Below are 141,714 nucleotides of genomic sequence, written 5' to 3'. Positions count from 1 at the left end.
ACATACACTGTACATACTACTACATTACACTGTGTAGCACTGCATCCAGTACACTCTACATAGAGGTACATACACTGTACATACTACTACATTACACTGTGTAGCACTGCATCCAGTACACTCTACATAGAGGTACATACGCTGTACATACTACTACATTACACTGTGTAGCACTGCATCTAGTACACTCTACATAGAGGTACATACACTGTACATAACACTACATTACACTGTGTAGCACTGCATCCAGTACACTCTACATAGAGGTACATACACTGTACATACTACTACATTACACTGTGTAGCACTGCATACAGTACACTCTACATAGAGGTACATACACTGTACATACTACTACATTACACTGTCTAGCACTCCATACAGTACACTCTACATAGAGGTACATACACTGTACATACTACTACATTGCACTGTGTAGCACTGCATCTAGTACACTCTACATAGAGGTACATACGCTGTACATACTACTACATTACACTGTCTAGCACTGCATCTAGTACACTCTACATAGAGGTACATACGCTGTACATACTACTACATTACACTGTGTAGCACTGCATCCAGTACACTCTACATAGAGGTACATACGCTGTACATACTACTACATTACACTGTGTAGCACTGCATCCAGTACACTCTACATAGAGGTACATACACTGTACATACTACTACATTACACTGTGTAGCACTGCATCTAGTACACTCTACATAGAGGTACATACGCTGTACATACTACTACATTACACAGTGTAGCACTGCATCTAGTACACTCTACATAGAGGTACATACACTGTACATACTACTACATTACACTGTGTAGCACTGCATCTAGTACACTCTACATAGAGGTACATACACTGTATATACTACTACATTACACTGTGTAGCACTGCATCCAGTACACTCTACATAGAGGTACATACGCTGTACATACTACTACATTACACTGTGTAGCACTGCATCCAGTACACTCTACATAGAGGTACATACACTGTACATACTACTACATTACACTGTGTAGCACTTCATCTACATAGAGGTACATACACTGTACATAACACTACATTACACTGTCTAGCACTGCATCCAGTACACTCTACATAGAGGTACATACACTGTACATACTACTACATTACACTGTGTAGCACTTCATCTACATAGAGGTACATACACTGTACATACTACTACATTACACTGTGTAGCACTGCATCTAGTACACTCTACATAGAGGTACATACACTGTACATACTACTACATTACACTGTGCAGCACTGCATCTAGTACACTCTACATAGAGGTACATACACTGTACATACTACTACATTACACTGTGTAGTACTGCATCCAGTACACTCTACATAGAGGTACATACACTGTACATACTACTACATTACACTGTGTAGCACTGCATCCAGTACACTCTACATAGAGGTACATACACTTTACATAACACTACATTACACTGTGTAGCACTTCATCTACATAGAGGTACATACACTGTACATACTACTACATTACACTGTCTAGCACTGCATCCAGTGCACTCTACATAGAGGTACATACACTGTACATACTACTACATTACACTGTGTAGCACTGCATCCAGTACACTCTACATAGAGGTACATACACTGTACATACTACTACATTACACTGTGTAGCACTGCATCCAGTACACTCTACATAGAGGTACATACGCTGTACATACTACTACATTACACTGTGTAGCACTGCATCTAGTACACTCTACATAGAGGTACATACACTGTACATACTACTACATTACACTGTGTAGCACTGCATCCAGTACACTCTACATAGAGGTACATACGCTGTACATACTACTACATTACACTGTGTAGCACTGCATCCAGTACACTCTACATAGAGGTACATACACTGTACATACTACTACATTACACTGTGTAGCACTGCATCTAGTACACTCTACATAGAGGTACATACGCTGTACATACTACTACATTACACAGTGTAGCACTGCATCTAGTACACTCTACATAGAGGTACATACACTGTACATACTACTACATTACACTGTGTAGCACTGCATCTAGTACACTCTACATAGAGGTACATACACTGTATATACTACTACATTACACTGTGTAGCACTGCATCCAGTACACTCTACATAGAGGTACATACGCTGTACATACTACTACATTACACTGTGTAGCACTGCATCCAGTACACTCTACATAGAGGTACATACACTGTACATACTACTACATTACACTGTGTAGCACTTCATCTACATAGAGGTACATACACTGTACATAACACTACATTACACTGTCTAGCACTGCATCCAGTACACTCTACATAGAGGTACATACACTGTACATACTACTACATTACACTGTGTAGCACTTCATCTACATAGAGGTACATACACTGTACATACTACTACATTACACTGTGTAGCACTGCATCTAGTACACTCTACATAGAGGTACATACACTGTACATACTACTACATTACACTGTGCAGCACTGCATCTAGTACACTCTACATAGAGGTACATACACTGTACATACTACTACATTACACTGTGTAGTACTGCATCCAGTACACTCTACATAGAGGTACATACACTGTACATACTACTACATTACACTGTGTAGCACTGCATCCAGTACACTCTACATAGAGGTACATACACTTTACATAACACTACATTACACTGTGTAGCACTTCATCTACATAGAGGTACATACACTGTACATACTACTACATTACACTGTCTAGCACTGCATCCAGTGCACTCTACATAGAGGTACATACACTGTACATACTACTACATTACACTGTGTAGCACTGCATCCAGTACACTCTACATAGAGGTACATACACTGTACATACTACTACATTACACTGTGTAGCACTGCATCCAGTACACTCTACATAGAGGTACATACGCTGTACATACTACTACATTACACTGTGTAGCACTGCATCTAGTACACTCTACATAGAGGTACATACACTGTACATAACACTACATTACACTGTGTAGCACTGCATCCAGTACACTCTACATAGAGGTACATACACTGTACATACTACTACATTACACTGTGTAGCACTGCATACAGTACACTCTACATAGAGGTACATACACTGTACATACTACTACATTGCACTGTGTAGCACTGCATCTAGTACACTCTACATAGAGGTACATACGCTGTACATACTACTACATTACACTGTCTAGCACTGCATCTAGTACACTCTACATAGAGGTACATACGCTGTACATACTACTACATTACACTGTGTAGCACTGCATCCAGTACACTCTACATAGAGGTACATACGCTGTACATACTACTACATTACACTGTGTAGCACTGCATCCAGTACACTCTACATAGAGGTACATACACTGTACATAACACTACATTACACTGTGTAGCACTGCATCTAGTACACTCTACATAGAGGTACATACACTGTTCATAACACTACATTACACTGTTTAGCACTGCATCCAGTACACTCTACATAGAGGTACATACGCTGTACATACTACTACATTACACAGTGTAGCACTGCATCTAGTACACTCTACATAGAGGTACATACACTGTACATACTACTACATTACACTGTGTAGCACTGCATCTAGTACACTCTACATAGAGGTACATACACTGTATATACTACTACATTACACTGTGTAGCACTGCATCCAGTACACTCTACATAGAGGTACATACACTGTACATACTACTACATTACACTGTGTAGCACTGCATCTAGTACACTCTACATAGAGGTACATACACTGTACATAACACTACATTACACTGTGTAGCACTGCATCTAGTACACTCTACATAGAGGTACATACACTGTACATACTACTACATTACACTGTGTAGCACTGCATCCAGTACACTCTACATAGAGGTACATACACTGTACATACTACTACATTACACTCTGTAGCACTGCATCCAGTACACTCTACATAGAGGTACATACACTGCACATACTACTACATTACACTGTGTAGCACTGCATCCAGTACACTCTACATAGAGGTACATACACTGCACATACTACTACATTACACTGTGTAGCACTGCATCCAGTACACTCTACATAGAGGTACATACGCTGTACATACTACTACATTACACTGTGTAGCACTGCATCCAGTACACTCTACATAGAGGTACATATGCTGTACATACTACTACATTACACTGTCTAGCACTGCATCTAGTACACTCTACATAGAGGTACATACGCTGTACATACTACTACATTACACTGTGTAGCACTGCATCCAGTACACTCTACATAGAGGTACATACGCTGTACATACTACTACATTACACTGTGTAGCACTGCATCCAGTACACTCTACATAGAGGTACATACGCTGTACATACTACTACATTACACTGTCTAGCACTGCATCTAGTACACTCTACATAGAGGTACATACGCTGTACATACTAATACATTACACTGTGTAGCACTGCATACAGTACACTCTACATAGAGGTACATACACTGTACATAACACTACATTACACTGTGTAGCACTGCATACAGTACACTCTACATAGCACTCCGAAGTACTAGCACACCTTATAACACGACACAACCCTACATACCCTACAGATCACTACATAACAATGCTAGTGAGTGACCCTACCTTCTTCCACTTTAGCACTCTTCACCTCATCTCTCTCTCTCTCTCTCTCTTTCTCTCTCTCTCTCTCTCTCTCTCTCTCTGTCTCTCTCCTCTCTCTCATTCTTTTCTGTCTCTCTCTCTCTCTCTCTCTCTCTCTCTCTCTTGCTCTCTCTCTCTCTCTCTCTCTCTCTCATCAGAACCAGTTTTTCATCAGTTGTTCTGACAACAAGATGGTCTACAACAAGATCGGAGAAGCGCTCATCGAGAGGATCCTCAGAGCTCACAAGTATGTGTGTGTTGGTGTGTGTGTGTGTTGGTGTGTAAGGTGTGTGTGTGTGTGTGTTGGTGTGTGTGTTTGTTGGTGTGTGTGTGTGTGTTGATGTGTAAGGTATAGGTGTGCGAGTTGCAGTATTTGATGAGTTTTTATCTCTCTGTAGGGAGGGCAAGAAGTTCCGTGTGTACGTGGTGACTCCACTACTTCCTGGGTTTGAAGGTGACATCACAACAGGGGGAGGAAACGCCCTTCAGGCCGTCATGCACTTTAACTACAGGTGACACACACACACACAAACACACATACAACATGCAGTGTTTTCATTATTAACTGAACTCTCCTATCCTCTTCAGGACCATGATCAGAGGTGAATACTCCATCATCTCCCAGCTGAAGAAAGAAAGTAAGGATATTCACACACACAAACCATGACACACACACACACCTCCAGTGGGTGAACTCCATATGGTTCTGTGGTCTGAGAACTGTGTGTGTGTGTGTGTTCCAGTGGATGAACTACAGTGGATGAACTACATCTCATTCTGTGGTCTGAGAACTAACCGTGTCTGTTGGTGTGTGTGTGTGTGTGTGTGTGTGTTCCAGTGGATGAACTACAGTGGATGAACTACATCTCGTTCTGTGGTCTGAGGACCCACGCTGAGCTGGAGGGACGCCTGGTCACAGAGCTCGTCTACGTCCACAGCAAGATGCTCATCGCAGACGACAACACCGTCATCATAGGTAGGTGTGTGTTGGGGGTGGGGAGAAGGCGGTTTTGTGTGAGTACGTATGTTTTCATGAAGGGATTTCAGGGAGAAACAAAAAGTATTCAACATGTTTCATATTCATATAACAAGCATGACTAAGAATTGTCAGCGTTCACAAAGTGATGCTGAGAGTTAGACTGGAGTCGTATAACTCCCTCTCTAACGTTAAGCATCAGTTGTCAGAGCAGCTTACCGATTTAACCAGCCTACCTGGTTAAATCAAGGTGAAATCATTTTTGGGGAAAAAGACGGAGCCTCACTTTTTATTCTTGATCCCTCTGCTGGTGAATGGGTGAACTGCAGCCTCTGTGTTCATCCCATTGGTGTTGGCTGCAATCTGATGCGTTTTCTGTGTGTGTGTCTGTGTTAGGTTCGGCCAACATCAACGACCGCAGCATGTTGGGGAAGCGTGACAGCGAGGTGGCGGTGATCATTGAGGACTCTGAGACCGTTACCGCGGTGATGGACGGACATGAGTACCAGGCTGGACGCTACGCACTGGCGCTTCGTCTAGAGTGCTTCAGGTACACACACACACACACACACACACACACACACATATATATACACATTAACACACACACACACATATACACGCACACGCACACACACACACATGCACACACACATATATATATATACACACACACACATCCACGCACACACACTACAGTTACGCCTTGGGTGGTTTGGGTGTGTGTAACTTGGTCCTTTTGGTCTAATCACTAAGACCACATCGCATCTCATTGTGTGTGTGTGTTCTCTCCTGTCAGGACTGTCCTTGGAGCCCATATGGACACGACCATAGATGTGTCTGACCCTATCTCTGACCGCTTCTATAAGGATGTCTGGATGACCACCGCTGGACGCAACGCAACCATCTATGAGAAGGTGTGTGTGTGTGTGTGTGTGTGTGTGTGTGTGTGTGTGTGTGTGTGTGTGTGTGTGTGTGTGTGTGTGTGTGTGTGTGTGTGTGTGTGTGCAACCTGCTTTATGAAAGAGATTTTCAACTAACTTTTCTCTCTCATTCTCCCTCCCTCCTCTCTCTCCAGGTGTTCCGGTGCCTGCCGTCCTCCCTGGTTCGTAACATGTCTGAGTTAGAGAGTTACCAGACGAACCCAGGCCTGGCCCAGTCTGACCCAGGTAAAGCCCAGGAGGAGCTAAGGAGGATCAGAGGGTTCCTGGTTCAATTCCCTCTGGACTTCCTCTCAGAACAGAACCTAATGCCTTCTGTTGGGACCAAGGAGGGCATGGTGCCTACTGAGATCTGGACCTAGAGGACTAGATACACACACACACAGGACAAGACACACACACTCAGGACTGGACACACACACACACACACAGGACAAGACACACACACACACTCAGGACTAGACACATACACACACACAGGACAAGACACACACACACACACACACACAGGACAAGACACACACACACACACAGACCACTGCATTGAACTGTGGATCTTTAGACTGATCTCTGGACCTCCAGCTGATAGCTGACAACTTAAACCACAAACATGGAGGACCATGATGCCGCTTGGCCTGTCACATCCACAACTCAGCCAATGAGACTGATTGCCACGCGGACTAATGAGGAAGTAATCAGGAGGACACAACGCTACAGGATATTCAGATAGAAATATATTGTGTAGAACAGATCGTCACCTCTCATCATGTAGGATAGGGACCTGGTTAGCTCCACATGAATATATTTCTATCTGCAAATGTATAGGTTTAGAATGTTTCACCTGACTGAATACACCTGAAAATGGGTGAAGAAAATGAGCACCTTATTCCAAGTAGAACATCCTTCATTTCTAAATGTTTTGTCCTGTTTTGTGCCTTCTGAACGTGACCCTGGACACTCCTATGCCTGTCACCTACTCTGTTTGTTATGCATGTTCGTGTGGTCGTAGCACTACGTAAGCTCACATACTGTCTTTAGCTGTAGGGCCTAAAGTTCCGTTTTTGTTCTTTCTTTTCTAGAATAGAGGTTGCCTTTGAGAAGAAGACATGTAAATGTTTACAATCTAAATATGGAATTGTTCTGTAAAATCATAATTGTAAAACGAGGCTTTTAACGCTCGTCACGAATGTTATGTTAAGTGAAGCACAAAATGTCACTATAAACACTCACTGAATTTCAGCATGAATCACAACTACCTACAGCCTTCTGCCTTTAATACACCTGCTGTTCCATCACGCCTTGTAAGTATGCGTATTGCCTGTTGTATAAATAATGTATCATATTGCCTATTATATAATTAAATCATCAATCCCATCATTTCAAAATACATTTTCAATATACTTGATAATAAAATCAACTTCACTGGAGAGACTGGAGTGCTGTTCTGGTTCCATCTATCTCTGTCTGTCTGCATTTACCTACTTAAAACGTATGACTGACTGATTGATTGATTAATTGATTGATTGGCTGATTAACGTGAGAGGAGGAGCAGGCTCCAGTGTAAAATACATGATGTACCATGTAGCTGTATACACCAGCTCTGCTCAGGCACCCAGTGGGAGCGATGGGGTTAATGTAAAATCCTTCCGCTACTTCCTTATCGCTGTCATGCTGCTGCTTCTCTCTCTTCTGAGAAATGCCTGAATAATTTGATGCGGTTGGAGAAAAACGGCAAGTTATGCGTGCACACTTTTGATGTTGAATTGGTTAACTTTATTTTTCCGCCTTGTTTTGTTTCTTGATATTACAACTTGACATTCTGCTATGGTGGAATGTCTGTGCTGTATGGAGTAAACCCCGTGACTAAGTAAATATATCACTTCTTCAAATACACAGAGCACTGCTGTTTGAGATAAAATGGGCGAAACAAGACGACGAGCTTTAAAAATAGTTATTCAGATAACTTGCCAACTTCTATGGGTAAGATCTTACAGCACTAAGCAAATTCCCGATACACCGCTGACCATAATGTGCTTCTGCTTTGTACGTCCTGTAAAACGGTTTAAGGTAACATACGTCAAGGAATGGCAAATCATTTATACGTATTGTAATATTTAACTTAAGCCTATTTCATATTTCTATGCACTTTTGACATGTATTGTTCATCTTGCCCACTGAAAACTATAATGTATATCATTAAAAGACAGAATGTGCTTCGTATTGTCTAGCCAACAGTTTCCGCCACTCTGTCTCGCTTCTATTCATTCTTGCTACATGTTTACAGATTAATTGCCTAGATGCTGTTTAATCCACTTGACTAACTGAAAAGGTGTGTGTGTGTGTGTAATTCCGTGAGAACTAAGGAAGCCTCAAAGCTAGTGGGATTTCATTATTTTACAAGAGCACACACATACATATTTTCAGAAAGATATACATTAAGATTTTTTCTGAATTAGTTTATTTCTGCACTGCACCGTCACAAGAATGATTTACTACTGAATGATATGATAAACACTGTCTCCCTCCATCTCTAGGTGGCAGGTCTGGTGGTAGGTCTGAGTGGTATGTACCTGTTGTTGAACTACAGACACAATGGCATCTTCTTCACCCACACATACATCATCCTCCCAGCATGCCTAGCTCTGGCCAGCGCTACTCTCCTATTGGCCAGTGGAGGACTGGGCATCTGGGTGTCCCTCAGAAAGTCAGCCTTGCTGCAGGGTGTGGTGAGTGTTTGTGTGTACTTGTGTGTGTCTGAATATAATAACATGTATGTATTTTTGCTTTTCATAGCTCATGCTTCCTCTACAGTTTGGGATACAGCTTATATGTTGCCATGGTTTTGGGCATTTCAGTTTGTCTATCTGCTGGTTGTGGTTTTCTGCCTGGAGGCAACTGCTGCTGCTCTGGCCTATGTCAACGCAGGAAAGGTACTTTAGATATATATGGCTTTACAAAACTACCGAAAGAGCACACATCACCATATGACATTCTACACTGAGTGTACAAAACAACAAGGACAACTCTTTCCATGACACAGCTTTCACCTGGTCAGTCTATGATCCCTTATATGTCACTTATTAACTCTACTTCAATCAGTGTAGATGAAGGGGAGGACACAGGTTGAAGAAGGATTTTTAAAGTCTTGAGACCATTGAGACATGTATTGTGTAAGTGTGCCATTCATAGGATGAATGGGTAAGACAAAAGATCTAAGTGCCTTTGATACCGGTTTGTGTCAAGAATTGCAATGCTGCTTTTTTTTCACACCAGTTTCCTGTGTGTATCAAGAATGGTCCACCACCCAAAGGACATCCAGCTAACTTGTGGGAATCATTGGAGTCAACATGGGCCAGCATCCCTGTGGAACACTTGACACCTTGTAAAATCCATGCCCCGAGGAATGGAGGCTGTTCTGAGGGCAAAAGTGCGGGGTGCAACTCAAAATTAGGAAGGTGTCCTTAATGTTTTGTACACTCACTGTATGTTATACGTATGATAAATAACATGATGTGACTGACCTGCTTTCAGGTGGACTCAGAGCTGGCTCCCTTCAGTAGTGTTTTTCAAAGATACACAGGAAGATGTCAGGACCCATACTCCGATGCTGTGGACGCCACACAGAAAGAGGTTGTGTGTGTGTGTGTGTGTGTGTGTGTGTGTGGGGGGGGGGGGGGGGAAAGAAATCTGAACTGATCTAATGACTCTGTGATGTGAATCCTCTCCAGTTGCAGTGCTGTGGAATCTATGACTACCGTGACTGGTTGGCCACGCCCTGGTTTAACCACAGTGGGCGGGGCAGTGTACCTCACAGCTGCTGTAATTACACCTACCACACCTGCAACGGTACCCTGGAGCTGCCCGGGCTACTATATCCAAAGGTATATACACACACACACACACACACACCAGCCCTGGCCCTCTGTGGTGATCCAAAGGTATGTAGATACACATCTGGACAGCATTTAATTCCAGAGAGATGTCACTCCCCTTACCCTGTGTGTGTCCTCTCTCAGGGCTGCCAGGTGAAGCTGGAGGAGGCCTTGCTTTTTGTTCTGCATCTCATCATCTGGTCATCTCTGGCAGTGGCGCTAGTGGAGGTGGGAACCACTAGAGGGCACTGTGGGGTATAGTGGGACAACATAAGGGTCACTTTGAAGAACATTTTACAACAGAAAATAAAAATGTGTTTCTTATTGGACAAGATCTGGTACAGTAGTGCCATACTAGTGTGTGTGTCTCTCTCTCTCTCTCAGACTGTAGGGTTTGTGAGTATGGCTCAGCTGATGAGGGAGCAGCCTCTGTTGGAGTATGGAATACTGGACAGGGAGTATGGAATACTGGACAGGGAGTGGGCCTGAACCAGAACCAGAGTCTCAGTCCAGAATACTTTCTGCCAATCTACTTTAGATATACTATGTCCTGGACCTTGGTAAAGTTAATGATGCTGTGGACCTTAAAGGCAGTCTTTAAAGTGCAGTCAAAAATTTGATTTTTTTTTTTCTTCAATTTTTTTTCTCCAGTGTTTTATATCATATTTCCACACTGAGGTTGGAAGAATACTATGAAATTGTGAAAACGCTGATAATGCCCTTTTAGTGTAAGCGCTGTTTGAACTGCTCTCTAGTGGTGTGTGTGGTTCTAGTTGCCTGTGCAGCTCCAGGGCCCCTAGGGTACCATTACAGGTAATTGATGTAATCATCCCCGATCTTGTTGGTGAAGCTACTTTAAAAGAGTGATTCTTGCTTTCACTAAACTAATGTATACACATCTGTGAAGGAAGATGTACTCTAAAAGTGTCCTACACTTCCTTCGTTTCATAAGGATCAACTGGAATATGTAATGACCACAATGTTTTCTTTTTGTTCACTGATGTAGATGCTTGTTAAAGAAACCACTCAATTGTTTTTGCTGGTCAACATGTCCTGCAGATGATATATTTAATGACATTTTGACACTGCCCTGCATGTCTTTTGAGTAATTAACTTGTTGAAACTATGTTGTGTGGCTATTGTTTGCTTGTAACTTACCCCTATGTAGCTGGGTGATTCTGCAATTTAGGGCACTTTGGCCCTGCAAGCTTTCAGAAATGAAAAGTTATTGAAACACCATTTTACCAGTATTATAATTCTTTGATTTGTCTAGAAAATATCTGATAATGGCTGCTATCGTCCTATTCAGGAATGTACATATTTTTCTCAGACAGCCATAGACACATTTTATTTCCATCACGTCATTAAACATCAATTTTTGTTAAAAATGAAGTAATTAATTTAACACATTTCTTATTCATTTGTGTATTGAGTATTTTAAGAGATTTACGGTTTTCCTAATATGAATAATTCAACACGACGCCTGAATTTATAGACTTGCCTTTGTGACAGCTGGAAAAAGATAATAAAAATAAGATATTTCCGCCCAACCTTTTTTTAGATGATAATTACCCTATATAAAACAAATCAATGTAACTTATACATAATATACTAATGTACCTAAAAATATATGGGTGTGGGGGGAATGACAAGGTGTGGTGGACATCTAAGTAAAAACCAAAAAAACCTGATTTTAAAAAATGTGTTTTTATTGAAAACATTTTGAATAACAACCATTGTTCAACATTTTATAAGAACAATAACATTCCAAAAGTAGCCGATGAGCTCAAGGAAGTAGGCCAGTGGATTTGAGAGATGGGCCCGGATAGCAAAGGGGTCATCTGCACAGAAGAGCTCAGTGAGCAAAGTGAAACTATAATTTGTGGTATATTTCTAATGGACCTGGCCTGGGTATCCTGGAAGGATATTGACCTCACCCCTTCAGTAGAGGATGCCTGGTTGCTCTTTAAAAGTGCTTTCCTCACCATCTTAAATAAACATGCCCCATTCAAAAAATGTAGAACTAAGAACAGATCTAGCCCTTGGTTCACCCCAGACTTGACTGTCCTTCACCAGCACAAAAACATCCTGTGGTGTACAGCATTAGCATTGAAAGCCCCCGAGATATGCAACTTTTCAGGGAAGTCAGGAACCAATATACACAGTCAGTTAGCTTTCCTAAGGCTAGCTTTTTCAAACAGAAATGTGCATCCTGTAGCACTATTTCCAAAAGATTTGGACACTGTAAATTCCATAGAGAATAAGAGCATCTCCTCCCAGCTGCCCACTGCAATGAGGCTAGGAAACACTGACACCACCGTTACATCAACGATATCCGATAATTTAAATAAGCATTTCTCTACGACTGTCCATGCTTTCCACCTGGCTACCCCTACCCTGGTCAACAGCTTTGCACCCCTGCAAAAACTTGCCCAAGCCCCCCCACACACACTTCTCCTTCACCCAAATCCAGACAGTTGACATTCTGAAAGAGCTGCAAAATCTTAACAGATTACCGATCATTTCAAATCCCACCGTACCTTATCCACTATGCAATCTGGATACCCGAGCTGGTCATGGGTGCACCTCAGACACGCTCAAGGTCCTAAACGATATCATAACCGCCATCGATAAGAGACAGTACTGTGCCGCCGTCTTCATCGACCTGGCCAAGGCTTTCAACTGTGTCAATCACTGCATTCTTATCGGCAGACTCAATAGCCTTGGTTTCTCTAATGACTGGATCACCAACTACTTCTCAGAGTTCAGTATGTTACATTTCTTAGAGCCTGTTGTCCGGACCTCTGGCGGTCTCTATGGGGGTGCCACAGGGTTCAATTCTCGGCCAACTCTTTTCTTTGTATATATCAATGATATCGCTCTTGCTGCTGGTGATTCTCTGATCCACCTCTACGCAAACGACACCATTCTGTATACATATGGCCCTTCTTTGGACACTGTGTTAACTAACCTCCAGACGAGCTTCAATGCCATACAACTCTCCTTCCGTGGCCTCCAACTACTTTTAAATGCTAGTAAAACTAAATGCATGCTCTTCAACCGATTGCTGCCCGCCTAGCATCACTACTCTGGATGGTTCTGACTTAGAATATGTGGACAACTACAAATACCTAGGTGTCTGCATAAACTGTAAACTCTCCTTCCAGACTCACATTAAGCATCTCCAATCCAAAATTAAATCTAGAATCGGCTTCATATTTCACAAAACAAAGCCTCCTTCACTCAAGCTGCCAAACATCCCCTTGTAAAACTGACTATCCTACCGATCCTTGACTTCAGCGATGTCATTTACAAAATAGCCTCCAACACTCTACTCAGCAAATTGGATGTGGTCTATCACAGTGCCATCTGTTTTGTCACCAAAGCCCCATATACTACCCACCGCTGCAACCTGTATGCTCTCGATGGCTGGCCCTCACTACATATTCGTCGCCAAACCCACTGGCTCCAGGTCGTCTATAAGTCTTTGCTAGGTAAAGCCCCGCCTTATCTCAGCTCACTGGTCACCATAGCAGCACCCACTCATAGGACGTGCTCCAGCAGGTATATTTCACTGGTCATCCCCAAAGCCAACTACTCCTTTGGCCGCCTTTCCTTCCAGTTTTCTGCTGCCAATGACAGAATCGAATTGTAAAAATCACTGAAGCTGGAGACTTATCTCCCTCTCTAACTTTAAGCATCAGCTGTCAGAGCAGCTTACCGATCACTGTACCTGTACACACAGCCCATCTGTAAATAGCACATCCAACTTCCTCATCCCCATATTGTTATTTAAATTTTTTGCTTTTTTGCACCCCAGTATCTCTACTTGCACATCGTCATAATTATTTTGCCTCTATGTCCTATTTATTGCATTACCTCCCTAATTCTTACTACATTTGCATACACTGTACATAGACTTTTCTATTGTGTTATTGACTGTACGTTTGTTTATGTGTAACTCTGTGTTGTTTTTGTCGCACTGCTTTGCTTTATCTTGGCCAGATCGCAGTTGTAAAAGAGAACTTGTTCTCAACTGGCCTACCTGGTTAAATAAAGGTGAAATAAAATAATAAATCCAACACAGGTGTGGAGAGTCACCTACTTGTGAGAATCGCCAAAGTGAATTGCCTGGATTTCACTGGTGTATTTACACAGGTAGTTCTCTGCAAAGACTCAATGAGGTTCTCAATGTTGTTGCAGCTGATCACTTTGTGACACTGTAATTGGTCCACCATGAACTGAGGTTGGCGTGGGTTTTGCAGAGGCATGTGTCCCTGTCCTGGACTGTTGGCTTTAGAACTTAAAAAGCACATATTTTGCAGAATTCCTAGTAGGACATTTTAATCTCTGAATATTCCCTCTTAAACTTCTGATAAAGGATCTGATTTGTGCCATTCAAGAAGCGCCTTTTGCTTTTGCTTTTCTTGTTCCTCGTTAGTTTGTCCTTTTCCCCTGTTGTTGCTCTACACTCTTAAAAGAAAAGGTTCCTGGAGTATCCTTTAGGGGTTCTTCAGATTGAAACTGTGGGGGAACCCCTATAAGCTCTTTGAAGAACCCTTTGAAAGGGTACATCAAAGAACTCCTCTTAATGGATCCTCTAAGAGCCTTTTGAATAACATTTTGGGGTTCATTTTTGAACTACCTCCCCTGTTATTATTATTAATAATAATAATACACAACAATAAAACAATATTTTAGTAGTCAGTGTTTATTTTTAAAAAATTAACAAATTAAAGAAATTATAACCTGTTTGGAAATGATGACAATAAAAATATATTCTCTACACAAACAATATTTACATTACATTTGGAACAACTGTCTGCTGCAGCCATGTGCTTCAGTGTCACAAGTTTCCATGGTAACTAAATTAACATTCTCACCACTACCAAAGGACAGGTATATTTTGTATTAAAAAAAACAATATAAAGGGCACACTCACTAAATATTGATACAGATTTTATTTAATTGACTCTTTCTCTAGTAGATAACATGACATGTGTAATTATTAACGTGTTCTCATAGAAAAACATAGCAGAAGCTCAAAAGGACAAAACAGTGAAATTGAGATATAAAATGCATCTGAAAAGTTGCTAAAATACCTGATAGAGAGGTGTTCAAAATATCTGGGGTGATTGTACTGTGAACTTAACATATATAAAAACATATATGTTTAAATAAAATCCCCCAAATTGACCCTGAGGACATAAAGTGCCCGTAGTTGCCACATCTGTAATTGACAAGGGCAGTAACAAATAATCTGCAGAGGTGGGCGTGGATCTGCTTTCGTCAGCGGTCCTCTTGGTTTTGGTGCCTGCAAGGAGCTGTCAGCTAACGTTAGCTAGCTAAAAAAAACACGGAACGATTGACAGACAAGAACAGCGAAAGCACCAACGACAAAAAGCTGGTAAGTTAGCTATATGGTTGTCGAACTAGCTATGTTGTAGTAATCCAGTTGATTTACCATTTCGCTCTGCTTACAACAAAGCCGAATGCCAGCAATGCGGGTTTGGAGGCCCCACCTGTGCCAGATAGCTAACCACAGAATGATATTTGAGCAATTTTTTTTGCCAGCTTGGCTAATCTAGCTAGGTGGCTAACTGTAGCTAACAAGGCCCTGAACAAGGTGTCGGAGTTTTAGGTGGGAGAGAGGGACCGCATTCAACACATGCTCGCGAAAATAAGGGAACGGTGGGTATAGGGCCTAGTTAGTTAGCGAACACATTGCTGCAGGAAAACGTTAATTAGCAGGGCAATGTCCATTTGCTTTGCGTCAGGAAAATTCCTTTCGCATTTAGCAAACTAGCTAGTTATTAACTAGCCAGCTAGTAAGCAACCAAAGTGTTCACGCCCCCTGGCGTAAATAGTTGCTAGATATTTATATAACTCGCTAGGTACTAACGTTAGCCTAGCTCACACAAACTAGCAACTAACGTTGCGGTAGGAATGTTTTGCTCTCATTTGTCTACCGTGTTCGATGAGGCAACGTTAGCCATAAACAGGCCAAATAGTTACAGTAGTTGGCTAATATGTTAGTTCGCCAACGTGCTAGCTAGCTACTGTGTATAGTCTGGTTGCTAATGAAACATGCCACAAATCATACGTCATCAAGATAACAGTCGTAATATCTCAGTGTTCGTAGGCTAGTTAGCCACTCGGGGACTAACAAAATAATGCTCTGCTCTTCTTCACAGGTGCGTCAGAAGGGGGAGGCCCAATTTATCGTTTCGTTTTTGTTTAGCTCATTATTAATTTTATTTGAAAACAAACCCTACCCCCTCCTCACCCCTTTTTTTTTTTTTGTCCCATATACATTATTTGGTTTGTGATACCTCCTCTAGCTTTGGGAGCAGTGAGGGGTCTTCATGGCTGTTCGAAGAGGCCACATCAGGTACCTAAAAGTGAGTATAACTTTTCCCATTAGGGGAGGATCTAGATCAGTCCTAAAGCTATTTAATCAGATTGCATGAATGTTGTGTGTTGGCCCATGGTTTTCGAATGTATTGATAAACACTGGGGCTTCAATATCACTCTATATACACTCCTACGCTTATTAACATACTGGTATAAATATTTATTATTGCTCGCAAGTAGAGAAAAAGGCATAGAAATTATCCTCATAGTCAGACCCATCAGTATTGGTCATCATGTTTACTAGTGAAATACAGGAGTTTCATTCATCCAAGGGCCTGCTGGATGGCTAACTGTCTTACCCCACAGAATACACAATCAGATGAATGAATGGAGCTCTGTCAGAACACAGCACTGAGGCCTGGTCAAGGGGATGCAATATTTAGAACAGGGGTAGCAGCTAGCTAACCCTTTTCCCACTGGGCAGGGGTTGTGTTAGAGTTCAATCTGCATTTTCAAAACGCAGACCATTAAAAAATCTGTTTTAAACCATTTCACCTGAGTTTTTTTATATTGAAAGTTGTTTTTTGTTGTTGCTTCAGTTGAGTGATTGAGGGGTTTGCTACTATAGTTCCGCTTCACAGAACACACGTTAGTGCAACACATTCAGCAGAAAATAGCTTAATTTTCATCAGATGACAACAGAAGTGCAAGCCTATTTGGCTAGCAGTCACACGGGTACATTTTCTTACATATGAATAAGCAAGGTATTTCTTTCAAAAACGTTACATGACCATCGTATTTCTAATGTTTATCATAGAAAGACTGTAGCCAGGTACATTTTGTAATGTTTTGCCTCGATTTAATTGAGCATTTATCATAAAATAGTTGCATTTTTAACTGGAGAAAATGAGCCTACGCCTAGAAAAGTAACGTAGAAAAGTAGCTACACATGAGTCAGTGCTGTCTGCTGATTATAATGCCTGTTCGTGAATTCTCATCTGAGTGGAGAAGTGCAACTGAAGCACAAAATTAGTCTGATACCGAGCAGGAATTACAATAAGCATTTTAGGTTTGCTTTTGCAAAACGCAGCAAAATATTTATTGTTTTTTATTTTCTGTGTAAAAAACGCAGAATTCTGGGTAAGCAGGTGTTTGCTCACAAGGCAGGTTCTAACATCCATGATGGCTGATTCTACTAATCAACGCCTCAAAGCAGGGCTTGAGCAAAAGCCTGCACACCCAGTAGCTCTCTGGGAGGAATGGTTGGTTACCCCTGGTTTAGAACTCTGTCAGACCACAACCACTCTTGGTCAGTGGGATGAAGTGATTCGAACACTGCAGAAATAAGTGATGTGGTGGGGCTGACAGGGTGAGTTTCTCCATTCTACACAATAGAATCATCTCAATGTTCTGTGACCTTTGGTCTCTGGATCTCAACCTCTTATACCAGAGCAGTGTCGGGGCTGGCTGGGTATAGGTGTGTTTTAAGATAATGCCTGGTCCATGATTATGTAGAGAGTAGCTGAGAGTTGAGTCTGGCTGTGAAAGCACTGCAGGTGATTAACTTGTGGGTAAGAGGAGCTACAGTCACTGCTGCCATCCACCATGGTGCTCCTACATCTGGGGCGTAATTCGGCTCTGTAGATTAGGATACTATGTTTACAATGTTGCATGTAGAATTGTAAAAACGTTTTGTTTTCCTTTTATGATTTAAAATCTGCATCCCGTTGACATTTCAGCCATGCTGGTTTACTTCCGAAAGCCTGTTTCTCTTCCTTAACTTTGCCCTCGCTCTCCCCTCCCTCCCCAGGAGGTGTATGACATGTCCAACGGCTACGAGGATCACATGGGAGGAGGAGATGAGGTGACGGATGCCAAGACCAACCTGATAGTCAACTACCTTCCCCAGAGCATGAGCCAGGACGAGCTACGCAGCCTCTTCAGCAGCATTGGCGAGGTGGAGTCCGCCAAGCTCATACGGGACAAAGTGGCAGGTACGGAACACCTTGTCCCACAATGCACTACAGGTGTGTGACCTCTGACCTTGGAGTAGAATGGATGGAGGAGTTTGTCTGCTGCGTGTAGGGCTCACATTTACAGGGGTGTGTTCGGTGAACATTTTGCTATGTTGCGTCCTACTGAACACGACTCAGGGGTGGGTACCTTTAACAAACCGTGGGGACCCCCCATAATTGTTGATATATTACAAAGGGCACCTCCATAACATGTTTGTTCAAGCCAACCAGTCAGTGTGTACAGTAACTGGTATACTGCCCTGTCTGCCTCTTGTAGGTGTATGAGAACTGCCGATGAGACATCTTTGACATGCTCACTAGTAACTTTGTGGTGAGATGTTTGTAGTATCTATGCAAACAACTTCATGTCATATGTTCTGTTTAGGACTATGTCTCGCTGCAATTTGAACATTTGTCCTCCTAAACTTGATATGAGGTATTCCACATAGTTGTTTTGTATAAGGCTGTTGGTGTAGATATTTACCCATGCTCTCGATCTGTCCGTGATGGGCTCGGCATTCCTTATTCCAGGAAAACAGCCCAGTTTTGTTGAAGCCTATTTCTTTACTTGTTTTACGACTATAAACCATCAAAATAAATTCGCACACTCCATGTGTAATCTCCCAGCAATTTAATGGGTATTTACCAACTTGTAGGCATCACTGCCTTCTTCAGGGCGCTGGAAACGTTGGTAAATACCCATTAAATTGCTGAGAGATTACACATGGAGTGTGCAACTCTCTTTATTTTTGATAGTTTATTTGCCCTTAGTCAGCACCTCCACACACTGATTCTGGGTGTGCGCCAGCTCATGTTTTTTTATCTACTTGTTTTACGACTAGCATGCATTGTGTAGATTTGTTTTGTTTAATCATTTATTTGACCAGTGTGCCGATTTTTTTGAAACTATACAACGTTTTTTTATTTTATTTTATTGTTTTCCTTTTTTTTCTCTAGGCCACAGTTTAGGGTACGGATTTGTTAACTATCTTACCCCTAGCGATGCAGAAAGAGCTATCAATACTCTGAATGGACTAAGGCTACAGTCTAAAACTATCAAGGTAACGTGCAATAAGGTGTTCCTACAGTACTGTGTCAACCCAACCATGTCATGTCATTTAAACTAGCCCTTCTCTACTGAGGCTGACTGTCAAATCCACCCCTAGACGCTTCCTCCTAGGCCCTCCTATGGATCTGAAAGGATTGTGTGGGTTTAGCAATATGGTGTTATGTTAGCCTTTCTTTGCCCTTTGCTGATACCATCCCATTTAGTTTCAGATGGGCATGTAGTGCCAGTGGTTTAGGGTTGGATTTGGGAATCGGCGTTAGTGTGGGTCTATATTAGACAGGACTAGTCTAATAGATCACTGGCCCCGCTTCTGACGGGTGGAGTAGAGAAGTGCAACTGTATTTTCAGCCTTATTGAAGATGAAACTTTATTTTAATTTCTTTATTCAGCACCACTACTTCAGGTTGACATTTTACACGTTAATTTATCATTTAAGTTTGGAACTTTTTATTTTGTTTTGTACGAGAGAAAAAAATGACTCCTGAGAATGTTTTTCCCAATGTTGATTTTGTTACTATAATTGTTGTCTACTTCATTTTGAACACTCGGAAAGTCCTACTTCGATATTTCCCACCACAGCTTACTACGGGAATAGTTTTTCTACGTAAAAAAACACTTTCACTATTTAATTTTCTAGTTTTGGAGACATTACTCATGATAAAACATTACTCATTCTAAAAGTAAACTCACGTTTTTGTCAATTCAAAACATAGGGGCAATTACAAAACATGAATTCACCAGGATTGCATAAAGATATACAAACATAATAAAAACAACCTTCCAACATCCACTTTTTAAATAATTTCTGGCTAGATATAATTCGGTTGTGTGTAATCCTCAGTAGTACACACTGATACTGTCAGTGGTGTTTAATGTGCTCTGTGCTGCCCTCTGGTGTTAGGTTTCATATGCGCGGCCGAGCTCTGACACCATTAAAGACGCCAACCTGTACATCAGTGGCCTGCCCAAGACCATGACCCAGAAAGACGTGGAGGACATGTTCGCTCGCTACGGACGCATCATCAACTCCCGGGTGCTGGTCGACCAGGCCTCGGGTAGGACCACATAGACACACTCTAGAACCAGGCCCCGCTGTGTTCGTCTGTCTCTCAGCTGAACCTGTCCTGTTCATTTCTTTTCCCAGGCCTGTCTCGGGGGGTGGCGTTCATCCGGTTTGACAAGCGAGCGGAGGCCGAGGACGCCATCAAAGACCTTAACGGACAGAAACCCCCCGGATCTGCTGAGCCAATCACAGTGAAGTTTGCTGCCAGTCCCAACCAGGCCAAGAACACTCAGCTCATATCGCAGCTCTACCACAACCAAGGACGCCGCTTTGGAGGGCCAGTTCACCACCAGGCTCAGAGATTCAGGTAACATACACACACTAGAAGTGTTGTCCCCTCTCAGGTTCTCTAAAATGAGTGTGGAGCACATCAGTGACGAGAGACAGAGTGGTAACCCTAGCCCCCTCTGTCCTCCCCCAGGTTTTCTCCCATGTCTGTGGACCATATGAGCGGTATGTCTGGGGTGAGTGTGCCGGGGAACGCCACCGCTGGCTGGTGCATCTTCATCTACAACCTGGGCCAGGACGCCGACGAGGGCATCCTGTGGCAGATGTTCGGGCCCTTCGGCGCCGTCACCAACGTCAAGGTCATCCGCGACTTCAACACCAACAAGTGTAAAGGCTTCGGCTTTGTTACCATGACGAACTACGAGGAGGCCGCCATGGCGATCGGCAGCCTCAATGGTTACCGCCTCGGGGACAAGATCTTACAGGTGTCGTTCAAGACCAGCAAAGGCCACAAGTAGAGAGAAATAGTGGGGGGGGATAGTGGGAGGAGAGAAACCTCACGCCAGGCTTCTAATATGGAGGGTAAATTGCCACAGTTTGACAAAACAAACTTGTTTTTAGCGTTCTCACTAAGCCCATTCTCACTTTGCATCTTTGTACTAGTCTAACAGAGAGTCTAGGCTGAGTTTGATATTTCTCTTGTTTTTTTTTTTTTACTCATGATTTGGGATGTTCCAAACGCAGTTATCAATGTCCATCCTGATATGGTGACCAATTTCACAATTCAAGACTAGATTGTTTTTCCTGTGAGACTAAACTAGTGTCACTATGTGCCATATGAATGGTAGGACCACGGTAGGGACTTGGAGAAGGATGTGCTACAGTCATGCGTCTAGTCCCCCACTGTAGGAGGAAGCATGCTGTCTTAGACGCTGTTTCCAGTGTAGAAATAGATGCCTTAAGTTACCACCCGCACACCCTGTCAAGCCATCCACTGTCTCCAGCCATTCTAAAAGAAAAGCCCCTTTTAAATCCTTATTGTATAATGTCAGCCGTTTTGACGTAAACCATGCATTGGTCTTCTCTCACCTTGCAGAATCAGTTTTATACACAGCAAGTTAGGTACTGAATGGTACCATTACATAGCAGCGCGTGTGTCCCGTTTTTGGGGGTCTTTTAACAGTTGAATCTCTGAGAGGCCATGTAAAAAGGTCTGGAGATTTTAAAGTAGGAAAGTGTTTAAGAAGGACCAAAGAAATGGAAGGATATGCTCTAACTGCCCCAGGGCCCGTATTCACATGCTGATCTAGGATCAGTTTGGCCTTGTCGATCCTAGATCAGCATTCAGTCCTCTGAGAAGCTTTTGTGAATAGGGAAAGATGCTTACTGTTATGACTCATTTCCCCTCACCAGTAATAGTTTGGGCATCTGAACAACCGGTACGAAGGCTGAATCTAACACAAAGTGAACCAACACTGCTCTCTCTCTCATCCAGTTTTCTGTTTTTGTAAAAAAAAAAAAAAAAAAAAAGTTTTTATGTTTTTCTTGAATTTTCTTTCTGAGAGACTAACTTTTCTTTTTTCGTCGAAGCGTAGATTACTGATCGGAGAGTTGCAAGAGTTTTTATTTAAGTTTTTATGCTCATCTCGAGCTAAAGAAGAATTTATGGCCTTTGTGATTTATTTTTGTTGGTATAGATTTGTTTTGATTGTTTTACTTTGCATATGCAATCATTAAATTTTAGTTAGATTTGACTCAACATTTTTGTTTTGTTTTATTTCTTCAGATTTGGTTTGGGATTTTTCATTGGGTTTTCTGTTTAGATTGTAGAGCTACAGACACCAGACTGCTAATATGATGATACTACAGTATGACACTACTTACCGCACTCCCATTGAGATATTACAGGATGTTTGAATGGTTAACATAAGGTTTAGCTAGACTCCAAGATGGTCTGAAGGCCAAGAGGATGGAGTCTCCAGTATAAAACACCTCAGACGTTGGCCTTATTTTCATTCAAACTTATGTGTGAAACATGAGGCAGAGGGCTTTCAGGGTTTCAAAGATGGGAGTCCTTCTTCATGTTAATAGGATCTAGGAGTTACTGATCAAATCAAAGTTTGTCACTTGTGCCGAATACAACAGGTGTAGACCTTACAGTGAAATGCTTACTTACAGGCTCTAACCAATTGTGCGGGGGGAAAAAAGGTGCGTGTGTAGGTAAGTGATGAAACCCATAAGGAGTCTTCTAATACAGGTACTGCAGGAGGCAGTTTGTCACTTATGGACCTTCTTTGATCTGCCTTGCAGCCAACAAACAGTCACTCTGAGAAACTGAGCCATTTTTTTTATTTTTATAAATGTGCAATAGCCTAAAAGTGGGTAACCCCCCCCCCCCCCCCCCCCAAAAAAAACCCCGCTAAACCCAGGCATGTTCAAGTGACGTTTTTCGACTTAAAATAAGAGGACTCTGTAATTGGGAAGAAGACTGGCGGTTGGGTTTGACATTAAGAGAATATTCCTACATCTGTTTTTAACATATCTTGGTTTTGTGCACTTTCCATCACCAAGGCCTTTCCTATGTAGGTTTGAGAATGTCGTCTGTTGGAGAGAAAATAACTGACTACAGCAGCACCATAACACAGGATCAGACAACTGGCTTTAGTTAGTTTCCTGCTGCAGCAGATCTAGGATCAGTTTACCCTTACACAGTCCTAACCTTCAACATAATGGGCGACAGTTGTTTTAGAAAGTTAGGGCCTTGTCTCCTGGACTTTCAATAGAGATTCTCCATTGAGCATGATTTAATGTCCAGAAGTAGGCTTCATCTGGGTTCTGGGAACAGCCTAGAAACCAGACTGAAACGGTACTAGAGAGAGTGGTTATTCTGAACTGGAAACGTGACCAGAGAGAGTGGTTATTTTGAACTGGAAACGTTACCAGAGAGAGTGGTTATTCTGAGCTGGAAACGTTACCAGAGAGAGTGGTTATTCTGAACTGGAAACGTTACTAGAGAGAGTGGTTATTCTGAACTGGAAACGTTACCAGAGAGAGTGGTTATTCTGAACCGGAAACGTTACCAGAGAGAGTGGTTATTCTGAACCGGAAACGTTACCAGAGAGAGTGGTTATTCTGAGCTGGAAACGTTACCAGAGAGAGTGGTTATTCTGAACTGGAAACGTTACTAGAGAGAGTGGTTATTCTGAACTGGAAACGTTACCAGAGAGAGTGGTTATTCTGAACCGGAAACGTTACCAGAGAGAGTGGTTATTCTGAACCGGAAACGTTACCAGAGAGAGTGGTTATTCTGAACTGGAAACGTTACTAGAGAGAGTGGTTATTCTGAACTGGAAACGTTACCAGAGAGAGTGGTTATTCTGAACCGGACACTGCACTAGAGAGAGTGGTTATTCTGAACCGGACACTGCACTAGAGGGGGAGTGGTTCACTTGCTTAACTTTTTGTTCTCATCCTTTTGATATTTTTCTATTGAGTTCTACTAATCAGCTCCAGCTTCTCAGAGTGCTACTATGTTGAAATGCTAGTGAGGTTACAGGAATAACTGGATTATGATTAACCTGTTTTTAGCCTTAATTTATGTGGGAGAGATGGAAGAACGTGGCAACAGCAGAGGCACAAAGATGTCATTTATTTGACTTTTGTAGTTTTACATGTTTGTAAATTCTTCGTGTTGGGAGTTTTTCTTTATGACTTTTTGAATGGATTCATTTTGATTTCCTGTTTGGTTTTGAAGGAAGGCCTGTTCAGAACCTGTCTAACACACAATTACATTGAATAAAATATCTGGAAGCTTTATAAGGCTCAGCAGGATCATCCTTTTGGCTTATTGTGTGTACTGTGAGGAAGGGGTGGGGGAATGTTATGCTCAAATCATTACACTTCAAATTGGATTAGAAAATAACAATGTACAAGTATCTTGCATGTACACAAGTTTCATTTCTATAGAAAACATCTTGAGGAGTTTCTTCAAGATCCTAGGTGGTCAAAGATGTACATCACAGTGAAATATACTGTAATTCTACCAATAAGACATTGAAATACCAGTTATCCGTTCTGTATTTGTTATAGTTCAGTTGACAAGAGGTAGCGATGAGGGGTTTTACCCATAGTCACTGACTGTATGTTTTAAACTCATTTTCAGTATAAAATCCTATAAATTTCAGCACTTTCATGGTTGCAACATTCTCAGCAACGGTGACTGGTCTATTGAGGACATTTCAAGGCAACTCCAAAACCTGACTGCAAAATAAAAATGAAAAATGTGCAAGTGCAACATTTAAGTTTAAACCATATAAAAACACCTATTACTAAATAAACAATATTCATACTCACAGTTGTGTGTTAAACTACCGTTATATATCTCTAGAACCCTCAAACTCAACTCTGGTTAGTTCCACTGCATTTTCTTTGTTGTTCCCCTCTAATCAGGGACTGATTTAGACCCGGGACACCAGGTGGGTGTAATTAATTAGCAGGTAGAACAGAAAACCAGCAGGCTCTGGACCTCGTAGGGTCAGAGTTGAATACTCCTGCCCTAAAACATTGTATCTTCATGCAAGTATCCATAGCCATTCTGATACCAAACAAGGTTTCAAAAAACCTCTGAAAGTTGTGAAAGTTCTTGCCATCTATCTTTACAGTCCCCAGTACATTGAACCAAAATGGTGTCCATAATGCCACCTGGTTGCCTAGAAAATGTGCTGTACTGCAGTACATTGTGGCACCAAAATGGTGTCCTGAGCAGAATCTGCATTGAGCTAAAGAAGGAAAACTGACTCGGACATAACGTGCACCCTAGTGGACCTACTGTATAAGTCCCTGTCACTGGTAGGTTACAGTAGCCTAGCCAGTCACAAAACGATGAGGAAAACCTGCTTCCTCATCATGGCACAGGTGTGATCATCAGACAGTAAAACGTTGAACATTTACCAGACACTAACTAAAGTGACTTAGTGGTGTGAGCACACAATCAGCCATCAACAGATCCATCAGAGGACATTATAGTCAACTCCTGATAAATGCACATCAAAAAAGTGCAAACTCTGTTTCAGTGCAGGGTTGTTTCCCAGTCCCATTGTAATTCCCCAGTCCAAAGCCATTGATATCAGGACAACTCTACGTATATTCATGTGAATAGAAAGGTCTCTGTTGAAGGCGGGCAGTGCCCCCTGCTGTCTGTCCAGTGAAAGTGTCTCAGACCAAACAGAGTTTGTCTGTGACGCAGGTTGTAGCGGGGGACGGGTTTGTTTGTGACACTGCATGTAGAAGGGGACCGGTTTCTCTGTGATACAGGTTGCAGCCGGGGACCGGTTTCTTTGTAACAAAGGTCACAGATTGTAACAGGGAACGGGTTTCTCCTAAACCTGACACAGGTTGTAAGTGGGGCCAGATTTCTCTGTGACACAGTCACCTTCCACCTCGTAGACATAGTCACAGCGATGGGCATAGTCCATGAGAGGAGCCTCGGACAGGGCACAACTCTGGACACTCTGGCCACCGAAGGAGATCACTGTGTCCCTCTGCACAAAACACACACACGCGCACACACACACACACACACACACACACACACACACACACACACACACACACACACACACACACACACACACACACACACACACACACACACACACACACACACACACACACACACACACACACACACACACACACACACACACACACACACACACACACACACACACACACACACACACACACACACACACACACACAGAGAGAGAGAGAACACAGTTAGTCAAAGAGCAGATTCAAACACACTTAAACATGGTATGATATAGTTGAATTGTAGAGGGGTTAGGGCTGGGGTCAGTGTAAAGCTGGTATATAGTTGTATTGTAGAGGGGTTAGTGCTGGGGTCAGTGTAAAGGTGGTATAGAGTTGTATTGTAGAGAGGTTAGTGCTGGGGTCAGTGTAAATGTAGTATAGAGTTGTATTGTAGAGGGGTTAGGGCTGGGGTCAGTGTAAAGGTGGTATATAGTTGTATTGTAGAAGGGTTAGGGCTGGGGTCAGTGTAAAGGTAGTATAGAGTTGTATTGTAGAAGGGTTAGGGCTGGGGTCAGTGTAAAGGTGGTATATAGTTGTATTGTAGAGGGGTTAGTGCTGGGGTCAGTGTAAATGTAGTATAGAGTTGTATTGTAGAGGGGTTAGGGATGGGGTCAGTGTAAAGATAGTATAGAGTTGTATTGTAGAGGGGTTAGGGATGGGGTCAGTGTAAAGATAGTATATAGTTGTATTGTAGAGAGGTTAGGGCTGAGGTCAGTGTAAAGGTGGTGTATAGTTGTATTGTAGAGGGGTTAGTGCTGGGGTCAGTGTAAAGCTGGTATAGAGATGTTACCCGGGCAGAGTTAGCGTTTGACTCCCTCCTCTCAAAGTCCTTCTTACAGAGGTGACACATGATGCCTGCAGCCAGAGCGTCTCCCAACACATTGATCATGGTCCTGAAACGATCCCTGCCAGACACATACAACAGAGGGAACATAGATTTACTGTTTAAAGTATCTATGGTGGGTTTCTGTCAGATGCTCACGGGACTCAGTCCACAAACTCTCTCACGGTCAGACACTTACAGGACCCAGTCGATGGCCACGATCAGTGTGATGTCAGCGGGAGGAAGCCCCACAGAGGTCAAGACAATCACCATGGTAACCAGGCCCGCCTGCGGAATCCCAGCAGCCCCGATACTGGCCGCTGTCGCTGTGATACTGAAGAGACAAGCGTAGGGTCAGGGTGTGTGTGTGGTTGCTGTGACAGAAGGTAACTAAGGGTGGGTGTGTGTGTATGGCTGCTGTGACAGGAGGTAACTAAGGGTGTGTGTGTGAGAGACAGCGAGAGCACTTGTGTAGACAGTCCTGACCTGATGGTGACCAGCTGACCAAAGTCCAGTTCGTACTCGTTGACCTGAGCGATAAAAATGGCTGCCACGGCCTCGTAGAGGGCTGTCCCGTCCATGTTGATGGTGGCTCCCACTGGAAGGACAAACCTGGCGATCTGTCTGTCCACTCCACAGTTCTCCAACAGACACTTCATGGTGATGGGCAGGGTGGCAGAACTGGAGGAGGTTGCCAGGGCGATGACCAGAGCCTGTAGCAGGCCCCTGATGTAGGTGAAGGGGTTTTTGCGTGTGATTACAAAGTAGAAGAGCGGCAGCAGGATGAGTCCGTGGACAAACAGGCCGGCTAACACTGTGATGAAGTACATCCCCAGCTTCTCTCCCAGGTGGGCGGGGTCATGCATGTCCAGGATCTTCCCTGCTACCAGGAACACAATGCCGAAAGGGAAATACCTGGAAAAAGATCAATAAATTATAAATACCTCAAAATAAATGAGGCAAGCAACGGGCCCTTGTGATTCAGTCTCTGTCCACCAGGCGTTGTCATGCCCCCTGAGCTTTGGGCTTCCTAAGAACTCAAGCAGCTCTGGGTTGACCTGGCTCACCTTGATGACCTGCCACACCTGAAATGCAGACAGAAACTGAGCTAATGACGAAGGGGGAGGGAGGAAGATGTGTTGGTGAGATCCACTTCTAATCTCAATCTAAATGAATCCTCCCATTCTCAATCCTCCAGATCAGGATTACCAGACCTTTACATGTGAAGGAGAGTTCAGACAGGTGACTGCTGTGTGTCTCAACAACTCACCACATGGCAGCATTGATGATCTTCATAACACACTCGTTGACACACTGACACACATTGACCAATGGAGCGCCTCTCTCGCCCATCTTCCCCAGGAGCAGGCCTGCACAGAGAAAACACACAGGGTCAGAAACAGGCGTGATTGGAAGGGTGTGTGTGTACTTGTGTATCCAGTATGTAATTTGTGTGTGTTTATTCATGCATACTGTCTCTCTCTCTCTCTCTCTCTCTCTCTCTCTCTCTCTCTCTCTCTCTCTCTCTCTCTCTCTCTCTCTCTCTCTCTCTCTCTCTCTCTCTCTCTCTCTCTCTCTCACTCTCACTCTCACTCTCACTCTCACTCTCACACACCCACCCACCCACCCACCCATAGTAGCAGAGAAGATGACAATCCCCAGTACGTTCATGCCAGAGCTGTGGCCAGGGACGATCTTGTACTTGATGTCTGGAGCTGGGGTGATCTCCAGGAAGACCGGGTGGCCCAGCTGAGGGTTGTTGTGGTCGGGCATCACGTAGACGTAGTTGGCCTGGGACTCCACCAAACTGGAGGCCACTATGGGCACCAGGTCTGTACGGTACTGTTGAAAAGTTGCCTCTATCAGATTGGAGGGAATCATGTTCCTGTCAAAGGGAGAATAACATGTAAATCATAAAGTCTACCACATTATTGGATATGATGGGAGTTATTCCCTGAGTAATGGGGTGATAATAAAACTGTTTATATGATGGGAGTTATTCCCTGAGTAATGGGGTGATAATAATACTGTTTATATGATGGGAGTTATTCCCTGAGTAATGGGGGTGATAATAATACTGTTTATATGATGGGAGTTATTCCCTGAGTAATGGGGTGATAATAATACTGTTTATATGATGGGAGTTATTCCCTGAGTAATGGGGTGATAATAATACTGTTTATATGATGGGAGTTATTCCCTGAGTAATGGGGTGATAATAATACTGTTTATATGATGGGAGTTATTCCCTGAGTAATGGGGTGATAATAATACTGTTTATATGATGGGAGTTATTCCCTGAGTAATGGGGTGATAATAATACTGTTTATATGATGGGAGTTATTCCCTGAGTAATGGGGTGATAATAATACTGTTTATATGATGGGAGTTATTCCCTGAGTAATGGGGTGATAATAAAACTGTTTATATGATAGGAGTTATTCCCTGAGTAATGGGGTGATAATAATACTGTTTATATGATAGGAGTTATTCCCTGAGTAATGGGGTGATAATAATACTGTTTATATGATGGGAGTTATTCCCTGAGTAATGGGGTGATAATAATACTGTTTATATGATAGGAGTTATTCCCTGAGTAATGGGGTGATAATAATACTGTTTATATGATGGGAGTTATTCCCTGAGTAATGGGGTGATAATAAAACTGTTTATATGATAGGAGTTATTCCCTGAGTAATGGGGTGATAATAATACTGTTTATATGATAGGAGTTATTCCCTGAGTAATGGGGTGATAATAATACTGTTTATATGATGGGAGTTATTCCCTGAGTAATGGGGGTGATAATAATACTGTTTATATGATGGGAGTTATTCCCTGAGTAATGGGGTGATAATAATACTGTTTATATGATGGGAGTTATTCCCTGAGTAATGGGGTGATAATAATACTGTTTATATGATGGGAGTTATTCCCTGAGTAATGGGGTGATAATAAAACTGTTTATATGATGGGAGTTATTCCCTGAGTAATGGGGTGATAATAATACTGTTTATATGATGGGAGTTATTCCCTGAGTAATGGGGTGATAATAATACTGTTTATATGATGGGAGTTATTCCCTGAGTAATGGGGTGATAATAATACTGTTTATATGATGGGAGTTATTCCCTGAGTAATGGGGGTGATAATAATACTGTTTATATGATGGGAGTTATTCCCTGAGTAATGGGGTGATAATAATACTGTTTATATGATGGGAGTTATTCCCTGAGTAATGGGGTGATAATAATACTGTTTATATGATGGGAGTTATTCCCTGAGTAATGGGGTGATAATAATACTGTTTATATGATGGGAGTTATTCCCTGAGTAATGGGGTGATAATAAAACTGTTTATATGATGGGAGTTATTCCCTGAGTAATGGGGGTGATAATAATACTGTTTATATGATGGGAGTTATTCCCTGAGTAATGGGGTGATAATAAAACTGTTTATATGATGGGAGTTATTCCCTGAGTAATGGGGTGATAATAATACTGTTTATATGATGGGAGTTATTCCCTGAGTAATGGGGTGATAATAATACTGTTTATATGATGGGAGTTATTCCCTGAGTAATGGGGTGATAATAATACTGTTTATATGATGGGAGTTATTCCCTGAGTAATGGGGTGATAATAATACTGTTTATATGATGGGAGTTATTCCCTGAGTAATGGGGGTGATAATAATACTGTTTATATGATGGGAGTTATTCCCTGAGTAATGGGGGTGATAATAATACTGTTTATATGATGGGAGTTATTCCCTGAGTAATGGGGGTGATAATAATACTGTTTATATGATGGGAGTTATTCCCTGAGTAATGGGGGTGATAATAAAACTGTTTATATGATAGGAGTTATTCCCTGAGTAATGGGGTGATAATAATACTGTTTATATGATGGGAGTTATTCCCTGAGTAATGGGGTGATAATAATACTGTTTATATGATGGGAGTTATTCCCTGAGTAATGGGGGTGATAATAATACTGTTTATATGATGGGAGTTATTCCCTGAGTAATGGGGTGATAATAATACTGTTTATATGATGGGAGTTATTCCCTGAGTAATGGGGTGATAATAATACTGTTTATATGATGGGAGTTATTCCCTGAGTAATGGGGTGATAATAATACTGTTTATATGATGGGAGTTATTCCCTGAGTAATGGGGTGATAATAATACTGTTTATATGATGGGAGTTATTCCCTGAGTAATGGGGTGATAATAATACTGTTTATATGATGGGAGTTATTCCCTGAGTAATGGGGTGATAATAATACTGTTTATATGATGGGAGTTATTCCCTGAGTAATGGGGGTGATAATAATACTGTTTATATGATGGGAGTTATTCCCTGAGTAATGGGGGTGATAATAATACTGTTTATATGATGGGAGTTATTCCCTGAGTAATGGGGTGATAATAAAACAATCTATTCTACTCTGCTGACCCTGTATTCCGGTAGCCCTGTCCTGAAGTCACACTGAGCTTATAACATGTCAGAAGGTTGGAGTATCTGCTTTCTGTTATCGTCTCAATTTTATCCTGAGTAGGGTCAATTTCTCCTGGTCCGGCCAGAAGCCAAGAGGTGTTCTGTCTCAGAAAGACTTAACAAGACCCTGGACAGAGAGCATGCTAGCAAATACTCATAGACTTCCTGTCATTGCGCTAATGCTGGTTAGCATTGGCTTGTGAAACTACCTCTAATTTCCTTCATAAAGACATAAAAATGGTACCCACGAGTTCATCTGGCTCCGGGGAAGTAGATTAAGGGGCCTCATTGCCAGAAGTATCCCTTTAAGCTGTCAAGCAGACCACAAAACTTGTAGATAGACACAAGGACACCAAAAGGTTACATTTTCCAAAAGCCAAAGTCGTTGCTCTGACTAGGGTCGTTGTCGACCAAATGACTTCTCTTCATAGTTGGTCTCGTATTCTCTTGCACAGTCAATATGTTTCAGCTGTTCTGCAGTCTTCCTCATTAGTGTGTCGAAATAATAAAGTTGTAAGAATGATGTCACAATGTGGTAACATCTCCAGGCTGGTTGCCTGTGTTGGTGGTTAAGAGTCCTCATCATTAGTAGGCCTGGTGTATTCATAAAGGATCATGTCAAGGCCACTGCCCCAGGGCCAGGTAGCCTATCAGACGTGTGACAAATGATCTAAAGCACCTCTGACAGTCATACAGCCTACATCCGCCTGCCCGTACACAGCTTTCAGTAAAAATACCCATAATCCTCTGGGCTTTGGAGGATTCTTCACACAGAGTGCCTAAGCCACTGCCGGTCCTCGACCGCCCTGCAGTGTGTTCTGGGTAAAGCATGTAGGACACTATGTGTTCTGAGAAGATAGAGACTTAGTCGTCACCGGGGTAAGTTGAGCCAAAGGGGTAAGTCGAGCCACCCTTGTTTCTTGGAAACCACATACCAAATGTATAATTTAACCAAATATTTAGGAAGAGGTCATGATTTTATGGAGCCTGTGAAGGAAGAAACCACATGGAAAAAGTGGTAAGAATGTTAGGTCCAAAAAATGTAACATGTATTGTGTTAGAGGTTCCATGATGCTTCTATCTAAACCAAAGTAGATCATTTCTTTTTTAATTATTGGGGTCTCTATAAGCTTCAATATGAGGTCCTGAACCTGCATGAAAGTGCATCCTGTGTGGACTTATATAGTCAAAATGTTTGCCTTGTGGTATGTCGAACCAATGGTTGAGCCATGGCAAGTTGAGCAAGTTGAACGTTGTAATGGAAGGCATTATTGCTGGGATATGAGGTAACTACAGGGCCTGGTCTGTGTTAAAAGAGTTTTTAAAAGTACAGTGTTAATTAGGTGTTAAGTCTATGTTAAAAGATGCTTAAAATGATTCAAATACAAAAAAGTGATTGTGTTGAATTGTGTTTGGGAAATAAAGATAGACATAGTTTTTAAAAAGTCGTGGTAATATTTAATTCAGTAGAGAAATGTGTAGGCGGCTAAACTTACCCCATACCCAGGGTAAGTTGTGCCAGGAGACCACTTTATTTTTGGAAAAGCTATGTTCTTCCAGGGATACATGAAATATATGTAGATACAGTTTCTTTGTTAGAGATAACACAGTATTTCACTGAACTGAGTGATACTGAATGTTAAAAATTGCTCAACTTACCCCACTCTCCCCTAATGATGCCTATTATTGACATGGCCGGCTGGAGTGTTGACTTGTTTCAGAAGTGAATGTGAACAATAGAACCAATAGAATAGTCCCAAACGTGCAAATTCCTCAAGCCCCATGAGCTAAATGACCTTGTACTGGTGTTGTTGTTTTAAATGCTATTTACAACCTATTTACGTACAGAATAATTCAAAATGCTCTGAGACCAGGTTGGGGATTCAATCAAAGGCGCTTTGTGGACAAACCCATTGCCCTTGACTTTTCAAAGGAAATTACGCTTGAGCTGACATCCACCATGAATATAATATCCACCAGCGCCAGGAACATTGCCTTTACAAGGCACATTTCCCCATAATGCAATGCTCTTGTATACAACGTGCCTTTTGTTGAATCCCGGCCCTACAAAACCTTTATGGTTTATACTTAGCTGAGGTAAACTGGAGTTCACTAAGTTGACTGATTGGCTGATTTATTTATGGGTTAATCCACACAAACCCCGACAGGAAGATACGAATATCAAATATTTTATTCTTTCAAACATCTGTATTAGCACAGCAGTCAGAATCTGTTGCCTGAGTCTTGTGGAAATCTGGAATCTCGTCCCATGAGGGATGTTAAGGATGAAAAGGAGGGAGCTAAATATCTTAGACTGACTAAAGACAGGAAACTCTGGAATCTGGTACTGCCAACTACTGATAGAGGCAATGTGTCTGTTGGCCATCCTATTCAAATATGCCCCTCAAGATCCCTCGCCATGTGCATGTGCAAATGTGCTCATTTGTGAGTGTGTGTGTCTGTCCGTGCGTGTTTGCGTGCGTGTGTGGGTAAATGCTTGCTTGTGTGCATATGTACCTGATGAGGTCCAGCAGAGCGTCAGCAGAAGTCATAACGGGCCCTGACCCTCCTCTGTGCCCGTCCTTCTCTGTGCCCGTACCAGGGTGGATGACCAGCACCAGGATGATGCCGACGATGACAGCGATGAAGGTGGTCCACAGGTAGTAAGTGATGGTTAGCACCCCCAGCCGCCCGCTGGCCTTAGTGTCCATGGCTGACAGCCCCGACATCAGACTGGCCACGGAGTTAGGATTCATAGAGCATTCAGTCAGTGTTGTATTCCATTCGAATTCAGAGAGTATTTTGATGGCATTCTATCTAAGGAGAACCCCTAGAGTATTCATTTAGCGTTCTGTTCCGTTAGAACTCATAGAGCATTCATAGCATTCCATTTCATCAGGATTCGTACAGCATTCTGATCGCATTCTCTTTCTTTACGACTCCGAGATGATTCATTTAGGGTTGTATTCCATTAGAATCCATAGATTATTCGATTAGCATTTTATTCCATTATAAATGTATAGAGAGTTCTATTGAAGTAGCATGGGTTGTGGTGTAGACCAGGGAGAAGAGCAGTAGGGACATGGGGAACAGACAGTAGTGATGATGTGTTACCTGGACGTGATGAGAGGCAGGATCAGCATCTTCAACATCCTCATCAGCAATTCTCCAGGGAACGAGAAGTAGATCTTAGCCTGGAAAGGGGAGACACACAACACTCTGGGTCAGGGGACAAGCTGTACATGGCAGACCTGGGGCAAATACATACAGTAGGTAAAATGCATGAGGTGTGCAAAGTTTGAACTTTAGGGACTATTCCATTTGTTCCATTGTACCAGGCTAAGTCAAACCCACTTCTTGGTCTGGTGCCTGGTATGTTATATATTTATTGTTTTACATTGTGTTACATGAATTTACATGACTAATAAAGTTCAATCAATCATTCTCAGATGATGTGCTTTCCCATTGGGCTATGCTTGATGCTGTGTATTTGTTGACAGGTTGAGGTTAGCGCAGATGCAGATTACAACAGTGCTTCAGATAATTAGAAGCTGCTGACCCATTAATCCACTACTGAAATAGTGGATGTCAAGGGTTGGATCACCATGGCTACTATTGACCCAGGTAGAGCAGTTGAATGGTCCAGCCTCTACTGTAGCTAGCTGAATCAGTACTGTATAACTGGGATGTGCAGGTTATGGTTCAGTTGATGTTGTTACTGTTCTGAATTCAATACAGCAGTTATCGATCTGCAGTCAGAGTAGTTTCCCATGTCAACAATATGGTACAAGCTTTGTGAGACAGGGTTTTATGTGTTGTGAAAGTGTCTTGCTGGTCACTCTCTATTTGGTCTCCGTCTGCACTATGCCAGTGTAAGGCCCTCTCAACCAACCCCTCAGTGGTTTACTATCCCTCTGTCTAAGACCCAAGGCCCTCTTTGTCAACAATATCCCCCTGTCTAAGACCCAAAGTCCTCTGTGTTAACACTACCCCCATCTAAGACCCAGAGCCCTCTGTGTTAACACTATCACCTTGTCTAAGACCCAGAGCCCTCTGTGTTAACACTATCACCTTGTCTAAGACCCAGAGCCCTCTGTGTTAACACTATCACCCTGTCTAAGACCCAAAGCCCTCTGTGTTAATACTACCCCCGTCTAAGACCCAGAGCCCTCTGTGTTAACACTACCCCCGTCTAAGACCCAGAGTCCTCTGTGTTAACACTATCACCCTGTCTAAGACCCAGAGCCCTCTGTGTTAACACTATCACCCTGTCTAAGACCCAGAGCCCTCTGTGTTAACACTATCACCTTGTCTAAGACCCAGAGCCCTCTGTGTTAACACTATCACCCTGTCTAAGACCCAGAGCCCTCTGTGTTAACACTATCACCCTGTCTAAGACCCAGAGCCCTCTGTGTTAACACTACCACCCTGTCTAAGACCCAATGCTCCCTGTAGGATGCCTGAGTGCTATAAACCTTAGGCCCACTAGAGCCAAAACCTTGTTGCATGACTCAATAGCTGTGTGTGTGTGTGTGTGTGTGTGTGTGTGTGTGTGTGTGTGTGTGTGTGTGTGTGTGTGTGTGTGTGTGTGTGTGTGTGTGTGTGTGTGTGTGTGTGTGTGTGTGTGTGTGTGTGCGCGCGCGCCTCCGTACCTGCGTGGAGAGGTTGAAGCTGCGGAGGGAGAATCCGAGCACACAGCCGGAAACAACGGCGATGACCGAGAGCGTCAGCAGCCCGTTGCGTTTACAGTAGCCCTTGATGTATGCCCAAACCTTCACAGAGACCAGGCTCTTTATAATGTGTTTTATGCACTCCATCCTGAGGCCCAGTTACTCCACAGGCTGAAGGAGAGAAGAGACAGGACTGGAGGCCCAAGGTCCTGCCTTACGTCCAGTCAACGAATGATTCCCAAACTGGAGGGTCGCGAGTCACTGGTGGGTCCCACCTGATTCCCTTTAGGTCCCTGTTCAATATCCTGTCCTGATTTGAAATATGTCTCTAGTCCTCCTTGACGGTTCACAAGAAAACTTCAAGAGCTTCAGGTGGATCCCTGATCTAAAAGGTTAATGTGGTGAGTCAAGGCAGTGAAATCACTAAGGACCGATCCCGGGCCACTGCAGAAACACTAGATGATCTAAACGGCTGTCAGAGAGGAGGTGGAAGTGGACGGGGTAAGTCTCTGTAAACCTCCGTCTCCTTCAGCAGATTAAGCCCTTGACAATAAGGCTTCCTGGACACTCAGGCACACACAACATCCCCGTGGGATTAGCAGGTTCTAGGTCAGTCCCTGACACTCAGCTCTTACTCCCATTAAGCAGAGTGTTGTTGTTATGTTCTTTTTTAACTTCCATCTTATTTGTATCTCTACATGTGTTGAATTACACTGAGACATTTCTATAGTTCAGAAAGTTCCATTGGTTACTGTATTTGCAAAATATATATATACATTTTATTTTATTGGTAACAAGTACAGTGCTTAAGTTGCAAGCCATGTGTATGTGACAAATAAATTTGATTTGATTTGATTTGAAGCCCTACCCAACAGTGCTGTATTCAATACCAATTGGTAATACAACTATTAAAAATCAACCACAAAAAAACACGAGAAATAAGATATAAAAGACGATCCTATATACAGGGTCAGTGCTAGTACCACAGACATGAAGCTATATACAGGGTCAGTGCCAGTACCACAGAGAGGAAGCTATATACAGAGTCAGTGCCAGTACCACAGAGAGGAAGTTATATACAGAGTCAGTGCCAGTACCACAGACAGGAAGCTATATACAGGGTCAGTACCACAAGATCATTTCAAGATTCATAAAAGATACTGAGCATAAAAAACCTTGCTTCCGCAGCTTCTGAGAAGCCCATTTGTAATTTACGCACCTGGCATCTATAAATCTCAAATTAACCAGAAATTGACGGCACCTGAACGTGAAATCAGCGATTTCCCCTTATAGAACGTTAGCGCAAATGAGGGTTTAGTAAGGAATAACCATGGACCAAAAGAGAAAAGCTAACTTTTGGAAGACGAGATCACGGCGATGGTAGAGGAGATTGAAGACAGGCAACACGTATTATTCTGTGGACTAAATAGTGGGTTGACAAACACAGCCAAACAGGTATCTTGGGAGTGTCGCCGCTGCAGTGAACGACGTGGGGCAGCAAGGCAGAACTGTGGCTGATGTGAAGAAGAAATGGTCTGAAAAAAAGAACATCCGTACATAACCAGCACGAAAATCACTTACGTCAAGTCTAGACTTTGAGTAGAGATATGATCATATCCAAGTCAAAGTAAGGTTTTATAAATAACTACTTATACGTGGTTTTCTGCGTAAGTCATACTTAAGATCCAAATTGATCGGAAGTCCGTTTTATAAATGAGGCCTCTGGGCTGTAAACAGGTCTGAATAGTGAGCAGGAATATTTAAATACTCATGGTAATATACTAATGGTAACGTATAGTGACCAGTAACAGGATAAATAGATAGATACTAATGGTAATATATACATGTAAACAGGAGTAATAGATAAATACTAATGGTAACGTATACATGTAAACAGGAGTAATAGTGACCAGTAGCAGGATAAATAGAGAGAATAATGGTAATGACAATCAATAATCATTTGAGCAGCAGAGCAGTGGTAGTAATATATCTAATCAATAATCATTTGTAGGTGTGAGGGGGAGAAGTAGTAGTTAGACTTTAATGGCCAGGGGATAGAAGCTGTTTAGAAGTCTGTTGGTCCATATCTCGGGTGGCTGGAGTCTTTGGCAATTTTTCAGGCCTTTTCTCAGACACGGCCTGGCATGTACGTCCTGGATGGCTGGTAGCTCACCCCCAGTGATGCGCTGGGCAGTCCGCACCACCCTCTGTAGGGCCTTCCGGTTGAGGGCGGTGTAGTTGCCATACCAGACAGTAATACAACCAGTCAGGATGCTCTCGATGGTGCAGCTGTAAAAGTTCCTAAGGATCTGTTAACACGTACTCTCCAAGGACCTTGATGACTGCCTCGTGTTTCCTTTACAGACAGTGGTTTAGAACCAGGACATTTTCCTAAGTCAGAGCTTTAGAATGGGCTTTGGTCAGAGACATTGTTTTCCTTGTCTGGATGGTCACATGACAATAAAAATTGCTTTAGGTGGTGAAGCCTGATCTGAGTCCCCCATGTCAGTCCCATGTTCTGGCTATCTCATGTTTGTCCCATGTCTGTCTGTACCATGTGCTTTCCCATGTTTATGTCATGTCATCCTATGTTCTATCTGTGTGTCCTGTCTGTGTGTAGAGACATGCCATGTTCTATCTGTGTGTCCTGTCTGTGTGTAGAGACATGCTATGTTCTATCTGTGTGTCCTGTCTGTGTGTAGAGACATGCCATGTCCATTCCATGTGACCTGTTGATCAGGCAATGGTCACTAACTCCAATTCAATCAGCTAAATGGACAATGAACAGAATGACCGCTAGGACACACACACACACAGACTCCAGGTTTAGCAGACTGAGTATCTCAAGGTGAATGAATATCTTAACTTCTTGGCGCACCCATCCCGTTTCGTCAACATCCGCAAAATTGCAGAGCGCCAAATTCAAATGAAATTACTACAAATATTTAATTTTCATGAAATCATAAGTGCAATATAGCAATACATAGCTTAGCTTGTTGTTAATCCACCTGGCATGTCAGAATTTTAAAAAGCTTTACAGATAAAGCATACCAAGCGTTTATGTAAGGACATCTCTCTAAGCAGACAAAACATTACAAACAGCTAGCAGCAAAGTAGATTGGTCATGAAAGTCAGAAAAGCAATAAAATGAATCGCTTACCTTTGATGATCTTCGGATGTTTGCACTCACAAGACTCCCAGCTACAAAATAAATGTTCCTTTTGTTCCATAAAGATTATTTTTACATCCAAAATTCCTCCATTTGGTTGGCGCGTTTTGTTCAGAAATCCACAGGCTCGAGAGGTCACGACGGGGCAGACGGAAATTCCAAATAGTATCCGTACATTTTGTAGAAACATGTCAAATATTTTTTATAAGCAATCCTCAGGTTGTTTTTACAATAAATAATCGATAATATTTCAACCGGCCTGTAGAAAATGGGAGAGAAAATGTCTGCTCCAAGCTGTTGCGCATGCAAAACTCTGCTGGCACCTAGCCATCCACTGACGTGATGTGATCGTTCTCGCTCATTTTTCAGAATAAAAGGCTGAAACTATGTCTAAAGACTGTTCACACCATGTGGAAGCTATAGGGAAAGGAATATGGTTGCTATCCCTTTAAATGGAGGGAAGGCATGCAATGGAACAGGGAGCTTTCAAAATAAGAGGCACTCCCTAGTTGGATTTTCCTCAGGCTTTCGCCTGCAATATCAATTCTGTTATACTCACAGACAATATTTTGACAGTTTTGGAAACTTTAGAGTGTTATATGCACAATTATATGCATATTCTAGCTTCTGGGCCTGAGAAATAGGCAGTTTAATAGGCAGTTTAGTTTTTCATCCAAACATCAAAATACTGCCCCCTACACTCAACAGGTTAAAGTGACTGAGTATCTCAAGGTGACTGAGTATCTCAAAGTGACTGAGTATCTCAAGGTGACTGAGTATCTCAAGGTGACTGAGTATCTCAAAGTGACTGAGTATCTGAAGGTGACTGAGTACCTCACGGTGACTGAGTATCTGAAGGTGACTTAGTATCTGAAGGTGACTTAGTATCTGAAGGTGACTGAGTATCTGAGGGTGACTGAGTATCTCAAAGTGACTTAGTATCTGAAGGTGACTGAGTATCTCAAAGTGACTGAGTATCTCAAGATGACTGAGTATCTCATGGTGACTTAGTATCTCAAGATGACTGAGTATCTCAAAGTGACTTAGTATCTGAAGGTGAATTAGTATCTGAAGGTGAGTGAGTATCTCAAAGTGACTGAGTATCTGAAGGTGACTGAGTATCTCAAAGTGACTGAGTATCTCAAGGTGACTGAGTATCTCAAGGTGACTGAGTATCTCAAGGTGACTGAGTATCTCAAGGTGACTTAGTATCTCAAGGTGACTGAGTATCTCAAAGTGACTTAGTATCTGAAGGTGACTGAGTATCTCAAGGTGACTGAGTATCTCAAGGTGACTTATTATCTCAAGATGACTGAGTATCTCAAAGTGACTTACTATCTGAAGGTGACTTAGTATCTGAAGGTGACTGAGTATCTCAAGGTGACTGAGTATCTCAAAGTGACTTAGTATCTGAAGGTGACTGAGTATCTCAAAGTGACTGAGTATCTCAAGGTGACAGAGTATCTCAAGGTGACTGAGTATCTCAAGGTGACTGAGTATCTCAAAGTGACTTAGTATCTGAAGGTGACTGAGTATCTGAAGGTGACTGAGTATCTGAAGGTGACTGAGTATCTGAAGGTGACTGAGTATCTCAAAGTGACTGAGTATCTCAAGGTGACAGAGTATCTCAAGGTGACTGAGTATCTGAAGGTGACTGAGTATCTCAAAGTGACTGAGTATCTGAAGGTGACTGAGTATCTGAAGGTGACTGAGTATCCCATTATTCCATTACGTTTGACATTTTAGTCATTTAGCAGACGCTGCTACATGATTTTTATAGGTTCCATTTTCGTAGCGTTGTTCCAGACAGGTATTCTGTTTGTCTTTGGAAGCAGAATATAAAGGTATAAATGGACAATGAACAGAATGACCGCTAGGACACACACACACACAGACTCCAGGTTTAGCAGACTGAGTATCTCAAGGTGAATGAATATCTTAACTTCTTGGCGCACCCATCCCGTTTCGTCAACATCCGCAAAATTGCAGAGCGCCAAATTCAAATGAAATTACTACAAATATTTAATTTTCATGAAATCATAAGTGCAATATAGCAAAACATAGCTTAGCTTGTTGTTAATCCACCTGGCATGTCAGAATTTTAAAAAGCTTTACAGATAAAGCATACCAAGCGTTTATGTAAGGACATCTCTCTAAGCAGACAAAACATTACAAACAGCTAGCAGCAAAGTAGATTGGTCATGAAAGTCAGAAAAGCAATAAAATGAATCGCTTACCTTTGATGATCTTCGGATGTTTGCACTCACAAGACTCCCAGCTACAAAATAAATGTTCCTTTTGTTCCATAAAGATTATTTTTACATCCAAAATTCCTCCATTTGGTTGGCGCGTTTTGTTCAGAAATCCACAGGCTCGAGAGGTCACGACGGGGCAGACGGAAATTCCAAATAGTATCCGTACATTTTGTAGAAACATGTCAAATATTTTTTATAAGCAATCCTCAGGTTGTTTTTACAATAAATAATCGATAATATTTCAACCGGCCTGTAGAAAATGGGAGAGAAAATGTCTGCTCCAAGCTGTTGCGCATGCAAAACTCTGCTGGCACCTAGCCATCCACTGACGTGATGTGATCGTTCTCGCTCATTTTTCAGAATAAAAGGCTGAAACTATGTCTAAAGACTGTTCACACCATGTGGAAGCTATAGGGAAAGGAATATGGTTGCTATCCCTTTAAATGGAGGGAAGGCATGCAATGGAACAGGGAGCTTTCAAAATAAGAGGCACTCCCTAGTTGGATTTTCCTCAGGCTTTCGCCTGCAATATCAATTCTGTTATACTCACAGACAATATTTTGACAGTTTTGGAAACTTTAGAGTGTTATATGCACAATTATATGCATATTCTAGCTTCTGGGCCTGAGAAATAGGCAGTTTAATAGGCAGTTTAGTTTTTCATCCAAACATCAAAATACTGCCCCCTACACTCAACAGGTTAAAGTGACTGAGTATCTCAAGGTGACTGAGTATCTCAAAGTGACTGAGTATCTCAAGGTGACTGAGTATCTCAAGGTGACTGAGTATCTCAAAGTGACTGAGTATCTGAAGGTGACTGAGTACCTCACGGTGACTGAGTATCTGAAGGTGACTTAGTATCTGAAGGTGACTTAGTATCTGAAGGTGACTGAGTATCTGAGGGTGACTGAGTATCTCAAAGTGACTTAGTATCTGAAGGTGACTGAGTATCTCAAAGTGACTGAGTATCTCAAGATGACTGAGTATCTCATGGTGACTTAGTATCTCAAGATGACTGAGTATCTCAAAGTGACTTAGTATCTGAAGGTGAATTAGTATCTGAAGGTGAGTGAGTATCTCAAAGTGACTGAGTATCTGAAGGTGACTGAGTATCTCAAAGTGACTGAGTATCTCAAGGTGACTGAGTATCTCAAGGTGACTGAGTATCTCAAGGTGACTGAGTATCTCAAGGTGACTTAGTATCTCAAGGTGACTGAGTATCTCAAAGTGACTTAGTATCTGAAGGTGACTGAGTATCTCAAGGTGACTGAGTATCTCAAGGTGACTTATTATCTCAAGATGACTGAGTATCTCAAAGTGACTTACTATCTGAAGGTGACTTAGTATCTGAAGGTGACTGAGTATCTCAAGGTGACTGAGTATCTCAAAGTGACTTAGTATCTGAAGGTGACTGAGTATCTCAAAGTGACTGAGTATCTCAAGGTGACAGAGTATCTCAAGGTGACTGAGTATCTCAAGGTGACTGAGTATCTCAAAGTGACTTAGTATCTGAAGGTGACTGAGTATCTGAAGGTGACTGAGTATCTGAAGGTGACTGAGTATCTGAAGGTGACTGAGTATCTCAAAGTGACTGAGTATCTCAAGGTGACAGAGTATCTCAAGGTGACTGAGTATCTGAAGGTGACTGAGTATCTCAAAGTGACTGAGTATCTGAAGGTGACTGAGTATCTGAAGGTGACTGAGTATCCCATTATTCCATTACGTTTGACATTTTAGTCATTTAGCAGACGCTGCTACATGATTTTTATAGGTTCCATTTTCGTAGCGTTGTTCCAGACAGGTATTCTGTTTGTCTTTGGAAGCAGAATATAAAGGTGAAGAGAAAATAACTAAGAATCATTTGTGGGCGTGGCGCGATCCAAGAGGTGTGTGTTCTGCTTACCTCCAGTATCGTGTCAGTCAGAAATCAGCGCAAGCAGGATATCACCACCTCTGACTGAGGCACTTCCTGCGTGCGGCAGCCGTGACATGAAGGACACCAGGTGAGTTAACACATCAGATCCAGCAGCTATTAATCCATTAGCCTTCCTTGGGGAGCTCCTGGGTATTTATATCTACTACTGGTGTCACACACACATACACACAGGACTCACACAGGACTCACACTTATACACATATAGGACACACAGACACACATGCACACACACAGTACACAAACAGGCACACACACACACATGCACATAAAGGACACACACACACACCCTCCTGTATATAGACAAACGTCTTGACCTTCCTGTATATAGACAAACGTCTTGACCTTCCTGTATATAGACAAACGTCTTGACCCTCCTGTATATAGGGGCGGCAGGGTAGCCTAGTGGTTAGAGTGTTGGACTAGTAACTGGAAGGTTGCAAGTTCAAACCCCCGAGCTGACAAGGTACTAATCTGTTGTTCTGCCCCTGAACAGGCAGTTAACCCACTGTTCCTAGGCTGTCATTGAAAATAAGAATTTGTTCTTAACTGACTTGCCTAGTTAAATAAAGGTAAAATTAAAATAAATAAATATAGACAAACATCTTGACCCTCCTGTATATAGACAAACTTCTTGACCCTCCTGTATATAGACAAACGTCTTGACCCTCCTGTATCTCCTGACTCTAGCGTTCACACAGTGTGGGTGAGGAGACGTGTGATTCATTGTGACCTCCTTCCTTGACTCCTAAGAAAAGAGGATTATCAGTAAGTCCTTGTCCGGTCCACTGCAGGAGCCTGTTCAAACCCTCCACTGATGTAAGGAATGGTCATGTGCTGTAATGCTTAGTAGCATAGAGGCAAGGCCTTTCATATATGGATGATATTTAGCTTTCCCTTTCAGTCGTTCAGTTTTTATTGTTATTATTTATTGTTATTATCTTGTATTTGTTGTGTAGTAAATATTTCATGGTTTTATTTTCATTGTTTTAATTTGTTTTTCCTGTGAAGCATATTGTGTTGCATTCCATGTCTGAAATGTGCAGTATAAATAAAGTTTGATTTAATTTGATGACCTTGCAAGGTCAGACGTATCACCTGGAGGTGAATGTTGTCCTCTGACTGATGTCCAGTCTAGTTTACTCAGGGTTGGGTCTGGGAGATGCCCCTGTGCGGTACAGGACAGGTACTGGTAGAGGCATTAGGAGGTTGTGTGTGTGTGTGTCTGAGTATGTGACTTTGGAACAGTTGACCTTTGCCACTGGCTGACCTGTCAGTGACCCTGGAGGTATTCTAGACTGGGATGAAGGACTTCCATCTGGCGCAGTGCTGATTCCTGATGAACTCATGATGAATCTTCAGATGTAGATCACTAGTTATCTAAGACTTCCTCATGCCATTCTAGTGGGTACCACGAGAATGACCTCAGAAAATGGTGCTCTTGTCAACTATTCTCTTTGGCAAGAAAACAAAAAGCTGACTGCAATAAAGTAACAGGCAGTCTGGTGGCATGTTGGGGTTGAACTGACTCTCTTCCCTGGGAAACTGACCTCTGATATTTCAATCTTTGACCTTTACTAGTCTGGCTGACGACCTGTGTCCAACCTCTTCCTCTGCACACCACACAAGATTAGTGCAGTGACCTATAAAATGATCTGTGACTGACATCTAACCTATGACTTTGATCTTTGACCTCCTCTGGTCCAGCGCTGGTGTCGTGTAAGGATGGGGGAACATCTGGGCAGTGTACTGCTCTATTCTGGGAGAGGGGACATGGAAATCTAAGTTTCTGTTTCACAGGGCTCTCTATCTGTCACACACAGTCGTGAACGTACACACCCAATACTGCTCCACAGATGTGTTGGCCAGCTGTGTTTGTCTGGTTGGTCAACCAAGCATTGAGGCACACCAACCTTTTAGCCCCACACATGATTTTATGTTGACCTGATATGGATTATTCATCCTCAATGGGACTATTTCACCTGTATCTTTCTGATAAGGAGGATATTTGTAGATATTGGAGGTTGGCAGAGTTATGAAACTAGTTTGTAACCATTATTTCTGAGTTAGTAAAGTGGTTATACTTGGTGATGTCATATAACAAGACCCTTAGTTCTGTGTTCAGAGGACCATCGATGTGTGTATTTTGAGCAGGAGGTTTTTGTACGGCTCTAAATCATTGTGTGAACACACTTCCCCTGTGGACACTCTTACAGTAGTAAACTGCTGCATCTTCAGCCTGGACTCCACTGATGGTCAGAGTGAAGTCCCTCTCAGACCCACTGCCACTGAATCTAGCAGGAATCCCATCTAGCCGTGTCTTTACATATTTTATCAGGAGTTTGGGAGCTTCTCCAGGTCTCTGTTGATACCAGTACGCACCCTCATTTCCATTGCTCCATTTGTACACTTCAGGGTTGGTTGTACAGGTCAGAGTGACAGGGTCTCCTGGAGAAAATGTCACTACAGGAGGCTGAGTCACAGTCACCTGACCTCTGGATCCTGAAGAGGAAAAATATGAATTGATCAACGAGTATATAAAGGATATTATTTATATTTCATAACATTTTATACAGGGACAGTAATTCATTGAGATCTATTTCGATGATTATACAAGGCACTCAACAATATGTCATTTTCCCATTGTAAGAGTTAGAAACCAACAGACCTTTGAGGCAGCAGCAGACCAGTGTCCAGATGAAGATGGTGATCATTGTCATGGTTGTCGTGGTTTCTGTTGTGTTGAAGGACAGATCTCAGTCCCACAGTCTGAAACTCACAGGGCTATAAACACTCCCAGAGCACTGAAGCATGAGCTGCCAATGCAAAGCACCTTCTCTATGGAAACACCCTTCCTCAGGACAGAATAATAAACTGAAAATAATCATCATGTGAATTGCTTTATATTTCTGATGTTGACAGTAAAATGTCACAATTGTCAATATTGATATTTGCTGCAAATGACAATGTTTCACTCTGCCCATAATGCAATCTGATAACAAGTGACATCGTTGGATGAAAAACAGTGAATTTGGGTGAAGAGACTTTAAAGAGGCTCAAATCAGAGACTTCATTAATCAGAGTATGCTATATAGGTACATAAAGTGCTTAATGATTGTGGTTTCCCACCTAGCTATCTTAAGATGAATGCACAGAGATGCTCTGGATAAGAGTGTCTGCTAAGTGACTCTAATGTGAATGATAAAACATGAGTATTACTTGCTATAATATTTCCTATATTAAGAGTGTAAAATACTGTAGTTGTATGTGAAGATGTGTAATGCTTTATGAGTATAGTAAAGTTGTACGACACTGTGGAGCTGTATGAGTGGTTCTGTTAACACAGTGTGTGCTCACTCTTGTGTGAAGGAGGTTGTTGTATGGCGTCTTAACTAGACTGTATCACTGTGGTTCACATTCGGTGAAGGGACCAAACTGCTGCTGAAAAGTAAGTGTTTTCTCCTTTACTACTTGCAAAACACTACAGAGTATAGAAATACTGAACACCAGACATTTTAAGACTCAAACTCTGTAAACGAAACAACAATGTTAGTATTTATTTTAGACTGGAGGGTTTATAAGGCATAATGTTAGTATTTATTTTAGACTGGAGGGTTTAGAAGGCATAATGTTAGTATTTATTTTAGACTGGAGGGTCTCCCCCCTTTGCAGGAGCCAGTGTCTGGGCTAGGACCTACTGGAGGAGGCCTACAACAGGAGCTCTGTCTGGGGATGCAGGAGTAGACGAGGCTCTGGTCTGGTCTGGGGCCTGGTTGGAGCAGTAGTAGTGTGTTAGAGTGTTAGAGTAGTATATTGAGTAAACTCTAGTACTGTTGGGGAGACCACAGTCCTGGGTAGTAATGTGTATTTTATAGATTACAGGAGACTTCAATGTGTTCTGTACTCAGACTGTTACTGTGATGTTGCTGTCTGTCTCAGTTCTAATAAAGTTGGATTTGGAAAATAACATCATGGATTAGTTGACTCATGTAATTACCGTGACAACAAATGGAAATGTAGCTTAGTTTTTGACAACTATATTTTTCCTCTAAATGAGTAAGATATGTAATCTGTCCTGTACTGGCAGTTGTTGTATGTGTGTTCTGCTGTCTCTGTCTCTGTCTCTCTCTCTCTCTCTCTCTCTCTCTGTCTCTCTCTCTCTCTCTCTCTCTCTCTCTCTCTCTCTCTCTCTCTCTCTCTCTCTCTCTCCCCCGCTCTCTCTCTCTCCCCCGCTCTCTCCCTCTCTCTCTCTCTCTCCCTCTCTCTCTCCCTCTCTCTCCCCCTCTCTCTCTCCCTCTCTCTCTCTCTCTCTCTCTCTCTCGCTTTCTCTCTCTCTCGCTCTCTGTATGTCTGTCTGACCCCCTGGGAATAGAACTTATCTATTCTGGGAGAAGCCAAACCATCCCACCCTGACCATGCAAATCAAGGCTGCATTCAGTGAGGTGAAGCATTTAGAAGATTCAAGACTTTAACGCTCAATGTTCTATTTGACAGATAATGATGTCTGTTCTACACAATGTATTTCTATGTGAACATTTCAGAGATGAAGGTCAATGGTCTGGTAGTAAAGTGGTTGTTTCTATTCGGAGGTGAAGTTATGGTTATGGTTGTGTAGAGGAGGTGGTTTGGTGAACTATGATCCTGTCATGAGTAACCAGGGTAACATTGTCCTGGTGTGGGACTGTCTAACGCTGTGTGAGGATCTTAAGTCTGTGTTCAGTGAACCAGTGTTTAATGTCTGTTGCCCTTCAGCATCTGCAGTAGGTCCCAGCTGCAGCAGTACAGTCTCTGTGCAGTCTGACTGAGGGAGGTTTATGTATGACTCTAAATCACTGTGTCCTCCCATCAGTGTACACACCCATGCAGTAGTAATCTCCTACATCTTCAGCCTGGACTTTACTGATGGTCAGAGTAAAATCTGGTTGAGATCCACTGCTACTGAAATGACCAGGAGTTTTAGACTGACGTTGACTTATTTTATAGAAGAGGAGTTGAGGGGACTGTCCAGGTTTCTGCAGGTACCAGCTCAGGTCATCATCCACCCCCTTACTGGCTGTGCAGCTCAGATACACAGTCTCTCCCAGACTAACAGACTTGGCAGTAGGAGACTGAGTCACAACTCCAGCCCCAGATGATTCTGGAAATGAGAGGTGGAGGATAAGTTATAATAATCGTAAATAAAATAACTGTATTCTCGCACCATGTACAAGCAGTATCATAGAGGCTTCTCAAACTCCTGTTCTCAAAACCTCTCTGTTTCTTAACTGATGCTCTCTGAAGACGGCAGTTCAGAAAGGTCGGAGAGCAGACTTTCTCACCCTGAGTCAGGAACCCCAGAGTGGTCAGCAGGGGAATCAGTGGTATCATCATCATTTGTGGCTCTGAGAAGACTGTACCCAATGCTGATAACACTGCAGTCTTAAAGTGTCTGGACAGATCTCAGTCCTGCATTCTGAAACTCACAGGGTTATAAACACTCCCAGAGCACTGAAGCATGAGCTGCCAATGCAAAGCACCTTCTCTATGGAAACACCCTTCCTCAGGACAGATGATGAAACTGTTACTGCAACACAATAATAATATTAAACATGGAAGGAAATAGCTGACTAAATCTGTGGAAGGACTTGACCATAGTATTTAGTTACATGTAAGTGTTTTCATTCAATAATACTGTATTGCTATTCTATATTGCTGCCTTCTTGTACTTAGTTACTTAGTGAGTTTGTCAGAGATATTTGACACCTACAACATTTATATTTTATATTCAGGGGGGAAATCAGCTAAAATGAAAAATCTAAAACAACAAAGTCAATTCATTTGAAAGTTATGACCTACGTCTGTAGGGTGTTTTGACAGACAATCTGTGGGAGGGTTGAATGTGTGTTGTGTAGAGAGTTACTGGTGTGTGTAAAGTGCAGGAGGTTTTTGTACGGCCGTTCAATGAGTCTTGTTGGGGAATAATCAGAATTAGTTGGGTAACATAGATAGGATGTTTTATTTTCATGATATGCTTATGAGTTATTTCTCATAAGAATGTATTTTGTTGTACTATAGTGGTGGCCATTGGCAGTTATCTGTTCTCTGTCAGGACTAAGTTGTTTGGGCCGCAGAGAAGGGAGAGGTCAAGGTGTCATCATGTGTAAACATATCTTTTGCTCCACTGTGTCTGTGTGCCAGTCACTCCCTACTTTTCCCATCGGGGAGAGGAGGATGGCAGTGTCTGGAATCATTCTATGCTCCCTCTTTTGTTGTTCCTATGTTGACCTATATGCCTCACTCTCCTCTCCATGAGTTTGTCCAGGATTGGTTGTATTTAGAATTGGTTGTATCTAAATGACAATTTGATATATATCATAGGGTGGGGGTAATGTCTTGGTACCATTTTGTACCAAGGACGAGATAAGAGCTTTGTTTAGGAGACCAAACTGAACGATAATTTATAGCCAACTCTGTCTTCCTAGGGGATACTCCTCTCTGAAGTAAAGTCTTTCTTTGTGTAAGTTCCAAAGACCTGTGATTTGTCATGTCGTCTAGGGGGGGTGGATCTTTGCTATAAAGGATCCCATTTGCCATTATGTTGACCACTCTCAACTTTTCATTAGAGATACTGAACTGTTGAAAGTCAAAATGCTATTGCAAAAGCTGAATTATTATTAAAGGTGAAGATTAAGCATAACTCTGACTCGTGTGTGATTTGCTCTCTCATCATTTGGTAATTAAGGACATTTCCACGACATTTGGAGATGGGGATGGGATGTGAATCTTCACTCGGTGACCGCTCCTGACGACCTAGGTAATCGTGCACAAGGGATCCCTCAAACTCGGGATCTCAGGGAGACCACACTTCGGGAACGGAGCAGATGGACCAACCTAAGATCGGAGAGGCAGCGAGCCGAGTGGATACCACATCCCGAACATAGTAAAAAATAAAAAAAATAAAAAAAGAGGTGAGATGAGCAAACCACATTTGAAGTTGAGTTGGATCGGACTTAGAGCTTGGTGAAGCCCTAGTGGAAGAAGGACCTCATTCTGTGTATCTGTGTGATTGTCTAAGTGACTCTCAGAGGTGGTGAATTCCAATTATTTTAAATGTGCTAGCCAGGTATGCCCTGGGTTACTCTGTGTGAGTATTTTGTAAGAGCGTTCTGTGTGGGCGCGGTAGGTTGACTCTGTGTGGGTTACCTTTTTATGTTCTGATGTTTTGTGTGGACATCTGACCAGTTCTGTGTGAGCATCTGACCAATCCTGTGTGGGTGATCAGTAAAATTCTGTGTGAAGTACTTAAGGAATTCCTGTTGTAATTTTTTTTCTCTCCCTGTGTGTGTGTGTGTGTGTGTGTGTGTGTGTGTGTGAGAGAGAGAGTGGGAGTGAGATTGTGTGTGTGTGTGTGTGTGTGTGTGTGTGTGTGTGTGTGTGTGTGTGTGTGTGTGTGTGTGTGTGTGTGTGTGTGTGTGTGTGTGTGTGTGTGTGTGTGTGTGTGTGTGTGTGTGTGTGTGTGTGTGTGTGTGTGTGTGTGTGTGTGTGTGTGTGTGTGTGTGTGTGTGTGTGTGTGTGTGTGTGTGTGTGTGTGTGTGTGTGTGTGTGTGTGTGTGTGTGTGTGTGTGTGTGTGTGTGTGTGTGTGTGAGAGACTAAGGAGCCATGGGCGCGCGCGAGTGCAAAGAACCAGATATTCCGGACCCTCCTACTGGAGCCTTGAAGGTTATGGTAGATAAATGGGGTAGGGATATTCTGGAACAGGTACTTCTATGGCATAGAGAGGGTGGTTTTCCTTTGACAGGGACACTAAGTGTGACGCTGTTAGATGAGGTAAGACAGAGATTGGTAGAGAAGGAAGGTAAACTAGGAAAAAAGGATCAAATTGACTGGGTGAAATTCAGGAAATGGGAAAGGGAAGCTGACAAACGGAAGAAAAGACAGGACACATTTCGGGGAAAACCCTGTCAGAATATGGTAGTTCAGACTGAGGAAGGAGAAAAGAAGGGGAAAGATGAAACAGTGAGAAGGAATAGGAAGGATGATGATGACAGAGACTGTTCCCCTCCCTACTGTACTCCTCAAACTCTACCCAGTGTTGCCGGACCTCCCTCCTCCTCAGGCGCCTCCCGCGGATCCGCTGGATGCAAGACCACTACAACGCCACCCCCTGTCTCTCCCAACACCACGGTGATTGATCGTCTGGCACGGAGCCTGGCTGAAGTCCTGACAGGATCTGGAGTGACTCCGGCCAGTCTCACTGGAGGTGCAGTGGGGGGAGCACGCCAGCAGGGTAAAAAGATCAACAATCCTTTTCTCAAGGCTCCTCCACTCAGCTCCAGTGAGGAAAGTGAGGACGGAGGGGCACCCCAGCTGACTCCCCCGTTGAAGGACCGTCTACGGACCAGGACGGAGAGGCGTGTCTCTACCCCCTTCCCATACGACCCAGCATCAGACATGTATCATCAATACCCTCTGATGGCCTGTCCTAACCCTCAGCCTCAACCTGATGATGCTAATGCTGCTGCCGCCGCAGCATGGAACCCCATTGTGTATGTCCAGAGGACGTGGAGACAAGATGAAATCAAAGACATTGTAGAGGACCTACCAGACCCAAGTAAGGACGCTGTGAAATATTCAGCAGAGATGAGGGTATTAGTGGGTCAGTACAAACCATCTGCTGCTGAGATAGCCCATATCTGTAAAAAGAAACTGGTCTGACAACGGGCCTGGAGAAAGCTGTGAGGACTACCTGCATCAGTTGGGAGACTGAGCCATTAGCAACGGTGGTACAGCACTGCAAGCATGCTGAGAGACAACAAAGTACTCAGAAGGAAGAAAAAATAAAGGAAGAAAAAGTAAAGACACAGAAACTACAGGCTGCCCAGATGACGTTTTACCAGGGAGCAGCCCCAACAGGGACAGGACGAGGGGGTGGAGTGCGCAGGTGCTACAACAGTGGGAAGCCGGGTCATTTTGCTGCTGACTGCTCTGAGCCAACGAATCCACAGAGGAACAAAGACAGGGGCGGACCGAGAAGAGGGGCCCGAGAGGAGGGGGCAAGAAGAGGAGGAAAAGGAGCACATGCATGGACAGCCCCATTCCAACAACAGCCGTGGCAGCCACCTCCCAAGCAATGGCAGGTCGGGCCACCACACGGGGTCCAGCAACAGCAACAGTGGGGACCACAAGGAGTCCCTCCAGGCAGAGGACAAACTGGAGCCTGGCAGACGGGGCCGCCGGCACAGACGACCCTGTACAATCCAGGACAGGGACAGGAGGAGGAGTATTGACATGATGAGAAGACAGGGACAGTTGTGCTAAAATCCTCAGAGCAACAAGAGCATTTGTTTTTAAAGTGTCACACCCTTCCGAGAGTAGAGCCAACAGTGGAGGCTTGCGTCAATGGTGAGTCTTTAATATGTATTGTTGATACTGGGGCTGCTATGTCTGTCATTAACTGCAAGGCTATGATAAAACCTCCCATGTCTAATGAAATAGTCAAAACTATAGGGGCTTCAGGCCTCCCACTCAGAGAGCAGGTAACTATGCCTCTGCCTGTCTCCTTTTGTGAGGAGAAGTGTCAACATCAATTTCTCTACTCTGACCACTGTCCTGTCAATCTGATGGGCAGGGACCTCCTGTGTAAACTGGGCATCAACATAACATGTGGCCGAACCGGTTTAACTGTTATTCATGAGGAAAAGGAGGAAGAGGGGGAGCAATTGATGTTAATGTCTGAGTGTTGTGACTGGTATTATGCATGGGATGTTGATGATGAGGTGCCCAATATTGCTCGTGTTTTCTCATTGGCCAAAACCCATTGGGGCCACGAGGGCAGTTTCATGTCTGAAGCAGGCTTACATTGCACCTCCCATTTTTCACCATTGACAAGAGATCTCCATTATGAGAAACAATGGCTGTATGATACATTACAGAATGAGTCAGTGCAGTGTGAGGGTTTATACTGTAGCAGTGCTTTCTGTGCTTTAGGGGTTAATCTAACCCCTGCACAGAAAGAGCTCTACCTGTTTGAGGATAGCGCACCACATGTGTCCCTGGCAAAATCAGACAGAGTAGAATGGGTGGATACTAGAATTTGGATTAAATGCTTGGTTGATGCTGCAGACTGGGAGACTTATTCACCCAGCACACTGACAAGTTGTTACCCACTCAGTTGGGGAACACCAACTGAGAGGGGTGTGCATGGTGTTGATCAGGTTTCTTTTTCTACCAATATCATGTTGTTGAGTGAAGACTCACCCCTCCTGAGAGGGGTCCCTGAATGCCTATGGGCAAGGGACAAGTATGATTTTGGGAGAATAAAGGGAGCTGAGCCAATGGTAGTCACTCCTAAAGATACCAGGCGCCCGTCTAGAGCACAGTATCCACTCAGTAAGGAGGCAATAGCAGTATTACACCTGTTCATGCATCCTTGTTAGCTAATGGTGCTTTGATTCCCTGTCCAGAATCACCCTGTAACACCCCTATCTTGCCTGTTAGAAAACCTTCAGGTGATTGGAGATTTGTCCAGGACTTAAGGCCTGTGAACGATGCAGTTTTTGCCCGTGCCCCGGTGGTTCCTAATGTTACTACACTGCTGGGGGCGGTACCACCCACAGCAGAGTGGTTCTCTGTGATTGATTTGACAAATGCATTTTCAGTATTCCAGCGGCACCAGAATCTCAGTTCTGGTTTGCTTTCACGTTTCTAGGAAATGGTTTTACTTGGACCGTCGCTCCAATGGGTTACGTGGAATCCGCCGCAATTTTTTCAGCGGCTTTAGCACAAAATCTGGAGGGTTTTATACCCCCTGAGGGTAGCACTCTGATTCAGTATGTGGATGATTTGTTGTTGTGCTCCAGCTCAGTGGAAACTTGGGAAACTGATACTCGGGCTCTGTTGATATTTCTCGCTGAGAATGGCCACAAAGTTTCAAAGAAGAAGTTACAGTTGGTTTCACAGGCAGTGAGGTATTTGGGTCATGACATCTCTCCCAATGGCAGGCAGCTGGGTAAAGAGAGGATACAGGCTATTCTCTCTGTCCCACAGCCGGTTACTAAACGACACATGATGTCATTGACTGGTATGGCAGGGTATTGTAGGGCGTGGTTACCTGACTATGCTGAGGTGGTGCAGCCGCTTGCTGACCTTATTTATGGCCACAATGGCTATGAGTGACAAAATTAAGTGGACACCAGAGGGACTGACTGCTCTGACCAAACTGAAACAACTCATGACTACTTCTCCCTGTTTGGGGCTCCCTGACCATTCTAAACCTTTTAACCTCTTTGTTTGTGAGAAAAATGGTTTTATGTCATCTGTTTTAACACAGGAACATGGAGGAAAGCAGCGCCCAGTTGGGTAATATTCCAAACAGCTGGACAGTGCGGCCAGAGGTCTGGTTTGTTGTTTGAGAGCTGTGGCTGCTGCTACTGAAGCTGGGTTGGCTTGTGCAGACATTGTTGCCATGTGTGAACTCACTGTACACGTTCCTCATGCTGTACATGCTCTTATTTCACAGACGGCCCATCTAACACCAGCTCGACTGCTCCATTATCAGAATGTTCTTCTGACAATGTGTCATGTGACCCTGAAGAGGTGCACTGTGTTAAATCCTGCTACTTTGTTGCCCACCGAGGATGATGGAGAGCCGCACGACTGTGCTGCCCTGGTGGAGCTTGTCTCTAAACCAAGGTTGGATTTAACTGATGTCCCTTTGCAAAATGCACATTTGGAACTGTTTGTAGATGGCTCTGCTCAGCGTTCTGAGAAAGGAGAACCATTGGTTGCGTATGCAGTTACTACTGCCTCAACCACATTGGAAAGTGCTAAATTACCCTCCCACCTTTCTGCTCAAGCAGCAGAACTCTTTGCACTCACTAGAGCTTGCATATTAGCTAAAGGCCAGTCTGCTACAATCTATACAGATAGCAGATATGCCTTTGGTGTGGTACATGATTTTGGTACTCTGTGGAAACAGCGCGGGTTCCTGACTTCCTCTGGTAAGGCGATCTCTCATTCAAAACTTGTTGATAACTTGCTAAAAGCTATTTTGCTCCCTTCTGAAATTGCTGTTTGTAAGTGCCTTGCTCATGCTAACTCTTCCGACCCTGTCTCCAAAGGTAATGCTATGGCTGACTTGGCAGCTAAGGCAGCAGCTGTCTCCTTGGAGGCCCCTGTGTTACAGATGGTTTTACTTCCTGATAGTAACCTCTTCTCTCCCACTGATATCTCTGACTTACAATCCTCTGTAGGTCCTGTTGAGTTGAGGAAGTGGAAACGACTATGTACATATGATCAGGTGCAGAAACTCTGGCTGGGCCCGGCTGGGCTACCAGTCTTACCACGTTCATGTTTCCCCTACTTAGCTAAGTTGTCACATGGAAGAGATCATGTGTCAAAGGGGGGAGTTGTTGATTTTGTAAATACATTTTGGTTTGCACCTGGGTTTTCTGTGTTTGCTGAACAATTCTGTGCAAAATGTGTGATTTGTATGACTAACAACATGGGAAGAGGTATTCCCATGCCACTGTCGGCTCATCCGACCCCTGAAGGACCATTTGAACACATAATGATGGATTTTATTTAACTCTCTCCTTGTCAAGGTTACAAATATTGTCTGGTGATAGTGGATGCCTTCCAAGTGGGTAGAGGCATTCCCATGTCGGCATTCCACTGCTATGGCAGTAGCCAAGAATCTCCTTAGGGAGATCATCCCAAGGTGGGGGTTACCATCTAAATTAACCAGCGACAATGGCTCCCACTTTGTAAACCTGGTGATACAGAACTTGTCTGAGAGTCTGCAGATAGACCTCAGGACCCATTGTAGCTATAGGCCGCAATCCGGTGGTTTAATTGAACGCGCTAATCAAACGCTGAAATCTAAGATGGTGAAGCTTATGGCAGAGACGGGGCTTTCTTGGGTCACTGTGATCCCCCTGGCTCTGATGTACATGCGAGGGAGGCTCCACAGAACCACTGGATTGGCTCCTCATGAGGTTCTGACAGGTAGACCAATGAGGATGATTAATTCTCCCTTCCCACAGAACAAGCTGACACTGATGGGCTGTGACGATGACATGGTAAGTTATTGTACTGCTCTAAACAATGTCCTGAAGGCTATTTTCCCCAGGGTGAAAGCGGCTCTACCCCAGCCACTGGTGGGGATCCTGCACAAACTGCAACCAGGTGACTGGGTGGTGGTGAAAGACCTGAGGCGAAAGCATTGGAACCAGCAGAGGTGGACTGGACCATACCAGGTGATGCTGATTACCCCCACTGCTGTTCGCGTAGCTGAGAGGTCTACTTGGATCCACACCAATCACTGCAGGAAGGTGCCATACTGCCCACCAGACCCTAAGGATGGAGGACCAGAGACGCCGGAAGTCACCGACTAGATGGGAGGATCAGGCCCAGACTCTACGCATCATGTTTCTTGCTCTGGTCTTGAGCCTTCTCATTACAGTTGCCATATGGACAGTGACTCAAGGACAACCGGTCCTGGAAAGACAACATGGTACGGACTCGACTGATAACCGTTCAGTCCCACTGCAGGACTTAAATAACAGCCACTCCAGCTCGAGCCAACGGCAGGCTCAGGACAGGAGTCCAGCAAACAATAGCCGCTCCCATATCGAAAGAAGAAGAAGGTCAATGCATCCACTGGATGAGCATCACAGTAGGAATCACGAAGGAAACACTTGGTGGTCACTGCTTAACTATACAGTAAAGACTGAACTGATGTTAGGAAATATCTCCTGTTATGTATGTAGCTTGTTTCCACATTCAGCGATCTCCCCATTCTTACAGTATTCAGTAGAGGTCAGCATTAAAGACACTCTATGTGCACTAGAGGCGCTCTTGTCCAATGAGAACACATGGGGTCAACCTTCACTAGGTAGAACACTGAGGGATAAATGCATTAATGGTAATTTGTCATCAACAAAAGATTTACGGGGGGGATTTGATTGTTCACATTGGTGTAGTAGAATAATCTTAGAACCTAGATCCCGTGTACCAGAACCTATTAAAGTCCAACCCCGGCGAACCCCATTTAGGACCTGTCATTGTCACAATCCAAGCAATATTTCCATGCCACAATTGAATGAATCCTATCTGGGAATGTCAACATGTGTCAATTATAGTGTTTTCCCAATAGGATGTAGCTGGAAGAAGGGAACATGCAGCTCTGGATACCCCATTAGATTGAGGGTGGGACACACCATTATTGATGCTGAAACTGACAATCGTTCTCCTCATCAATTTGGCTCGGCAACATTTACTGATCATTATTGGATTTGTGGTGATAAAGCTTATCTCTACCTACCCACAAATTGGACAGGGTGCTGTATTTTTGGTAAACTAAACATCTCCCTTGTGGTAATGCATAAAACTAATTCCTCTATTCCAAGCAGGTTAAGACTAATTAAGAGGGACATCTCACAATACAATAATGTCCTTAGTGACTCTCGACGATCCTCGAAATTGGAAAAGTTCTGGCGTGGTTTAATCCCCTGGTATGGGGCATCGGAGAATGCACATGAGTTGGATAGGCTAGGATATCATTTGGAATCCCTGGTAAATTTGACCACTGCAGGGTTTCCTATGATAAGACCAGAATTACAAGCCACTCAACTCATGGCAACACAAAATAGGGTGGCACTTGACATGTTGCTAGCACGTGAAGGAGGGGTGTGTCAAATTATAGGAGATCACTGTTGTACATTTATACCCCAGGGAGATGACAATTTGACTATTGTAGTGGAACATTTGAAAGAGCTTAGGGGTGTTCTCGAAAGGGAACACCAGCCTGACATCAACTGGAATCCGTTAGGATGGGTTCAGTCAGTGTTTGGTGCTTGGGCTGCGACCATTTTCCACTGGTTCATCTATGGTCTAATAATACTGATTGCTCTGTTGCTAATTATCATTTGTGTGAAGAAATTGTTTAATAAAGTGGTTGATGTTGTTCTTACTATGCCCTTGCTTGCAAATGAAGTAGGTGTAGATGAGGAATCTGAGATTGATGGACAACAATCAGGTGAACACAGTGAAATATTCTCACTGGACAGTGTAGATAGAGAGGGTTCACTGTATATGAATGATTTCCCTGACCCATTCCCGATTCCTGACTATATCTCTGATAGTGGGGAACCCAATTCTAAGCATGAGGACTTAGAGGGATGACTGTTCTGTAGGTTGTAATGATGCCTGTGTTTAGACATGGGTTCTCTTGTAATTGTGGGAGCATTTATATGTTTTGTTATTTTTATTTTTACTCAACAAATGTATTATTCTATATGTTTAAACAGGTGCAAGTCTGTATTATGGTATAAACATTGTAAACTCAGTTTCTGACGGGTGAATAATTACATTGAAGGGATTTGATTCTTTATTATCTTTAAATTTTGATTATGGATTTTTTAAATTGTATTATATACTCTGCAACTACTGTTAGTAAGGTGCCATGTTACTATTCTGATTCTTCAGAAGGGACTGAGTCCCTTGAGAGGGGAATGTTGGGGAATAATCAGAATTAGTTGGGTAACATAGATAGGATGTTTTATTTTCATGATATTGATATGATATTTTAAGAGTTATTTCTCATAAGAATGTATTTTGTTGTACTATAGTGGTGGCCATTGGCAGTTATCTGTTCTCTGTCAGGACTAAGTTGTTTGGGCCGCAGAGAAGGGAGAGGTCAAGGTGTCATCATGTGTAAACATATCTTTTGCTCCACTGTGTCTGTGTGCAAGTCACTCCCTACTTTTCCCATCGGGGAAAGGAGGATGGCAGTGTCTGGAATCATTCTATGCTCCCTCTTTTGTTGTTCCTATGTTGACCTATATGCCTCACTCTCCTCTCCATGAGTTTGTCCAGGATTGGTTGTATTTAGAATTGGTTGTATCTAAATGACAATTTGATATATATCATAGGGTGGGGGTAATGTCTTGGTACCATTTTGTACCAAGGACGAGATAAGAGCTTTGTTTAGGAGACCAAACTGAACGATAATTTATAGCCAATTCTGTCTTCCTAGGGGATACTCCTCTCTGAAGTAAAGTCTTTCTTTGTGTAAGTTCCAAAGACCTGTGATTTGTCATGTCACCTAGGGGGTGGTGGATCTTTGCTATAAAGGATCCCATTTGCCATTATGTTGACCACTCTCAACTTTTCATTAGAGATACTGAACTGTTGAAAGTCAAAATGCTATTGCAAAAGCTGAATTATTATTAAAGGTGAAGATTAAGCATAACTCTGACTGGTGTGTGATTTGCTCTCATCATTTGGTAATTAAGGAAATTTCCACGACAGTCTGTATCATTGTGGTGGACTTTCGGTGGCGGCACCAAACTCATCGTTGACTGTAAGTACAAGAGATTTATCCTTATTATAATAGGTTCAATTGAACATTTATAAAGTCACATAAAGTCATTATTGAGAAATTGTTTCATTTATTTGATTTTCGATAATTTGTGGTGTTTCCATATACTCTAATGATCATTGAAGCACAAAAACTTCATATACCAAATATCCTCAAATAGAAAATAATAGGTTGACATGTTCGATGTCTTTAAATACACAAAAACAGTTCAGCAGCATTATTAAACATGTTATATTGTAGACATGTACGTTATCTTCCTGTACTTTAACACATCATTGACTGTAGTTTGTGGTCACACTTCATAGATGTTATTGGAGGGAAGTTAAATAGTGTGTAACATATGTTTATAGATAACCTGCCATTTTACAGACTATTTTATACAACACAAATAACATATGTTTATAGATAACCTGCCATTTTACAGACTATTTTATACAACACAAATAACATATTTGTTTCTTCTTATTAAAGTTGCTGAAAGTTCTTCAAGGTTCTTGTCCAGTTTAACCCTTACATGTCATCTCTCCATCTCTCCCCCCTCTTCTTCTCTCCTAGTGGGTGTGGTACCTCCCTCCCTGACTGTCCTACTTCCCTCCAGTGAGGAGCAGGACCAGGGGAATGTGGCCCTAGTGTGCCTGGCCAACAGGGGCTTCCCGGAGGGCTGGAAGCTGGGTTGGAGGCTGGGGGCCGGGGGGCCCTTGCAGGGCAGCCAGAGCCTGGAGGTCCTGGAGAAGGACGGTCACTACAGCTGGAGCAGCAGCCTCACCCTCACCACTGACCAGTGGAGGAAGGCTGGATCAGTCACCTGTGAGGCCACCCTAAAGGACCAGACCCCCGTCACTCACACACTGGAGCCACACCACTGCTCCCAGTAGACACCCTGTACACAGAGAACACCTACCTATCTGTCATTCTATCATTCTAGATATCTATCTAGAGCTTCATCTCTGGTCATCAATCTGGGATTCTGCATCTTTAAATCTGTACGTGTGTTTTGTTTTTGCTTTTAGATTGGAAATGTTAACAAAATAAAATAGTTTGTATTCATGTCAAACAAGGTGTCCCTGATTTGTATTATGAAAATAAATAGAAGTGAATATCTGTGAGCTTGTGGTTGTTAAAAAAACAAAACATTCTCTCAGCCTCATTGCAAAATGTGTAGAATAGCATGAGATTATCTATAAAACTGCACATTTGTCTCTATGCACCACGGCATTACAGTGCCTTGCAAAAGTATTCAGACCCCTTGGATATTTTCACATTTTATTGTATAACAAAGTGGGATTCAAATGGATTTCATTTAAAAAAAAGTTCCAGATATTTTTATTTTGAACAAATATAAAAATGTAAAATATAAATATAGTTGTTGCAAAGGTATTCAGGTCCCTGAGTCAATACATGTTAGAAACACCTTTGGCATCGATTACAGCTGTGAATCTTCTTGGGTAACACTCTAAACGATTTCTTCCAGCTCTGTCTAGATGTTGGGGATCATGGTTAGACATCCATTTTCAAAACTTGCCATAGATTTTCAAGCAGATTTATGTAACAAACTGTAACTTGGCCATTCAGGAACATTGATTATTTTCTTGGTAAGCAACTCTGGTGTAGATTTGGTCTTGGGTTTTAGGTTCTTGTCCTATTGAAAGGTGAGTTCCTGTCCCAGTCTCTGGTGTATAGCAGCCTGAACCAGGTTTTCCTCTAGGATTTTACCTGTGTTGAGCTCCATTCCGTTTCTTTTTATCCTGTAAAATTCCCCATTATTTGCCGATGTCAAGCATACACATAACATGATGCAGCCACCACAATGCTTGAAAAAAATGGAGGTAGTTACTCAGTGATGTGTTGTGTTGGCTTTGCCACAAACACAAGGCTTTGCATTTTGGTCAAAAAGTGTATTTCTTTGCTGTATTGTTGTTGTTGTTGCAGTATTACTATATTGCCTTGTTGTGTACAAGATGCATGTATTGGAGTATTTTTATTCTGCATATTTGTATTGTTCTTTTCACTCTGTCATTTAGGTCATTATTGTGGACTCACTACAATGTTGTTGATCCATCCTCAGTTCTCTTCCTTCAAAGTAACTGAACTCTGTAGCTGTTTTAAATCATGTCCTCATGGTAACATCCCTGAGCCGTTTCATTCCTGTCCTGCAGTTCAGTTCAGAAGGATGACTGTATCTTTGATGTGTCTGGGTGGTTTAAAATGCATCATCCACAGCATAATTATTAACCATCATGCTTAATGAGATATTCAATGTCTGATTTGTTATTATTACCTGTCTTCCAATCACTGCCCTTCTTGATGAGGCTTTAGAAAAGGGTTCGTCATTCAAAAATCATGTCAACCTCTATTACTTCACACAGTTTGAGTCCATGTAACTTTTTATGTGATTTGTTAAGCCACATTTGACTCCTGAACTAAATTAGGCTTGCTCAACAAACGGGATGAACACTTATGCAACAATGATATTTTAGTTCTGAAAAGAAAATGTATCTTAAAGAAAATGTCATTAATCTTCCACTGACATTACAGAGAATTTTGTGTAGATTGTTGACAAAAAATTATAAATAGTTTCAATCCCACTTTGTAACACAATTAAATGTGAAACAATCTACGGGGTCTGAATACTGTTGTTTGTCACTGTAGAATTGCAGGACATTAGCTTTAAAACAGCAACATTTTCTCTCTTCCTCATGGCAAAATGTGTAGAGTAGCATGAAATAAGCAATAAAACTGCAAATTTTTCTCTTTGCCCCATGGCAAAATATGCAGAATTTTAGGAAGGTAACCCCCCCCCTTGACAAGGGCCTGCCAAACTGCGGTATGTCACTGCCTCTGACCTTTTAACTCAACCAGTGTGGCTGACGTTCGGTGCCAAACCCTTTCCACACTACACCACAATACTAGTGAACTGACTTATGAAATGACCTGTGACTGATATTTGACTTATGAATTTGATCTTTGACCTCTGCCAGTTGAGGATGGGGGAACATCTGGGGAGTGTACTGTTCTATTCTGGTAGAGGAGCTATGCAAATCTAAGTTTCTGTTTCACAGGGCTCTCTCTCTGTAAAGGCACACACACACACACACACACACACACACACACACACACACACACACACACACACACACACACACACACACACACACACACACACACACACACACACACACACACACACACACACACACACACACACACACACACACACACACACACACACACACACACACACACACACACACACACACACACAAACACACACACACAAACACACACACACACACACACACAGCTCCCGTGAAGTGTTGGCCAGCTCTGTGTGTCTGGTTGGTCAACCGAGCATTGAGAAACACCAACGTTTAGGAACATTTAGCTCCACACATGATTGTATGTTGACATGATATGGATTATTCATCCTCAATAGGACTATTTCACCTGTATCTTTCTGATAAGGAGGATATTTGTAGATATTGGAGGTTGGCAGAGTTATGAAACTAGTTTGTAACCATTATTTCTGAGTTAGTAAAGTGGTTATACTTGGTGATGTCATATAACAAGACCCTTAGTTCTGTGTTCAGAGGACCAGTGGTGTGTGTCATTTCGAGCAGGAGGTTTTTGTATGGCTTTAAATCACTGTGTGAACATAGTTATACTGTTGAGATAGTGGAAACTCTTACAGTAGTAAACTGCTGCATCTTCAGCCTGGACTCCACTGATGGTCAGAGTGAAGTCCCTCTCAGACCCACTGCCACTGTATCTAGTAGGAATCCCATCTAGCCGTGTCTTTACATATTTTATCAGGAGTTTGGGAGCTTCTCCAGGTCTCTGTTGATACCAGAACACATATTCATCTCCATCACTGTCTTTGAACACTTTAGTGTTGGTTGTACAGGTCAGAGTGACAGGGTCTCCTGGAGGATTTGTCACTACAGGAGGCTGAGTCACAGTCACCTGACCTCTGGATCCTGAAGAGGAAAAATATAAATTAATCAATGAGTATAGATAATAGATCATTTATATTTCATAATATTTGATCCATGGACATTTATTAATTGAGAGCCATTTCAATGATTATACGAGGCACTCAACAATATGTCATTTTCCATTGTAAGAGTTATAAAACAACAGACCTTTGAGGCAGCAGCAGACCAGTGTCCAGATGAAGATGGTGATCATTGTCATGGTTGTCGTGGTTTCTGTTGTGTTGAAGGACAGATCTCAGTCCCACAGTCTGAAACTCACAGGGCTATAAACACTCCCAGAGCACTGAAGCATGAGCTGCCAATGCAAAGCACCTTCTCTATGGAAACACCCTTCCTCAGGACAGATGATGAAACTGTTACTGCAACACAATAATAATATTAAACATGGAAGGAAATAGCTGACTAAATCTGTGGAAGGACTTGACCATAGTATTTAGTTACATGTAAGTGTTTTCATTCAATAATACTGTATTGCTATTCTATATTGTTACTTAGTGAGTTTGTCAGAGATGTTTGACATCTCCAACATTTATATTTTATAGTCAGGGGGGAAATCAGCTAAAATGAAAAATCTAAAACAACAAAGTCAATTCATCTGTAGGGTGTTTTGACAGACAATCTGTGGGAGGGTTGAATGTGTGTTGTGTAGAGAGTTACTGGTGTGTGTAAAGTGCAGGAGGTTTTTGTACGGCCGTTCAATGAGTCTGTATCATTGTGGTGGACTTTCGGTGGCGGCACCAAACTCATCGTTGACTGTAAGTACAAGAGATTTATCCTTATTATAATAGGTTCAATTGAACATTTATAAAGTCACAGAAAGTCATTATTGAGAAATAGTTATAGATTTGAACGTTTATTTTATTTGATTCCGACTATTTGCGATGTTTCCATATACTTTAATGATCATTCAAGGACAAAAACTTCATATACCAAATATCCTCAAATAGAAAATAATAGGTTGACATGTTCGATGTCTTTAAATTCACAAAAACAGTTCAGCAGCATTATTAAACATGTTATATTGTAGACATGTACGTTATCTTCCTGTACTTTAACACATCATTGACTGTAGTTTGTGGTCACACTTCATAGATGTTATTGGAGGGAAGTTAAATAGTGTGTAACATATGTTTATAGATAACCTGCCATTTTACAGACTATTTTATACAACACAAATAACATATGTTTATAGATAACCTGCCATTTTACAGACTATTTTATACAACACAAATAACATATTTGTTTCTTCTTATTAAAGTTGCTGAAAGTTCTTCAAGGTTCTTGTCCAGTTTAACCCTTACATGTCATCTCTCCATCTCTCCCCCCTCTTCTTCTCTCCTAGTGGGTGTGGTACCTCCCTCCCTGACTGTCCTACTTCCCTCCAGTGAGGAGCAGGACCAGGGGAATGTGGCCCTAGTGTGCCTGGCCAACAGGGGCTTCCCGGAGGGCTGGAAGCTGGGTTGGAGGCTGGGGGCCGGGGGGCCCTTGCAGGGCAGCCAGAGCCTGGAGGTCCTGGAGAAGGACGGTCACTACAGCTGGAGCAGCAGCCTCACCCTCACCACTGACCAGTGGAGGAAGGCTGGATCAGTCACCTGTGAGGCCACCCTAAAGGACCAGACCCCCGTCACTCACACACTGGAGCCACACCACTGCTCCCAGTAGACACCCTGTACACAGAGAACACCTACCTATCTGTCATTCTATCATTCTAGATATCTATCTAGAGCTTCATCTCTGGTCATCAATCTGGGATTCTGCATCTTTAAATCTGTACGTGTGTTTTGTTTTTGCTTTTAGATTGGAAATGTTAACAAAATAAAATAGTTTGTATTCATGTCAAACAAGGTGTCCCTGATTTGTATTATGAAAATAAATAGAAGTGAATATCTGTGAACTTGTGGTTGTTAAACAAAGACTAAACTGCTCTGTAACAAAATGGACATTAGAAGGTTGGTAGGGGGTGAGGGAGGGTGAGGGAGGGTGAGGGAGGGTGGGTAGTGGGAAGACCACCTTGGGACAGTAAATATCTGGGGACAGGAGCAGAGCCACATTATCTGACCATTATCGACATAGAAGGGGGTTATAGGATATAGCTGTTGGTTTTGATCATGACTAAACTATTTAGTGAATTTGAAATCTGCAACGAGATTTTCTGTACAGTGGTAAAATAGTGGTTATTTATGCTTGGTGATGTCATATAACCAAGACCTGAGTTGTGTGTTCAGTGAACCAGTGTTTCATGTCTGTTGTTCCTCAACACCTGCAGTAGGTCCCAGCTGCAGCAGTACAGTCTCTGTGCAGTCTGACTGAGGAAGGTTTATGTATGACTCTAAATCACTGTGTGAACACTGGTCCACCATATACACCCATACCATAGTAATCTCCTGCATCTTCAGCTTGGACATTAGTGATTGTAAGAGTGTACTCAGTACCTGATCTACTGCCACTGAATCTAGATGGTGTTCCAGACTGAAGGGTTTTTACTTTATAGATGAGGAGTTTAGGAGCCTGTCCAGGTTTCTGCAGGTACCAGCTCATGTCATCACCAATACCTGAACCTCCTGTAGCACTGAGAGACACAGTCTTTCCCAGACTAACAGATTTCAATTTTTCAGCATGATTCAGGGAATTATTTGCAGATGACACTGAAATGGAATAAGTGGGAAATAAGGACTGATTAATCATAGTTATCAAAATCAAAATCATTGTAAACACCAAACACGAACAAACAGTAGCATTGGTTTCTCAAACTATCTTAAAATATTCTCAAAGCTTCTCTGTCTCTTTACAGATCTTGTCTGAAGCAACAGCTCAGAGAGAAGACTTTCCCATTCAAACCTAATAGAACCAGTAGAGAGAGATGCTGAGACTTTCTCACCCTGAGTCAGGAACCCCAGAGTGGTCAGCAGGGGAATCAGTGATATCATCTTCATCATTTTCATCATCTGTGGCTCTGAGAAGACAACAGACTGGACACAACAATGATAACACTGCAGTCTTAAAGTGTCAGGACAGATCTCAGTGCCCCAGTCTGAAACTCACAGGGCTATAAACACTCCCAGAGCACTGAAGCATGAGCTGCCAATGCAAAGCACCTTCTCTATGGAAACACCCTTCCTCAGGACAGACAATGAAACTGTTAATGGAATGTCATAAACACAATAATCTTAAGCATGGAAGGAAATACCTGACCTAAATCTGTGGGAAGGCCTGTAATTTTGAGTTTGAGTTTATATTATTTTTACAGGGACAGTGCACATTAATCAACGTTTCAGTAAAAGTGCCGGTTTTAGCCAGCCGGCTCATTTTCAACAGCAGTCCCAGTAATTGACCATAGCATTTGGTTACATGTCAGTGTATTAATTCAATACTAGTGTTTAGCTATTCTATACTGGCTTTTCTAGCCTTTTTGCTAAAATGGCGTAATGCTGATGTTCAGTTCAGGCCATAAAGAATGATCGAGGCCAAAGATGGATATAACTGTTTTTGTATGGATATTGCCTTTGAAGTATTCCACCATTTTGAAGTTGTCAACTGAGTGGTACTTCCTATGGGTCAAGGAATGATCACATAATTCCATCCAGGTCATCAGGAGGGATCAGCCAATTAATTATACTCATGAGGAAACATTACATTACAGCAGGTGGCAGTAACTCGCCAACCTTGAACCTTACCTTGAACCTTACCTGTTCAAACAACACAGTCTAGGTGACAGTTTGCACCCTGTCAGTTTGTTTACCAGTAAGAGTAGTAGCAGAAGAAAATAGAATACTTCAAAATGGAGATGGCCTCAATGGCACTGCCTGTGTTCTCACACACACCATAATGGGACAGATACAATAATAACGTGGTCTATCTAAGTCTATGTTTCAGACAGAAAATAAAGAGTTATTAGTCAAACAGTATCAGGTTCAGCTGTAGGTGGAATTACAGACTGAGTCTGCCAGCTGTTTTATCGCTTTTTGACATTCTTATCTAGATAGGTGGGACAACAATACTATTTTCAATCGAGAAGCCTAGACACTTACTGGCACTGCAGTTTAAACATGCTGAAACAAGATCATCAATACAGTTGATCAGACGGATATCTGAACCTACAGAAAGAATCACTACTTTTAGAGCATATTATTCAGATTCATTCAGTTCCTCATACAGCTTTGATACTTCTGCTTGTCGGCAGTTCCGGGAGAACCTGACGTTGCCCAGACTCTCTAAAGAAGAAACAGTTGTATTAGAGGAACCTACCACTTTATCTGAACTGAAAGCTGCTCTTTTAAATATGAAGAGAGATAAAGTGCCTGGTATTGATGGAATACCTCCTGAACTCATTCTCAACTTTTGGGATGACCTAGGACCAGTTATTCTTGAATCGCTTAACATTGCTATTGATAAAACACAATTCCACAGAAACATCAATACAGCTATTATATCCCTAACCGCTAAGAAAGGAAAAGAACTCACAAACGGTGAAAATTTTCAACCAATCAGTTTAATCTGAACAGAAATGAAGATGTATGCCAAAGTTCTAGCCATGCGCCTAGAGAACATTATTAACACGTTCATACATCCTGAACAAACAGTGTTTATTAAGGGTTGTCAGGCAGCCGATAACATAAACTGCATGTTTCATGAGGTTACTGAGGCTTCCAATTTGGATACCCTGTGTGCTGTGTTATCATTAGATGCAGAGAAAGCCTTTGACCGCTTAGAGTGGGAATATTTATGGCTTGTTCTTGAACATTTTGGTTTCGGGGTAAGATTTATACAAATGATTCTCACCATGTTTGTGAATCTTTCTTCTGTTAAATCTACTGGTACTACCCATTGTAATCCATTTACCATACAACCAGGATGTATATCTACTGGCACTACCCATTCTAATCCATTCACCATACAACCAGGATGTATATCTACTGGTACTACCCATTCTAATCCATTTACCATACAACCAGGATGTATATCTACTGGTACTACCCATTCTAATCCATTTACCATACAACCAGGATGTATATCTACTGGTACTACCCATTCTAATCCATTTACCATACAACCAGGATGTATATCTACTGGTACTACCCATTCTAATCCATTCCCAATGCAACCAGGATGCGAACAAGGTTGTCCCGCATCCCCTTTGCTATTTGCTCTCTCTCTTGAACCGCTGCCACAAAGCATACGTCAACATTCTGCTTCCTCACATCAAAATCAAATAAACTGAACAAGTAATTTCTCTGTATTCAGATGACATAGCTTTGAAACTTCTGCGTGTCCGCAGTTCCCAGGGAACCTGACGTTGCCCAGACTCTCTAAAGAAGAAACAGTTGTATTAGAGGAACCTACCACTTTATCTGAACTGAAAGCTGTGTTGCAAGTGCTCAAAACTCCCACCAGCCAATAATGTCTATATTCACAGCTTTAAACATTAAACATGGTCTGTTTACAAGATCAACTGGTCTAAATCAGCTCTACTACCTCTTAACTCAGCTATGGGAAGTGTTCAACTACCACCCATGATACCAGGGAAGAAACAAACCACCTACTTAGACATTACAATATCCCAATCTATTGACACTACATTCAGGAAGAACTACTTAGAAACCTTTGAGAATATCAAAAAAGCCATAAAAAGATGGTCTGCTATGGCAACTTCTTTGCATGTTAGAATCTCAATGATTAAAATGAATGTCCTCCCTTGTATCAATTTTATGAGTTCCATGTTACCACTGCTTCCTCCTATAGACTATTGGTCTAAACTTGACTCTGTCATAAAGAAGTTAATTTGGGCGAGACCTAGACTGTCACGAATTCCCCCAGTACTGCTGCTCATTCCGTGCACCAGCTCCCCATTCCGTGCACCAGCTCCCCATTCCGTGCACCAGCTCCCCATTCCGTGCACCAGCTCCCGAGGTCTACGTCACCGGCCTCTAGGCATCACTGAACTGTCTCATTACACACACCTGATTCCAATTCCCCTGATTAGTAATTGTATATATGTGCCCTCTGTTCACCATTGTCTTGTGGGTTATTGTTCCCATGTCCGTTGGTCATGTGAGTTCCTGTGCGTTGTTGTTTTGGCGGTTGTGCTGTGTGTATTGTGCACTCGTTATTACGAGTTTCAACCCGTGTATTGTTATTGCGGTTCTCTTCCCCTGTATTTATCAGAGGTTTAAACTCGCTCTTTTGTTTGGGTTACATCCCTGTGTTTTAGTATATGTTGGTTTTGGGCTTCGTCCCCATGCCTTTTCATGGCATGTTGTATTTTTGGGTGGAGTATTAAAAAAAACTATTACATATTCCTGCACCTGTCTCCAATAATTTATACCACAGAGACCACAGATTAAATATGCAACACCACAGACAACAAAAGCATCAGGTAGACGTCTTGTTTGGACCCATTATAGCATACTAGTAAATGTGTGGAAAGCTACAGAGAAGCATATGAGATCTAATCTTACATGGAATGCTTAGTGTGTAAGAAACCATTTATGATTGATCTAAGAAAGGTGTTTATGCTTTCAAAGACATAATCAATGTGAATGGACTCCTCAGTTTCCAGGAAATCCACAAGTGTTTTAATGTCCCAGGTTCATTATTTTGTCTTTACCTTCAACGACGCCTGTCCCCGCGAGCCTATGGGGTCCCCTGGGGAGCAGAATTAGCAATACACCCATTGGTCAAACTTCCAACGGACAGGCGCCCCTCAAAAGGAGTTGTTTCTGATATCTATAGTCAATTAATTCTTGCAGCACAAAAACCATTATGTCTATCCACTGTATTGGAAAATTATTTTAGACTTGCTGACAGACAAATTCATTGGGAGACAGTATGAAAAAATATATTTGGATCATCTAGAAACCCCAATCACCAATTCATTCATATTTCTTTTGCCATATAACCTATCTAACACCTCAAAAAAGACATCACATGGGTATGAGTCCATCACCATTATGTGAGTTCTGTACCACAGGGGACCTTGGTACTTTTCAGCATGTGCTGTGGAAATGCCCGGGGGTCGATGCATTCTGGGGGAAAGTCAACCATGTCATCTCTGTACTTAGATAAAATACTGCCATTAGATCCAGTAGGGATGTTGCTTTGTGATGACTCTGATTGGCACTTGTCAGAACACCAACAGAGAGTGTGGTTGGCAGGAACCACACTAAGAAAATGATTGTACAAAGGTGGATTCCACCTCATCAGTTACCATTGCAACAATGGCTGCTCACATTTAAGGAAATTGTACTCATGGAGCTCTCCACAGCCAGGATCCATAGGGCCAAGGTGTCCACTGGACACATGGAAGAAAGCAGCAGGGGATATTTCCAAACCCTTAACCAACGGACCTGTCACGCCCTGACCGTAGATTGCTTTGGATGTTTCTATTTTTAGTTTGGTCAGAGTGTGATGTGGGTGGGTATTCTATGTTGTAGGTCTAGGCTTCTGTTTCTATGTGTTTGTCCTGGTATGGTTCTCAATCAGAGGCAGCTGTCTATCGTTGTCTCTGATTGAGAGCCATACTTAGGTTGCCTGTTTTCCCATTTTGAGGTGTGGGTGATTATTTTCCATTTCAGTGTTTGCACGATACGGGACTGTTTGGGTTTTCATTTATTATCTTGTTCTTTTGTATTTTGTATTCATTCCTGATTAAAAGGTGTTATGGATACGTACCACTCTGCATTTTGGTCCTCCTCTCCTTCCACCAACGAAAATCGTTACAGGACCTTACATCCATGAATTTGTATCAGTAATTTGTTACTATTTCTGAGGCTATATGATGTATTGTTCAGTAGATTTACTATGTAACATTAATTTATTTGACATGCTATCAGATTTCCGTTGGGGAGTGGGGGGGGTTAAAAAATATATATCTATAAATGTATGTATGAATCCTATGAATTGAAATAATAACTTGAGGAAAAAACTAGGTGACAACAAAAGGGTTTTCTGATTGGTTGTATCTTAATCACACTCCTCCCACTCGCTCTTTCTCTTCACCTGGAACCATATGCCCAGCAGCTTGTAGGCACGCACAGATAATATGACCAACTTTAACCAAAATAAATATTGTACCTTTATTTTTTTAAATGTTGCCCCCTCTTTTTCTCCCCAATTTCATCATATCCAATCTCAATCTTGTCTCATCGCTGCAATTCTCCAACGGGCTCGGGAGAGGCGAAGTTCGAGTCATGTGTCCTACGAAACAAGACCCCACAAACCACACTCCTTAGCACCCGCCAGCTTAACCAATGTGTTGGCGGAAACACCGTTCAACTGACGACGAAGTCAGCCTGGAGGTGCCCATCCTGCCACAAGGAGTCACTAGAGCGCTAGAGGAACCAAGTAAAGCCCCCCTGGCCAAACCCTCCCTTAACCCGGAAGACGCTAGGGGTTGAACTGACTCTCTTCCCTGGGAAACTGACCTCTGACTTTTTAATCTTTGACCTTTACTAGTCTGGCTGATGACCTGTGTCCAACCTCTTCCTCTAAACACCACACAAGATTAGTGCAGTGACCTATAAAATGATCTGTGACTGACATCTAACCTCTGACTTTGATCTTTGACCTCCTCTGGTCTAGCGCTGGTGTCGTGTAAGGACGGGGGAACATCTGGGCAGTGTACTGCTCTATTCTGGGAGAGGTGACATGGAAATCTAAGTTTCTGTTTCACAGGGCTCTCTCTCTGTCACACACAGTCATGAACGTACACACCCAATACTGCTCCACAGATGTGTTGGCCAGCTGTGTGTGTCTGGTTGGTCAACCAAGCACACCAACCTTTTTGCTTCACACATGATTTTATGTTGACTTGATATGGATTATTCATCCTCAATGGAACTATTTCACCTGTATCTTTCTGATAAGGAGGATATTTGTAGACATGGGAGGTTGGCAGAGTTATAAAACTAGTTTGTAACCATTATTTCGGAGTTAGTAAAGTGGTTATACTTGGTGATGTCATATAACAAGACCCTTAGTTCTGTGTTCAGAGGACCAGTGATGTGTGTATTTCGAGCAGGAGGTTTTTGTACGGCTTTAAATCACTGTGTGAACATATTTATACTGTTGAGATAGTGGAAACTCTTACAGTAGTAAACTGCTGCATCTTCAGCCTGGACTCCACTGATGGTCAGAGTGAAGTCACTCTCAGACCCACTGCCACTGAATCTAGCAGGAATCCCATCTAGCCGTGTCTTTATGTTTCTTATCAGGAGTTTGGGAGCTTCTCCAGGTCTCTGTTGATACCAGTACGCACCCTCATTTCCATTGCTCCATTTGTACACTTTAGTGTTGGTTGTACAGGTCAGAGTGACAGGGTCTCCTGGAGAAAATGTCACTACAGGAGGCTGAGTCACAGTCACCTGACCTCTGGATCCTGAAGAGGAAAAATATGAATTGATCAACGAGTATATAAAGGATATTATTTATATTTCATAATATTTTATACAGGGACAGTAATTCATTGAGATCTATTTCGATGATTATACAAGGCACTCAACAATATGTCATTTTCCCATTGTAAGAGTTAGAAACCAACAGACCTTTGAGGCAGCAGCAGACCAGTGTCCAGATGAAGATGGTGATCATTGTCATGGTTGTCGTGGTTTCTGTTGTGTTGAAGGACAGATCTCAGTCCCACAGTCTGAAACTCACAGGGCTATAAACACTCCCAGAGCACTGAAGCATGAGCTGCCAATGCAAAGCACCTTCTCTATGGAAACACCCTTCCTCAGGACAGAATAATAAACTGAAAATAATCATCATGTGAATTGCTTTATATTTCTGATGTTGACAGTAAAATGTCACAATTGTCAATATTGATATTTGCTGCAAATGACAATGTTTCACTCTGCCCATAATGCAATCTGATAACAAGTGACATCGTTGGATGAAAAACAGTGAATTTGGGTGAAGAGACTTTAAAGAGGCTCAAATCAGAGACTTCATTAATCAGAGTATGCTATATAGGTACATAAAGTGCTTAATGATTGTGGTTTCCCACCTAGCTATCTTAAGATGAATGCACAGAGATGCTCTGGATAAGAGTGTCTGCTAAGTGACTCTAATGTGAATGATAAAACATGAGTATTACTTGCTATAATATTTCCTATATTAAGAGTGTCAAATACTGTAGTTGTATGTCATGTGTAATGCTTTATGAGTGTAGTAAAGTTGTACAAAGCTGTGTGGAGCTGTATGAGTGGTTCTGTTAACACAGTGTGTGCTCACTCTTGTGTGAAGGAGGTTTTTGTACGGCGTCTTAACTAGACTGTATCACTGTGGTTCACATTCGGTGAAGGGACCAAACTGCTGCTGAAAAGTAAGTGTTTTCTCCTTTACTACTTGCAAAACACTACAGAGTATAGAAATACTGAACACCAGACATTTTAAGACTCAAACTCTGTAAACGAAACCCCAATGTTAGTATTTATTTTAGACTGGAGGGTTTAGAAGGCATAATGTTAGTATTTATTTTAGACTGGAGGGTTTAGAAGGCATAATCTTAGTATTTATTTTAGACTGGAGGGTTTAGAAGGCATAATGTTAGTATTTATTTTAGACTGGAGGGTTTAGAAGGCATAATGTTAGTATTTATTTTAGACTGGAGGGTTTAGAAGGCAAAAGGTTAGCTACCGTCTGAGGGAGACTTTCAGTTTTGCAGCCAAGCAGCCTGTCTTTGAACAAGTTATACAAAAGAAACAGGTTTTTTATTCAAAGAGCTTTAATCAGGTTTAGTTCCCAGCTATGACACGTGAAATACACAGAGAATGTTATTTGTATAACAGAAAAAGTTCTGCTCCCTTTAATTGTCTGACGTTATTGTAAAGTGGACCGACTTTACATGGGCAATCTGCGATTGCTACATACATTTTGGGATTTTTAAATGAATGATATATACCCATTGATTCTTGAACAACATATATGTTTTTTAATATGACTCATGAGCTTAGTTCAACTGCCATACTCTTATCAGAGCGCAAAATAGAATCATGTTTTCTAAATTGTTTGTGAACAATATAATTTTAAACAAACACTATATATCCTCAAAACGTGGTTTAAATGACATGTTTTATCTTATGGATGGCCAGTCCTTGCATCCACAGCTCTAGGAATTTGAGAGAGGATACAGTTTTCCAGCTCCATTCCTCAGCTGTTTACCAAAAACACTGGTGGTTTGGCTGTTTTGTTGTTGTTTGATCAGCAGATATCTCTGCATTTAGAAGTGATATTGGGCGATAAGATCACTTGATGAATGGGGTCCTTGTCCCTTTTACAGCAGAGATATTTAACAGGCTGTGAAAATACATGGCTAAATGAAAAACAGCGATGTACTTTATTGTGCATATCTGTAATTGTTGTTGAGTTGTGAGGTGTTGTGTTCTCTGTGAACCTTAATAAGTTGTGTATTTTAAAGATCTCTGTTTCTCTCTCCTCTAGAATGTAACATTAAAATGTTCTCTTCTCTCCAGCTGGTCCTACTGTCAGTCCCACGGTGTCTCTGCTCCGCCCCTCCTCTGAGCAGCTCTCTGGGGGCTCTGCCTCACTGGCCTGTCTGCTGACTGACTACTCCCCTCAGGGGGCGATGGTGAGCTGGGAGGTGGACGGGCTGGAGGTGAGCCAGGGGGTCGTGACCAGTCCAGAAGAAGAGAAGGAAGGCCTTTACAGACGCAGCAGCACCCTGACCCTGAGCAAGGCAGGCTGGGAGCAGGGAGAGCTCTACACCTGCAGGGTCTCCCACTTCCAACACACCCATGCCTCCCCCCTTCGCAGGAGCCAGTGTCTGGTCTAGGACCTACTGGAGGAGGCCTACAACAGGAGCTCTGTCTGGGGATGCAGGAGTAGACGAGGCTCTGGTCTGGTCTGGGGCCTGGTTGGAGCAGTAGTAGTGTGTTAGAGTGTTAGAGTAGTATATTGAGTAAACTCTAGTACTGTTGGGGAGACCACAGTCCTGGGTAGTAATGTGTATTTTATAGATTACAGGAGACTTCAATGTGTTCTGTACTCAGACTGTTACTGTGATGTTGCTGTCTGTCTCAGTTCTAATAAAGTTGGATTTGGAAAATAACATCATGGATTAGTTGACTCATGTATTTATTGTAACAACAAATGGAAATGTAGTTGTAGAGGTTAGTAGTTTTAGTCATAACTTTATTCTTCCTCTAAATGAGAGTAAGATATGTCATCTGTCCTGTAGTGACTGTTTGTTGTATGTGCAGTCAGCTGTTTCATGCTTAGTCTCTCTCTCTCTCTCTCTCTCTCTCTCTCTCTCTCTCTCTCTCTCTCTCTCTCTCTCTCTCTCTCTCTCTCACTGTCTCTCTCTCTCTCTCTCTCTCTCTCTCTCTCTCTCTCTCTCTCTCACTGTCTCTATCTCTCTCTCTCTCTCTCTCTCTCTCTCTCTCTCTCTCTCTCTCTCTCTCTCTCACTGTCTCTCTCTCTCTCTCTCTCTCACTGTCTCTCTCTCTCTCTCTCACTGTCTCTCTCTCTCTCTCTCTCACTGTCTCTCTCTCTCTCTCTCTCTCTCACTGTCTCTCTCACTGTCTCTATCTCTCTCTCTCTCTCTCTCTCACTGTCTCTCTCTCTGTCTCTCTCTCTCTCTCCCCCCCCCCCCCTCTCTCTCTCTCTCTCTCTCTCTCTCTCTCTCTCTCTCTCTCACTGTCTCTCTCACTGTCTCTCTCTCTCACTGTCTCTCTCTCTGTTTCCGTCTCTGTTTCTGTCTCTTTCTGCTCTATTCTGGGAGAAGCCAAACCACCATGACCATGCAAATCAGGGCCGCATTCAGTGAGGAAAAGCATTTTCAACGTTACAGATAGAAGTACAATGAATAGAGCTAACACTCAATGTTCTATTTGACAGATAATGATGTATGTTCTACACAATGTATTTCTATGTGAACATTCCAGAGATGAAGGTCAATGGTCTGGTAGTAAAGTGGTTGTTTCTATTCGGAGGTGAAGTTATGGTTATGGTTGTAGAGAGGAGGTGGTTTGGTGAACTATGATCCTGTCATGAGTAACCAGGGTAACATTGTCCTGGTGTGGGACTGTCTAAAGCTGTGTGAGGATCTTAGGCTTGGATTCAGTGAACCAGTGTTTCATGTCTGTTGCTCCTCAACACCTGCAGTAGGTCCCAGCTGCAGCAGTACAGTCTCTGTACAGTCTGACTGAGGAAGGTGCTTGTATGACTCTAAATTACTGTGTGAACACTGGTCCACCATATACACTCATACCATAGGAATCTCCTGCATCTTCAGCTTGGACTTTCCCATTCAAACCTATTAGAGAAGACTTTCCCATTCCAACCTATTAGAACCAGTAGAGAGAGATGCTGAGACTTTCTCACCCTGAGTCAGGAACCCCAGAGTGGTCAGCAGGGGAATCAGTGGTATCATCATCATTTGTGGCTCTGAGAAGACAGCAGACTGAACACAACAATGATAACACTGCAGTCTTAAAGTGTCTGGACAGATCTCAGTCATGAATTCTAAACTCGGGGGAACATCTGGGGAGTGTACTGTTCTATTCTGGGAGAGGGGACATGGAAATCTAAGTTTCTGTTTCACAGCACATGGGAGGTTGGAAGATTTATGAAACTAGTTTGTAACCATTATTTCTGTGAGTTAGTAAAGTGGTTATACTTGGTGATGTCATTTAACAAGACCCTTAGTTCTGTGTTCAATGACAAGTGATGTGTGTAATGTTGTAGAGGAGGTTTTTGTACGGCTCTAAATCACTGTGTGAACACACCTCCACTGTGGACACTCTTACAGTAGTAAACTGCTGCATCTTCAGCCTGGACTCCACTGATGGTCAGAGTGAAGTCACTCTCAGACCCACTGCCACTGAATCTAGCAGGAATCCCATCTAGCCGTGTCTTTATATATTTTATCAGGAGTTTGGGAGTTTCTCCAGGTCTCTGTTGATACCAGTACGCACCCTCATTTCCGCTACTCCATTTGTACACTTCAGGGTTGGTTGTACAGGTCAGAGTGACGGGGTCTCCTGGAGAAAATGTCACTACAGGAGGCTGAGTCACAGTCACCTGACCTCTGGATCCTGAAGAGGAAAAACATCAATTAAACAAAGAGAATAAATAACAGATTGTTTATATTTCATAATTTTGTATGCAGGGACATTTATTAATTGAGAGCCATTTCAAAGGTACTCAACAATATGTCATTTTTCCATTGTAAGAGTTCAGTGTCCAGATGAAGATGGTGATCAAAGTCATGGTTACCGTTGTTTCTGTACAGTCTGACTGAGGGAGGTTTTGTATGACTCTAAATGACTGTGTGAAACGCTCTGGGCCGCCAACATTACTCATACCATAGGAATCTCCTGCATCTTCAGCTTGGACATCAGTGATTGTAAGAGAGTACTCAGTACCTGATCTACTGCCACTGAATCTAGATGGTGTTCCAGACTGAAGGGTTTTTACTATATAGATGAGGAGTTTAGGAGCCTGTCCAGGTTTCTGCAGGTACCAGCTCATGTCATCACCAATACCGGTTGAACTTGCAACAGCTTTGATAGAAACACTCTCTTCCAGGCAAACAGACTTTGATTAATCAGCTTGATTCAGGACACGTGCAGATGACTCTGAACTGGAAACAGTGAATAATTTGCTTTGAGTCGTCACAATAATCCAAATAAAGGCATTGGAATCGTGTTCCATGTGACCATTAACACCAGTAGACCACAATGAGATGCTGAGAGTTCCTCACTCTGAGTCAGGAGGAACGCCAGCACGATCAGCATCTTCCTCATCTGTGGCTCTAAGAAGACTGACTGGACACAACGAGGATAACACTGCAGTCTTAGTGTCAGGAGCAGTGAGGCTCAACAGCTATGCAAAACACCACTCTATGGGCAAACACACCTGCTGGGTGTGAAAGAGAGAGAGGAGACAGATAGATTGAGAGGTGACAGAGAGAGAACTTGTATATCTGTTATTTTGCTGTTAGCTGTGAGTCATTCCATTCTAGGGGTCAACTATAGGAGGATTACTAAATAATGTATTAAAGGGTAGGTTCACCACCAAATAAAAAAATGTGTCAGACATATTACATCCAAAGTGTTGTGTCAAGCTGAGCCCAAATTGTATTTCATTTTAGGATGAACATCCCGCTGGTATACCATTCCTCAAATGTTAATAGCCAGGATCCAACAGACTGCACAAATGAGTCGGCCTACAGGTGATGCCTAGCCTAACAGGAGCCTTACTAACTACTGTACAGTGATGACCATTTACATTGACCCCCCCCCCCCTTTTGTACACTGCTGTTACTTGCTGTTTATTAACTATGCATAGTCACTTCACCCCCACCTACATGTACAAATGACCTCAACTACCCTGTACCCCCGCACACTGACTCTGTACCGGTGCCCTCTGTATATCACCTCATTATTGTTATTCTTATTGTGTTACTTTTACATTTTAGTCTACTTGGTAAATATTTTCTTAACTTTTATTGAACTGCACTGTTAAGAGCTTGTAAGTAAGCATTTCACGGTAAAGTCTTCACATGTTGTAGTTGGTGCACGTGACAAATAAAGTTAGATTTGATTTGATTCTCATATTTGCAGGTTGATGGCGCCCACTTGTGCTAAAATGGCTGAAGTTCAGTTCAGACAGAATAGTTATTTGTCCAGTAGTGGCAGGCTCAGCGTCAGCTGTTGGTAGAATTACAGACCGGGCCTGCAAGCTCTTTCACTGCTACTTGACATAAATAACTAGATAGATGTGCAAGGACTAGGGCCCCGTGTTTTGGACAATCATGTCACATGACCTGGATTTTAACCTTTGTTTAAAGATTTTTCATCAAACGGTCCCCCTTTCTTTTTATATCAGATAGTCCAGCACCATCTTCAAAAAAATGCTTTAATTTTTGGTATAATTCTAATTTATGGAAAGGCTTAAAATAAATGTTAAAATCTAGGTCACGTAGCATGGTAGACCAAAACACATGGCCCTAGCAATGACAGAAACATCTAAACACCAACACTCACCAGATATTAGTACTGTAGCATAATGGTTAACTGAACTTTACTGTCGGCAATAAAAATTGACTTTCAGCACCTGTTGCTTCAACTAGCTGTCAACAAAATCGTTTTCTGATTGGTTGTACCTTAATTAAAGTCCTCCCTCTCGCTCGTTTGCTTCGCCAGGAACCGTATGCCCAACAGCTTGTAGGCACGCACGGATAATTCGGTGTGTTAAACTTTAAATATAAAATATTTTTAAGTTTTTCGCTTCTTTATTGACCGTAACATTTTGATTGGGTTTGTTGTTTGTGTAGGCTACGCATCCCAAAAAATCAACACGTTTTACACGGCGCCACTACAACAATGTTTGCCCAACTTCATAACCGCTATGAGGCTTTGTTGAATGAAAATAACTTTGTGACAGATCTCCTAGCTACGATGGAGGAGAAAACTGGGATACAGAAGAAATATATCGCTTCAGGTAATAGTTTATATTAAATCCACTTGCAATGTCGGACTTTGCCAGTTGCTTGGTTGTAAATGGTGCTCTATGTCAATGTAGAAACATTGTAACATCACCCTCTGGTCTAGCCGCTTGTGGTTACTTTCTCGTTATGCAACGTTGGCTGGTTTGGCAAGGTCGGCACATATGACAGTTATTTTGCTGACATGTCACATTAACTAACTAACTAGCCTACCAGCAACAGTTGTAGCTGTTAAACAGTAACGCAGTCTAGCCCAGTTAGGCCTAACACAAACAAACCATAGAAAACAAACGGTGTCACCAGACCAAATATATTGTTTTAACGTGACTGTTTGTATTTATTATGGATCCCCATTAGCTGATCCCCATAAGTTGTAGGCCTAGGCTGCCTACAATATGGTTTTACGACACATTTGAAGTAGCAAAGGTCGGAGATGGCCTAGACTGCAGTTAATCCACTGTTACTTGTCGATGTAGCTGCTTCTAATGTCTAGCTAGCAGCTGGTCCCTAGCCAAGGGGTGTATTTATAACTCTTACAGAAATACCAACTGCTATGTTGAGATGGCAGATTTTAGGGTGACCTGCTGTCTTCAGTTGAGTTGTGCTCCTTCAGAGGTTGTGCCTTTCTGTTTGTGCTGTAATGCCTACTCATTCACTGACATTGACAACAATGAAGTTGACAAGAGCACGAACAGAACTGGGACCAGGCTAGTTCTGTTGCTGTCGTAATACTGTCCTTTTTGGGGTATTATTGACACGCACACAGTCTGCCAGTACTGATGTTTATGGAAATGTCCTGAGAGCAACAACAGAATTTGACATTGGACTGAGGTGGACTTTCTGGTGACTACTGAACTAACTGGACCTAATATTCAATAAAGAGAGTATATAAGACAATGTACCTTATAGGTGTGTGTGCGCGCCTTGGTCTGGTCAAGTATGAAGTGAAGTACTTTAAAGTCTGGTGGGAAGTTCTCTGCGGCCAATGTGTGTTCAGTACCGGGAGGAGAAGTTGCCTGTAGGATATCCTATGTAGCTTAGCTCTTCTGAAGAACCCCAGCCCATTAGTCTTCCATCAACGTCAGAGAGGGACTCTGTCTGCTCTACTGCTGCCTGTGGAGGGACTCTGATCACATCACCAAGCATTCAGACATGGTGTCCACTGGGCAACCTAAGCTGTTTGGTGGAGGAAGGGGAAGGCACTGGTTAGTCACTATATTAATGATGCCTAGGACTATTGTCATGTCCAAACTAGGGCTCAGGGAAATTCCCAAGGTTGGGACTTGGCTACTTCAAGCAGCATGGCAATGAAGGACTATTATAGCAAGGTATTCAAACAGTCTCTGTTATGTGGGAATGGGTTTTTGAAGTCTGTAGCGTCCCGGTCCGTATGTGGGATGTTTGTGGATGACACTTGATCCAAATCAGGAATTTCACAAAACACCATTGACACATTTGAGAATAATTTCGATGTGCCCAGTGTTGCTTTTCAAAATCATAGTTTTGTGACCATATATAGCCGTCTGCCATAACTGAAACTAGTCATGAGTCTTGAAGATCATGAGCTGTATTGATTGGTGTATTGGACTATAACCTGCAGATGAAAAGCCTGGTGCCATATGTCTAAATGATTTCCCTATGCAAACAGGAGCTAAACCAAACAAAAGCCGATTACCTGCTAGCTAGGGGACAATAGCAGGCAGCAGCTGCTTCTCTCCTTTTCTCTGTCCTGCTCTAAAACTCTGAGCCTATTCAAAAAAATATATTTATTTTTTTACATGGGAATCCATTGTACATATGTTGACTGAGATGTGTGAAGGGTTCATTTGACAGACAGTGAAGTTCACGGCTGTAGGTTAATGTAGTTGCTAGTTTGTTGGTTTAGGTTAGAGCGGACCAGTATCTATGTGGAATCTCTGTCTCCTATTCCAAAGTTCATATTCCACATGGTTACACTAGATGTCTTATGTACATCAACATTGAATTTGTGAATGTCAGTGTTTTGAATAGAGTTTCACACGAAGCCTTGTCCTGTTTATTCATCCAACATCCTGCTCAGACACACAGACACACAGACACATGAAGATGCTTTGAAATGTTTCCAGATTGACTGATATCTGGTAAGAATCTCCCTCTGTCTCTAGGTGTGGTCTCTCTGATCAGTCTGTATCTGTTGTTTGGCTATGGAGCCTCTCTTCTCTGTAACCTGATTGGCTTTGTGTACCCAGCGTACCTCTCGTAAGTAGCACCTCAACATATCTAAAAAGGGGTGTTGTCATGCTCACATCTATGCTCCAGGTGAAGGGTTAAACATATATGTTCATTAATTATTTCCATTCATCACTTGTCCTGTTGTCCAATCAGAATCAAGGCCATAGAGAGTAAGAAGAAAGACGATGACACTCAGTGGTTGACCTACTGGGTGGTCTACGGATTCTTCAGTATTGCAGAGGCTTTCTCTGACATCTTCCTCTCCTGGTTCCCCTTCTACTATGCTGGCAAGGTGTGTGTGTGTGTGTGTGTAACATTCAATATACAGGAGGCCAAAAGAACATCGTCATAGAATCTCTCTCTCAATCCCCCTCTCCTACAGTGTTTGTTCCTGGTGTGGTGTATGGCTCCGGTGACGTGGAACGGTTCTGCTATTCTCTACTCCCGTGTGGTCCGTCCCGTGTTCCTCAGACACCAGGCCACCCTGGACAGTGTCGTCAACAACCTGAGTGATAAGGCCAAGAACATTGCTGATACTGTCACGAAAGAAGGTGAGGCACAGACCCACAAGTTCGATTTATATTGTGGAGATGCGGAAACAACAGTCCCGGCTCCCGACACCTCAGTTTTTCCCCAACGCCGCCGACGCAAATTAGTACTGGTAGAGTAATTGTCACCCATGGTGTGCTCAAATATAAAGGGACTGCACGTTGGGCTAAAAAATTATCCGGGAGAATCTGACTGCTTCAGAAAAGGCATCTGAAGCAGTCTCACTGCTCCGAACTCTAAATCACATGTAAAGTACGATACTTAGTCATCCCGCATCTCTGCAATGTAAATCTAAATGTACACACACGGTCAGTCAAACTAATAACGAATGTTTTTATTGTCGTTTTTTTCTCTCCAGCTGTCAACCAGGTCCTCAAGAATGATAAGAACCAGTGACCGACCGATGTATGACCACAAGCCTCAAAGACGCCTCGACTCCAATAAACACACAGAACCACACAACCGAGTGTGTGATGTCCCATGAAGGATGATAATGGACCGTGTCACGTGATCAGTGGCCGGTGACCAACCTGCAGCACACAAGGGACTTGTTTGTTTTTTCACGTTCTAGTCTGTCTTTTTAAGTTGCATGTATCAATGTTCTATGCGTTTCCCATAATCCAGGCGTTGTGGCATCTGATAATCGGCGCAGCGTGACTGTTTTTAAAGACCGGTTGGAATGCAACCAGAAGCTTAGGGTAGCCACCACACAATCCAGCTGACCTCTAAACAATGCGAATGTCTTAATGTACTCTGTAGCCTACTGTCAGGTAACCCATGTGCTGTAGATGTCTGTGAATCGGTGGACTCTCTCTCTCGACGGCGCCACGTTGACCTCACAAATCCACCCTTAGCCAATTTCCCCCTTTGACCTACCCCAGCACTAACACACCAGATTCAATAAATCAGACTGTGATAAATTAGCTTGTTAAGTGGGTTTAGTGCTGGGCTAGAACAAAAATGGCCCCATAATAATGGATTGGGAAACACTGTACCAGGGGGTAGGGGCTAATGGAGGTGTCTAGGGAGTAGAGTCTAGGGGTATGTTTGGGATAGAGCCATTCTGAGCTGGGTCATTTCCTAGAAGGTAGCCATGTTATTTCAGTCTCTTGTAGTTAGTGCATACAGTAGCATGTCTCCGCAATGTCTGCAGATCTGTGCCAAAGATTTTTACTCCATCACCCTGCCTGAACAAAATTATTTATGTATGTAAACTGAACTGGAAAGTATTTTTGTTTAGTACGTTCTCTATTCTCATTGTCTTTAATAAATCAAACTGGAACTTGAGTAATATTTTGTCTGTACTCCGTTCACACTTTTCCACAATTGGAGTCTGTTACACCATGCCGTTCTCAATTCTTTAGGAATTCTGAAATATGAATTTATTTAGGAAAGTTAGATAACTCATTGATCCTACTTTATGGAATACTCCCTGTCAGAGGAATCTGGGAATTCAATTATCAATCAATTGAACTACCAGAGAGAGAGAACCAGCAGTACTGCATATATGAAGGCTGGAGTGGAATAGCCCTGCACTAAGATGTTGATATACCCAGTTGACCTGTGCTCAGTACATTTACTGATATACAGGAAGTGAAATAATCTGGGATATGTTTTGGTGAATGTTCACTCTCAGACAAGTCTGAATGGGATGGCTCTTATGTCCATGCTGGGAGTGTAATCGCTGACTAAACTGACTGACTGATAATGGCCACACGTACTCACTGTCCCAGGGACTGTGTGTGTTCTCTCTGTTTGTGTAGTAATTTGGGAACCTGGCAAAAGTCTATAAATGCACTTCCTTTAATCAAACCATAGATGCCAGACTGTGGGGGTGATAGCAGAGCATTGCATGTCTAACTCATCCTGTATTGTCTCTCTCCCTTCCTGAGGCTTTTCTCCCCAGCTGTTCCTTTAGTCTGGAGACTGCCTTTGCTGTCCACGCATACGTGTGTGTGTGTGTGTGTGGTCTTGAGTTTCCCTGGGGGACTGTGGTGTGTAATCCTTGCAGTACTCTAACTCGCTGACAGAGGGAGACAAACACTCTTTACAGGTAGTACAGGCTTTAGTTCCAGCGCTGGTCCCGGAGAGATACAGATCAAATCACTATTTAAAGTGCATTTAAACATGTCTTAATACGCTTTACAAACAAATTATTATATACAAATTAAACAAACTGCAAATGAATCAAAAACAGAAGCTGCAGACATACAAAGTGTACATTGACACAAAAACATGAAGGGGCAAGACAGAGTGGGCTACAGGGAAATACATGGGGTTAAGACAGCAGTAAAACATTAGGGGGTTCAGTAGGGCAGGAGTGACAGCCAGGCGGAGTGACCGCAGGGTGGGACATTGGAGTGGATAGATTGGAGGGGTCTGGTGGGCGGGTCAGTGTGGACTGGTGGTTGGATGTTTGGCTCACAGGCTGGTGGCTGCCTAAGTGGGGGATGGTGAGAGCGGCAGAAAGGATTTACAAATGTACAGGGTTCCAGTCCTAGTGAACTGGTGCTGCAAACACCAGACACTCCATGCCAATGTCCACTCAGAATGGGATTCTTGAATTTGTTTTTATGCCAAGATGGTGGCACCTGAATAACGGTACCCAAATCTGACAGCTGATTTTAATATGAAACTGTGCCTTTAGCAAATAAAGCAATAGGAGTTTTTGGTTGGGACTGGTCATGCAGTAGGCTAAGCAACCCTTTTTGTTTATCTGCCAAATATAGGCTATAAATAAGTGGGGAGCACCTTCAGCACCCCTACTTCCTGCGGCTATGGAGGGACAGTGGGATGCAGCTAGAAGGGTCATTTTCTACAGTTTACTCCCAAAACATATTTTGCTGTTAATTCGACAGTCTGGCTAAAGTATGGCTTCACTTGATATGCTGAAATAAAAACTAGGTAATTCACGAAACCGTGCCCGGTCCTACGTTTACAGTCGCTAAAACGTTAGCCCTATTTGTGCGTTTCTGTGTGTGTTGTGTGAGTGTTGTGTGATGACGCGTTGATCCGCAAGCCATAAGGGGATCGATGGAGACCGGTATAGATGGAGACTTACTGATAGAGGGAGGAGAGACATTGTGGCACTAGAACTGTAGTGCATGGGAATATCAAGTAGAGAAAGCGATAAATATAGCTTCAACAAGGAGAGAGAGCTCGGGCTGTGAATTCGCGGACGACATGAGAGCTCTACATGAATAGTATACAATGCTTTAAAACTCAGCGTTTTGCTTTACAAACGTGTTGTCCGAAGACAGCCACTAAAACGGGACTACACATCAAATTTAGGTATGTAGCACTTAACCACAACCAGATCTATCTTTAGAAAAATCGGTTAGGCTATGTCGGTCAGAGAATGTTGATTATTGTGTGGCGTTGCCTCTCTTGGACAGTTGCCGTGGTAAATATGGGGCAGCAGTTTTAAAAAAATTGCAAATCGTTCATGTTATTTCTACCATATGTTAAAATGTTACTGCGCCATAAACCGTGTGCTTTATCGTCAAGGAATGTGCGAAAGGGAGAGAGGATGATATTCTATGCAGGGATCTAACATGTCTCGTTTTGAAGATTTGGAGGATGTGATGCGCCTTTGAAATTATGCCACCGCCACCAAAGCGAGATGGCGAAGTATTTTATGAATGAAAGGGGTAGAGTAGGTTAGCCTGTGACAACAGGCTGACAACAAACGAGGTCGTTTTTAACTCTTACTTTGCCTATAGCATACCCTGCTAGAAGCCCGCCATGGACATGCATTAACACACACACACACACACACACACACACACACACACACACACACACACACACACACACACACACACACACACACACACACACACACACACACACACAGTAGGCTACATTCCACCAACATGATGGCAACGTGACGCATAGTCTCTGACTAACAGTAGGCCTATGCTAAACCATTTTTAATCCATATTTTCAGGCGGTACATCTGGACATTGTATGCTTGCCCGATTAACGTTATATGTGCTGTTTATGGCAGACTTTCTTCCATGACTATCATTGCTGTGTGTGTGTGTTCCCGGTCCTTGTGTTTGTGTGGGTTCATAGTAGGAGGATGAGAGGAGAGGTAGAGGGATGACAGTAATTCCAGTGATTAAGGTTCGTAGTGTAGCAGATGGTAGTAAAGAGAGATTGGACCATGGCTGCGTGTGTGTAGGTGGGTGTTGGAGGAAATGTGTGTGTCATCTTCCATGCCCACGTTATGGTTGCATCATCACAGTTTGGGGACTGAGCTATGATGAGTGGACACATCAGAGTTGGGGTTAGTAATTGTCCTTACTACTGTCCTTTCTAGCATGGGGATATGGTGACCAGCAAGGGCCTGAATTACTGATGTCCTTTCTAAGAATGGCGAGTGAGTTTCCTGAAAGACCCAGAGTTTTTATGAGTGGCACCTATTTCCTTTAATGTTCATGTGATTTTTGGCTGCACCTCGGCTCACACTGGTTGAAGTGTTGTCTCTGTACCTCTCCTGCTCGCTGTCTGTCTGTACCTCTCCTGCTCGCTGTCTGTCTGTCCGCTCCTCTCCTGCATGTCCCCCAGATACTGACCAGCAGGAGCATGGATTGTGGATCATCATAGTTTACTATCCTACACTCTGTGTGTTTGTATGTGAAGGAGGCGTGCTGCTAAGTTAAGACCTGGGAATTGGGTCAATGCAGACAGTCCAGAAGAACCGAGAGGTTAGGCTCAATGATTAGCTGCTAAGCCTAGACCCCTGTGGTGCAATCTGTAACACACACACATGCATAAACACACTTATATACATACAAACACACACACACACACTAGCCCATCTTAATGTGGGAGAAATCTGTTGGAGTGACGGAATGAAGGGATTGTTGTCTAGAACTGGGATGAAGACCTGGTTATGAAGTGGTTTTAAATGTTCTACAAACAACGCTTTCTAATGTGAAATGTATATGTGGGACACCGAGATTTGAATGCTTATTACCTCTGTTTGCATCACTCTCCATCACACCCATGCACGGACACGCGCATGCATGCACACCCACAGAGAGAACAGATGAAGCATTGAAACGGTGTGTGAGTAGATGTGAACATTCTATACATGTGTGTGTGTGTGAGAGGTATAGAATGGAAGACTCCTGGACTCATGTGTACACAGAGTATCAGTATGTATTTTCCCTGGCTGCAGACACACACACACCTCCGCTAGCTGCGATAAGATCTGCCAGCAGAAGTCAGCCAAGGGTGTGTGTGGAACTGCATTCATTCATAGGGGCGACACACACACATTTGCACATACACAAAAGGCTGACAGGTGTGTGTGCGACAGACAGTCAGTCAGTCTCTCGGGCAGCTAACCACTGAGACTGTCGGGCACACAAACACACACAGGAGAAGATTAGAGGAGAGATGAGAAGAAGAGAGAGAAGGACAAATGCTGAGTAGAGGAGTATTGGTCTGTGCCAAAGTGATCTCCTAATGTAGAGTTTGCTGGGCTGGTCCAGATGTATTTACACCATTCATTCATTCATTCATTCATTCATTCATTAAAGCACTATCCTTCCATCTCTATTCATCAGAGAAGGGGAGCAAAGAAAGATGTTCAGAGTTAGACAGTCCCATTTGGTAAGAGTGTCATCAATCTCTGTGCCCTAGTGTCAAGTGTGTGTGTGTGTGTGTGTGTGTGTGTGTGTGTGTGTGTGGACCTTTAGACTGAAAGTCCCACATTGGTCCATGAATATTAGTACGTCTGCACCTAGTGGTGGTGTTCTAGTTTGAAGTGGGATTGTAATTCCAGTGTTATCATTTTGGTGTTAGAGGTCCTTATAACCAGTGTTTAGCCCCAGGGCTGTTCAATAATGCACACACACATACTGCCAAGAATGCAGAATAGTATTTGAGGAATAGGTTCAACTACAGAAAGATGAGTTGTGGTGAGTTAACGGTAGTTAAAAGCTTTTGTTTCATCAGGGATACCCCCCCCCCCCTGTCAGTACATGTGTCTGTCTCTACCTGGAGTCAGTACATGTGTCTGTCTCTACCTGGGGTCAGTAGATGTGTCTGTCTCCACCTGGAGTCAGTACATGTTTCTGTCTCTACCTGGGGTCAGTACATGTGTCTGTCTCCACCTGGAGTCAGTACATGTGTCTGTCTCTACCTGGAGTCAGTACATGTGTCTGTCTCCACCTGGAGTCAGTACATGTGTCTGTCTCCACCTGGAGTCAGTACATGTGTCTGTCTCTACCTGGGGTCAGTACATGTGTCTGTCTCTACCTGGGGTCAGTACATGTGTCTGTCTCCACCTGGAGTCAGTACATGTGTCTGTCTCCACCTGGAGTCAGTACATGTGTCTGTCTCTACCTGGAGTCAGTACATGTGTCTGTCTCCACCTGGAGTCAGTACATGTGTCTGTCTCCACCTGGAGTCAGTACATGTGTCTGTCTCCACCTGGGGTCAGTACATGTGTCTGTCTCTACCTGGGGTCAGTACATGTGTCTGTCTCTACCTGGGGTCAGTACATGTGTCTGTCTCTACCTGGGGTCAGTAGATGTGTCTGTCTCCACCTGGGGTCAGTACATGTGTCTGTCTCCACATGGGGTCAGTACATGTGGCTGTCTCCACATGGGGTCAGTACATGTGGCTGTCTCCACCTGGGGTCAGTACATGTGGCTGTCTCCACCTGGGGTCAGTACATGTGGCTGTCTCCACCTGGGGTCAGTACATGTGGCTGTCTCCACCTGGGGTCAGCACATGTGGCTGTCTCCACCTGGGGTCAGTACATGTGGCTGTCTCCACCTGGGGTCAGTACATGTGGCTGTCTCCACCTGGGGTCAGTACATGTGGCTGTCTCCACCTGGGGTCAGTACATGTGGCTGTCTCCACCTGGGGTCAGTACATGTGGCTGTCTCTACCTGGGGTCAGTACATGTGGCTGTCTCCACCTGGGGTCAGTACATGTGTCTGTCTCCACCTGGAGTCAGTACATGTGTCTGTCTCCACCTGGAGTCAGTACATGTGTCTGTCTCCACCTGGGGTCAGTACATGTGTCTGTCTCTACCTGGGGTCAGTACATGTGTCTGTCTCCACCTGGGGTCAGTACATGTGTCTGTCTCTACCTGGGGTCAGTACATGTGTCTGTCTCTACCTGGGGTCAGTACATGTGTCTGTCTCTACCTGGGGTCAGTAGATGTGTCTGTCTCCACCTGGGGTCAGTAGATGTGTCTGTCTCCACCTGGGGTCAGTACATGTGTCTGTCTCCACATGGGGTCAGTAGATGTGTCTGTCTCCACCTGGGGTCAGTACATGTGTCTGTCTCCACATGGGGTCAGTACATGTGGCTGTCTCCACATGGGGTCAGTACATGTGGCTGTCTCCACCTGGGGTCAGTACATGTGGCTGTCTCCACCTGGGGTCAGTACATGTGGCTGTCTCCACCTGGGGTCAGTACATGTGGCTGTCTCCACCTGGGGTCAGCACATGTGGCTGTCTCCACCTGGGGTCAGCACATGTGGCTGTCTCCACCTGGGGTCAGTACATGTGGCTGTCTCCACCTGGGGTCAGTACATGTGGCTGTCTCCACCTGGGGTCAGTACTGCAATTCACATATTCCCTCTTCTCTCTGTGTGTGTTTAATACTGTGTCCAGGCAGTAGGGGGCAGCATGCCTGAGCAGAGTAATGACTACAGGGTGGTGGTGTTTGGAGCGGGGGGAGTGGGGAAGAGCTCCCTGGTCCTACGCTTCGTTAAAGGCACCTTCAGGGACACCTATATCCCCACTGTGGAGGACACCTATCGACAGGTGAGACAGGGAGAGGAAGGAAGACTGAGGCAGTGTCTGGGATGGCACCCTAATCTCTGTTTAGTCCACTACTTTGACCATGGCCTGAAAATAGTGCACTTCAGAGAATAGGGTGCCGTTTCAGACAAAACGATGCATTGACAGGTAATCGAGATGGGCAGTAGGCCAACTGCTTTATATAGACGTAATGACCATATATAGTGTGTCCAGAGGGCTATTTTATCCACTGATCTGATGCACCAAGTCAAATGATACAACTTAGTGAACAAAAGAGCATTGAGTATAAGCAATGTTTTTTTTTTGTCAATGATTGATCATGGATTACCCTAATGATACTAATTGTGTGTGTCTACAGGTGATCAGCTGTGATAAGAGTGTGTGTACGCTCCAGATAACTGATACAACAGGCAGTCACCAGTTCCCTGCCATGCAGAGGCTGTCCATATCTAAAGGACATGCCTTCATACTGGTCTACTCTGTAACCAGCAAACAGTCACTGGAGGAACTCAAGCCTATCTACCAACAGGTGTGTGTGTGTGTGTGTGTGTGTGTGTGTGTGTGTGTGTGTGTGTGTGTGTGTGTGTGTGTGTGTGTGTGTGTGTGTGTGTGTGTGTGTGTGTGTGTGTGTGTGTGTGTGTGTGTGTGTGACTGTGTGTGACTGTGTGTGACTGTGTGTGACTGTGTGTGACTGTGGGTGACTGTGGGTGACAGTGTGTTGTAATCTCTCCTTGTGTTCTCCAGGTGATAGCCATAAAGGGGAACATAGAGGCCATCCCCATCATGTTGGTGGGCAACAAGAGTGATGAGACCCAGAGAGAGGTGGAGACTAAAGATGGAGAGGCACAGGTCTGTAACATAAACAAACAAAACAAAATCTGACCTGGGTTCAGTAGAACTATATAATGTCAAATACTTTAAAATATCGATTCAGTTTGGAATAGTGCCAAAAGTGCAAACCCCAAGTTAAAAATCCCACCTCAAAGTAGTTGATCTGTGTATATTTTACCCAGGTCTGGTATTGTCGGGCCGATTTGCTGTAAAGCGAATTCCCGTTCTACTTTCTCCTGTTAATAACAATAATAAAATGAATCCTATTAATAATCCTACTGTGTGGTCTTCAAGGCGACCACATGGAAGTGTGCGTTCATGGAGACGTCAGCTAAGACCAACCACAACGTGACCGAGCTGTTCCAGGAGCTGCTCAACCTGGACAAGAAGAGAAACATGAGTCTCAACATCGACGGGAAACGGTCCGGAAAACAGTCCAGAGCTGAGAGACTGAAGGGAAAATGTAGTGTCATGTAGAGAGGGGGAGAGGAGAGGGAGGGAAGGAAGGAAGGAGGTCACAAGGAAGACAGAAAGTGAGAGGATAAAAGACGCACAGAAGAGGGGGAGAGGAAGAGAAGAGAGAGACAGAGAAGAGTAAAGAGAGGACCACTGGTGGGTTCTATACCTCACCCTCTCAGTATCCTCTCTCGTCTCCTGTCTGCCTGACCAGGGTCCTAACCCTCCATACATTCCCATTGTAGTGAAAAGATTTGGGGGGGGGTCTGAACACGACTCGAACCCGCAACCCTGCATCTGTCAGCATCAGTCCAACACCTCAGCCATCACGCCGTGAGGTCCCAACCTCTTAGCGAGGTCACTAGATGTTACACTAGGGACACTCCAACATAATGTACATATCCTATGAATACATGGCCTCCCTCCCTAACACCTCTGAAAGACACAGACAGTATACCCCCGAACCGTCTCTGTCATCATGCAAAATGGAGAATCCTCTTAACTCCTCATTCAAGTGGCTTCAAAATGGATCGAAATCATTACTTGAACTGGAGAAACGTTGAACTTGTGACATCAACAATCCCTCTAAGACTTTAGCTCAGTGACAAACAAGGGAAGGGCAGTGGTTCACGTCTGACTTGGAATCCGAGGAAAGGGAACCTGGGAAAGAAAGACTGAAATGTTAAGAAGTCTACCTGGGACACTTGGTAGTTGGACTGAAATGTTAAGAAATCTACCTGGGACACTTGGTAGTTGGACTTTGGTTGGATAGACGATGGACTTGAAACGTTTGGAGTGGACTTGGAACATGTGAAGAGGTATTAGAAAAGTTTGTTGTGGGATTTGGACTGGGAATACTGCGGATGATGTCGTTGGGAATGTTTGCGTCGGTTGACTTTGGCCCTTGTTGTTTCATGTGAGGAGCCTTTCTGTTGGCCTTGTATTTCCCATACCAAGCAGCTGAATCCTCTTCGTACACAGAGAAGCACAGAGAGGATGGAGTGACGACTACTCGACGGAGGGAAGACACTCCATTAGTTTAATGCCATGCAAATACCATCACATTGCACTTTATGTCTCACACACACACACAAATATAAATGCACACACACACACATGCTTTTTGGAGACCAGTGGTCATTCACCAAGTGTATTCCTACATAGTATGTAAATGAAAAAGGAGTGATGTAATTATATTATTGTCCCAAACACCTCTATTGGTTTATGTAACGCAATAAGGTTGTTTGTACGATCTAGGATCAGCTTACTCCCCAAATAATAACTTTAACCATTAGGGGGGAAATGCAAAACTGATCTTAGATCAGCATTTATGGACACAGTCATCCTACTTACTATACAGGAGAGCTAAAAGCACAATCATTTGATTGATGTTGTGTTTTTGTTTTACCATGTTCCGTTATCTATCTTGCAGAATAAATGACGGCCAATATATTTTGGACAGAGGTGGAGGAAGGAGGGAGCAGCTATCCTGTAGTTATTATTCCAGGTGACTTGTAATGTGTACAGTATTTAAACGTGTGTGTAAAGAGCACCATAAGGCTGTGGGTTGGTTATATAGCACGGTATTGTAACAAAGCAGACAAAATGGTTAAGCTGCATCGCAAACGGCACCCTATTCTCTATATAGTGCACTATTTTTTTGACCAGAGCCCATATGCTCTGATGTAAAGTAATGCATTATATAGGGTACCATTTAGGACATAAACTATGTAAGAGAACCCGGATCTAAACTGGACCCAAAGAAGTAGAAAACACCACTTCATATCTCTCTAAAAAAGAAGCACGGAATTGATTAGTGTTTCAACCAGGGATTTAATTTTCAATTCGGAATATTAATTGAAATTCTGTTCATAAAAGGAAAACTCTGTCATTGAAAAAACAATGAGCAAATTGAATAGACTGAATTAGAAAGGGAATGGTCTCCATCACTGTGTATAGGGTATTGAGAAGGTATGTTGTGTTGCTATGTGCTGTGTTATACTTATGGCCCAAATGTTTTCCTGAGCTCATGCCCTGACCAGGAAAACGCTGATCCCCAGTTGTAGGCTATAGCTAAGGCTCAGGGTTGTTCCTGTTCAGATCACATGCTCAGGAAAAGGTCCTGGATCTGATTAGAAAACAGTGTTCTAGTGCAGTATTACACTAGAACTATAATATAGTATACAGTCATTTATTATTTAGATCAGATTGACATAACCCACATTTTAGTGAATTATGTGAAACATTCTACATCAAATAGTATCAAACTAGTATGTCGAGTGTGGTGTGTGTGTGTGTGTACAGTGTTAGATTGAATAGGCACAGACGCCTCTACCCCATCCTCCCACAACCGGTCTCATTGCATCTGCCAAAGGCCAATATTCAGTGTGTGTGTGTGTGTGTTAATGCGGTTTTATGAAGTGTCGGTCAGAGGTTCCCTGTGGAGATGACCCACACGTTCTGCATGAGTCAGACTGCTCAGGCTCATGCACACACAGTGGTGGAAAAAGAACCCAATTTTCATACTTGAGTAAAAGTACAGATACCTCATTAGAAAGTTACTCAAGTGAAAGTCACCCAGTAAAATACTACTTGAGTAAAAGTCTGTATTCTGTTCTAAATATACTTCAGTATCAAAAGTCAGTGGACTTGGTCAAATATACTTAAGTAGTAAAAGTCTAAATAATTTCAAATTCCTTATATTAAGCAAAGCAGATGGCACTGTTTTCTTGTTTTTAACATGTACAGACATCATTTACAAAAGACGCATTTGTGTTTAGTGAGTCTGCCAGATCAGAGGCAGTAGGGATGACCATGTGTTCTCTTGATAAGTGCGTGTGAATTTGACCATTTTCCTGTCCTGCTAAGCACACATGTAACAAGTACTTTTGGGTGTATGGAGTATGTATGTATGGAGTAAAAAGAAAATTTTCTTTAGGAATGTAGTAAAGTAAAAGTAGTCAAAAATAGTAAAGTACAGATACCCCCAAAAACTACTGAAGTAATACTTTAAAATATTTTTACTTAAGTACTTAACACCACTGCGTGTACACACATACATATATATATATATATATATATATATATATATATATATATATATATATATATATATATATATATATATACATATATATATATATATACAGGCATACCAATCAAACAGCGAGCAGTCCTTTGTGCCATAGAAACCTCATTATCTGCGTCTCATGCGGCACCTTATCCCCCGATCCCATGTGATTCTGGTCAAAGTAGTGCACTTCATAGGGAATAGGGTGTCGTGAGATTTGGACATTGTCTGTTTTTCTGCACTACTGTGTCACCCTGTCTGTTGTACACTTCCTATTAGTTTTACCACTCCACATCTGCAGATAGCTGTAAATAGCAATTAGTTATATAGCTGGAGGTGGATATAGACTCGATAGAGGATTTAGGAACGTTAGGGAATGGTGACATCATGGCCCTCTTCAAAGGATTGTGGGTAGTGTGGTTCTCTTAGGAGTGAAAAGGTAGAGCTGCCAACTGTGATTCCACAGTATGTTATTAGAATCAGAGAAGGGATGGGCACTGAGGAAGATCTCTCACCTCATTGGATGAGCACCTGGGGGACTGGCCAGAGCCCAAATGGGCGGAGTCCTCCAGAGATGAACCAATGTGAGGGTTTCTTTTTTTCACGTGTGTAGTTTTAGAGTGCTGGATCCTGTCTTGAGATCCACACACACAACTACTTTCCTCACAAATATATCAATAACATGATTTATGTGAAAGTCTGATTTTGTTGTATGTCAAGTTACGAATGGGTTCAAAGAGCATTCCTATAGTGACTCAGGAATGGACAAAGAGCATTCCTATAATGACTCAGGAATGGACAAAGAGCATTCCTATAATGACTCAGGAATGGATTCAAAGAGCATTCCTATAGTGACTCAGGAATGGGTTCAAAGAGCATTCCTATAATGACTCAGGAATGGACAAAGAGCATTCCTATAATGACTCAGGAATGGGTTCAAAGAGCATTCCTATAGTGACTCAGGAATGGACAAAGAGCATTCCTATAATGACTCAGGAATGGGTTCAAAGAGCATTCCTATAGTGACTCAGGAATGGACAAAGAGCATTCCTATAGTGACTCAGGAATGGACAAAGAGCATTCCTATAGTGACTCAGGAATGGACAAAGAGCATTCCTATAGTGACTCAGGAATGGACAAAGAGCATTCCTATAGTGACTCAGGAATGGACAAAGAGCATTCCTATAGTGACTCAGGAATGGACAAAGAGCATTCCTATAGTGACTCAGGAATGGACAAAGAGCATTCCTATAGTGACTCAGGAATGGACAAAGAGCATTCCTATAGTGACTCAGGAATGGACAAAGAGCATTCCTATAGTGACTCAGGAATGGACAAAGAGCATTCCTATAGTGACTCAGGAATGGACAAAGAGCATTCCTATAGTGACTCAGGAATGGACAAAGAGCATTCCTATAGTGACTCAGGAATGGACAAAGAGGCTGCTGTATGGCTGAATCAAAACCAAGATAGAAACACACAACAGAGCTGATATGATTCTAGAATAGATTATACAAGCCAGAGAGTTGTCTGTTCTACATAGTTTCTACCTGAAAAAGCCCCTACATCCTTTCACTGATGTGTGTTATCAGAAAGTCATGTTGCTGGAAACTGGATACTGGTCATGTTGCAGAAGAGAAGTGGCACAAAGGACTATGGGAAGAGTAGTTAATTGAGTGTAGTTAATCAGAAACATGTTCTCGAAACTCAAGCCTACCAGGGATGCAGTTTGGAATTTTTGCATCACCCCAGATCATACTATCAGCCCAGAAACAACTCCTTGCCCTAGCATTTCAAATATCTGAAGGGACTGGATAGGGGACAGAGTTAACTATTAGGCTTTAGGGAACTTCTGCCATATTGTTTACACTTGTCTGCTCTGCCAAACACAAAACGTGGAAGTGCCTCGAAGTTGTTTCTGGACCGGGCCTCTGAGGGGTGAAATGACTTCTGGGTAGTGTAGTTCTACTAACCTCTGTCCTTCCCTCCCTGCATGGCCCCAATAAGTGTTCCCAGCCAGCATGAGAACCAATAAGGATGCAAACTGTGAAATTAACATATTTGTATTTTATTATTATTCTTCTGCATTAATAATGGCTTTGGTTTGAAAAGTGTAACTGTTTTTAATCTCATTGTTTTTGTAAACATTTTTGTTTGGACCTTTTTTTTAACATAATGATCATGTATAGACTTATTTTATTTTTAAGATAGTTGTTATTATAATGAATTATTATTCTAGCTATTTATTCTAGCAATAGTCTTCCAACTATAATGTACTGTGGCAATGCATCCTAACTATAAGATATTATGTATATGAAGAAATTATCATATCGACTCTGCAAAAGGATTTTCTTAATAAAAACAACAGTTAAGAATCTGCCTCTTGTGTGATATTTCCTTTCACAATGTGTGTGAAATGACAGAAAGATGACCTGAAGACTACTGTTGGCTCCTATATTGAGCACCTAGGATTTTGCTGAGTGAGCTGACATGGTCTTGCATTGTATAGATCAAGGTTTCCCAAACCCGGTCCTGGGGCCCCCCATGGGTGCACGTTTTGGTTTTTGCACTAGCACTACACATGGATTTAGTACTGTAGATATGTGGTGGAGTAGGGGCCTGCGGGCACACAGTGTGTTGGGAATGTATTGTAAGGAAGAGGAGCTGCAGCTAATGGGGATCCATAATAAATACAAATACTACACAGCTGACTCAAATAAGCAAAGCTTGATGATGAGCTGGTTATTTGATTCAGCTGTGTAGTGCTAGGGCAAAAACCAAAATGTGCACCTGGGGGGTGTATAGGACCGAGTATAGGAAACCCTGGTATAGATAACCGGGTTTGATACCAGGTCGGTTACGTGGACTGATGGTGCGCTCAACACAACTCGGAACTAGTAAGTCTCCGACTTCTGATTTTGAAGTCTTCTGATTTTGATCCCTCCAAAAAAAGACCAAATTAAAGAACTCTGAATGTTGAAAAATAATTTGGAAAGGACATCCAACTCAGAATTACAAGTCAAACTCGGGCATCCATCCTAGAGCCCCGACTTCTCTGACCTGAAGATCACTGACATCACGATTTTTCCCAATTAGAGCTTGTTTCTTTTCAGAGATCCCAGTTGTCTTGAAGGCACCATGACAACAGCTTGCAGCCTCATACGGTGTCATACTGTTCTCCACTCCCTGACAGCCTGCCTGCAAAGCAAAGCACATTCTCTCTTTCTCTATCTGCTTGAGGATTCTTCACCCAATGTGGTTGCTATGGCGACCCAGTGACTGCTACGGTTGCCGCGTCAGAATGTGGTGTGACCCAGGTGATGCGTTACGACAACCGTAGATCTTCTAGGCAGTGTGTGTGTGTGTGTGTCAGGCTGTAATGTGAGGAGACCTGAGGTTAGCAGCCCTCTGTAGGATCTTAATGAGGGCGACACACACCCTTCACGTGCCTCTGGGGTTACACAACATTACTGACATAATGCTATTTACATACAACACCCATCAACACTGTTTTAACATACTCAATCAAAAACACAAACACAGTAGACCTTGTTTTAACATAGAGACTATAAAACAAACAACACACACACACACACACCCGGCCCAGGGTATAATGAAGTTAACAGCCATCTCATGGAGAGGAGTTTCTCACAGGCTCTATGAGTCAGAGAGCGGTGGGAAGAGAGAACAGGGAGAGAGAGAGTCAGAGAGAGAGCGAGAGAGAGAGTCAGAGAGAGAGCGAGAGTGTGTATATGTCCCTTTAGTCACCACTCATGCGTCATATATTGTATAGAGAGACTATGGCCATTGTGGTTTCAACACATAACCATGACAGTGCTCTTAGATAACATCCCATCATTTTAGCACCTACTGGGGGCTACTGACTAGTAACAGTTCAGGGTGATGGGGAGGATTTTAAACCCAGCTGATTTACAGTCCTTAGTCTTTTGACCAACTGGGTTTAATGCCGGGTCATCTGGGTGCCACAAAACTGTGTTCACCTGAGTTTGGTTCACCAAATGACCTCTGTTACATGCTCATATACTGCTAAACTGATCTAGAATCCAAATGGTACTGTGAGAATTCCAATTCAGTACTGATCTAGAATCCAAATGGCACTGTGAGGATTCCAATTCAGTACTGATCTAGAATCCAAATGGCACTGTGAGAATTCCAATTCAGTACTGATTTAGAATCCAAATGGTACTGTGAGAATTCCAATTCAGTACTGATCTAGATTCTTAGCGTACTGCAATGTTCTGTAGTTTGTGTTAGTGCTTCAGCTACATCTGATACTGCTGCTGCTCACATCAGAGAGAGATGGAGAGGGAGAGAGGGAGGGGAGAGGGATGAGCAAGAGGGAGGGAGAGAGAGACAGAGGGAGGGAGGGAGGGGAGAAAGAGAGGAATGAGAGAGAGAGATGGACGAAAGATGGAGGGAAAAAGAGAGAGAGACATCAAAGGAGAGGAAATGAAAGCTAAATGTACCATCAGCATAATTTCATACTTCAGTAGAAATGAGGCCAATGCGGTAAATGCTCTCTCCCTCTCTCTTTCTCCCTCCCTCCCTCCCTCGCTCTCTCTTTCTCCCTCCCTCCCTTGCTCTCTCATTCTCTCCCTCCCTTTCTCTCTCTCTCACCTCTCCCTGCTATTTTTAGCTCTCTGGTGGGGAATGACTATAGACTGCCACTGTAGGGGAAAACTGGGCCTGCAGAGATGCTTGTATTTGTGTGTGTGTGTGTGTGTGTGTGTGTGTGTGTGTGTGTGTGTGTGTGTGTGTGTGTGTGTGTGTGTGTGTGTGTGTGTGTGTGTGTGTGTGTGTGTGTGTGTGTGTGTGTGTGTGTGTGTGTGTGTGTATTTTCACTTTAGGTGAAAATACGGAAGAGATTTTCTGTCTACCAACTAGGCCTAGTAAGTAGCTTGTCTATCAGTCGGAATGAAGTGTCATTTCTCTTTGTAAATAACATTGCGTAAGGGCGCCTCCCTGAGTGTATATGTGTTACTGCAACCTGCTGCTTGATACTGTATCAATTCGGTGTCCAGATGCGGATACATTGAAAGCAGCTCACACTCTGGGCACATACGACGTCAAAGAGAAAATACTTACATGAATATATGATGTTCGATAGTTCTACATAAAGCACTACAATCTAAATGTTTATGCAATTGTACAATTACCGATTGGTTTTCGATTTGGAACAAGGGCCATCTTATTGAACTCCCGTAACCACTGATCTAGGATCTGTTCATCCTCCCCAATTCTAACCTTAACCATCGGTGGGAAAAACGCTAAACTGAACCTAGATATACGTCTAAGTGCAACTTCATGCTTTATGCTCTGAATCAACCCATTTGTTTTGAGAGCGCTAGCTGGCTGTCAGAGGTGACGGATTAAGGGAGGGAGGGGAATAGGGTGGACAGACACCGCTAGCCAACAGAGGGGGTGGCGTTTGATTCGGTAAAAACCGAGATTGAACGAACGGACTGTGTAACCGACGAAACTGCCCCTTTAAATCAGGAATACAGCGCATTCGGAGGTGAGTTGGGAAATATCACTCTATTTTATCTGTTTATATCACCTCTTTACAGAACCGTGTACTTATTTGCGGTTTATGTGCTCTTGCCTTCCCGATTTTGGTCATGGAAAAGCAGCGTTTATGGGGAAGAGAGAGTCACGAATTCGGGTTTCCCAAGGCAGGGCGGAGAGAGAGGGTGGGGAGGAGAGAAACTGGGGGACAGGGTCTGTGGGAGAAACGTTATCAAAACGTCGGTAGCGCACGCTGTAGCTCATAGATCAGAGGGAAGCAGCGATGTCTAAACAGCTGGATGTTTTATTGAGGGAAGTGTCACATTTGCATAATAGGCTATTTGCAAGACATGCATTATTTCCAACAGGCGAATAGCGTCCATAAGCATTCTAACGACATGTCAACAACCTATTCTCCGGCTGAGATTCGACTATGCAGTGGGCCTATTACCGTAGTAGGCCTATACGTGCGTGTGCGGCGCGTGGCCGAGGAATAGGACACTGTTTCATCCGTCAAAATGCACGCATTCTGTTTTAAATCGGCAGAACAGGCTGACAGGCATGCAGGGACAACACACACACACACAGAGAGACCCATGTAGTCCATTGTTGGGAATTTACGCGTGTCGCGTCAGCTATAGGGTCCATATTGGATGCTCAGCCATTTCATTTGCCTACCAGTAGAATTGCCATGAACTGATAAATACCGTCAAATCAATACCGTGTATTGTCTAATCATGTTAGCCTACTAATGTGATGGTCTATACTAGCACACTGCACAAGACACGACGGAACTGTTTATAACTGGCTATTCTTTGGCCTATAGGCCTGGATATAATTCGGAGTGTCGAAAAATAAATCATATAGGCTGTCAAACAATGCTTCAGGTCACTTACCCTTTGAGAGAATATACCCTCGTTAGGAACGTTTGAAACTAGTTGGAACATCAACAGGCGTATGAAATTAGCTCTGTGTTAACAGGGGCCTAACGTTTCTGAAACGTTTTAACGGATATGACAGCATGTATGACCGTTTTCTTTGCATGCCTTACATTTTATCATGCACATTTACTGCCTTTAAACTGTCAATCTTTATATATAATTAGTAGCTCATACATAATGTTCTCTCTCTCTCTCTCTCTCTCTCTCTCTCTCTCTCTCTCTCTCACACACACACAGCCCTAATTAGAGCCATTAATCTCAAGGTCCTCCACAGTAGAGTAATTACAGCAGGACTCCTGAGAGAGAGAGAGCGAGAAAGAGAGAGAGAGTGAGCGAGAAAGAGGGAGGGAGAGGCACATATTTTCTGGTGAATAGTTTGGTACAGTACTTTATTCTACAGCCCTGTGACAACATGAATGTATTGAAACTATGGGAACTTTCTAGCACGTGACACAATGAACTTGTTTCTGTGAATCCAAAAGAAATGAAAGACAGTTATAAATTACTATGTAGTTGAAACGTGTATATGACTGTAACATAATAGTCACCAAATGTTAAATCTACAGTACCTTCATCACTCCAGTAGCCCTGCTCATTGTAAATATGGTATTGGAACTGACCCTGTATAAAGTATGTTTACTTACTTATTGTGTTCTCCATGTTTCTTCTTATTTCTCGTGTGTTTTTTTTCTAGTATTACATTGTTATTGATTATCGCATTGTTGGGTTTTGAGTCTGCAAGAAAGCTATTTCACTGTACTGTGCATGTGATATTAATAATGTGAAACTTCTACTCTGCAGGAGGTGAAGGTTTACAGCTGACCATCAGACCTGAGGTCACAACCACTCCTGTCCATCTGACCTGAGGTCACAACCACTCCTGTCCATCTGACCTGAGGTCACAACCACTCCTGTCCATCTGACCTGAGGTCACAACCACTCCTGTCCATCTGACCTGAGGTCACAACCACTCCTGTCCATCTGACCTGAGGTCACAACCACTCCTGTCCATCTGACCTGAGGTCACAACCACTCCTGTCCATCTGACCTGAGGTCACAACCACTCCTGTCCATCTGACCAGAGGTCACAACCACTCCTGTCCAGCTGAGTGACCCAACTCACCTCGTCAGTCCTTCCCCTGCACACACACCTGCCCTACCTGGTACACCTGTCTACCAACCCAACACACACCTGCCCTACCTGGTACACCTGGCTACCAACCCAACACACACCTGTCTGGCCCTTGGTGCAGACTGGCCCTCCGATCTGCACACCATCCGCTAGGTTTGTGTGTGTGTGTGTGTGTGTGTGATTTAGGACAGTAAATGTACATTCAAGCCTGAGGGGGGAAAAAACACGATGACTGTAGCAGAAAACTAAATGAGGGCAGTATAAAGCTGCTTTTAAATTATTTCTTTCTCTCCCCCCTTCTCTTCTCCCCTCCCCATATCCATAGTGGGGGTGTGTGTATTGATGGATCAGGATGTCAACCAATAACAACATCGCGCAGGCCAGGAAACTGGTGGAACAACTGAGGATCGAGGCAGGGATCGAACGTATTAAGGTGTGTGTCAACGCTAAGGTTTTTATTAGCATGTAAGGAGCAATCCACTGTAAGAAGCAATCCACTGTAAGGAGCAATCCACTGTAGGGAGCAATCCACTGTAAGAAGCAATCCACTGTAAGGAGCAATCCACTGTAAGGATCAGTCCACTGTAAGAAGCAATCCACTGTAAGGAGAAATCCACTGTAAGAGCAATCCACTGTAAGGAGAAATCCACTGTAAGAGCAATCCACTGTAAGGATCAGTCCACTGTAAGGATCAGTCCACTGTAAGACGCAATCCACTGTAAGGATCAGCCACTGTAAGAAGCAATCCACTGTAAGGAGAAATCCACTGTAAGAGCAATCCACTGTAAGAAGCAATCCACTGTAAGAAGCAATCCACTGTAAGGATCAGTCCACTGTAAGGATCAGTCCACTGTAAGACGCAATCCACTGTAAGGATCAGCCACTGTAAGAAGCAATCCACTGTAAGGAGAAATCCACTGTAAGAAGCAATCCACTGTAAGAAGCAATCCACTGTAAGGATCAGTCCACTGTAAGGATCAATACACTTTTAAGAAGCAAACCACTGTAAGGAGAAGTCCACTGTAAGAAGCAGTCCACCGTAAGGAGAAGTCCACTGTAAGGAGCAATCCACTGTAAGAAGCAATCCACCGCAAGGAGCAATCCACTGTAAGGAGAAGTCCACTGTAAGGAGAAATCCACTGTAAGAAGCAATCCACCGCAAGGAGCAATCTACTGTAAGGAGAAGTCCACTGTAAGGAGCAATCCACTGTAAGAAGCAATCCACTGTAAGGATCAGTCCACTGTAAGGATCAATCCACTGTAAGGATCAGTCCACTGTAAGGAGAAGTCCACTGTAAGGATCAATCCACTTCTAAGAAGCAATCCACTGTAAGGATCAGTCCACTGTAAGGATCAATCCACTTCTAAGAAGCAATCCACTGTAAGGATCAGTCCACTGTAAGGATCAATCCACTTCTAAGAAGCAGTCCACTGTAAGAAGAAGTCCACTGTAAGAAGCAATCCACTGTAAGGAGCAATCCACTGTAAGAGCAATCCACTGTAAGGAGCAATCCACTGTAAGGAGCAATCCACTGTAAGAGCAATCCACTGTAAGGAGCAATCCACTGTAAGGAGCAGTCCACTGTAAGGAGCAGTCCACTGTAAGGAGAAGTCCACTGTAAGGAGAAATCCATTGTAAGGAGCAATCCACTGTAAGGAGCAATCCACTGTAAGGAGCAGTCCACTGTAAGGAGCAATCCACTGTAAGGAGCAATCCACTGTAAGGAGAAGTCCACTGTAAGGAGAAATCCATTGTAAGGAGCAATCCACTGTAAGGAGCAGTCCACTGTAAGGAGCAGTCCACTGTAAGGAGCAGTCCACTGTAAGGACAAGTCCACTGTAAGAAGTCCACTGTAAGAAGCAATCCACTGTAAGGAGCAATCCACTGTAAGGAGCAATCCACTGTAAGAAGCAATCCACTGTAAGAAGCAATCCACTGTAAGAAGCAATCCACTGTAAGGAGAAGTCCACTGTAAGGATCAGTCCACTGTAAGGATCAGTCCACTTTTAAGAAGCAAACCACTGTAAGGAGAAGTCCACTGTAAGAAGCAGTCCACCGTAAGGAGCAATCCACTGTAAGGAGCAATCCACTGTAAGGAGCAGTCCACTGTAAGGAGAAGTCCACTGTAAGGAGAAGTCCACTGTAAGGAGAAGTCCACTGTAAGAAGCAGTCCACCGTAAGGAGCAGTCCACCGTAAGGAGCAATCCACTGTAAGGATCAATACACTTTTAAGAAGCAAACCACTGTAAGGAGAAGTCCACTGTAAGAAGCAGTCCACCGTAAGGAGAAGTCCACTGTAAGGAGCAATCCACTGTAAGAAGCAATCCACCGCAAGGAGCAATCCACTGTAAGGATCAATCCACTGTAAGGATCAGTCCACTGTAAGGATCAATCCACTTCTAAGAAGCAATCCACTGTAAGGATCAGTCCACTGTAAGGATCAATCCACTTCTAAGAAGCAGTCCACTGTAAGGAGAAGTCCACTGTAAGGAGCAATCCACTATAAGGAGCAGTCCACTGTAAGAAGAAGTCCACTGTAAGAAGCAATCCACTGTAAGGAGCAATCCACTGTAAGAGCAATGCACTGTAAGGAGCAATCCACTGTAAGAGCAATCCACTGTAAGGAGCAATCCACTGTAAGGAGCAGTCCACTGTAAGGAGAAGTCCACTGTAAGGAGAAATTCATTGTAAGGAGCAATCCACTGTAAGAAGCAATCCACTGTAAGAAGCAATCCACTGTAAGGAGCAATCCACTGTAAGGAGCAGACCACTGTAAGGAGCAGTCCACTGTAAGGAGAAGTCCACTGTAAGGAGAAATCCATTGTAAGGAGCAATCCACTGTAAGAGCAATCCACTGTAAGGAGCAATCCACTGTAAGGAGCAGTCCACTGTAACGAGCAATCCACTGTAAGGAGCAATCCACTGTAAGGAGAAGTCCACTGTAAGGAGAAATCCATTGTAAGGAGCAATCCACTGTAAGGAGCAGTCCACTGTAAGGACAAGTCCACTGTAAGAAGTCCACTGTAAGAAGCAATCCACTGTAAGGAGCAATACACTGTAAGGAGCAATCCACTGTAAGGAGCAATCCACTGTAAGAAGCAATCCACTGTAAGGAGAAGTCCACTGTAAGGATCAGTCCACTGCAAGGATCAGTCCACTTTTAAGAAGCAAACCACTGTAAGGAGAAGTCCACTGTAAGAAGCAGTCCACCGTAAGGAGCAATCCACTGTAAGGAGCAATCCACTGTAAGGAGCAGTCCACTGTAAGGAGCAGTCCACTGTAAGGAGAAGTCCACTGTAAGGAGAAGTCCACTGTAAGGAGAAGTCCACTGTAAGAAGCAGTCCACCGTAAGGAGCAATCCACTGTAAGGAGCAATCCACTGTAAGAAGCAATCCACTGTAAGGAGAAGTCCACTGTAAGGAGAAGTCCACTGTAAGGATCAGTCCACTGTAAGGATCAGTCCACTCTAAGAAGCAATCCACTGTAAGGATCAGTCCACTGTTGCCAAAGCATCACAATATCCCTCTCCCTGCCTCCTTTCTCTCTCCACTCATCCTCTCACCCTATCCCCCTTCTCTCCCCCCCCCCCTCTCTCTCTCTCCCCCCAGGTGTCTAAGGCAGCGGCAGACCTGATGAGTTACTGTGAGCAGCACGCCCGTAACGACCCGCTCCTCGTTGGCATCCCAACGTCAGAAAACCCTTTCAAAGACAAGAAACCCTGCATCATCCTATAGCTGCACACTCATCTCTGCACATCAGACACACACACACCTCTGCCCACACACACGCCCACTGGCTGACTCTGCAACAGCCAACAAGGCCCAGCTCTGTCAAGCTATGCATACAACACACACACACACACACACACACACAGAGAAACGAAATAGCCACTCTGGAAGAGCGCCATACTCAATAGCCACAGCTAGGGGGCGGTGTCTGTGTTTACAGACCACATTGCCACATTAGTGATATTAGCCCTGAGTTGTGTCTCTGTGGTGCTGAGGGTAAGCCTGCACTAACATGCAGCCCTACCTGATACTGGTTACTGACTCACCCACAGAGATAGTGACACTCAAGTGGAGATGACAGATTTACTTCAAAAAGGGATTAGGACAATTATCTTATTAGGAATCCACAGTCGCCTACATGAAGTTATAGGCTGATGTATAGCATGTATTTTAGTGAATCAGTGATTTATTGATTAATTGATTAATTGATTGATTGATAGCAGTATCTGGTGAGGTGGGGGTTTATGTGTGACCAATCTGGTGTAAAACCTGGGTCGTTCGTGTGATACAAGCTGTGTTAGCCCTCTCAGCTAAAGCCTAGCCATTAGCCGTGGAAATTAATATAAGTCTTCAGGTCTCAGGTATGGTTACCCATCACTAAAGCACCGTGGCTATACACGGTGTGTTTGTTAGCCATATAGTGGCTGACTTGCCACTGACTTGCTAAGTACAATGGGGATGGCCCCTTCCTGAAACCTTGGGTCAACGGTAATGTCAGTGTTTCCACAAGACATTGTGTTTTTGTGAACATGGCATTGTAAACACTGAGCAGGTTGGTACATGCTGCATATGTACCCACTGTGTTTAAACCCGGATCATCTGCAATGCCACAAGACTGTGTTAGCCCACTGAGCTAAAGCATAGGCCACATACACTCCCACTCTAGCGACGGTTATCGATCAACAGTGTTACTGCTTTGGTTTTGATTTCTTGGTCAGTGGGTTTTCTATCGGCCAAAACTCCAGCTGTGTCGACTTGTGGAGTAAGTTGCCCCTATATACTGATCTAAGATCAGTCTTGTGTTTTCCCTCTAATGGTAAAGGTTAGGATTTAGAGAGGGTAATCTGATGCTAGATCTGTCTAAAAGGCTGCATTTTCATAGGCAGCCTAATTCAGATCTTTGTCCACTAATTGGTCTTTTGACCAATCAGATCAGCTCTTTTTCCCAATAATTGGGCAAAAGATCACAATTTAGCTGCCTGTGTAAACGCAGCCTAATGAAACTTCTATCTTGAGTACTGACGAGTACTGAGAGGCTAACTGTTCAAGGTTTTAACCCCAGAAGTATATATATATGTTTTTTAATTACTTATCTTTTCAATATTTTGTGAATTTATTGCCATACAGTTAGCAGATACTGTAGGTTTCCATTCACTCCTTAACTTACACTTGAGGCAAAAGTTTACCTTAACCACAGATCTAGGATCAGATCTATCATCCCCAATCTTAACTTGAACCATAAGGGGGGTGTACAAATATCTGATCCTATATCAGTGGTTAGATACATCACTAGTTCTGACAATGAGAGCAAGCATCAATTCATGGGCTTTGCTTATTGGCTCAAGGGGGTGTGTTCTATTGAGGAACAAGAGCGAATTACAAAGTGGTGTCCTGTGTCCCCACCTCCACAGTCCTATTCCTCTACTCCCAAACCAAACTTGATTGTAAAAAATGTAAAAGACACTAGAGAAAATAAAAACAAAAGTGTATAAACTTTCTTTAAGTGAAAAGTGATAGGTTTTGAGAGTAGCTGTTTGGGGTTTGGTTTGAGTTTCTTTCTAAATGGAAGCAGGTCAGTCGAGTATTATTATCGAACTGTACAGTGTTTGTAAGATAAAACTTAGGCCAGAAATCAATCAAAGTGCATTAAACTTTTTCCACCCCCAAAAAACTAAATGCGCTTTAATTGAATGTCAGCCTGTTGCAGAATCTTTTCTGTGGATGTTCAATTTTTGCGTAAATGTTTCCCTTCTGTCAGAATTTTGTCTGTTTCCTCATTCAGCTTGAGGCAGGTTCACACACACACACAATCCCCTAGTGACTAAATGGGGAGCCAACCACATCTACATAGCAGTGAAGTGGCCGTACTCATAGCATAGCTTCTTATACACAGGCACAGCACTGTGAGAAACAAACTTGAACCATTAAATCACTGTCTCTCTCTCACACGCACACAGACAGACACACACAGTTTCCTAATGTCTTTTAAAAGTGATTATCTGAGGGAGAATATTGTTATTTCTTAATTCATTCATTCCACGGACGGTTATTTTGATTGATTGGTTGTTTGATTGATTGGTTGATTGATGGTTTGCCTTGTTGTGGTGTATTGTGTTGTATGCTGGTTAGGACCAGGAGTTTTACCTGGTCAAGTCACATGGTCAGGAACAACATTCTAGCCCTAGACTTAAGAATAGTTGAGAGTATTTGAGTGAACAGTCTTAAAAGAGGACACAAAGCTCTAGAATGGAAGTCTTGTGGTGCTCCCATTCCCACATCATTCACTATAGCTGATCTAGGTCAGTTTCAAGTTTTCTCCCCCTAAAGATTATGTCAGGATTTGGGGAATGGAATATGATCATAGGTCTTACCCAGAGCAGAACGCTAGAACCATAAAACAAAATTCTGTCCCTAGACACTGATCTCAGGTCAGTTTTACCTGGACTCATCATTGTGTTTTAATCTCCTGTGTATGCATATACAGTATGTATCTCTGGTAACACTTTGTTTTACAGTCTCCTTTAACTTGGTATTTGCTTATAAATAACATGGTAAAAACATGTGTTTCGTTGCAAGCGAGGACTATTTGGTCCCAGGTTGAAAGTCCCCATTGTTACCACAATGTGTTCCTTCCGGCTGGGACAGGACTGTAAAGTCAAGCGTTACCGTATCTTTTTGCCTTGATTAATTGTGAATGATCAGTTATAGATTATGAAGGAAATGTAATATCTATTTTTTTGTATCTGGTCGCTCTGATGTGCCATAACTAATGTTTTCTTGCACACTGTTCATATTTTACAGTTAAATACTTTACTGTCCATATTTTACAGTTAAATACTTTACTGTTAAGACTTTACTGTTCATATTTTACAGTTAAATACTTTACTGTTAAGACTTTACTGTTCATATTTTACAGTTAAATACTTTACTGTTAAGACTTTACTGTTAATATTTTTTTGTGGATATTGCTGTTAAAAAATATGATATTGAAAAAGTAGACAACATGAATAAAAATATAATAATGCCCGTGTTGTTCTGACCTGTCGCTCCTCTTCTTACACACACACACACACATCCATCCACACCTGAGAATTGTACAGGTCATTTTAAAGTGACCATAGACGTTTCTCTAGCCTCAGATAGAATTACAGCTCATTGTCAATTACAGTGCCTTGCGAAAGTATTCGCCCCCCTTGAACTTTGCGACCTTTTGCCACATTTCAGGCTTCAAACATAAAGATATAAAACTGTATTTTTTTGTGAAGAATCAACAACAAGTGGGACACAATCATGAAGTGGAACGACATTTATTGGATATTTCAAACTTTAACAAATCAAAAACTGAAAAATTGGGCGTGCACGCCCAATTACTTGGTCCGCTCACACATCATAATACTATGCAACTAGTGATGCATCTAGTACCACTTCTGCTGTTCCAATGAATATACTTAAATCAATCAATCCAGTCTGTCACCCATCTCTCTCTCTTCCTTTCTCCATCCATCTCTATCATTAACAGCACCAAGGAACGCCTGATGGACTATATCAAGAACTATAAGCCTGAGGTAAAGTCTGTGGTCCAGGCCAGAGTTCTGCTGGTGGGTCCGGTCGGGGCCGGCAAGTCCAGCTTTTTCAACTCTATCAACTCTGTCTTCAAAGGACATGTTACCGGTCAGGCTAACACCGGCAGCGCAGGCACCAGCCTCACCACACAGGTACTGTTTGTGTGCCCGCATGAGTGTGTGTGTGTGTGGTTGTGGCTTAAAGATGCAGACTGGGATCTTAAAGGACAATTCTGTCACTTTTCACCTCGTATTTATTATCTCCAGCACCATATCAGTGTCTACTTATGGGAAAATTGCATGTTTCTATGATCTGTGATTTAAAAGGAAATGTCTTAAAAAATACTTCTCTGTGACACCACGGGGTAGGATTAAAAGTCAAGAAAACTACTTTTCTAAACCTGCAGTGAGTTTCTAGCCAGAAGGAGGGTATTTTCTTGCTCCCCACAAATCTCATAGTTGTTTGAAAACCGCTGTTTACGTTTTATTGTATTTTTTTTTATGTCATCAGGTAGAACTTAAAAAAAGATATATATAATTGAATTTTAAAACATACCATCTACCTGCAGTGAAGCCGCTCAACATTTACATTAAGTATAGTCATCTAGCAGAAACTCTCATCCAGAGCGACTCACAGGAGCAACCAGGGTCAATGGCACATCTACAGATCTCCCGAACCATCGACCTCCCAGCCACTGGCCCAATCTCCCAACCGCCAGGCCACCAACCATCCAAGACCCCCCCCCCCCCCCCCTCCCGTTTTGGCTCATGAGCACCACTTTCAAAACTGTCTGAAATTATACAAGACTTATGGAACATCCCTATTGTACTGGACTTAACATTCCACATCTCTCTCTCTGTAGTTCCGTACCTACAGCATCAAGGCAGAGCAGGGTGGGAAGGCTCTCCCTCTGGTCCTGTGTGACACCATGGGCCTGGAGGAAGGACCCAGCGCAGGGCTGGATATAGACGACGTCAACGGTATCCTGAAGGGCAATGTACAGGACCGGTACCAGGTGTGTAAAACTGGCAAATGGTAGCAGTGGAGGCTGTTGGAGGAAGATAGAATGAATAGAAATGTATCAACAAGAGGATTTCATGTGTTTGATACCAATCATTCCAGCCATTACAATGAGCCTGTCCTCCGAGTTAAAGTAGAACCAGCCTCATGTTAGGGAAAGCATGTGGTTGATAGTGCAGTAGTAGGGGGGCTGATGTCCTGTTTCTCTCCCCCAGTTCAACCCGTCCATGTCTGTCCAGACGGATGGTGTTGCATTCTGTAAGTCACCCAGCCTGAAGGACACGATCCACTGTGTGGTCTACGTACTGGATGCCTGCAAGTTCACTCTGCTCTCTGCCAAGATGGTGGACAAGCTCGCCTCCATCCGCAAGGGGATCAACAAGCTGGGTAAGGAAGGAAGTGAGTGCGCGCGTGGGTTTACATGTCTGTGTATGTCTGTGTATGTGTGTGTTCATGTGTGTTGTGTCACTAGGTGTTCCCCAGCTGGTCCTGCTTACCAAGGTGGATGAGGCCTGTCCTCTAGTGAGAGATGACCTGACCAACATCTACCTGAGCCACTACATAGAGAGGATGGTGAGTGCATGGCTGAGTCTGGAACCCTATTCTCACATAGTACACCATGTTTATTTAACTACAACCGTGTGTGTGTGTGTGTGTGTGTGTGTGTGTGTGTGTGTGTGTGTGTTTCAGACCCGTGAGGTGAGTGTGTGTCTGGGTGTGTCCCAGTCCTGTGTCCTGCCAGTGAAGAACTACAGTCGTGAGCTTGAGCTGGACGTCCACACAGACATCCTCCTGCTCACTGCCGTGGTCCAGATGCTTCGCTACTCTAACGGCTACTTTGATGACATCTATCAGGCTGGGGACCAGAAGTCTGAGTGGCTAGGGTTGTAGGTGTGATACTGATCTGAAGTCAGTTTGGGATTTTACCTTCTAATAGTTAAGGATAGGATTCTGGGGAATACGCTGATCCCAGATGTTTCAAAGGCAACTTTTAGTTATCGCTTTATAAACCTTTTTATCTTAATTCTCTGAGTCTATTCCATTCTGACTTTGCCCAGTTACAATTTAAACTGAGTATATCAAACATGAAGAACATCTTCCTAATATTGATGTTCTTTAGGTTGTGGACACAAAGGAAATTGTTGAACTTGAAAAACCCAGCAGCGTTTCGGTTCTTGACACAAACCGGTGTGCCTGGCACCTACCCCGTAGGCACTTCAATCTTTTGTCTCTCCCATTCACCCTGTGAATGGCTCACACACACAATCCATGTCTCAATTGTCTCAAGGCTTAACAATCTTATTTAACCTGTCTCCTCCCCTTCATCTACACAGATTGAAATGGATTTAATAAGCAACATCATTAAGGGATCATAGCTTTCACCTGGATTCACCTGGTCAGTCTGTCATGGGAAGAGGTGTTCTTAATGTTTTGTCCACTCAGTGTATATTGTAATTAGATACAATATGTGTATGTAGTATTGTATGGTTGTCTGCAGAGTCTGTACTGCTATTGGTCAGATAAGACATACTGCTCATTGTACTTTGTTCACACCACAGTATTTTCATTTAACAAAACTAAATGCTGAATAAATATCTGTTGCATATCTAGGGACAGACTCACTCAGACTTGCTCTACAGTTGTCCAAACTTTCATAAAGACAGAGAGAGACATCCAACAAGAGACATGTAGAGATGCAGTTCTGTACAAACAGCAAACAATTTTACAACAATCATTGAGTAAAAACAGAAGAGTGAATCCTTTTAATGAAATATTTAAGGAGTATGGTAAAAACATGAATCAGTAACAACAATGTTGATCATGTCTTGAATAATGAAAGTAGTGTGATGGAAAATGGTATATTGTGCGAGACAGCCTTGAAAATGTTAATCTTGTCTTAGTGTCATAAATATTCCTTGGTTCCTACCTGTGCTTGGTACAGATATGAGAGCGGGCGACATGAGCCCCTCAGGACCATCTGGCAGAACGCCCAGAATATGTTTTAGAAATTAAGATAACCAGACACATGCCCGGAACCAACCTTATGAACCATGCCTATCTAATGTGTCTGTAACCAGTATATAAGAGAACTAACAGGACTGCCCTGGGGGAGCTCACTTCAGAACAGTACTTTATGCATCTAAGTTGGACTTTAACCTCCCCAGCTTGCTGTTAATTAACAATGATTCATTTAATATTGACTTTGAGTGTCCCTGTGTGGAATTTCCACAACAGTAGTATATTAGAAGCTGGGGAACAGGACTATAGATGGGGAGCCCCACCTCTGGTGGAGTACAACCTGGCAGAGAAGATAGACACAGACCAACAACATATAGATGCATGAAACCTATACTTGGTTATATTACTGCATCTTACCCAGGAAATATAGGTAACTCAAACAATGTTCTTTGAGTATGTTTACATCCACACTAATAATTGTATATTAAACTGATTATGGCAGTCGGAAGATTATGCAATAGTCATTCAAACACCTTACTCTGTTTATGTTAAATCCGTGTCATGTTGAAATTGAAGTGAGCATACGGCAGATTAAAACCCCTGGTTTTCTGAGCAGTCTTTCTAATTATTAGGACATGGAAACACTTTAATTGGGGTTCCAGTGGTGTATTTCATCAGTGAATGTTCTAGCACCAGCCGAGCGAGCCTCCCTCTAGCGCGACTGACGTGTGTTCGGGACAACTGAATGTATGAGTCTTTCTAAGGAGTTTTCGCATACAAACTATATATGTCTGCATTTATCAGTGTGCGGTCAGGTAGTCTGATTTCAGATGTATCCATGCAAACAGGATAATTAGGGAAATAGTTATTCTAAGCAAAGCAAGTAAACATTTTAATCAAACTATTATATTAATCTGGCTATGTGCATGTAACAGTACTTGTCTCTGTTGGCTCAGGTTTGGGGCTGGACCGGGGTTTAGATGCACTTCCTGCTCCTCTAGCTGTAACAGTACTTGTCTCTGTTGGCTCAGGTTTGGGGCTGGACCGGGGTTTAGATGCACTTCCTGCTCCTCTAGCTGTAACAGTACTTGTCTCTGTTGGCTCAGGTTTGGGGCTGGACCGGGGTTTAGATGCACTTCCTGCTCCTCTAGCTGTAACAGTACTTGTCTCTGTTGGCTCAGGTTTGGGGCGGGACCGGGGTTTAGATGCACTTCCTGCTCCTCTAGCTGCTTTTTGAAGCTGTCAGCATAGTTCAACATCTGGTTCAGACTGGGCAGCAGGATATCAGTGTTGGGGTCCTGCTCACACTCCTGGCTGTAGTTGTTCATTGGCGGAATACAAGAAGGAATACCCAGGGACGCATTTAACTCGTGGGTCTAAAAAACACACAAACACATTTAGAAATGACTTAGTCATTATTGAATTTACCACAGGTGGATTCCAGTCAAGTTGTAGAAACATTTTAAGGATGATCCATGGAAACAGGATGCACCTGAAACCGTGCCAAGGAAACTAAACCGAAGCATGGATTGAGGTCATACCTTGTCCATAGACTGCTTACAGGGTAAGGAAACAGATGTCATTTTGTAATTTGTGGGAACTATCCCTTTAACTTAGCCAATTAGCGCTTTGTGCTGATCTTTAACGGCCATGCCATTACATGCAATTAGTAAACATCTCACCTTCCTCTATGTAGTGGCTGAGGTAAACATTCTGCAGCTCCTCTGCCACCAGCCGGAGGCCTCATCCACTTTGGTCAGCAGTAACAGCCGGAGGCCTCGTCCACTTTGGTCAGCAGTAACAGCCGGAGGCCTCGTCCACTTTGGTCAGCAGTAACAGCCGGAGGCCTCGTCCACTTTGGTCAGCAGTAACAGCCGGAGGCCTCGTCCACTTTGGTCAGCAGTAACAGCCGGAGGCCTCGTCCACTTTGGTCAGCAGTAACAGCCGGAGGCCTCGTCCACTTTGGTCAGCAGTAACAGCCGGAGGCCTCGTCCACTTTGGTCAGCAGTAACAGCCGGAGGCCTCGTCCACTTTGGTCAGCAGTAACAGCCGGAGGCCTCGTCCACTTTGGTCAGCAGTACGAGCTGGGGAATGCTTGGGATCAACATACAATGGGAAATAATGACTGTCAGGAGGATTGCATATGAGAGCAATGCATTTCATGTAATGTTTCACACTGACATAGGAGGGTCTGAATAGGATATACAGTGACTTATATTCACACCCCTTGACCTTTTCCACATTGTTACATTACAGCATTATTCTAAAATGGATAAAATAATAATAATAACAATCCTCAGCAATCTACACACAATACCCCATAATGACAAAGTGAAAACAGGTTTTTAGAACATTTTACAAATGTATAAAAAAATGTAAAACTGAAATACTTTATTTACATAAGTATTCAGACCCTTTGCTACCTGACTAGTGGTTAGAGCGTTGGACTAGTAACCAAAAGGTTGCAAGTTCATATCCCCGAGCTGACAAGGTACAACATCTGTCATTCTGCCCCTGAGCAGGCAGTTAACCCACTGTTCCTAGGCCGTCATTGAAAATAAGAATTTGTTCTTAACTGACTTGCCTAGTTAAATAAAGGTAAAATAAAAAAAATTGAGCTCAGGTGCATCATGTTTCCATTGATCATCCTTAAGATGTTTCTACAACTTGATTGGAGTCCACCTGTGGTAAATTAAATTGATTGGACATGATTTGGAAAGGCACACACCTGTCTATATAATGTCCCACAGTTGACAGTGCATTCCAGAGTAAAAACCAAGCCATGAGGTCGAAGGAATTTTCCGTAGAGCCCCGAGACCGAATAGTGTCGAGGTAGAGCCACTCCTCAGTAAAAAGCACATGACAGCCCACTTGGAGTTTGCCAAAAGGCACCTACAGACTCTCAGACCATGAGAAACAAGATTCTATGGTCTGATGAAACTCTTTGGCCTGAATGCCAAACATCATGTCTGGAAGAAACCTGGCACCATCTCTATAGTGAAGCATGGTGGTGGCAGCATAATGCTGTGGGGATGTTTTTCAGTGGCAGGGACTGGAATACTAGTCAGGATCGAGGCAAATATGATCAGAGCAAAGTATAGAGAGGTCCTTGATGAAAACCTCTTCCAGAGTGCTCAGGACCTCAGACTGGAGCGAAGGTTCAATCTTCCAACAGGACAACGACCCTAAGCACACAGCCAAGACAACGCAGAAGTGGGTTCGGGACAAGTCTCTGAATGTCCTTGAGTGGCCCAGCCAGAGCCCGGTCTGGAACCCGATCGAACATCTCTGAAGAGACCTGAAAATAGCTGTGCAGCAGCGCTCCCATACAACCTGGCCGAGCTTGAGGATCTGCAGAGAAGAATGGGAGAAACTCCCCAGATACAGGTGTGTCGAGCTTGTAGCATCATACCTAAGAAGAATCAAGGCTGTAATCACTGCCAAAGGGTTTGTGGCGGAAGAATGAGAATGAGTTGAGTAACATAGATAATTAAGATGTCTTATCTGCATAATATGCTTATATGATATACTTGTTATTATAATGTATCCCTTCGGACTCTGGTGTTGGCAGTTGCACTTCCTCCCTCAGCTGGGGCTCAGTCACCTGTTCTCCTTCAATTAATTCTCTATTCCTACACTTTTGTATAATAACTGAATTGCTGTGTTTTTGGTATGTGGTGTGCAGGTTAGGTTAGGTTCAAAGACTAATACTTACTCAAATGTCCAAAGTGCGTTTCGCCAGACGATCTCCTAAGTCTTCAGGGATAGAAATGGGGTTAATATGTACTGTATCAATGGGCATACATTGTTCCAGGGTATCTTCAAAGGTCTGTAAGTCTAATCCTGTTCATTACATTAAAAAAGTATTCCACTATAAAAGGAATATGGTACCATGTGAGATTTGTCCTAAGTGACTGTCACTCACCCTCCACTCTTTAGACCTCACACTCGGTCAACACCAGGTCGTTGCCATGCATCTCTGCAGCATTGACTTTGTAAGGATTTCCTGGTATACAACTGACCTGTGCTTTATTGCCATTCAAAAACATTAAGACACTTACATTAAGACCATGCCTTCCACCTGTGAAACCATACTGGCCACCGGGGGTATCGTCAGACGGGGCCACAGTGTCTCCCGACCCCTCCTGTCTCAGCCTCCAGTATCTATGCTGCAGTAGTTTGTGTCGGGGGCCTAGGGTCAGTTTGTTATATCTGGAGTATTTCTCCTGTCTTATCCGGTGTCCTGTGTGAATTTAAGTATGCACTTTCTAAGAGAGAAGGCATGTCCTGGGACCATGCCTCAGGACTACCTCCTTGCTGTCCCCAGTCCACCTGGTCGTGCTGTTGCTCCAGTTTCGACTGTTCTGCCTGCGGCTATGGAAACCTGACCTGTTCACCGGACATGCTACCTTGTCCCAGACCTGCTGTTTTTGACTCTCTCTCTCTACCGCACCTGCTGTCTCTAACTCTGAATGCTCATCTTTGTAAAGCCAACTGACATTTTCTCCTGAGGTGCTGAGCTGTTGCACCTTCAACAACCACTGTGATTATTATTTGACCCTGCTGGTCATCTGTGAACGTTGAAACATCTTGGCCATGTACTGTTATAATCTCTACTCGGCGCAGCCAGAAGAGGACTGGCTCCTCTCTAGATTTCTTCCTAGTTGCCTGCATTTCTAGGGAGTTTTTCCTAGCCACCGTGCTTCTACATCTGCCTTGCTTTCTGTTTGGGGTTTTAGGCTGGGTTTCTGTAGAACACTGACATCGGCTGATGTAAAAAAGGGCTTTATAAATACATTTGATTGATTGATTCTTGACAGACGTAGTGGCTTTTCTCTCTGGTCAGTGATCCAGTGAGAAAGGCCTTATTATCATTGATCACCTGTCCAGTCTGGGCGTAGTCCTAACTGATGTAACCTCCGAAAACAAATCCAGCCTTGTTGTAGGCCACAAGTACGGTGGGTCCCTGGCGGTTGCAGCGGTTGCTGAAGTCGATTATCCATGGAAGCTGCCTTTGGATAGAATGGAATCAAATAGAATGTAACACTTTATCATGGCCTTTTTTTTTGTACTTTCAAATTGTTGTATTGATTTATTAACATTAGTTTTTTTATTGTAACAGCAAAGTAATTGAGGGTTTTTAATGATAACTCTTTGTAATAGCCTATACTAATGCTGAAACATCAATAAACTAAACAAAAAATAGAATAGAATGGCACTTTATTACCTTTTAGTAAACCAATACAGAAATATAAACACAACATGTGAAGTGTATGGGACCAACACTTCACATGTTGTGTTTATATTTCTGGTCCCATATTTCATGAGCTGAAATAAAAGATCCCAGAAATGTTCCATACGCCAACCATTTTTGGGCACAAATTTGTTTACATCCATGTTATTGAGCATTTTTCCTTTGCCAAGATAATCCATCCACCTGACAGGTGTGGCATATCAAGAAGCTTATCAAACAGCATGATCATTACACAATTGCACCTTGTGCTAGGGACAATAAAAGGCCACTCTCAAATGTGCAGTTTTGTCACACAACACAATGCCACAGATGTCTCCAATTTTGAGGGAGCTTGCATTTGGCATGCTGACTGCAGGAATGTCCACTAGAGCTGTTTCCAGAGAATGTAATGCTAATTTCTCTACCATTGGCCACCTCCACAACATCGCTTTAGAGAATTTGGCAGTACGTCCAACTGGCCTCACAACCGCAGACCACATGTACAGTATGGCGTTGTGTGGGCGAGCGGTTTTCTGATGTAAACGTTGTGAACAGAGTGCTTCATGGTGGATATGGGGTTGTGGTATGGGCAAGCATAAGCTACAGACAACGAACACAATTGCACTTTATCGATGGCAATTTGAATGCACAGAGATACCATGATGAGATCTTGAGGCCCATTGTTGCACCATCACCTCATGTTTCAGCGTGATAATGCTGGTGTTGGTCTCTCCTTTGCTGCTATAACAGTCTCCACTGTTCTGTGGAGGTTTTCCACTAGAATTTTGAACATTGCTGCAGGGACTTGCTTCCCCCGTTCTGTGAGCTTGTGTGGTCTGCCACTTCTCGGCTGAGCCGTTGTTGCTCCTAAACGTTTCCACTTCACAATAACAGCACTTACAGTTGACCGGGCAGCTCTAGCAGTGCAGAAATTTTGTGGGAAAGGTGGAATCCTGTGACGGTGCCACGTTGAAAGTCACTGAGCTCTTCAGTAAGACCATTCTACTGCCAATGTTTGTCTATGGAGATTGCATGGCTGTGTGCTCGATTTTATACACCTGTCGGCAACAGGTGTTGCTGGCATAGCTAAATCCGTTAATTTGAAGGGGTGTCAATGAATGAAAATATTAATTAAATTAATTAACAATTTATTTTGTGTCAAAACGCCAGTTGGCAACAAATCTCTTATGGGATTGATTGACACATAAACAAATATTACAATAACTCACTGTGATAATTCAGTGATAATTCTTCCGGTGTTCTCTGCAGTGTGCATCGCATAAAGAGTTTTTTAAAAAGTACAAAATAATTTTCCCCCCCAAAAAATATATATATATATATATATATGTATACATAATAGTAAATAAGGTCATCCAAACAGTAATTATATCCCAAGAGCAGGAATAAATATATACATACAGTACCAGTCAAAAGTTTACTATTTTCTACATTGTAAATTAATAAGACATCAAAACTATGAAATAATACATATGGAATCATGTAGTAACCCAAAAAGTGTAGATTTTAGATTCTTCAAAGTAGCTATGCTTTTCCTTGATGACAGCTTTGAACACTCTTGGCATTCTCTCAACCGTCTTCACTTGGAATGATTTCCCAACAGTCTTGAAGGAGTTCCCACATATGCTGAGCACTTGTTGGCTGCTTTTCCTTCACTCTGCGGTCCAACTTATCACAAATCATCTCAATGTTCTTCTAGATTCTTCCGGCGCTGACAGAGATGGCCGCCTCGCTTCGTGTTCCCAGGAAACTATGCAGCTTTTTGTTTTTTTCACGTGTTATTTCTTACATTGGTACCCCAGGTAATCTTAGGTTTTATTACATACAGTCGGGAGGAACTACTGGATATAAGAGCAATGTCAACTCACCATCATTACGACCAGGAATACGACTTTCTCGAAGGGGATCCTGTGTTTTGCCCACCAGCCAGGACAATGGATCAGATCCCAGCCGGCGAACCAAAACATCGACGCCGTAAAAGGGGAAAACGAAGCGGTCTTCTGGTCAGGCTCCGGAGACGGGCACATCGCGCACCACTTCCTAGCATACTACTCGCCAATGTCCAGTCTCTTGACAACAAGGTAGATTAAATCCGAGCAACTGTTGCCTTCCAGAGAGACATCAGCGACTGTAACGTTCTTTGCTTCACGGAAACATGGCTCACTCGAGACACGCTATCTGAGTCGGTACAGCCACCTGGTTTCTTCACGCATCGCGCCGACAGAAACAAGCATCTTTCTGGTAAGAAGAGGGGCGGGGGGCTATGCCTTATGATTAACGTGACGTGCTGTGATCATAACAACATACAGGAACTCAAGTCCTTCTGTTCACCTGACTTAGAATTCCTCACAATCTAATGTCGACCGCATTATCTACCAAGAGAATTCTCTTCGATTATAATCTCAGCCACATATATTCCCCCCCCAAGCAGACACATCGATGGCCCTGAACAAACTTTGTATTTTTTATTTGACTCTATGTAAACTGGAAACCACATATCCTGAGGCTGCATTCATTGTAGCTGGGGATTTTAACAAGGCTAATCTGAAAACAAGACTCCCTAAATTCTATCAGCATATAGATTGTGCTACCATGGATGGTAAAACCCGGGATCATTGTTATTCTAACTTCCGCAACGCATATAAGGCCCTCCCCCGCCCTCCTTTCGGAAAAGCTGACCACGGCTCCATTTTGTTGGTCCCTGCCTATAGACAGAGACTAAAACAGGAAGCTCCCGCGCTCAGCTCTGTTCAACGATGGTCCGACCAATCTGATTCCATGCTTCAAGATTGCTTCGATCACGTGGATTGGGATATGTTCCGCATTGCGTTAAACAACAACATTGATGAATACACTGATTCGGTGAGCGAGTTTATTAGCAAGTGCATCGACAATGTCGTACCCACAGCAACTATTAAAACATTCCCAAACCAGTAACCTTGGATTGATGGCAGCATTTGCGTGAAACTGAAAGCGCGAACCACTGCTTTTAACCAGGGCAAGGTGACCGGAAACATGACAGAATACAAACACTGTAGCTATTTCCTCCGCAAGGCAATCAAACAAGCTAAGCGTCAGTATAGAGACAAAGTAGAGTCGCAATTCAACGGCTCAGACATGAGAGGTATGTGGTAGGGTTTACAGTCAATCACGGACTACAAAAAGAAAACCAGGCCCGTTGCGGACCAGGATGTCTTGCTCCCAGACAGACTAAACAACTTCTTTGCTCGCTTTGAGGACAATACAGTGCAACTGACACGGCCCGCTACCAAAACCTGTGGACTCTCCTTCACTGCAGCCGATGTGAGTAAAACATTTAAACGTCTTAACCCTCGCAAGGCTGCAGGCCCAGACGGGATCCCCAGCCGCATCCTCAGAGCATGCGCAGACCAGCTTGCTGGTGTGTTTACAGACATATTCAATCAATCCTTATCCCAGTCTGCTGTTCCCACATGCTTCAAGAGGGAACCAATTCTCTTCGATTATAACCACAGCCGCATTGTTCCAGTTCCCAAGAAAGCTAAGGTAGCTAAGCTAAACGACTACCGCCCCGTAGCACTCACTTCCGTCATCATGAAGTGCTTTGAGAGACTAGTCAAGGACCATTTCACCTCCACCCTACCTGACACCCTAGACCCACTCCAATTTGCTTACTGCCCCAACAGGTCCACAGACGACGCAATCGCCACCACACTGCACACTGCCCTAACCCATCTAGACAAGAGGAATACCTATGTGAGAATGCTGTACAGCTCAGCATTTAACACCATAGTACCCTCCAAACTCGTCATCAAGCTCGAGACCCTGGGTCTCGACCCCGCCCTGTGCAACTGGGTACTGGACTTCCTGATTGGCCGGCCCCAGGTGGTGAGGGTAGGTAACAACATCTCCACCCCGCTGATCCTTAACACTGGGGCCCCACACGGGTGTATTCTGAGCCCTATCCTGTTCTCCCTGTTCACCCACGACTGTGTGTTCATGCACGCCTCCAACTCAATCATCAAGTTTGCAGATAACACTACAGTGGTAGGCCTGATTACCAACAACGACGAGACGGCCTACAGGGAGGAGGTGAGGGCCCTCGGAGTGTGGTGTCAGGAAAATAACCTCCCACTCAACGTCAACAAAATAAAGGAGATGATCGTGGACTTCAGGAAACAGCAGAGGGAGCACCCCCCCTATCCAGATCGATGGGACAGTAGTGGAGAGGGTAGTAAGTTTTAAGTTCCTCGGCGTACACATCACAGACACCCACACAGACAGCGTGGTGAAGAAGGCGCAGCAGCGCCTCTTCAACCTCAGGAGGCTGAAGAAATTTGGCTTGTCACCAAAAACACTCACAATCGAGAGCATCCTGTCGGGCTGTATCACCGCCTGGTACGGCAACTGCTCCGCCCACAACCGTAAGGCTCTCCAGAGCGTAGTGAGGTCTGCACAACGCATCACCGGGGACAAACTACCTGCCCTCCAGGACAACTACACCACCCGATGTCACAGGAAGGCGCAAACCAGATGGGATGGCGTATCACTGCAGAATTCTGTGGTAGCCATGTTGGTTAAGTGTGACTTGAATTCTAAATTCAGTGGCAAGAAAAAGTATGTGAACCCTCTGGAATTACCTGGATGTCTGATAAATTTGACATAAATTAAGATCAGATAAATTAAGTCACAACAATAGACAAACTCAGTGTGCTTAAACTAATAACACACAAATGATTGTATTTTTCTTGTCTATATTGAATACATCATTTAAACATTCACAGTGTAGTTTGGGGAAAGTATGTGAACCCCTAGGCTAATGTCTTCTCCAAAAGCTAATTGGAGTCAGGAGTCAACTAATCAATGAGATGAGATTGGAGAATTTGATTAGAGCTGCCCTGCCTCATAAAAAACACTCACAAAATGTAAGGTTGCTATTCACAATAAGCATTGCCTGATGTGAACCATTCCTCGAAACAAAAGAGATCTCAGAAGTCCTAAATTGAAGAATTGTTGCCTTGTATGAAGCTGGGAAGGGTTACAAAAGTATCTCTAAAAGTCAGTCCACGGTAAGACAAATTGTCTATAAATTGAGAAATTTCAGCGCTGTTGTTACTCTCCCTAGGAGTGGCGGTCCTACAAAGATGACTGCAAGAGCACAGTGCAGAATTCTCAATGAGGTTAAGAAGAATCCTGGAGTGTCAGCTAAAGACTTACATAAATCTCTGGAAGATGCTAACATCTCTGTTGACGAGTCTACGATACGTAAAACACTAAACAAGAATGGTGTTCATGGGAGGACACCATGGAAGAAGCCACTGCTGTCTCAAAAAAAACATTGCCGCATGTCTGAAGTTCGCAAAAGAGCACCTGGATGTTCCACAGCGCTACTGGCAAAATATTCTGTGGACAGATGAAACTTCGTTTGTGATGTTTGGAAGGAACACAAAACACTATGTGTGGAGAAAAAAAGGCACAGCACACCAACATCAAAACCTCATCCCAACTGTAAACCATAGCAGAGGGAGCGTCATGGTTTGAGGCTGCTTTGCTGCCTCAGGGCCTGGACAGCTTGCTATCATCGATGGAGAAATGAATTCCCAAGTTGGTCAAGACATTTTGCAGGAGAATGTAAGGCTATTTGTCCGCCAATTGAAGCTCAACAGAAGTTCGGTGACGCAACAGGACAACAACCCCAAAGAACTGCGAGGAGTAACAGCCTAACATACGTTGCTAGCTACCATGACAAAGACCAAAGCCGGTGGGAGTACCATTGAGGACAGTGCCAGTGATGTCTCTCACGTAAAGGATCTTTTAAACGAACAAAAAGAGACCTATAAGCAGTTGTTACAACAACAAGAAAATAGTTTTAAGTGTTTTGTCCAAATATTGTTGTAAATATTAGATTCATTCCAATGATATTAACAGGCTGACAGACTGATATCTGAAAAGCATCCTGTTCAGACAAATAGAACACACACAAGTAGACATGCTCACACACAGCTGTCTTCATATCTGACTAATCTTTATTTTCTAGTGTTGACTACTTCAGGTTCAGCAGGGTTGCACTGGATCAATAGGTTCACTTTAAAGGCCCAGTGCAGTCAACATTCTGTTTTTTCTGTGTTTTATATCATTTTGTACTAGGGGTGCAACTTTCACTGGGGATGGGGAGGACATGTCCCGCCCACATTCTGAAATTGCGTTTTTGTCCCCCCCCAGTTTTAGAATTGGAATGTGATACAAAATGAGGTAACGGTGTGCTTTAGGACCGTGCGGACGCCTCCGAGCGGTCGGGTAGGCTGTTTGGAGTGTTTGTCTGACTGGATAAAAAAAAAATATATATATATATATATCATTATTATTATGTCCCCCCACTTCTAAAACCAAAGTTGCGCTCCTGTATTGTACAACAACAGGTGATGAAACGAACACTCTAAAAGTGTGATTTTGTCAAATCAGTGTTATTTCCTGATAGTTGCTGGTTGAAAATATAATCTACACAGGATCTTCTAATCAGCAGGTTTGCATGGGACGGGGTTTCACCTTTCCATGGTGACATCACAATGCAGTAAATTGATGAATAGACAAAGAGTTCCGAACCTCTCAGCCAATAAAAGCTGGTTTTCAGTTTCCCCCTCTCCACAAAAACTACTCCTAAGCAGAATTCTTGCTTGGAAATAGTATTGTATGTGTGTGAGTGTGCATGCGTTTGTGTGTGTGTGAGATAGCGAGAGGTGGGTTGGTGAGATTAGCCTGTGATGTAGAGTCTCAGGCCTGCTCACTGTGTACACAGTTCTCCTGGACCAAATGAGCAAATGAGAGGTTAGGCATACACACACACCCAAGAGGAAATTGGATGCTGATTAAAGATTGGTCTCAACAGCCAGGGGCTGTGACCTGGGATTATTGGAAAGAGGTGAACAGAGGTGTTCTATCAGACAACGCCTCTCCATCACAACATCCTCTGGCGCGTGTATGTGCGTGCGTATGACCCTCTCCGGTCAGTGGTTACCTCTGTCGCTCCGCTCATGTCAGTGGTCATACATATTACAGTAGCTGTATGACGTCAGCAAACGCTATAAAATCAAGCCATAGCGTCTATCACCCCGAATCATAGCCCACTTCACCGGCCCAGTGTTCACCAAGCCCCCGCTAACCACCTGCAGAGGCCCCGCTGTATCTCCATCCCTTCTGGTTGTTTCAGCACCATGGCCAGCATTCTACTGCTTTTCCTCGCCGCCTCCTGCTGCGCATGTCTCTGTCTCGCTGACGGCGACACCTCGTTGGAGTTTGAGACTCGCGCTCTAGAGTTCCCTCACAAATCACAAGAAGAGAAGGATCTGGTAAGTTTAAATTGTTTTATGTTTGTGAAGTTGTTTGGTTTGTCAATGTGTTAGTTTAGTCGATTCATCCCTATTTTTGTAATTGTTTTCTAGCTACATCTATAGAAGTCTATAATTTTTGTTTTTCTCTGTCATGTAGATTGAAGCTTTGCAAGAAGTTCTGGAGAAACTGAAGAACAAACAGATGCCGTTATCAGAAAAGAAGCTCGGCTGGCTGCCGTCGGTAAGAGTAGACCTGATCAACCATTTTAAAGTGGTTAAAGTCCTATTGTCAACCGTTTTTAAGTAGTTTGCCTGTCTGTATCATGCATTTTACTTATTCATTGAGTCTAGTCGTATATTGCGTTTCAAATTGTTAAAACGGGACATTCGATAAAGGTTCTCAATTCACCGTGTTTAAAAAATATATAATTTAGGCGTTGCTAGGATTAATCTGGTTCTGGGAAACCAGTGTAGATGTTTCAGAATCCCATAGTCTGGAGACAGATCCCACCATCATCATAATTCAATTAATAAACAAACTGTTTGTTTCCAGTGTGACGCAGGCGAGCAGTGCGCTGTTCGCAAGGGTGCGCGCGTCGGAACGCTGTGCGGATGTCCGCGTGGGACGACCTGCAACTTCTATGTCCTCAAGTGTTTGTAAGAAGAGAAGAAGAGAAAATGATAAACAGTGTAGGGAGGGGAGCAGAGAGAAATAGGAGAGAGAGAGAGAACAGAAGCTGTTTCCTCATTCTGTGGGTCACATTCAGATGTGGAACGTTCAGACAGAAATATTGTATGTTGAACAGACATGTCTCTATCTGACATGTAAAGTAAATAGGAATCATATCAGCTTTACTTTCAGTATGTTGACCTCTCCTGTCCTGAACGTGACCCTGGTGTGTAATGGAGGGTTTGTTGTCTAACATAAAGGTGGTATCTCAAATACCAATCTATTCCCTATAATGCACTATTTTGGCCAGAGTCCTTTGTCAGTCCTATGTTGCTTCGGTCAAAAGTATTGCACTTTATAGGGAATATGGTGTAATTTAAGACACTACCCAACTTGTTCCCTTCATCTGTGCTCTCTGCTGTCTCGTCTATTTTGACTAATTACAAAGAAATTCAATGTGATTAATAAAGTCCTTGATTTACAGTTTTTTTGTATCGCTTCAGTGCAATTTTAACAAGTATGCCATGTGGTACCTGTTCACTTAGTACAAAACTCAAAACAGACCACCAAAAAGGCAGTTGTTTCAAAACTTTAAGCACATTTTCAATTGACTAAGTATTTCACAATCAAAATCATAGTCACATTTTCACCAAACTGAATCAGTGTTTCATCTGGAAATACATGTTCACATAACATAACTGCCGTGAACAATACAATGCTCACTTTTGATATGTTTCTCTTCTCCTTTGTTAAAAGACCATGAACTATTACTTAATCAGACTGCTCGAAATTGACGATCACGTATATGTTTGGTAAACCTATACATTACACAACTAGCTCACAGTTCATCCATGTTTCTCAAATTTCAAAGTTGTTGCAAATTTCTAAATGTTTACGGTTAAGTTTAGACATTAACTCCAAATGGTTAAGGTTTGGGATAGGCTTAAAACAACTATCTCAAAAACAACTTTCTATCGCTGGATTCAAACTTCCAACATTTGGAATCAGAGGCAGATCACAACCTACTTGAAGGCAACAGCGTTCATTGTTGCTCCTAGTGGCCGATTTCCACATCATCTCCAGACATCCTCAGATAAGGATGGACGTCGAATACTCACTTGTATCCCGGGTGACCTGGCTGACTTTACATGTCAACTGGTTTGTCTGCTACAGATTTTGAGAACTACTTAATGAAAATGTCTGTAAATGTAGAAACATAAAAAGTATGGATATATACTTGATTACAATGATGACTATTGATTTGACTTCACTGTAAGTTAAAAAGAAAATCTGATATTGACAACATCAGAGATGTACTGTATGTAACAAATCAAATCAAAAAATGAATGCACAATGACAGGTTTTGAATGAAGGACTGGGTGCCATACAAGTAATACCAGTTTGGAGTTTTGTTTAAAGAGTTGTGTGTGTGTGTGTGTGTGCATGCAGAAAGGAGTGTTAGCATTGGGATGTATGGTTTGATCATTGGATTCAGTTATTCACACGCTTTAGGGACAACACAATGCAGCCAAAGCAATACATAAAACATACAATTCCTGTATCAATAATAAAATATTGAAAATAAAAAATGACAATAACAAATAAAACCAAAATAGGGACTAGAATGCAGAAACAAACAGTCACCAATAGACATGTCTAATCATTCCAATACATATTATCTATACTCCCAGTATGTCCTCTTGCTGTCTCTCCCCCTCCCTTCCATCTCTCTGTCAGACAGTCACCTGGAGCTCCAGGCTGAGAGGGGGAGGCCATGGAGAGAATGCCCCATTGCTGAGGCTCTCCCACTGGGTAGGCTGCTGCTCTGCAGACCCCCTCCGGCTGACCGTATGGAGCTCACAGTCTTACTGAGCCAGCTGTTCCTAGCTGTCTGGAGATCACGTTGCAGCACCCCCTTCTGGTGTTCCAGCTCCTAAACAGGGGACAACACAACACATCATATATCACTATGGAGTGTGTACTGTCCACAAAAAAGTGTGTAGTGTGCATTATGAAGTGTGTAGTGTGCATTATGAAGTGTGTAGTGTACACTATGAAGTGTGTAGTGTGCATTATGAAGTGTGTAGTGTGCATTATGAAGTGTGTAGTGTACACTATGAAGTGTGTAGTGTGCATTATGAAGTGTGTAGTGTGCTCTGAGCTGACCTGGATTTTGCACTTGGCCTCCACCATCTGTAGTTTAGTCTGGGCCAGCTCTTTCTCCAGCTCTGTGACCTGGCCACTCAGACACACCTTCTCCTGGTCTTGTTCCCTGGTACCAGTCGTCTGCTGGTCTGGTTCTGTTTCCTGGTCTCTCTGCTGGCCTGGTTCTCTGGTGCTGATACTTCTCTGGTACGGGGCTGTGGAACCGAAGCCTTCCATAACAGGAGAATCTAGAGCCTGTCGGCAGCGAGAACATGCCAGCACAGCATTCTAAGAGAGGGAGGAGAGGGGTGGGAGGGGTTTGATGAGAGAGTTCAAAAGTGTTTTATTATGAACATGTACAGTGGGACAAAAAAGTATTTAGTCAGCCACCAATTGTGCAAGTTCTCCCACTTAAAAAGATGAGAGAGGCCTGTAATTTTCATCATAGGTACACTTCAACTATGACAGACAAAATGAGAAGAAAAAAATCCCGAAAATCACATTGTAGGATTGTTTATGTATTTATTTGCAAATTATGGTGGAAAATAAGTATTTGGTCACCTACAAACAAGCAAGATTTCTGGCTCTCACAGACCTGTAACTTCTTCTTTAAGAGGCTCCTCTGTCCTCCACTCGTTACCTGTATTAATGGCACCTGTTTGAACTTGTTATCAGTATAAAAGACACCTGTCCACAACCTCAAACAGTCACACTCCAAACTCCACTATGGCCAAGACCAAAGAGCTGTCAAAGGACACCAGAATCAAAATTGTAGACCTGCACCAGGCTGGGAAGACAATCTGCAATAGGTAAGCAGCTTGGTTTGAAGAAATCAACTGTGGGAGCAATTATTAGGAAATTGAAGACATACAAGACCACTGATAATCTCCCTCGATCTGGGGCTCCACGCAAGATCTCACCCCGTGAGGTCAAAATGATCACAAGAACGGTGAGCAAAAATCCCAGAACCACAAGGAAGATGAAACGTGGCTGGGTCTTTCAGCATGACAATGATCCCAAACACACTGCCCGGGCAACGAAGGAGTGGCTTCATAAGAAGCATTTCAAGGTCCTGGAGTGGCCTAGCCAGTCTCCAGATCTCAACCCCATAGAAAATCTTTGGAGGGAGTTGAAAGTCCATGTTGCCCAGCAACAGCCCCAAAACATCACTGCTCTAGAGGAGATCTGCATGGAGGAATGGGCCAAAATACCAGCAACAGTGTGTGAAAACCTTGTGAAGACTTACAGAAAACGTTTGACCTCTGTCATTGCCAACAAAGGGTATATAACAAAGTATTGAGATAAACTTTTGTTATTGACCAAATCCTTATTTTCCACCATAATTTGCAAATAAATTCATAAAAAATCCTACAATGAGGCCTCCCGGATGGCGCAGTGGTTAAGGGCACTGTACTGCAGCGCTAGCTGTGCTATCAGAGACTCTGGGTTCGCGCCCAGGCTCTGTCGTAACCGGCTGCGACCGGGAGGTCCGTGGGGAGACGCACAATTGGCCTCGCGGAGGGTTTGGTCGGGAGGGTTTGGTCGGTAGGGATATCCTTGTCTCATCGCGCACCAGCGACTCCTGTGGCGGGCTGGACGCAGTGCGCGCTAACCAAGGTTGCCAGGTGCACAGCGTTTCCTCTGACACGTTGGTGCGGCTGGCTTCCGGGTTGGAAGGCGCTGTATTAAGAAGCAGTGCGGCTTGGTTGGGTTGTGTGTCGGAGGACGCATGACTTTCAACCTTCGTCTCACCCAAGCCCGTATGGGAGTTGTAGCGGTGAGACAAGATAGTAGCTACTAAAAAAACATTTGATACCACGAAATTGGGGAGAAAAAGGGGAGAAAAAAAAAACGTAAAAAAATCCTACAATGTGATTTTCAGATTTTTTTTTTCTCATTTCGTCTGTCATAGTTGAAGTGTACCTATGATGAAAATTACAGGCCTCTCTCATCTTTTTAAGTGGGAGAACTTGCACAATTGGTGGCTGACTAAATACTTTTTGGCCCCACTGTAGAGGGAGGGGTGATTTCCATTCAGAACAAATTATATCATCAAACTGTGTGATTGTCAAACGGTGACATCATCAGACAGTGCCTTATACATCCTCACCCTGAGTTCGTCCAGGTCCTCTCTGTGGGCCGCCTGCTGCTTCTCCACCCGACTGGTCAGCTGGGAACAGATCTGACAGACAGAGGAAGAGGTGTAGGTGTGTAGGTGTGTAGGTGTGTAGGTAGGTGTGTGTGTGTGTGTGTGTGTGTGTGTGTGTGTGTGTGTGTGTGTGTGTGTGTGTGTGTGTGTGTGTGTGTGTGTGTGTGTGTGTGTGTGTGTGTTACCTGTTTGTAGTCTGAGATGATGCCTGAGCTCCTTTTCACCTCTGGTTCAGCCTTGTCCAGCTTTGCCCTTAACACCTCCTTCAACTGTGAAACGACAAATACATGTCCATAAATAGAATACAATATTACATCACTACCATAAATATAATATTACATTATTACCCATAAATAGAATACAATATTACATTATTACCCATAAATAGAATACAATATTACATCAGTACCATAAATATAATATTACATTATTACCCATAAATATAATACAATATTACATCACTACCATAAATAGAATACAATATTACATTATTACCCATAAATAGAATACAATATTACATCACTACCATAAATAGAATACAATATTACATCACTACCATAAATAGAATACAATATTACATCAGTACCATGAATATAATATAATATTACATCACTACCATAAATAGAATACAATATTACATCACTACCATACATATAATACAATATTACATCACTACCATAAATACAATACAATATTACATCACTACCATAAATATAATATAATATTACATTATTACCCATAAATAGAATACAATATTACATCACTACCATAAATAGAATACAATATTACATCACTACAATAAATAGAATACAATATTACATCAGTACCATGAATATAATATAATATTACATCACTACCATAAATAGAATACAATATTACATCACTACCATACATATAATACAATATTACATCACTACCATAAATAGAACACAATATTACATCACTGCCATACATATAATACAATATTACATCACTACCATAAATACAACACAATATTACATCACTACCATAAATACAATACAATATTACATCACTACCATAAATATAATATAATATTACATTATTACCCATAAATAGAATACAATATTACATCACTACCATAAATATAATATTACATTATTACCCATAAATAGAATACAATATTACATCACTACCATAAATATAATATAATATTACATTATTACCATAAATAGAACACAATATTACATTATTACCATAAATAGAATAAAATATTACATTATTACCCAAATTAGAATATAATATACCATACATCGAAGTATGGAAACATAAAGGATGGATGGATAGAAGAGATTACCTGAGCAGCCTCCTCCTCTTTCCCTCTCTTCTCCTCCTCTGCGTTCTTTAATCTCTTTCTGGTCTTCAGCAGCTCTTTGGTCAGTTCATTCACTCTGTCCTCCGCCTGTGGGCCCACCAACATTAATTAATTAATTAATTAATTAAGTCTGTCTGTCTGTCTGTCTGTCTGTCTGTCTGTCTGTCTGTCTGTCTGTCTGTCTGTCTGTCTGTCTGTCTGTCTGTCTGTCTGTCTGTCTGTCTGTCTGTCTGTCTGTCTGCACAAGTGCCTATGGGGACAGCCGAACAACCCCTTTGGAACCCTTTTTTCTAAGAGTGTAGAAAATGTTATTGTCCATAGGGAATGAGGTAGTAAATGAGGTAGTAAACTAGGGGAAGTGCCTACAGTTAGAGGGCTCGGGGAGTGCCTAGGAGGTAGGGGGCTAGGGGGAGTGACTAGGAGCCAGGGGAATAGGGTGAGTGACTAGGAAGTAGGGGGCTAGGGGGAGTGACCAGGAGCCAGGGGAATAGGGTGAGTGACTAGGAAGTAGGGGGCTAGGGGTTGATGTGGGGGTGATGTGGGGTAGGTGAGTGGTGTACCTGGTCCAGGTCAGTCCTCAGGGAGATCTTGCTGGTGATCAGTCTGTGGGCCAGAACATCATTCTCCTGCTCCAGACGCAGACTGTCCTGCTGCAGCTGACGGTTCTCCCTCTGCAGGAATACACAGAACAGAGAACACAAAGTCAGGTTCTACCTCCATAGAATGCACAGAATATGGAGCACAGTTAGGTTCTCCCTATAGATTGCTATAGAATGTGGCACACCCATTCCGGTGGGTTTGGGGGGTGGAGAGAGTGCTGGTTTTGGGTGTAAAGGGGGTGCTGACTGTTTAAGTGGGGGAGGGGAGTGGTGATAGTGGGTGGGGTTCTGCTGTATTGTTGGGTGGAGGTGGGAGGGAGGGAGGGGTTAGGTTTAATACACATCAAAGTGCTAACGGTTTGGTCCTACCTGGTATCTGTCTACGTGGTCATCCTGTTGTTGCGTCTGGTTCTCTCTCAGCATGGCCTTCTTACTGGGAACCTGTAGAACAACAACAGTCAAGGTTGAGTGAGAGAACAGTCCACAGGCTCAGCATACATAAACAACAGCTAAGTTTGATTGAGAGAAAGTTATATCACACAAACAGAGAGAGAGAGAGCAGAAGTAGGCTGACCCACAAAGAATTTGAAAACAAAATCCAATGTTGATAAACTCCCATATCTACTGGGTGAAAAACCACAGTGTGCCATCACAGCAGCAAGGTCTGTGACCTGTTGCCACAAGAAAAGGGCAACCAGTGAATAACAAGCATCATTGTAAATACACCCAATATTTATGTTAATTTATTTTCCCTTTTGTACTTGAACTGTTTGCACATCGTTACAACACTGTAATAATATGTTTTGGAAAATATGAAAGAAAATAGTCTTCAAACCTCCTAAAAAGACAAGTTCAACCTTGTTGCTATTGTTGTTGTTTGACCACATGCTCTATGACACAGCAGCAATTGTTTTATGGTTGTATAATGGTTGTGGTCTTACCGTGTGTTTGGGTATGGTTGTTTAATGGTTGTGGTCTCACCGTGTGTTTGGGTATGGTTGTTTAATGGTTGTGGTCTTACCGTGTGTTTGGGTATGGTTGTATAATGGTTGTGGTCTCACCGTGTGTTTGGGTATGGTTGTTTAATGGTTGTGGTCTTACCGTGTGTTTGGGTATGGTTGTATAATGGTTGTGGTCTCACCGTGTGTTTGGGTATGGTTGTATAATGGTTGTGGTCTTACCGTGTGTTTGGGTATGGTTGTATAATGGTTGTGGTCTCACCGTGTGTTTGGGTATGGTTGTTTAATGGTTGTGGTCTCACCGTGTGTTTGGGTATAGACTCGGCCATCAGGCAGGCCAGTATCTCCTCCTCGGTCATCTGGTCTATGATGTGGGTGTCATATGCCACCCTGATAGACACTTCTTCCATCATCCTGACACACACACACACACACACACACACACACACACACACACACAGCTGGAGGATGCAGGTCTCTGCTCTGAGGTAAGTGAACCCCAGCAGGAGAGATAAACTCCAAGAATTAGTTAGTCAGAATTCCAACAGGTGTTCCAGTCAGACAGGTAAACTCCTTCACACAGGTAAACTCCTTCACACAGGTAAACCTCCTTCACACAGGTAAACCTCCTTCACACAGGTAAACCTCCTTCACACAGGTAAACCTCCTTCACACAGGTAAACTCCTTCACACAGGTAAACTCCTTCACACAGGTAATCTCCTTCACACAGGTAAACTCCTTCACACAGGTAAACTCCTTCACACAGGTAAACTCCAGTAGCAGAGAGGCACGTGTTGATACACAGCTGAGCTAACAGGTGAATTCCAACAGAGGTAGTAACTCCCAGTCAGTCAGATATACACAGGTCAACACCCAGAGACAGGTGAACTCCAGCAGGTCAGAGACGGTACCTGTGAAAAACCTGGTGAGCTTCGAGAACAGCTGAAAGCCAGGTAAACTACCTCAGGTAGTCCAAAGGTCAAGTCCAAGGGCGTAGTCCAACATGTGTATGAAACACACAGACACACTCTAGCTAGCAGGCAGGTACAGCAGTGGACTACACACACAGACACACTCTAGCTAGCAGGCAGGTACAGCAGTGGACTACACACACACAGACACACTCTAGCTAGCAGGCAGGTACAGCAGTGGACTACACACACAGACACACTCTAGCTAGCAGGCAGGTACAGCAGTGGACTACACACACAGACACACTCTAGCTAGCAGGCAGGTACACACACAGAAACACATACAAATGAAGAGGTACAGGTTTGACAGGGTTTATATATACGAGGTGTGTGACACAGACACACCTACTGCTGTCCTCCCCTTTCTTATTCTCTTCACCCTCCTCTCATTCCCTCTCTATTGCTCCCCTGTAAAGAGATTCACACTCCTCCACCCTGAAACCCCCCAACCCAGTCAACAAACACACACACACACACACACACAAACACACACACACACACACACACACACACACACACACACACACACACACACACACACACACACACACACACACACACACACACATTTTAATGATGCCCTGGTGTTGTCAACTGAGAGGTTCATGCTGTTCTATGCCTGGTATTTAGGATATTTACCCTGGAGTGTTTAGCGTGTGTGTGTGTGTGCGTGGTGTGTGTGTGTGTGGTGTGTGTGTGTGCGTGCGTGCGTGTGCGGTGTGTTTGTGTGTGGAGTGTGTGCCTCTCCTCACAGTGCTATCGTCTCCAGAAGGCCAGGGCTGAAAGGGGTTTGTCAGGAGTTTAAACTGGTCCTGCCACTACAGTAATACTTACAATACATCTGAACACAACACAGAAGATGCAACCCAAGGGAAACAAAGACCAACACATGAAACCGTCTTTACTCATATTCGACCATTTATGATCCTTTATTCTTATAAAACAGTTCTAATATGACTGTTTTGAAGCGGCCTCATCTGACTCCAGGTTGCAGTGCTGTCTATGTCATTCCATCTGTCAACAGCAGAGTGAGACAGGTGGTCCTGAACAAGTCCTGTTCACACAACTCACAGACACAGACGCCATACAACTACCTTTAAAGAAGGCCCACAGGACAACCAGGTTGGGTCAAAGCATCATAACGCGTCTAGACTGACATTGTGTCGTTCCTTATTTATATGTATTCAACATATTTCTGAGTCTGCTTTTCATTTGCGGGGCTCAGTTGGTAGAGCATGGTCCTTGCAACGGCAGAGGAGTTGGTTCGATTCCCGGGACCACCCATACGTAATAAAACCACAAATGAATGCACACAAGTCGCTTTGGATAAAAGTGTCTGCTAAATGGTATATATTATTGGATTCATTGTTAGTGAAGAAACACAGACGAGTCCAGGCAGATACACATATTGGTTTATCTTCCAAAAGGAACACTGTGCATTAAACATGGAATTCATCTTCAGAGTTCATTTTAAAGGGAGACTCAGCTACATGACATCATCGTACACCACGGGTCAACTTCCTGTTTAGAGACATCATCAACAACAAAATTCCAATCTGTCACTGGCTCTTCCCAATATGGGCATGTCTCAACGAACAGTGCAAATAGTCTGTAAGCAGGAAGTTGCCCTGCTGTGTATGATGATGTCATTTTTAAGAAATAGTCCACCTTTAATAGAAAAAAATATATATAGTATAGAATTAGTGAATTCAATATTAAAGTTACCTTCATTGCCAGACTACAGGCAGCAGTGTCTTTGTGTGAGTGTGTGACTACATAGCAGTGAACACAAACTTTGAGTGTTATTGTCAGTAAATCAACACGTGAACAGACAGATGTCCATTTCCACATCAACTCTCTAACAAAGAATCACAAAAGGAATGGGAAGTGAGGAAGACCAAGATGTGAAGACCACGGTTTTGTCCCAAATGGCACCCTGTTCCCTAGATAGGGCACTACTTTTGACCAGACCCATATGGGCCCTGGTCAAAAGTAGTGCACTGTATAGGGAATACAGTGCCATTTGGGACGCACACTGTGAGAAAAGTGGAAAGTGCATTGTGTGTAAAGAGTAAAACATCTCTTTTATCAATACTTGTCTATATTATCAAGTGTCATAATGAACAGCTTTTAGTAAGTGTACAGCATCTCTGTTATGTGTTTTGAAGGACAGGGTAAGGGCTAAGTGAAACATCATAGAATTGGACAAACAGATGCCCTCGTTGGCTAAAATGTTTGTGTGTTTGTATTGTTTTAGCCAGGATTATATTTAATGCATCCGGATATCCCCTTACAATAATTATATATATTTTTAAATCACGTGTAAAACTGCAAATTCAACATGTGTTTTTTTTCTAAGGGTCAGAGGGGTCAACAAGGGACATACTGCTCCTTTAAACTCTGGAAGACAAAAATACATCTTTGAGCTTTAGTCGTTGAATGTAATGTGATTAGACATTCCAGACGTAAAGCAAACCTACAAACACATATAGCCCTCATGTCAGTCACCTCGTTCACATTATCAGCTTTCAGGCAGAGGAGAGAGATGGAGAGAAAAATATAGAAAAGGAGGGAGAGAAAGACAGATCGAGAGAAAGAGAGAGAGGGAGAAACACCAGTGTGATGCTGTTCCAGTCTATCTTCTCCCATCATCTGTAGTAATCTCCCATAGTCAAACCCAACATCTCCTCCACTGTAGGGTTTACCAGATGACCAGACCTCCACACCGCTGCACCAGACATGGGTCCGTCTGTGGTTCTGTCCCGATCAGGGGTCTGTAGGTTCAGCGTGTGGCTCTCTCCCCTGGATGGGTGGTACTCTGGATGTCTCTGGGACTCTTTCCCCTGGGAGAAGGAGTGTTTGTATGAGTGCGTGTGTGACGTCAGTGTGTGTGTGTGTGTGTCCATGTGCGTCAAACCGGCGTGCTGTAGGGGCGTCTGTTACTGCAGGGTGTGTTAGGGTGGATGTCAACGGGGCTATAGTAGCTCAAAGGGGATTGGCCGGGCTGGGTCAAAAAGAAGGGCGCCTGCGGCGTGTCTGACGGGGGCAGTGATTGACACAGTCCGGGGTTGTCATAGTGATACGTATGGAATCCCAGCCGCTCGGTTCCGTTGTGCAGCTCGTCACTAAGTTCTGGGCGTAGCCAGAAGGGGGAGCAGGTGGGGCAGTAGCTGGGGGGAGGGCCCACCTGGAACACACACAATCACCATAGAAATAGAATGATTGAAATAGAATAGAGTCCTTCAAATTCTATGTATGAATCAACTGCCTACTGTAGCTCTAGATTCAGGTCTAGGGTTTGTGTTAGTGCTGTACTCTAACCTCCAGGGGCTCCAGGCAGAGAGGGGTGACAGCCAGGCTGTCCATCCCAGAGGCGCTGCACGATTTGCAGGCAAAGTGAGCCTGAACCTCCCCTTGAGCATCCCCTTCTCCATCTCTTCCTCCCGTTCCGTCACCTCCTCCAGCCACGGAAGCCAAGTCCACCTCCGACTCATTTTTCTTACAGCAGTAGTACTGGAATTAGTGAAGGGGGGAGGTTTTGTTGGAATCAGTTATTGTTCATGAAAGACTGTGCAGGTAAAACACACACACAGGTTACCTGGAGCCTGCAGTAGCACAGCACTGCTACAATGCAGAGCAGGATGACTGTGGCGAGAAGTCCTCCACTTATTACAACTGTTCCTGCTGACATTAAACTGGTTAGAACTCTCCATCAAACCCTGGAGAGAGAGAGAGAGAGAGAGAGAGAAGTGGGGGGGAACTACAGTAGTTAGTTATACTCTATGTTCTTAGCTACAACTTGACAGCACATTAAAGGAGTATAATACTTACGTTCAGCAATGGGTTCTATACCTGCAAGAACAAAGAGAATCAAAGGACCTAAATTAGTTTGGTTGGGAAAGAACTATGATCTAAATGAACTAAGGCCAGGGCCCGTGTCTATCTACCATGTGCCTCAGGATAGGATAGCTGATCTAGAATCTGTCCATACAAACTTATTCATCATGAAATAAAAGGCTAAACTGATCCTAGATCAGCACTCCTCCGAGACACTTTTTTTGTGGATACAGGCCCAGAACTCACATCAGGAGACAGGTAGAGGTGGAGAGGGGGAGGAGGCAGAGATCGGGGCGGTTTTCCTGTGAGGTCTTGGGGGTGGTGGCCTCAAAACCTCTTCTGGTTGGATCTCCTACAGAAAGATGAGTTAGAAGATAAAACATGGATCTCTTCATCCATGATATCTACATCAGTCTCCTATCAGCAGGAGAGAGAGAGAGAAAATGTCAATTATAATTCAATACAAAGAATTTGAAACTATAAAAGATGAAGAAAAAATCAAATATTTATTGGGTGAAAAGCCAAAATGTGCAGTTTTGGCAACCAAATATGTGTCATCCTGCCACAACCTGAGGGACAGCCAGTGAAAAGTGCAAAGTAATGTCGATAATATTTCCCATCTTCTTTTGTTTTGTCTTTCATACCAGGTCATGTGTCTTCTCAGTCATGTTGACACTGGTCTACTACCAGGTCATGTGTCTTCTCAGTCATGTTGACACTGGTCTACTACCAGGTCATGTGTCTTCTCAGTCATGTTGACACTGGTCTACTACCAGGTCATGTGTCTTCTCAGTCATGTTGACACTGGTCTACTACCAGGTCATGTGTCTTCTCAGTCATGTTGACACTGGTCTACTACCATTGCGTTAATGTATTGTTATTCTCATTAATCTTGTTGTTGTAGTTGCTGTTAATGGTAAACCCATGTCCACTACTACTATTATTATTGCTGTTGGTCCCACCATTTATTTATATATAAATATACATTTGTATTTTATTTTTATTTTTAGATATGTATACTTTGACAATGTAAGTAATAATGAACTTGCCATGTCAATAAAGTCAATTGAATTTAATTGAATTGAGAGAGAGAGAGAGACAGAGACAGAGAGACAGAGACAGGGAGACAGAGAAAGACAGAGACAGGGAGACAGAGAAAGAGAGACAGAGACAGAGAGACAGAGAAAGACAGAGAGAGACAGAGACAGGGAGACAGAGAAAGACAGAGAGAGACAGAGACAGGGAGACAGAGAAAGAGAGACAGGGAGACAGAGAAAGAGAGACAGAGACAGAGAGAGAATGGGCATTCTACAAATCTGTGTGTGTGCATCTGTGTCCATCAGACAGCTCCTCCTCTATGTCACCACTGCTCTAAATTATATACAGCTTGGGCAGGTTAATGCCGTTAAAAGCAATGTGAAATCTCCATCTCTCTTTCTCTCTCTTTTTCTCTGTCTCTCTCTGCTTTGCTCTCTTCCCCTCTCTCTCTCCTTCTCCCAACCTTCCACCTCTCTTCTCCTCACCTCCTTCTCTCTCTGTGGACCATGTCCAAGCAGTTCATCACACAACAGGGTCTGATTACAATGGCGAGAGAGACAGAGGGAGGAAAGGGAGAGAGTTAAGCCTGGAATAAAATATAGGGTTGAAGACTAACCCCTCTACCTTTTCTGACAATCACAGCACACACTGTGTCAGAAAATGCTGTGGGATTTGACTGTGGACACACACACACACACACACACACACATGCACACACACACACTCCTGTACCGTATGACCTAAAAGGAACCTGTGGTCCCAGGAGGGATCTGCAAAAAACTCCATTAACTAATAACCAGGAGGAAAGAGAGACAATGGAGGAGAGGAGAAAAACAGAATCACTATATTACCTACGTAAAATAGTCTACAGGGAATTCAGGAGAGGAGGAGAAAAGAGGAGAGGAGAGATGAAAAGAGGAGAAAAGAGGAGAGGAGAGGATTGGAGAGGAGAGGTGAAAAGAGGAGAGGAGAAAAGAGGAGAGGAGAGATGAAAAGAGGAGAAAAGAGGAGAGGATAGGAGAGGAGAGGAGAGGACAGGAGAAAAGAGGATAGGAGAGGTGAAGAGAGGAGGGGAGAAGAGAGGAGAGGTGAAAAGAGGAGAGGAGAAAGAGGAGAAGAAAGGAGAGGAGAGGAGAGGAGAGGAGGAGGAGAGGAGAGGAGAGGAGAGGAGAGGAGAGGAGAGGAGAGGAGAGGAGAGGAGAGGAGAGGAGAGGAGAGGAAGGAGAGGAGAGGAGAGGAGAGGTGAAAAGAGGAGAAAAGAGGAGAGGAGAGGAGAAAAAAGAGGAGAGGTGAAAAGAGGAGAAGGAGAAAAGAGGAGAGGAGAGGAGAAAAGAGGAGAGGTGAAAAGAGAGGAGGAGAAAAGAGGAGAGAAGAGGTGAT

At 43.1% G+C, this 141,714-nt stretch overlaps 10 protein-coding genes, 2 long non-coding RNA genes, 1 pseudogene and 7 gene segments (V, D, J or C); 13 read left to right on the top strand and 7 right to left on the bottom strand.

The window, feature by feature from the left end:
- LOC109879735 (phospholipase D1-like) overlaps positions 1-8,079 on the top strand; it is a 17,171-nt pseudogene extending 9,092 nt beyond the window's left edge.
- Positions 8,080-8,212: 133 nt separating this feature from the next.
- Positions 8,213-12,211, top strand: tspan37 (tetraspanin 37). Of its 5 annotated transcripts, none has more exons than XM_031792642.1 (8): positions 8,213-8,381; positions 8,547-8,630; positions 9,185-9,376; positions 9,506-9,580; positions 10,182-10,280; positions 10,379-10,531; positions 10,667-10,750; positions 10,907-12,072. In XM_031792642.1, the coding sequence occupies exons 2-8, from the start codon at positions 8,568-8,570 to the stop codon at positions 11,009-11,011; spliced, it is 771 nt and encodes a 256-aa protein (XP_031648502.1). In that variant the 5' UTR covers positions 8,213-8,381; positions 8,547-8,567; the 3' UTR covers positions 11,012-12,072. The 5 variants fall into 5 exon arrangements, with proteins under 5 accessions (XP_031648502.1, XP_031648505.1, XP_031648506.1 ...); XM_031792645.1 differs by having other exon boundaries at positions 8,219-8,381; positions 9,462-9,580; XM_031792646.1 differs by lacking the exon at positions 9,506-9,580 and having other exon boundaries at positions 8,219-8,381.
- Positions 12,212-15,719: 3,508 nt separating this feature from the next.
- On the top strand, positions 15,720-25,082 carry LOC109879725 (ELAV-like protein 1). 6 transcript variants are annotated; one of them, XM_031792638.1, is made up of 7 exons: positions 15,720-15,929; positions 16,717-16,923; positions 18,687-18,870; positions 19,849-19,952; positions 20,862-21,015; positions 21,105-21,330; positions 21,445-25,082. In XM_031792638.1, the coding sequence occupies exons 2-7, from the start codon at positions 16,888-16,890 to the stop codon at positions 21,767-21,769; spliced, it is 1,029 nt and encodes a 342-aa protein (XP_031648498.1). In that variant the 5' UTR covers positions 15,720-15,929; positions 16,717-16,887; the 3' UTR covers positions 21,770-25,082. The 6 variants fall into 6 exon arrangements, with proteins under 6 accessions (XP_031648498.1, XP_031648499.1, XP_031648496.1 ...); XM_031792639.1 differs by having other exon boundaries at positions 15,762-15,929; positions 16,864-16,923; positions 21,445-25,065; XM_031792636.1 differs by having other exon boundaries at positions 15,763-15,929; positions 18,687-18,903; positions 21,445-25,065.
- On the bottom strand, positions 21,954-39,537 carry LOC109879726 (excitatory amino acid transporter 5-like). The gene is made up of 9 exons (XM_031792635.1): positions 36,822-39,537; positions 35,284-35,363; positions 34,687-34,902; positions 29,298-29,551; positions 28,937-29,036; positions 28,153-28,581; positions 27,866-28,000; positions 27,634-27,748; positions 21,954-26,791 (listed from the first exon to the last, which is right to left on the bottom strand). The coding sequence occupies exons 1-9, from the start codon at positions 36,984-36,986 to the stop codon at positions 26,630-26,632; spliced, it is 1,656 nt and encodes a 551-aa protein (XP_031648495.1). The 5' UTR covers positions 36,987-39,537; the 3' UTR covers positions 21,954-26,629.
- A 6,820-nt stretch (positions 39,538-46,357) lies between these two features.
- Positions 46,358-46,999, bottom strand: LOC109879750 (probable non-functional immunoglobulin kappa variable 6D-41). The segment is given in 2 exon segments: positions 46,358-46,698; positions 46,865-46,999. Coding segments are annotated over 2 exon segments (378 nt in total).
- An 87-nt stretch (positions 47,000-47,086) lies between these two features.
- LOC109879749 (uncharacterized) lies at positions 47,087-48,166 on the top strand. Its single transcript, XR_002253589.2, has 2 exons — positions 47,087-47,644; positions 47,869-48,166. It is a non-coding gene; the product is annotated as an uncharacterized LOC109879749 (long non-coding RNA).
- An 844-nt stretch (positions 48,167-49,010) lies between these two features.
- Positions 49,011-49,629, bottom strand: LOC109879742 (immunoglobulin kappa variable 3-15-like). The segment is given in 2 exon segments: positions 49,011-49,333; positions 49,515-49,629. Coding segments are annotated over 2 exon segments (363 nt in total).
- Positions 49,624-59,522, top strand: LOC116354007 (uncharacterized). The gene is made up of 3 exons (XM_031792633.1): positions 49,624-49,843; positions 50,918-53,578; positions 57,306-59,522. Exon 2 carries the CDS (start codon positions 51,836-51,838, stop codon positions 52,889-52,891), a length of 1,056 nt encoding a protein of 351 aa, XP_031648493.1. The 5' UTR covers positions 49,624-49,843; positions 50,918-51,835; the 3' UTR covers positions 52,892-53,578; positions 57,306-59,522.
- LOC109879727 (Ig lambda-2 chain C region-like) lies at positions 59,356-61,616 on the top strand. The segment is given in 3 exon segments: positions 59,356-59,366; positions 60,472-60,539; positions 61,113-61,616. Coding segments are annotated over 3 exon segments (399 nt in total).
- Positions 61,617-64,181: 2,565 nt separating this feature from the next.
- On the bottom strand, positions 64,182-64,831 carry LOC109879741 (probable non-functional immunoglobulin kappa variable 6D-41). The segment is given in 2 exon segments: positions 64,182-64,531; positions 64,697-64,831. Coding segments are annotated over 2 exon segments (387 nt in total).
- A 37-nt stretch (positions 64,832-64,868) lies between these two features.
- Positions 64,869-66,395, top strand: LOC109879728 (Ig lambda-2 chain C region-like). The segment is given in 3 exon segments: positions 64,869-64,904; positions 65,199-65,304; positions 65,892-66,395. Coding segments are annotated over 3 exon segments (462 nt in total).
- Positions 66,396-73,566: 7,171 nt separating this feature from the next.
- LOC116354008 (Ig kappa chain V-III region VH-like) lies at positions 73,567-74,223 on the bottom strand. The segment is given in 2 exon segments: positions 73,567-73,922; positions 74,089-74,223. Coding segments are annotated over 2 exon segments (387 nt in total).
- A 213-nt stretch (positions 74,224-74,436) lies between these two features.
- On the top strand, positions 74,437-76,616 carry LOC109879757 (uncharacterized). Of its 3 annotated transcripts, none has more exons than XR_004203461.1 (3): positions 74,437-74,455; positions 74,789-74,867; positions 76,018-76,616. It is a non-coding gene; the product is annotated as an uncharacterized LOC109879757 (long non-coding RNA). The 3 variants fall into 3 exon arrangements; XR_004203460.1 differs by lacking the exon at positions 74,437-74,455 and adding an exon at positions 74,497-74,515; XR_002253590.2 differs by lacking the exon at positions 74,437-74,455 and having other exon boundaries at positions 74,756-74,867.
- Positions 76,617-77,201: 585 nt separating this feature from the next.
- On the bottom strand, positions 77,202-79,766 carry LOC109879755 (probable non-functional immunoglobulin kappa variable 6D-41). The segment is given in 3 exon segments: positions 77,202-77,966; positions 78,292-78,600; positions 78,931-79,766. Coding segments are annotated over 3 exon segments (498 nt in total).
- An 830-nt stretch (positions 79,767-80,596) lies between these two features.
- On the top strand, positions 80,597-85,061 carry LOC109879754 (receptor expression-enhancing protein 6). 2 transcript variants are annotated; one of them, XM_020471919.2, is made up of 6 exons: positions 80,597-80,755; positions 80,954-81,010; positions 83,159-83,252; positions 83,379-83,517; positions 83,608-83,776; positions 84,133-85,061. In XM_020471919.2, the coding sequence occupies exons 2-6, from the start codon at positions 80,968-80,970 to the stop codon at positions 84,168-84,170; spliced, it is 483 nt and encodes a 160-aa protein (XP_020327508.1). In that variant the 5' UTR covers positions 80,597-80,755; positions 80,954-80,967; the 3' UTR covers positions 84,171-85,061. The 2 variants fall into 2 exon arrangements, with proteins under 2 accessions (XP_020327508.1, XP_020327507.1); XM_020471918.2 differs by having other exon boundaries at positions 80,645-80,755; positions 80,844-81,010.
- A 1,674-nt stretch (positions 85,062-86,735) lies between these two features.
- LOC109879746 (GTP-binding protein Di-Ras1-like) lies at positions 86,736-98,298 on the top strand. Its single transcript, XM_031792632.1, has 5 exons — positions 86,736-87,065; positions 91,418-91,570; positions 91,926-92,096; positions 92,312-92,416; positions 92,693-98,298. The coding sequence occupies exons 2-5, from the start codon at positions 91,433-91,435 to the stop codon at positions 92,873-92,875; spliced, it is 597 nt and encodes a 198-aa protein (XP_031648492.1). The 5' UTR covers positions 86,736-87,065; positions 91,418-91,432; the 3' UTR covers positions 92,876-98,298.
- Positions 98,299-101,343: 3,045 nt separating this feature from the next.
- On the top strand, positions 101,344-110,558 carry LOC116354006 (guanine nucleotide-binding protein G(I)/G(S)/G(O) subunit gamma-7-like). Its single transcript, XM_031792631.1, has 5 exons — positions 101,344-101,460; positions 103,193-103,227; positions 103,259-103,676; positions 103,849-103,956; positions 107,133-110,558. The coding sequence occupies exons 4-5, from the start codon at positions 103,876-103,878 to the stop codon at positions 107,256-107,258; spliced, it is 207 nt and encodes a 68-aa protein (XP_031648491.1). The 5' UTR covers positions 101,344-101,460; positions 103,193-103,227; positions 103,259-103,676; positions 103,849-103,875; the 3' UTR covers positions 107,259-110,558.
- LOC109879729 (interferon-induced protein 44-like) lies at positions 107,545-113,006 on the top strand. The gene is made up of 6 exons (XM_031792254.1): positions 107,545-107,589; positions 110,999-111,247; positions 111,958-112,110; positions 112,331-112,502; positions 112,588-112,688; positions 112,806-113,006. Exons 1-6 carry the CDS (start codon positions 107,545-107,547, stop codon positions 113,004-113,006), a joined length of 921 nt encoding a protein of 306 aa, XP_031648114.1.
- A 13,427-nt stretch (positions 113,007-126,433) lies between these two features.
- Positions 126,434-127,785, top strand: LOC109879722 (cocaine- and amphetamine-regulated transcript protein-like). The gene is made up of 3 exons (XM_020471885.2): positions 126,434-126,650; positions 126,790-126,873; positions 127,186-127,785. Exons 1-3 carry the CDS (start codon positions 126,516-126,518, stop codon positions 127,291-127,293), a joined length of 327 nt encoding a protein of 108 aa, XP_020327474.1. The 5' UTR covers positions 126,434-126,515; the 3' UTR covers positions 127,294-127,785.
- Positions 127,786-127,878: 93 nt separating this feature from the next.
- On the bottom strand, positions 127,879-135,747 carry LOC116354005 (rab GTPase-activating protein 1-like). Its single transcript, XM_031792630.1, has 8 exons — positions 134,790-135,747; positions 133,898-133,969; positions 133,490-133,600; positions 132,912-133,016; positions 131,782-131,865; positions 131,558-131,629; positions 129,469-129,735; positions 127,879-129,235 (listed from the first exon to the last, which is right to left on the bottom strand). Exons 1-8 carry the CDS (start codon positions 134,898-134,900, stop codon positions 129,044-129,046), a joined length of 1,014 nt encoding a protein of 337 aa, XP_031648490.1. The 5' UTR covers positions 134,901-135,747; the 3' UTR covers positions 127,879-129,043.
- Positions 135,748-141,714: the final 5,967 nt, after the last annotated feature.

The sequence above is a fragment of the Oncorhynchus kisutch genome, linkage group LG16 (assembly GCF_002021735.2).
Source record: "Oncorhynchus kisutch isolate 150728-3 linkage group LG16, Okis_V2, whole genome shotgun sequence".
Lineage (NCBI taxonomy): Eukaryota > Metazoa > Chordata > Actinopteri > Salmoniformes > Salmonidae > Oncorhynchus > Oncorhynchus kisutch.
The sequence above is the reverse complement of the archived record's forward strand: the minus strand, read 5'-3'. Positions and strand labels throughout refer to the sequence as shown.

Excerpts from the sequence above, each read along its gene's own strand:
- LOC116354005 (XM_031792630.1), bottom strand. The coding sequence starts at position 134,900 with ATGATGGAAGAAGTGTCTATCAGGGTGGCATATGACACCCACATCATA. Across the intron at positions 133,970-134,789 it reads AGTCTATACCCAAACACACG|GTTCCCAGTAAGAAGGCCAT; the intron begins GTGAGACCACAA and ends GTTGTTCTACAG. Across the intron at positions 129,236-129,468 it reads AGGCCAAGTGCAAAATCCAG|GAGCTGGAACACCAGAAGGG; the intron begins GTCAGCTCAGAG and ends TCCCCTGTTTAG.
- LOC116354007 (XM_031792633.1), top strand. The coding sequence starts at position 51,836 with ATGGGCGCGCGCGAGTGCAAAGAACCAGATATTCCGGACCCTCCTACT.
- LOC109879729 (XM_031792254.1), top strand. The coding sequence starts at position 107,545 with ATGCAGCCCTACCTGATACTGGTTACTGACTCACCCACAGAGATA. Across the intron at positions 111,248-111,957 it reads GCACCAGCCTCACCACACAG|TTCCGTACCTACAGCATCAA; the intron begins GTACTGTTTGTG and ends CTCTCTCTGTAG. Across the intron at positions 112,503-112,587 it reads CAAGGGGATCAACAAGCTGG|GTGTTCCCCAGCTGGTCCTG; the intron begins GTAAGGAAGGAA and ends TTGTGTCACTAG.
- LOC109879746 (XM_031792632.1), top strand. The coding sequence starts at position 91,433 with ATGCCTGAGCAGAGTAATGACTACAGGGTGGTGGTGTTTGGAGCGGGG. Across the intron at positions 92,097-92,311 it reads TCAAGCCTATCTACCAACAG|GTGATAGCCATAAAGGGGAA; the intron begins GTGTGTGTGTGT and ends TGTGTTCTCCAG. Across the intron at positions 92,417-92,692 it reads CTAAAGATGGAGAGGCACAG|GCGACCACATGGAAGTGTGC; the intron begins GTCTGTAACATA and ends GTGGTCTTCAAG.
- LOC109879754 (XM_020471918.2), top strand. The coding sequence starts at position 80,893 with ATGTTTGCCCAACTTCATAACCGCTATGAGGCTTTGTTGAATGAAAAT. Across the intron at positions 81,011-83,158 it reads GAAGAAATATATCGCTTCAG|GTGTGGTCTCTCTGATCAGT; the intron begins GTAATAGTTTAT and ends CTCTGTCTCTAG. Across the intron at positions 83,518-83,607 it reads CCTTCTACTATGCTGGCAAG|TGTTTGTTCCTGGTGTGGTG; the intron begins GTGTGTGTGTGT and ends CCTCTCCTACAG.
- LOC109879722 (XM_020471885.2), top strand. The coding sequence starts at position 126,516 with ATGGCCAGCATTCTACTGCTTTTCCTCGCCGCCTCCTGCTGCGCATGT. Across the intron at positions 126,651-126,789 it reads CACAAGAAGAGAAGGATCTG|ATTGAAGCTTTGCAAGAAGT; the intron begins GTAAGTTTAAAT and ends TCTGTCATGTAG. Across the intron at positions 126,874-127,185 it reads AGCTCGGCTGGCTGCCGTCG|TGTGACGCAGGCGAGCAGTG; the intron begins GTAAGAGTAGAC and ends GTTTGTTTCCAG.
- tspan37 (XM_031792647.1), top strand. The coding sequence starts at position 8,568 with ATGGGCGAAACAAGACGACGAGCTTTAAAAATAGTTATTCAGATAACT. Across the intron at positions 10,281-10,378 it reads TGGACGCCACACAGAAAGAG|TTGCAGTGCTGTGGAATCTA; the intron begins GTTGTGTGTGTG and ends AATCCTCTCCAG. Across the intron at positions 10,751-10,906 it reads TGGCAGTGGCGCTAGTGGAG|ACTGTAGGGTTTGTGAGTAT; the intron begins GTGGGAACCACT and ends TCTCTCTCTCAG.
- LOC109879726 (XM_031792635.1), bottom strand. The coding sequence starts at position 36,986 with ATGGAGTGCATAAAACACATTATAAAGAGCCTGGTCTCTGTGAAGGTT. Across the intron at positions 34,903-35,283 it reads CTGCCTCTCATCACGTCCAG|TCTGATGTCGGGGCTGTCAG; the intron begins GTAACACATCAT and ends CTCCGTGGCCAG. Across the intron at positions 28,582-28,936 it reads ATCATCAATGCTGCCATGTG|GTATTTCCCTTTCGGCATTG; the intron begins GTGAGTTGTTGA and ends ATCTTTTTCCAG.
- LOC116354006 (XM_031792631.1), top strand. The coding sequence starts at position 103,876 with ATGTCAACCAATAACAACATCGCGCAGGCCAGGAAACTGGTGGAACAA. Across the intron at positions 103,957-107,132 it reads CAGGGATCGAACGTATTAAG|GTGTCTAAGGCAGCGGCAGA; the intron begins GTGTGTGTCAAC and ends CTCTCCCCCCAG.
- LOC109879725 (XM_031792636.1), top strand. The coding sequence starts at position 16,888 with ATGGCTGTTCGAAGAGGCCACATCAGGTACCTAAAA. Across the intron at positions 16,924-18,686 it reads GCCACATCAGGTACCTAAAA|GAGGTGTATGACATGTCCAA; the intron begins GTGAGTATAACT and ends CTCCCTCCCCAG. Across the intron at positions 21,331-21,444 it reads CACCAGGCTCAGAGATTCAG|GTTTTCTCCCATGTCTGTGG; the intron begins GTAACATACACA and ends GTCCTCCCCCAG.